Source organism: Ruditapes philippinarum, unplaced genomic scaffold (assembly GCF_026571515.1).
Source record: "Ruditapes philippinarum isolate M1 unplaced genomic scaffold, ASM2657151v2 ctg3280_1_1_1_1, whole genome shotgun sequence".
NCBI classification, from domain to species: Eukaryota; Metazoa; Mollusca; class Bivalvia; order Venerida; family Veneridae; genus Ruditapes; species Ruditapes philippinarum.
In genome coordinates, this window is record NW_026856131.1 from 3,255 (window position 1) to 147,433 (window position 144,179).

Genomic DNA, 144,179 nt, shown 5'->3' on the forward strand with positions numbered 1-144,179 from the left:
GGGACTGTCCCGAATGTCAGGGACTTTATGGCATGTATGGTCAAAATAGAGGAAATAGAGGGTATTGAATGAGTGTAGGTGCTATACTAAATTTATTGAATGAGTTAAAAATGATATTTTTTGAGCCTCTGGCAAGCATTTGTATCATCTTATTCAACAAGTTTAATAAATTTAGTTATGAAACTACACGAATATAATATTCTAGTTATCACATACAAAAAAAAGACCTTTAAGAGTGAAAAATAGTCCTTTTTCATTGACACGCCTACAGTATAATGCTAACATTTAACGTGTCAGTGTACACTATGTTTGCATAATACAAATGACATCACGTCAAAATATATGCATGGTTTTGAAAAACCATTTTTACAGAGTCTTAAAATCGGCACCGGTATGTGATAAATGCAAGTCTTGCCATACAATTTTTACAGAGTCGCAAAAGCGGCACAGATATGTGATAATAGTTTGTATGTAATTGCATAAACATAATAATAATCTAAAGGTTCACACATACAAAGAATAGTGCTTAAAAGATTTTTTACAAATTTTGTAAAGTAATATGCAAAAAATCTAGCTTATTTGCCTATAAGAATAAGCATTCATGGGAAATTCATAGTGAATATTCTTGTGAAAATTTTACAGAAAGAATTTTTGGGAAATTTATCATGATATGATAACATTTTTTTTCTTTTTCTTTAATGAATGGTGGGGGGGGGGTGTAGGATATAAGGGGATATAATGGTATAATGAGCATTCTTGGGAAATTTATGGTAAGCACAATTCTTGGAGAAAATGATTGGGAAAAATAATATTTTTAGGCCCGCTTTGAGAAAAATTTAATTTTGGAGCTTTTAACATTAAAAAATTTAAAAAAACACCATGGGCCCAAAGTTTGATCACATTTTTTTTTTTGGGAACATAATAAATTTAAAAAGTTTTTTTTGGGAAAAAGGGAAAAAGGGACAAAAATAAGTTGGTTTTTCCCAAAAGAAGGAATTTTCTGCTGTACATATTATATTGAAAAATAAAATGCTGGTCTTGACAGGTTTTATCAAAAGTAGCCATCATTCAGAGGTGGTCTTTCTGCAGGATTTGCTGTAGTTTTACATTTTACTTGTTTTATGTTTGTGTCAATATGTGTTTTATTTCTTTTACATTTATCATTGCAGCTCCCTAGGGCTACCTAATGATATTGATACTTATGGAAAAGTATCTGGATTCTTCAATTCCAGCTTTTCTTTCGGGTTAGTACAGACATAAAATAAAATTAAATAAAGAAATAGAAAAAAAGAAAGAAATAGAGAAATTTTAAAGCTGCATGCCTCCAGATAAGCCAGAATATGTACTTAGATTTCAAGAAAAGTAAAAATATTCCAAGATTATATAATTTACATGTAATATGAGATTAATGACTGATTTTGCAGTATTTATCATTATATTTCTACTGTGTGACTGACACAGTAAGGCCTCCTCTTTTTGTGTATTATGACTTCTTTTTGGAATTAACATGGATTGCTTGACTGTGCTATTTTGTGATGACCCGATAAGGGCTCAAACCCATGATTCACGAGTTGAGAGGCAGACACCTTAACCACACCTTAACCACTATGCCACCACTCCTCTTAAATGGTTGAGTGGTTGATGTCACTTACTTTGATAAAACTGGAACTTTCAAGTTGCCATTTAATCTTTACACGGCTGTGTAAACCAATGACTATAGTTCTAATCAACTTTGATATTTTCAGAGCATTTTTTGGACCTACCATAGGAGGTGTAATGGTACAAAAGTTCGGGTTTCCATGGGCCTCTTGTGGTATAGCAGCAATGTTATGTATAGGGGTAAATAGATTTGATGTGTTTATTCAATTAATAATAATTATAGAGGATATTGAATGAGTGTAATTTTAATACTGAATTTATTGGACTAATTGAATAAAATTAGATTATGTGAGCCTCTGGCAAGCATAATATTACTCTATTCAACGAGTTCAGTAAATTCAGTAATGAACTTACACAAATTTAATATTCTTTTATCTCATACCAAAAATAAAAAAACTGTTTAAAGTGAAAATTGACATGCCTTAGTATACTGTTAAAAGCGTCTTAATGCTCTGTTCAAAATGATGTCACATAAAAATATATGCCTGTTCAAAATGACTTCATGTAAAAATATATGCACAACCCTGCATACCATTTTTACGGAGTCACAAAGTGGCATTGGTATGTGATAAAAAGAATTCTGATATTGTTGTGTTATATTTACAAGCGTAAATAACATGATCAGCTAACCAAGGATTGCTTATACTTGTTAAAGGAACTCCACTGAGGTAAAAACAAAAAGTCTAAAAGCTTTTTATGTAGATCAAGTGAAGCACTTAGAATGGAAAAATCTACAATGGCAAAATCTACATGGCAAAATCTACAATTGCAAAATCTACAAAAGATTATAAATATATATGTTTTTATCACAATAAATATTATTATTCTGGAAATACAGGGTGTGGGAATGATCTGAAAATTTGTACTCAAGTTACTGGTTCAGCCCTACATCAAATGGTACACAAATTTGGAAAAATTATTTACTGTCCCATCATGTCAAATTATCTCTGTGGAGTCCTTTTAAGGAAACAACAATTTATACACTGCCATCATTGTCAGATACCCATGGTTGTTTAATCAAGCCATGCGTAAAGTGAATCGATTTGCATCAATGTATATATAATATTCTTGCATCTCAGACAGGATTATCTACCGTTTACACCGGTGCTAGAAAACTCTGTCTTACACCCCCATGTAAGACAAGGCGCGTGCTTTAAATGACGTCATTGACGCGCGCCTTTATGAATGAATCGCGTTCTTAGGATGACGTCATTTTTCCATTATGAATGAAGTTGTATGTTCATACGCTACTATAAGAAAAAAGTGCGTAATGAGAATATCAGTTTTCATAATTTCTGTTCCGAAAATAATTGACATGTAATATGCAAGAAAAAGAATCAAACACCGGCAATTGGTACAGACGGGAATATCTAGATCTCGGGTAACTGTTTAGTGGAAACTCGGCAGAGCCTCGTTACCGCCGTAAACAGTTACCCTCGAGCTAGATATTCCGGTCTGTACCGGCAGCCGGTGTAAGATTCTTATATTGACAAATGAAATCGCATTTAATAAAATTTATATTTTTCAACGGCAAGGTAAAAATTATCAGTAACAGTAAATTTTATATACTCTACTATTGAAAACATGTTAGAGTTTAGTCGTATACCAATACATGCACAGTGCATTAGCTGGAGTGCAGATAAAAGTTACCCGCACTCACTGCCTAGCTATAGCATGCTCGTTGATTGGCTCATTTTTTTCTGGTGTTTACTTATTATGATGACAGGAAAAGAGATAACGTTTTCTTAGAAAAGTCACATTCATATGCTTGTTCATTGGTTACTTTTTTCTGGGGTTCGATATTGCGACAACAGGGAACGTGTTCTTATTTTTGCCTATGATACAAAAGAGAAAGAATGTCTTAACACTCAGCAATCTGATTTGTATTAGGGGGCGTCAAAACACTCCGCAATTTGATTTATACTTGGGGGGGCTACACCCCCTCGTACAAATCAGATAGCCTTGTGTTTCGATGCTCTTTCTATTACTATGAAATGTGCTAGCTGTTGTTTAATTTACACGTTTTATCCTTAATTTATCCTGCTTACAGGGCGGGCTGATGTTAATATACCTGTGTGCTGTTCCAGTCCTACCAAGTCTACCAGAGGAAACACCTTTTGATGCCAACATTAACATAGAAAAATCTAAAGACATTACTAAAATTTCATCAACGTCAGAAACTACGGAAACCACGTTATTGAATTCTAATGAAAATAAGACTGATTTAAACGTTTGAAACTAGTGTGAAATCAAGAACTTATAAAACACAGTGCAGGGAACTGTTGTGGTGCATTTTACTTTGATTGCAAGCACTTATAAAAAAAAAATGTGTGAAAAAAGTGAAAACCTCCAGTTTCAGGTTTGCATATTGAGTATCAATTATGATGCTTTTTGACATTTGGAAAAAAATACCCGTATATAAAATTATTTATGGTAAATTGTTAAAAAAGCAAGGCTTATGCTGAATAGTCTCGGTGCTTTTGTTGTTGGTGGAGAGGTTGCTTTTTATTTCCCCCTGAAAAAAAGAGGCATTTACAGTATAAAACCATTTGCCCAAGCACCAAATTAAGTTTTGGTGTTTCCAGAGAAAGAAACCAGATTATAACAGTTTCTAACAGGAAAAGCAACGTGATTAAGTTTTGGTGTCATATAACAGTAAAATCAGTGTATTTATTCTGTAGGAATGCAATGAAGGGGCTATGGCCCTCTGTTCAACAAAAGAAAAATAAGAAAATAAAAGGTCCCCTAAGCATATTTTGTGTAGAATGTTAATCTGAGGTTTTTTCTGCAAGGGCTTTTTTTCTCTGTTACCCAATTTCAATACTTTAGGTTAAATGCTGAAAGGGGTATGTTTGTGTATCAAACAATTCCTTTTTTGGTTTCTGTGCATTAAGCTGGTTGTGGAAGTTAATCTTTTTCTCTGAACTTTTTTGTTTTTGTTTGTATATTAAATTGTAAGTCAGGTATAAAGCTCTTGTTTATTGTTTTAAGTCTTGCAGTTATTTGTAAGATGTCTATTGCATTGATTTTTGGTTGTTGTTTTTTTTTTTTTACAAAGTTTTTTTTTTACCATGAATTTAGTCATACATACACCATATGAAATGGCAATAAAAGTGTGTTCATGTTATTTTGAACAAATTTGAATTATTTGAATATAAATTTTTTATATTATTTAATCAGCATGCCTAAAGATTCATGCTAATTTTCATAAAAATTTAAAAAATGTATTAAAAAGTAAAATATTGTCAAATGAAAAAAAAACTTGAAAAAAAAGTTATTGACACATTGCAAACGGCACTTAAAATCAACAGAAATTGCCAAAAAGTAGGTCAGAATATGCAAAAATAGCTCTTGAATGTGTTAGTCACACAGTAGAAATATGGTGATAGATACTGCAAAATCAGTCATTAATTGCACACAATATGTAAATTATTAGTTGAATATCTGAATCTTTTTCACTTTCCTTAAAATCCTAGTACATTTTTCTCAAATTTGATTTTCTTGAACTAATTTTTGCTTTAGGCATGCTGCTTTAATTCTTTTTGAGCCAGTAGGGCAAGATTAGATTGTTTAAAAGGCACATTATGCCTCAGAAAAGAATTAATTATGACTTCTTTAGAAAGAGCAAACATGGATTTTATAACAGATAAATAATGGTTTTAGAGCTTGTTAGAAAGTTGTAACCTAAAGAAAAAGTGATAAATGTGAGATCATTTGTCATGAAGTTAGCAAAATGGGAACAAAGTAGTATTTTTTTGACTTCCATACAAAATAGTATAATCATTTCCAAAAAACAACAGAAGCAAAGAAATGCTTTAGGTTGTCTGGAAAATGAGTAACTTTCTTGAAACTAAATACACTAAAAATAGAAAACTTCTTAGAAATGAAAATAAAACATTTTTCTGAGGCATAATGGGCCTTTAAAAGGAGAATTATGTATTAAGTCAACATGATTGGTCGAAGTGTTCTAGTGATACTTACAGGGACTATTTATGATCATCTGATTAAAATTTCTTTTAGTTTTGTTGAATTGTTGTTAAAATCTATTTGTTTTTGTTGAACTGATATTAGATTCTTTTTAGGGCACTTTTAAAGCTGGAAAGTCACCATATGATCTTTACAGTGTTGATGAGAGGTAAAATGTTATACCAAACAAAAAATGAAACAAATAAAGAAGTCTGCTTATTTTGTGAAGTGCTGTTAGATTCTGACAGTTTTATTAAGTTTTTCAGATTCTGTCAGTTTCATTAAGTGCTGTTATATTCTTACAGTTTTGTAAAGTGCTGTTATATTTTGACAGTTTGAAAAGTGCTGTTAGATTCTAACAGCCTTGTAAAAAGGTGTGAAATTCTGCTTGTTTTGTAAAGTGCTTTTAGATTCTTACAGTTTTGTTAAGTGCTATTAGATTCTGACAGTTTTATTAACTGCTGTTAGATTCTTACAGTTTTGAAAAGTGCTGTTAGATTCTGACAGTTTTGAAAAGTGCTGTTAGTTTTTGACAGTTTTGTAAAGTGCTGTTATATTTTGACAGTTTTGAAAAGGGCTGTTAGATTTTGACAGTTTTGAAAAGGGCTGTTAGATTTTGACAGTTTTGAAAAGGGCTGTTAGATTTTGACAGTTTTGAAAAGTGCTGTTAGATTTTGACAGTTTTAAAAAGGGCTGTTAGATTTTGACAGTTTTGTAAAGTGCTGTTATATTTTGACAGTTTGAAAAGTGCTGTTAGATTCTAACAGCCTTGTAAAAAGGTGTGAAATTCTGCTTGTTTTGTAAAGTGCTTTTAGATTCTTACAGTTTTGTTAAGTGCTGTTAGATTCTGACAGTTTTATTAAATGCTGTTAGATTCTTACAGTTTTGAAAAGTGCTGTTAGATTCTGACAGTTTTGGAAAGTGCTGTTAGATTCTGGCAGTTTTGAAAAGGGCTGTTAGATTCCCTTGACAGTTTTCTTAAATTCTGACAGTTTTGTTAAGTGCTGTAAGAATTTTCGACACTTTAATTAAGTGCTGTTAGATTCTGACAGTTTTCTTAAGTGCTATGAGATTCTGTCAGTTTTAAGTTTATATTCAGCTCTTTTATGGGGCCATGATTAATTATGCTTCAATAAAATCATAATATTTTTATGTGCCAAGAATTTTAATGTAAAATATTTGTTGAAAAGTGATGCTTTCCTTTTTGTGCATTCTAGTGGAGTTTTTGGTGGGGTCATGTATCCCACTGTGGGGATAATTGTTTCACAATTTTAATGAGATGAATTCCCCATTTGCATCACAATTTGATACCGGTAATTATGTTGTTTTGCTTCGTTCTATTTATTCATTAATTTTATACATGTATGAAATATTACCCAATATGAGTGTTATAATTACTTATGTGCACTGTATAATTATTATTCAAGTATATTAACTTAACCAGTAATGTCAAATATCGTTTTTTTCTTTCTAATTTGATAGTGTACATGTTATATTATTGTATGAAGCAAAAATGCATATTTTCAGACTTAAACTCCCATTGTAAGAAAAATATTTTCTGGCTAAATTCTAATGTTATGTGAATCCTGTGGGTGGCTAGGGATTTGAACTATGTGACCAGTGCAAACCAAGACTAAAACCCTACACAACCATGCCATCTTATCAGGGTCTGCACTGTTCCTTATTCAGTCAGTACATACATGTAATTTTGAAATTTTCAGTGGCCGAGTGGTTAAGATTGTTGTTTTCAAACCACTTGCCCCTCACTGCTGTGGGTTTGAATCCTGATAGTGACTTTGGATTCTTTTATATGAGGAAGCTATCCAGCAAAGCTTAAGGACCATCAGTGGTTCTACTCAGGTGCCTGTTTGTGCCTGAAATGATGAAATAATGACCTATGATGTTGGTGTGACATAAAACCAAACAAACAAAAATGAAATTTTTTCTGATTGAAATATGGACAAGTTTGTTAAGTTGTAAGTATGGCAAGTTGTAATGTAAACTATATTGTTCACATTGTTGCACTGAAATAAAGAACGCACTGAAAAATACAAGAACTGGCATCACAGAGGTCATAATTTTATGTAACACATTTATATTTTTAGCTCGACTATTCGAAGAATATGAGAGCTATTGTAGTCGCCCCGGCGTCAGCGTCCGCATCGGCGTCTGCGTTGGTTAAAGTTTTTTGTAAAGTCAAATATCTCAATTATTGCTTGAGATATTCAATTGAAACTTACAATACTTATTTATAGTAACAAGGTACATCTGATTGACAAGTTTGATAACTCTGCCTACAATATTGACAGAATTATGTCCCTTTTTAACTTAGAAATTTTGGTTAAAGTTTTTTGTAAAGTCAAATATCTCAATTATTGCTTGACATATTCAATTGAAACTTACAATACTTATTTATAGTAACAAAGTACATCAGATTGACAAGTTTGATAACTCTGCCTACAATATTGACAGAATTATGCCCCTTTTTAACTTAGAAATTTGGGTTCAAGTTTTTTGTAAAGTCAAATATCTCAATTATTGCTTGACATATTCAATTGAAACTTACAATACTTATTTATAGTAACAAAGTACATCAGATTGACAAGTTTGATAACTCTGCCTACAATATTGACAGAATTATGTCCCTTTTTAACTTAGAAATTTTGGTTAAAGTTTTTTGTAAAGTCAAATATCTCAATTATTGCTTGAGATATTCAATTGAAACTTACAATACTTATTTATAGTAATAAGGTACATCAGATTGACAAGTTGGATAACTCTGCCTACAATATTAAGAGAATTATGCCCCTTTGGAACTTGGAAATTTTGGTTAAAGTTTTTTTTGTAAAGTCAAATATCTCAATTATTGCATGAGATATTCAATTGAAATTTAAAATACTTTTTTATAGTAACAATGTACATCAGTTTGCAAATTTGCATAACTCTGCCTGCAATATTTGCAGAATTATTTGCCCCTTTGAAACTTAGAAATTTTGGTTAAAGGTTAAAGGTCTTCAAAGATATTTACTTGAAACTTTACACATGCACTTAGGGTCATAATTGGAGGGTCATAATTGTATGTCACTGACCAAGTTCCATAACTCTATCTTGCATTAAGGCTGATTCATATCCCCTTTTCTACTTAGTCTCTTGGTTAATGTTTACATGCAAGTTTTACATATCTCAATAACTATTAAAGATATTTATTTAAAACTTCACATATGCATTTAGGGTCATAATTGTAGGTCACTGACAAAGTTCCATAATTCTATCTTGCATTTAGGCTGATTTTTCTCCCCTTTTTCAACTTAGAAATTCATGGTAAAGTTTTGCTTGTAAGCTGTTATCTCAATAACTACTGAAGGGTTTGTGCCTTTTTTGGGACAATTTTATGCATTCATAATAATAAAGCAGTGATTTACTTGATAAAACATCTTAATAACAAGCCTTTGTACCTTTTCTGTCAAATTTATGTATTGATAGGTAATTAGTATTATTATACTCAATAAAACACCCTTGTGACATTACCTTCCGAATAGTCAAGCCAATACTGTATAATTAGACTCTCTCTAAGGCCTATAACATGAATTTATAAAAAAAATAGCCCTTTTGTGAACTTAAAAAATTTAAAATTATCAAGGCTCTTTTACTATCAAGCACTTAGAATAGTCGAGCGTGCTGTCCTACCGACAGCTCTTGTATATATTATGCACAGTAGATAGATTATTTGAAAAATATTTTATAACTTAAGCACATAATATAATTATTATATAATTTTTATACAGTGAGAGTACAAATATCTATATTAGTGACAGAAGTGCAGGTAATTTCGTTTAAAACGGGTTTTCTCATCAAAAAATTGAGTAAGTTAGTAAATAAAATGATGTTAAATCCATATAGAAATAAGAGGGTTTAAAGTAGTTCTTAATTTCCTTAAGTAGTGTTTCACCTTTATACACCTTTATACATCCCTTTTTTAGCAAATTTTCTGTGAAATTATAGAGTTATGTCCCACTTTGAACAAATTTTCTTCGAAATTATAGGGTTATGTCCTTTATGAACAAATTTTCTGTGAAATTATAGTTATGTCCCACTTTGAACAAATTTCTGTGAAATTATAGGGTTATGTCCCTTTTTGAACAAATTTTCTGTGAGGTTATAGTTATATCCCACTTTGAACAAATTTTCTGTGAAATTATAGGGTTATGTCCCTTTTTGAGCAAATTTTCTGTTTCAGCTGGTATCATTATCCCCCGCCGATGGAATGGGGAGGGGGATATAGTTTTGGCGTTGTCCGTCCATCCGTCCGTTCGAATTTCGTTTCCGGGGTAGTTCTCTGCAACTACTGGCTGGAATTCAACGAAACTTTATGGGAATCATCAATATCAAGAGGAGATGCACATATCGTCGGCTTGTTCCGGTCAGACCCTTTAACTCAGAGTTATGGCCCTTGATTAGTTATGTAGTAAGCATATAGAGTAAAAATGGTTTCCGGAGTAGTTCTCTGCAACTACTGGCTGGAATTCAACGAAACTTTATGGGAATCATCAATATCAAGAGGAGATGTGCATATCGTCCGCTTCTTCCGGTCAGACACTTTAACTCAGAGTTATGGCCCTTGATTAGTTATGTAGTATGCATATAGAGTAAAAATCGTTTCCGCACTACTTCTCTGCAACTACTGGCTGGAATTCAACGAAACTTTATGGGAACCTTCAATACCAAGAGGAGATGCGCATATCGTCAGCTTGTTCCGGTCAGACACTTTAACTCAGAGTTATGGCCCTTGATTAGTTATGCAGTATGCATATAGAGCAATAATCGTTTCCGCGCTACTTCTCTGCAACTACTGGCTGGAATTCAACGAAACTTTATGGGAATCATCAATATCAAGAGGAGATGCGCATATCGTCGGCTTGTTCCGGTCAGACCCTTTAACTCAGAGTTATGGCCCTTGATTAGTTATGTAGTATGCATATAGAGTAAAAATCGTTTCCGCACTACTTCTCTGCAACTACTAGCTGGAATTCAACGAAACTTTATGGGAACCTTCAATACCAAGAGGAGATGTGCATATCGTCGGCTTGTTCCGGTCAGACACTTTAACTCAGAGTTATGGCCCTTGATTAGTTATGCAGTATGCATATGGAGTAAAAATCATTTCCGCGCTACTTCTCTGCAACTATATTAAGCATGCAAGTCAATATACAAGTTAAGTTTGATATAATTTTTATGGCAATCAACTTGATATTTAATAGAGTTATTCCCCTTTTTATAGCAAATTTTTGGTAAAATTATTGATTACCGCAGAATAACTAGGTATCTCAGGCAACTCTTGTAGCCAGATATTTAAGAAATAAAACTATTTTTTTAGTAGAAATTCTAAAAGCAGTATGGAAGTTTATTGAAATTTCTAATTATTATTAAACCTGTAAGAAAGACAGAAATACTCTTGTCATTTTTACACGCTTTGCTTTTGGTGTTATTGGGTATACAGCATTTTATATACATGTTTTTTGTTGTTTTTTTTTCAGTTTTCTATCTTCATACATGTGATATTAATCAGAACAAATTGTTATATTCTTTGAAAATTTTCTGTTTATATATTTGGGTTGATTTACTTTATCTTTTACTCTAAATATACATGTAGTTTACGCAGTTGTTGCTATTTATAGAAAAATTCTACATAGATTTATTATTTGATTTGTTGAAAAATTTTAGTCTATCTAGAACACAATTTGTTTTTCCTCAGATTTTCTGACAATCTGTAGCACAGGGTTATTGTTAATATTTTATTGTTCATTGACATTAACATTTTTTTATCAAATCATCTACAGTGAATCTTTTTTTAAAGATCCACCTCTTAATAAAGAGACTACTTGCAAACAGAAGGGTTGTTTTTGTTTTTAAAGGTCACATTAATCCTCCTATTGTTAGATACCTCATTTCTCAAGATCAGCTTTTGTTTCTATTTTCCAGAACCAGCAACTACTGGTATTTCCATTTCCCAGGAATAGCTTCTTTTTCATGTCCCAATGTCCCTACACCAGCTTCTGTTTAATGCCCTTAGACCAACTTCTGTTTTTATGTCCCTAGATTCATGCCCTTAGACCAACTTCTGTTTTCATGTCCCTAGATCAGCTTCTGTTTCATGCCCCTAGACCAGCGTCTGTTTCGTGTCCCTAGACCAGCATCTGTTTCGTGTCCCTAGACCAGCTTCTTATTAGCTTAATTCTATTTCATGTCCCTAGACCAGCTTCTGTTTCATGTCCCTAGACCAGCTTCTGTTTTCATGTCCCTAGACCAGCTTCTGTTTCATGCCCCTAGATCAGCTTCTGTTTCATGTCCCTAGACCAGCTTCTGTTTCATGTCCCTAGACCAGCTTCTGTTTCGTGTCCCTAGATCAGCTTCTGTTTCGTGTCCCTAGATCAGCTTCTGTTTCGTGTCCCTAGACCAGCTTCTGTTTCGTGTCCCTAGACCAGCTTCTGTTTCATGTCCCTAGACCAGCTTCTGGTTAGCTTCTATTTATATTGTCCTTAGACCAGCTTCTGTTTTCATGTCCCTAGATCAGCTTCTGTTTCATGTCCCTAGATCAGCTTCTGTTTCATGTCCCTAGATCAGCTTCTGTTTCATGTCCCTAGACCAGCTTCTGTTTCATGTCCCTAGATCAGCTTCTGTTTCATGTCCCTTGACCAGCTTCTGTTTTCATGTCCCTAGACCAGCTTCTGGTTAGCTTCTATTTCATGTCCTTAGACCAGCTTCTGTTTTCATGTCCCTAGATCAGCTTCTGTTTCATGTCCCTAGATCAGCTTCTGTTTCATGCCCCTAGACCAGCTTCAATTTCATGTCCTAGACCAGCTTCTGTTTTCATGTCCCTAGATCAGCTTCTGTTTCATGTCCCTAGACCAGCTTCTATTTCATGTCCCTAGACCAGCTTCTGTTTTCATGTCCTTAGACCAGCTACTGTTTCATGTCCCTAGATCAGCTTCTGTTTCATGCCGCTAGACCAACTGCTGTTTCCATGTCCCTAGACCAGCTTCTGTTTCATGTCCCTAGACCAGCTTCTGTTTTCATGTCCCTAGACCAGCTTCTGTTTCATGTCCTTAGACCAGCGTCTGTTTCATGTCCCTAGACCAGCTTCTGTTTCATGTCCCTAGATCAGCTTCTGTTTCATGTCCCTAGACCAGCTTCTATTTCATGTCCCTAGACCAGCTTCTATTTCATGTCCCCAGACCAGCTTCTGTTTTCATGTCCTTAGACGAGCTTCTGTTTTATGTCCTTAGACCAGCTTCTGTTTTATGTCCTTAAACCAGCTTCTGTTTTATGTCCTTAGACGAGCTTCTATTTCATGTCCCTAGACCAGCGTCTGTTTCATGTCCCTAGACCAGCGTCTGTTTCGTGTCCCTAGACCAGCTTCTGTTTTATGTCCTTAGACCAGCTTCTGTTTTATGTCCTTAGACCAGCTTCTGTTTTCATGTCCCTAGACCAGCGTCTGTTTCATGTCCCTAGACCAGCTTCTGTTTTATGTCCTTAGACCAGCTTCTGTTTTATGTCCTTAGACCAGCTTCTGCTTTCATGTCCCTAGACCAGCTTCTGTTTCATGTCCCTAGACCAGCGTCTGTTTCATGTCCTAGACCAGCGTCTGTTTCGTGTCCCTAGACCAGCTTCTGTTTCCATGTCCCTAGACCAGCTTCTGTTTTCATGTCCTTAGACCAGCTTCTGTTTTCATGTCCCTAGACCAGCTTCTGTTTTATGTCCCTAGACCAGCTTCTGTTTTATGTCCTTAGACCAGCTTCTGTTTTCATGTCCTTAGACCAGCTTCTGTTTTATGTCCTTAGACCAGCTTCTGTTTTATGTCCTTAGACCAGCTTCTATTTTCATGTCCTTAGACCAGCTTCTGTTTTATGTCCTTAGACCAGCTTCTGTTTTATGTCCTTAGACCAGCTTCTATTTTCATGTCCTTAGACCAGCTTCTGTTTTATGTCCTTAGACCAGCTTCTGTTTTCATGTCCTTAGACCAGCTTCTGTTTTCATGTCCTTAGACCAGCTTCTGTTTTATGTCCTTAGACCAGCTTCTGTTTTCATGTCCTTAGACCAGCTTCTGTTTTCATGTCCTTAGACCAGCTTCTGTTTTCATGTCCCTAGACCAGCTTCTGTTTTCATGCTCCTAGACCAGCTTCTGTTTTAATGTCCCTAGACTAGCTTCTGTTTTATGTCCTTAGACAAGCTTCTGTTTTCATGTCCTTAGACCAGCTTCTGTTTTCATGTCCTTAGACCAGCTTCTGTTTTCATGTCCTTAGACCAGCTTCTGTTTTCATGCTGCTAGACCAGCTTCTGTTTTAATATCCCTAGACTAGCTTCTATTTTCATGCTCTTAGACCAGCTTCTATTTCCATGCCCCTAGACCAGCGTCTGTTTTCATGCCCCTAGACCAGCGTCTGTTTTCATGTCCCTAGACCAGATTCTGTTTGCATGCCCCAAGACCAGCTTTTATTTCATGTCCATAGAGCAGCTTGTTTTCACGTCCCAAACCAGTTTTATTATCCATTTCCAAAAACAACCATTTTTAGCTCACCTGTCACAAAGTGACAAGGTGAGCTTTTGCGATCACTATTCGCCCGGCCGGCCGTCGTCCGTCCGTCTGTAAACTTTTACTTTAAACGACATTTCCTCATAAACCGCTAGGCCAATTTCATCCAAACTTCACAGATTATGTTCCTTTGATGGTCACCTTTAAAAATGTTCAAATAATCCGATTCCATGCAGAACTATGGTTGCCATGACAACCGAAATAAATAAACTTAAGATATCTTCTTTTAAAAACAACAAAGAGCTATAGCTGAGATATTTGGTATGAAACATCATCTAGTGAGGGTCGACCAAGTTTCTTCAAATAAAAGCCCTTGGGCGCTACGCGGAGGGTCATTGATTTGCCTGATATGTACATATATAGGAAAAACTTAAAAATCTTCTTAAAAAAAACAAATATCTAGAGCTGAGATATTACGCATGAAACATCTTCTAGCAAGTGTCTACCAAGTGTGTTAAAAAAAAGGCTTGGGGTCAAAATTGGCTTCTCCTCGGGGGGATCATTCATTTTCCTTAAATGTATATAGTAAAAACTTACAAAAAAAACCCAAGGAGCTAGATATGAGATATTAAGCATGAAACTTCCCCTACTTGGTGTCTACCAAGTTTGTTCAAATAAAAGCCCTGGGTCAAAAATGGCCTTGCCCTGAGGGTCATTGATTTTCCTTATACCCCTATATATATATTGTAAAAACTTACAAAATCTTCTTTTAAAAAGCACAAAGAGCTAAAGCTTAGATATATAGCATGAAACATCTTATAGAGAGTGTCTACAAAGTTTGTTCAAATAAAAGTCCTGGGGTCAAAATTGGCCCCGCCCTATGGGGTTATTGATTTTCCATTTATGTATATTTTAAAAACTTAAAAAATCTTTTTAAAAAAAACCCAAAGAGCTAGAGCTTAGATATTAAGCATTAAACATCTTCTAGTGTGTGTCTACCAAGTTTGTTCAAATTAAAGCCCTGGGGTCTAAATTGGCCCGCCCCATTGGGTCATTGCTTTTCCTTATATGTGCACACCTTTTGGAACTGTTGTTTTCCCCTAGCAGTAGCAACCAGTAATGTGTTTACACATGCACTATTTCAGATACAAATATAAACTTTGTGATGTCAGTTTAAGATTTAGATTTTACATCTGCTTTTGTTTATAGTTTACAATATTACTTGTTCCTTGTCATGGAGAGTTTCTACATCTAGGTGAGCGATTTCAGGGCCATCATGGCCCTCTTGTTTTGTTTTGCAAGATCCGGTTACTGTTTCTATTTCCCAGGAACAGCTTCTGTTCTTTATGTACAGGCATTGCCATGTTTTGTAGGCTCGCAGGGTGTATTTGTATTTACCTGATTGACATATGACCTATATATGGTTTTACAATTATAATATGGAACATGTAACACTCCTTCCATCATAAAGCTCATAACTGAGCTGTTAAATTTATCATAAAACGTGACAGACGTATGATTATGTTGTTTTGCTGCTACGGGAAAAAAATGTGTTTAAAAATGTATGGCTTGTGATAGTCGATTAATTTACCAACTACCATCTGTTAAATAGTTGGGAATTACGAATTACAAACTATCAGCTAGTAGTTAGTTGGTTATTCTAGTATCTTATTACCAAATACAATCGTAACAACTCGGCAATCTCCGTCAAGTTTGGAGATCGACCTCGTAAGTGTATGAATACACCAAATTGTTATACGGCCCGGCGAAGCACCGATTCTAATTATTCATGTAAACTTTAATCAGTGTTGTTATATGCGTTGAAAGAAATGAAAATAGATTTTAATCTGAAGCATGAACAATTAAAAGCGCTTCTTGAAGTCGTCCGAGGTGTTTCGATTGTACAAACTACCTACCTAATTAACGCTCATTTATGATAAAGTAATGACACTGATAAAGTAATAACAATGAATAAATATCCGTTTGCCGTGGCTACAAATAACATAATCTTTTTGTAATATGAAATGAAAAGTAGACCGGCAATCGACTTTTTTTCAAGCCAGTAAAGGTATGACGACTGTTAAACTCGCACAAGTTCAGTTCTATCAAATATATCAAATCCATATCAATTCCCATCTAGCCTCGTTTTTATTTTTGTGATTCCAAATCCACCCTTTTCGTTATTGAAATAACCCTAATAAACACGGTTAGCGACTCGTTCGATACAATCTTTTTGGCAGCTGTGTATTTGTGCAATAGAATTCAGTATTGTACTCAACAATGTACGACTCGTCCAATACAGTATTTGACTGCTGTGTACTCGTCCAATAGAGTTCAGTATTGTATTCAACAATGTATAGTCATCTTATAGTACTAATCAACAATGGTAAAAACAGCTTAAAAAAGATTAGTTTTAATAGCACAGGGTAATATAATTGTCATCAAAGGAAACATGTCGCACATTGAAAAATATTTAAAACAAACAAGTTCTTTCTTCAGAAATGTTCATATCTTAATCTCCTAGAGAAAACACTCGATTATTCATTCCTTTAAAATATTATTTTATCGACAACAGCAACATTTCAGCAATATATCTTTTATGCAGAATGACTGAAATGATGATCTTCATACAAGATATAAAAGATAGCAAATCTTTACTGAATATTATTAAAGTATTAAAACAATAAAAGCAGAACAAACCTTTGAAGTAAGAATGATTCTCTAGAAATCATAATTAGAATGTCATAGAGGTATTGTATCGACATAGAAAATAAGTACATTACATTGACGGCTAAAATGAACTGCCTCAATGTAACATAAGTACGGTCGCACAAAGGTGACATGTGTGTGTGTTTTTAGCTCACTGTCACAAAGTGACAGGGTGAGCTTTTGTGATCGCTTTTCGTCCGGCGTCCGTCCGTCCGTCCGTCGTCCGTCGTCCGTCCGTAAACTTTTGCTTTAAATGACATCTCCTCATTAACCACTGAGCCAATTTCATCCAAACTTCACAGGAATGTTCCTTTGGTGGTCACCTTTAAAAATTGTTCAAAGAATTTAATTCCATGCAGAACTCTGGTTGCCATGGCAACCGAAAGAAAAATCTTTAAATATCTTCTTTTAAACAACCCTAAGAGCTACAGCTTAGATATTTGGCATGAAACATCTTCTAGTGAGTGTCTACCAAGTTTGTTCAAATAAAAGCCATGGGGTCACAATTGGCCCCGCCCCAGGGGTCATTGATTTTCCCTATATGCATATAGTAAAAACTTAAAAAATCTTCTTTTAAAGAACCCAAAGAGCTAGAGCTAAGATATTTGGCATGAAACATCTTCTAGTGAGTGTCTACCAAGTTTGTTCAAATAAAAGCCCTGGGGTCAAAATTGGCTCCGCCCCGGGGGGGGTCATTGATTTTCCCTAAATGCATATAGTAAAAACTTAAAAAATCTTCTTTTAAAGAACCGTAAGAGCTAGAGCTTAGATATTAAGCATGAAACATCTTCTAGTGAATGTCTACCAAGTTTGTTCAAATAAAAGCCGTGGGGTCAAAATTGGCCCCGCCCCAGGGGGTCATTGATTTTCCCTATATGCATATAGTAAAAACTAAAAAAATCTTCTTTTAAAGAACCCAAAGAGCTAGAGCTAAGATATTAAGCATGAAACATCTTCTAGTGAGTGTCTACCAAGTTTGTTCAAATTAAAGCCCTGGGGTCAAAATTGGCCCCACCCCGGGGGGTCATTGATTTTCCCTATATGCATATATAAAAACTTAAAAAATCTTCTTTTAAAGAACCATAAGAGCTAGAGCTTAGATATTTGGCATGAAACATCTTCTAGTGAATGTCTACCAAGTTTGTTCAAATAAAAGCCCTGTGGTCAAAATTGGCCCCACCCCGGGGGGTCATTGATTTTCCCTATATGCATATAGTAAAAACTTAAAAAATCTTCTTTTAAAGAACCATAAGAGCTAGAGCTTAGATATTTGGCACGAAACATCTTCTAGTGAGAATCTACCAAGTTTGTTCAAATAAAAGCCCTTGGGTCAAAATTGGCCACGCCCCAGGGGGTCATTGATTTTCCCTATATGCACATAGTAAAAACTTAAAAAATCTTCTTTGAAAAAACCCAAATAGCTAGAGTTTAGATATTAAGCATGAAACATCTTTAAGTAAATATCTACAAAGTTCGTTCAAATTAAAGCCCTGGGGTCAAAACTGGCCCTGCCCCAGGGGTGTCATTGTTTTAACTATATGTGTATAGTAAAAACTTTAAAAATCTTCTTTTAAAAAACCCAATGAGCTAGAACTTAGATGTTTAGCATGAAACATCTTCTTATGGGTGTCTTCCAAGTCTGTTCAAATAAACAAATAAAAGCCCTTGGGTAAAAATTGGCCCGGGGGTGTGTGGGGCCTATATACAGGTGAGCGACCTCAGGGCCATCATGGCCCTCTTGTTATTTATCTCGTGGCCACGAGATACTATGTCGTGGCCACGAGTTACTAAGTCGTGGCCACGAGATAGCTAAGTCGTCGCCACGAGATAAATAAAAACACACACACATGTCACCTTTGTGCCACCGTACATAAGACATTTGATTACTTTTCTTACATATATGAAACTATGGTCATTGGCTTATTGCTTTCTTTATATGCATTTTTGTATATAGAACGTATGCAGTGGAAATTTTGAATAGACTTTAATAGACAGCCCAAAGTAAGAAATGTTTAGTTCAATTTTTATAAAAAATATATATATTGACCTGTGCTATAAAATAGCGCTACCTTTTGCGTTTTTTTAAGTTTTCAGCATGCATCGCAATTAGATTGTTACATATTGTAAATACAGATTTATAAAATAATCATGAAACGACCCCGAGATCCTCATGTACATTTTAGAAATATAACACGTGCTTTCCCGTTCATCTTCAAATGAAGAGTACTTCGGCTACGAAAAATAAACAACAGAGATTTTTCATAGAGAAATCAAAATTTGCTTTTACAGGAAAAGTAGAGACTTTAGAGAAAATTCCTGAAAAATCTCGAGGGTGTCATTTTTTAGTTTACAAAAATGGTTTATTTCTTATTCAATCTCGTTTTGTTAATTCATACCAGGCAAAAGTTCATTTCCATTTTGATTGATCATATCCGTATATTATCCGTAGCCCGGGAAATATTTACTTTTTACAATGTATTAAGTACATTTGAACTAATTTCTTAATTTTGTCGGCAAATATCAGTAGAATGAGACTCATGTATATCAGACAACAATGTTAGTTTTGTATATTATTTTCATCTAAAGGAAAATAATATAAGTTTTCACTCATCAATCTGAATATTAACAGATAGAAGCTTCATGCTTTTACACCAGTACGCAATTTTATGCATGACGTGCGATTGTACATGTTTGACTAGGTATAAAAAATGCAATGATCCGTGAAAATGCTAAAAATAAAATATCAATGTTTATTTATGTATAAGATGAAAACTTTTAGGACCTCCGAACACTCATATGTAAAGAAACCGGTGGCAAATCGTATAGAAGCAACGGAGCGCATATGTTGACGTATGTTCACCAGGTAATCGCTATTGACCCACCATTAGCGGTAGGTACATTACGGGGACACCAGCGAGAAGAGGTTTCGGTAGAAACCGTAAGGTCACGGTAAAACCCGTAACTCCGCCCTTATGGTGAAACTTGTACACCCCTTATGTTTTGCAGCTCATTTACGGCGATTCGATGCTATGTCATCTCTGAACAATGGTTTGTTCGTAAGTATAGGGCAGTATAAGGCAGTTTGTGGTGGTCCCAGGGACAATGTCAGAACCGCATTAACTTTAATTCATCTTCGCAAAGTAGTGTACTGTCATCTGAACAGCCAGAAAAAAACAACTTAAGATTACTGAAATTTTAATGAAAAATTAAACTATTTTGCGTGACTAACGTATTAAGAGCTTTTTTGACTAACATATTTTGACATTTATTTGGTAACTTACGTGATTGAATGTGTTGTTTGCAATATGTAAATGACCGTCTTTTTTCACTTGAAAATTATTTACCTTTTATTTACATAACATTTTCAAAATTTGCATGAAAATTAGCATGAATCTGGAGGTATGCTGCTTTAACACATTTTTCTTTTCACCTAATTTCCACCAACAGAAATATTTTTAACTAGTGAAACTATATTTAATAGACTTGTCTCAGACCTTCATGTATCATTAACAACAAGTATTGGTTTCAGCCTACTTTTGCAGATATTCGAACTTTAGTTGACGCTTTTTCCGGCATGGGCTTTTTATTGCTTGTCAACAGTCTTACTTATTTTTTGTTACTACTCGTTTGTGTAAAGTTCTATATCATAATCTCTCGGACAAGGATACGAATATCAGCCATTGTAAAACACTTTAGACCTTACCGCTATATTAACTATTGAGGTGTGAAAATTCAATTGTATAAAACATTTTTCTTGGCCACTAATGTGATAATGTATATAGGGAATTCCAAAATAGTTATAAATCAGAGCGGGCGCTGTGGTGCAGTGGTAACACTGTCTGACTACAAATCTAGGGGTTGCGAGTTCGACCCCCCGCTACTCCACTAAAATTACTAACAATCTTTCGTATGAAAAATTAATACATATGACTCTTGTAATGGCGAGAAGGACACACAGGACTATATGGCGAACATGACACACAGAACACTATGCAAACACTGACCTGACACACAGGACACTACTCACAAACTGACCTGATACACAAAAGACAATACTCACAGACTGACCTGATACACACAGGACACACATCACAGACTGACCTAACTCACAAAGGACACTACTCACATACTAACCTGACTCACAAAGAACACTACTCACAAACTTACCTAACTCACAAAGGACACTACTCACACACTGACCTGACTAACAAAGGACACTACTCACATACTGACCTGACTCACAGACTTACGAATCAAAAAGGACACTACTCACAAACTTACCTAACTCACAAAGGACACTTCTTACTGACCTGACTCACAAAGAACACACTACTCACATACTGACCTGACTCACATAGTACACTACTCACAAACTTACCTGACTCAAAAAGAACACTATTCAAACACAGGCCTGACTAACAAAGGACACTACTCACACACTGACCTGACTCACAAAGAACACAATTCACGCACTGACCTGACTCACATAGGACGCTACTCACACATGACACTACTTTCAGACTGACCTGACACACACATGACACTACTCACAGACTGACCTAACACACACACGACACTACTCACAGACTGACTTGACTCACAAAAGACGTAGTAGTCACAAATGTCTTGACTCACAAAAGGCCACTACTCACAGACTGACCTGACTCACAAAAGTACACTACTCACAGACTGACTTGACTCACAAATGTTCTGACTCACAAAAGGCCACTACTCACAGACTGACCTGACTCACAAAAGGACACTACTCACAGACTGACTTGACTCACAAAAGAAACTACTCACAAATGTCCTGACTCACAAAAGGCCACTACTCACAGACTGACCTGACTCACAAAAGTACACTTCTCACAGACTGACTTGACTCACAAAAGACACTACTCACAAATGTCCTGACTCACAAAAGGCCACTACTCACAGATTGACCTGACTCACAAGAGGACACTACTCACAGACTTACCTGACACACACAGGACACTACTCAGATACTGACTTGACTCACACACAACTCTACTACTCCCATACTGACTTAATATACACAGGACTACTCACACACTGACCTGACTCATAGGACACTGCTCACAGACTGACCTTCCTCAAAGGACGCTATTCACACACTGACTCACAGACTGATATAACACATAGGACACTTCTCAAACTCTGACCTGACTCACACACTGACAATACACAAAGCGACAAATCATCATCATTGTCCTCGTCAGTACATCATCAACATAACTGATTTGAACACATACATACCTGTCGATAATAATGGTAAAAATTGTTATATTAATACGGGGTTGATAACGATTTGTAGAAGATGATGATGCTGATAGATTCATGTTGTAGTGATGATTGTTATGGAGTTGATTATTTTTATGATTTTTGGTGAAGTTAATGATAATGATAATGATGATGACGATGACGATGATGATGATGATGATGATGATGATGATGATGAAAATAACGATTTTGATGTTGGAGTTGATCATGATTTTAATAATGAAGACATTTGACGTGATGGTAATTTTGATGACGATTGCCGCGATTATGACTTTAATAATGATGATGATCGAGGTGATTATAATTTTGATAATGATAGGCGTGATAGTGCTTTGAATAATGATGAGGATGATTTGGATGATTGTTATAAATTTGATAATGGTCTTTAGGACTATCAAATGCGGTGTGATATTGACAATTTTGATTATTATATTAATTGAAATTTTGTTTAATTAGTAAGTTTATTTGCTGTATCGTTCCGTTTCTGACGACCAACTTTGAAGGTAATATGGTAGTGATTTTGACGGTATTCAAGTAATAAATATTTCTTTTAATTATATCAATAATATATTTGTTTATTAGTTTATACAAAATGAACTTATAAACATATTTTCTCTGTGTATCATCAACTTTCAACAAAGATTTTATAAAAAATAAAGTACATTGAAATGTCAAGACAAACAATGCACCTTATGGTGCTTTTTAAGAGTACGTATAATATCATTTTATTTCGTTGTTTTCCAGTGTTTTGCTGTAATATATCAGATGATTATATAGAGGATATTTGTTTAGTTCAGTGTAAGATCGGAATATATTTCACCGAGTGAGCACCAAAAGGTATATTTCAAGAGTGGCGCAGCCACGAGTGAAATATGAACTTTTGGTGTTCACAAGGTGAAATATATTTCGATCTTACACTAAACTAAACAAATTTTCTTTTTATTATATGCAAAGAAGCGTTTTAAAAAGACATTTAACCTAATACAGAATGAAAAGCGCGCCAAATAATAATACAACGTGACGTCATTTACGACGTCACGTCATTAAGTTGGTACCCAGTTCTGTGCACGCTGGTATTTCACTGAAACAACGTAAGGGGCTTAAATTCAAAACAGTGAAATTATCAAAGTGGTAATTTCACTGTTTCAAACAGTGAAATTACCAGTTTAATGTCACTGATATATTTCTATAAACCATCGAAAAGCATGTAATAAATTCTGATAAACCACTAGAGAAATTTATAAAATATAATCAATTTTCACTGTAGCCGGACTGTAACTGAATGCAGAGGAAAAGAATATCAAAACTAAATGGAATAACCTGCAAAAATAAATGCCGTCATACGTAAATGTTGCTTCTTTAGGAAAAGAAAGTCGATTTCATCATGTTAAAAATGTAGCAAAATTAGAGAAATTTAACAAAACTATATTTCAAACAGGGGAATGCGCGACGTTACGCGGTAAAATCAGTAAAAGGTACTTAAAATCACTTAAACACCAGCTTTTCTATTTTCACTCGTGGCTACGCCACTCGTGAAAATATTACATCTGGGGTTCACTTAGTGAAATATATTTCAATCTTACATGCGACACAAAGAAATATTCTCTATATGATATTTAAATTTGAAGTTTCAATACAAAATATATATATACGGTTGTCAGGATGCCCGAGTACACCGCAGAAGATGATAAACCTCCATTACGAGTATTCTGATTTACGTACGTAGTTGTGGACTCGAATCCTACTTAGGACACTATAATTTTGTTACAATTATTAATATCATACAATAATTAAGTTAAAGAAAAACCTGTTTTAAACCACGTTCTTTCAAATAGTCAAGACATACAACTTATCTGTCTAGAAGTATATAAGATACATGTACAATATCATTTTACACTATTATATGCGTTTTCTATTGAATGTTTATTTTAACATGATAGGAAGAGAAAACCTTTCATTCCATATAACAAAAAGCCAATGATGGCACAATTTTTAATTATAAATTAAATTTGTATTACGTCATAGCGAACCAAATTACTTACTACATGATTCTACATGTGCATATCAGGATGGCCGAGTGGTCTAAGGCGCCAGACTCAAGGTGTATACCTTCATTACGAGTGTTCTGGTCCACGTATGTGGGCGTGGGTTCGAATCCCACTTCTGACATATATTTTTTTCTATAGCACGCTTAATGATCTGCAAGGCGCAAAAAAATATATCCCATAAAAATAAGGATTTTTTAATGACAACAACTAAAACCTTGGCCGTCGTATTCAGTTTTCTGCCCGATGCAGAAGTCACGTGGTTTAGACACCGTGAGTGTAGTAACTTTTTGCGAATTGTTGTTGTTGTTGTTCATGATGATGATCATGATGATGATGATGATAATAATTTGAGGGCTTAGAGCAAAACTAGTCCATCTTTATATAGAAATAGAAGCAGATAGACAAGTCTTGCTCTAAACCCTTGAATTGTGATTTAACTGTTAGTGACAATGATTATTATAAAGAGAAAGATAGGGATAATGATAATAATTCACGACGTGTTAGAATTAAAGCGCCGTCGTCATGTGACGTCGTAACCTAGACGAACAGAGACGTCACTTATCATTGTTAAAAATGGCGCGAAACAAGCATAAACGGAGATCAAAATTGCAGAAGTTTCTCGATTTTATAAGGTGTGCTCCATGTGTAGAGGCAGTCAAAAATAAAGAAGAAAACACCAATGGAGTAGAACTGTTTGTTGTAGATGACACAGATAATGATGAAGACGACATCATTGTCACTCGTGTTTACGCGTCTTCCAGTGCCGATAATATCGTAAAACATCATGATGACAAATTAGCCACCAGATCTGAGAGTGACATAGATATTCACAAATATATATCAAAGAAGGTACAAGAAAGGCCAAATCTGAAAACGAGAAACAACAGTGAATGGCAAGTACCTTCTCTCGACGTTGAGGTAAGGAATGCCAGATTGATGAACTTTCACTCTGACATATATGTCGAATATAATGCTGAGTACAGCATGTTTGCTGATGTTGATACTGACTTTAACCCGGAACAAGAGCCGAGTAATCATCAGGCTGACGAAGAAGGCGACATGGGAGAGTGGTTTTAAATTTTTGGAATATATTATGACAGCTACACATTTAATAATATATTGTTGGCGAGCTGCTGTGCTTTGGGTGACAAATGTACGGAAAAAATTTAAAGAGACAAGTCAATTTAAACATTGTTAATTTCCCGCATTTTTTCAAGCGGTCGATTACGAAGATGGCGATATGGAAGAGTGGGCTTAGATTTTGAAATAGATTATGATAGCTACACATTTATATTGTTGGAGAGCTGCTGTGCTTTGCGTAACTAAAATGTACGGAAAATATTAGAGAGACAAGTCAATTTAAACATTGTTAATTTCCCGCACTTTTTCAAGCGGTCGTTGATGAAGATGGCGATATGGAAGAGCGGGCTTTGATTTTGGAATAGACTATGATAGCTGCACATCTATATTTATAGCGAGGTGCTGTGCTTTGAATGACTAAAATGTGCGGAAATATAAAAACACAAGTACGTCAATCCAGAAACATCCCAGTAGTAGGCATTGCAGCTAAACAATTAAAAACTGTCGTGAAAAATGATCAAACACAGAAATGACGACGTACCCGGACTTGAATTTACAAAATGAGACCAGAAAAGAAGATATTGGGAATATAACCCATCTTCAGAATATCTTAGTTATATAACCTATGATATTTAAAGAGAAGTCTACAGTCATTACAATGGCTTATGAGGTTGACGAAAACGCACTTTATATTATTTAATGGCGGTTTAAGAACTTAAGACTTTATATATTCGAGGTACACGTATTTCAATTTTATACAATGAACACTTTGCTGCGTCAAAAAGTTTTCACATATGGAAAACCTTTTCGCCAACTTGAGATTATTCGTATCTTTAAAATAATTGAATGTTCGAATTACTTCCTGGTAATTTGTAATAAATATGTATACTATACTATATGCATTAAACTCTTTGTAAAACAAACACTTCTTTGTATTGTTTCTATATGTAGTTAATTTTTTTTATAAATTTCCTTTCATAAAGCAAATTCAAATATAAGCTACAAAGCCCTAAATTTTAAACAAACACACGGCTTCGTGACCAAAATACGGCCTCATGACAAAAAAATACGAGTCCATGACTAAAACACGGCTTTTTGACAAAAAATGCGACCATTTACCCAACACGACCTCGTGGGTCGTGACCAAAGCACGTAATTGTGAATAAAACAAGACCTAGTGACCAAAATACGGCCGTTTCACCAAAACACGATCTCGTCAGTCGTGACCAAAACACGACTTCGTGTTCAAAATACTTTCTGGTGACTAAAAGATGATATTTTTGTCAACTGCTATAGTCTGTCCCAAGAAATTTGAATATTCCATTTTTTTTATTAAATACGAGGGGTGATCCAGAAATAACCGGACTGGGCGCATAACTTAGAAACTGACAAAGAGAAAATCCCGAAAAAATATCTGACATTCATTTCAATGTTTAATCACGGATTTATATTACTGTAATATAAATCCGTGGTTTAATGCATGAATCCTGAACATTTTAATGCATTACGGCAATAAACAACAGTAATATACATAGAAACACACTATATGTTCCGCGTGTGCGGGGGCAGTCATCCAACAAACGTTGACGACGTTGACGTCACCCAAAGGTTATTCTGACAGTCATTTTTCTAGGTAATCACCGTTTATATCCACACACTTCTGATCTGGCGCTGACTTTAGACATATTTAATTGTTCCGTGATCACTCGCTGTACAGTCCCGTAACTATATCCAGTAACATCGCAAACATCTCCTATGGTTACACGCCTGTCGCTGAGAATGACGTCTTTGATTGTTTCAACAAACGTCTAAGACCTTCTCTTGAATCATCTTCTGGATATTGCCTACCTTCACCGAATCGCCAATGCCATTCAGAAACTTGTGTTCTTGATACTATCTTTCCTGCAGATGACTGTGTTTTCATTTCATAAGTTTTTGTAGGTGGATAACCAAGTTTGCAACAAAATTTAATAATTTTGCGCTGTTCTGGATACTGATGTGACGCCATTTTCAAGACACTAGCGGAGATGATGTCCGGTTTGTTGTTTGATAACGGAAAACGTTATGACATTGAAACTTTGATAAAAAGACGTCAATGACGTCATGTCAAATTGACGTTAATTGGGTCCAAAATGCAAAGTCCGAAATATGTTCAAAATAAGCTATAAAAAAGCAATTTGTGAATGAAAATGGCTTCCCCCACTCTTACGCTTAGTGTGTTTCCATGACTACGCATAAAACAACGGAATACATCTGAAGAATAATATTTTTATTTCCAACAGAATCAGTTTGATCTGAATTACGTTTGGTACAGACTTCATGCAAAAAAATGTAAAGAATAAATATTTTAGAGAGTAAGTCCGATTATTTCTGGATCACCCCTCATATAATAGTAAAATCATTTAAATTAATGTCATGTTAACCCTGATGTCAATTTCATTGCATTTAATTAATATTGAGAGTCATCCTTATTGCCATTTTTTAAAGTTAACTTTTTTCGTATTAATTAATTATGTCCTATTTAAGCTCTTGAAAATAAAATGATAACATATTAAATTTCTACTTCTTCTACCTCTTCTTGAAAGTAGACATTTTATCCTGACAACAATCTCAAAATAATTTCAGCATAATAATGCAAATTTTCTCGGATTTTAGTTGCCTTATAAACCGCGATGAGCGAAACGCGCGCCACATAAAGTTGGTTTTCTACATCGTAGACGGTGCATACAAAATTAATATTTATAGCTTTGATATTTATGGCATTTTTTCTCAATTTTAATATCATTATACTAGAAAAAATAGTTAAAAGTCACACTGCAATGATAACTTTATATGTGCATTATAGTTTTTTTATTGCACAACGTTCGAGTAGCAACTGAATTTCTGACGTCATCTCCTTTACTTGCTTCTTTAAAATCCGCGCTTCGGTCATGTCGACTAAAAAAAGCAGTCTTAAGTTACTGATTTTTTTTTCTTTTTAATTGAAATTGTCTTCAATAACAATTTGCATTATTTAAATTCGTTATGGCGCCTCGGTATGTTGTATTTTCTGATCGCAGATCAGGAAATACAATGCTGACATTCAATCTCAGGAACAGCGCTTCCCAAATATCCTAACAACAGGTTTAATCATATTTTATTGCTATATACAACAAAAAGTAGTTCTCAAAACAGCTTAAACTAGCGATGTAAAAGAAAGAAATATTTTTATTTTGTTGCAAGTATCCAGCGAATTATAACGCATTCAAAGTTTAAAAGTAACTTTGGGTTATAGAATTGTCAATAAATGCACATGAATATCATTTTAATCAATGAAAATGCTCGGCTATTTCTGTAAAGCTTCGGATTATAGTGATCGCCTAAATGAACGTTTGTTATTAAGACTTTCTGAAAAATAAAGTAAGGCTGTTGACTCTAGGACAGGGGCGAAATTAGGCAGTCGACGATGAATTTAGCCAGTCGACGATCGATAATCAATTTCTACCATAAGTAACAAAGAGTAGTGAAATATTATATACATGTCGGACTGTTTGGGCGAGAGATTTTTGCTAATTATTTACACCAGTGTTAAATAACAGGTTAACCGTGGACAAAATATCTCGAAATTGATAAGAATTACAAACCTTAATTTGGTTTGCTTTAAACTGTTTTCTTATAACTTCCCCGTGGTTCAGGGGTTACATGTTCGCTTAGGAAGCGAGAGGTCTGGGGTTCAAATCCCAGTCAAGGCAACGATTTTAACATTCTTTCCTAAGGAATTAGCCACGATATGCAAGGATAGAGTGTGGCTGTCATAAAAAAAATGTACATAAATGATTCCATAATGCAAGCCATACAAAAGTCCGTATGTATCAAACTCGAACTGTTCAACGCAGTCGCTGCAACTCGGTGCCCTGTAAGATGAATTATAGCATATCAAAATAATTTTATACAGGAAAATACATACAGACACTGTACGATTTAGATCGTAAAGATCAGAATATACTACGTACATAGCTTGCAGCCCTTTGATTATTTAACTCATTCAAGTTACATTCCCACGTATATCCCGTCAGAAACTTGTATGTTTAAAGATATATTCGGCCTTAAATGTATCTTATAGAATATTGATATATATTTATTATCCTGGTAGATCTAGTTCTAGTTAGATTAACAAACAAACAAAAAAGAGAAAAGGATTGGGCAGAAAGCTTGAAGCTGGTAGTTGTTTAATGAAATTCTGTCAGTTTCATTTAAGCCAATTGTAATTAGTAAATATGGAACAATTGTAAGTGCACCCACAGCACCGGTTAATCAGCATGATCAGTCATTCGTCATCACGGAAACTATTCGAAATATTTGATCGATGAGATACATGTATGCTATAGTATCTGCTATTGAGAACTATACTGGTGATTTTGAATAATTAAACACGTGTATATCTTCATGTATATACATATACAAGTTTTTTTTTAAACACGGGATTTATTTTCATCGACTGGTGGGAAAATTAATAGTTCATGAGTGGTGGTAGCCACGAGTGAAATATGATAATTTTCGCACCAAATGATTTCTAGAAAAACCTTGAATTTTCTGTTTATTACATACATTGTTCTCTTTTTTTCACATAACTACTTGAAAGACTTTCTCTTAAATTTATTTTGTGTACTGGTAGAATTTAGAAGAAAAAAATCCGACAAGACACCAGTGAAAATACGAAAAATATGTTTCACTGCAGTTAAAAATAAAAATACGGAAAATGAAAATATGCATTTTATTTCATCAATATTTCTCAATATTTCAGTTATAAGTGTAGTATTCAATCAGGGTGCACAGTACGTATTGCATGTAACGCAAGTAGTACTTGTGCATAAATTGCTTGTATACGTGCAGGGAAAGAAGCGCCAGTAAAATCAGGGTAATAGGCTACTATTTCAAATAAATAAGTCCTAATATTATGATAATTATATAATATATTATAGAAAAACGCCCAAGTTTAGAAACGTTTTTCAAAGTGAAGATCTGATGACAATGAGTACTATATATAGATCAATTTAATTACCAGAGACTTTTTTTTTATTACAAAATATAAAGCCTGGGACAAATATTTGTTATTTTTGTCCCAGCTTTATATGTTACATGTTAAATTAAATTATTTATGATCGATCGCCTATTGTCATATTTTTTTGTTGTGCTTTACTCGTCTGAAAGCCATTTAATTAATAAGTCAATATTTCCTACCTAATGATTTAACACGACTTACACATACATGTACATGTATATGTATTATTTAATTGATAATAGAATCTACGTATTTTAGCATCATGGTTAGATGTTACAAACAAAATATTTTACTTTTGTTCCGAGCAGCTAGCAATTAATTTAAAAATACATTATTTTCAAAATAAATAAGAAAATAAATAAAAGCAAAAGCAATACAGAAAAAAAAACAAAAAAAACAAACAATTAAAATAACGCTACTTTAAAAGAGGAATGTGACGAGACACCTTAACGTACACGTGATATTGTCACAAACCAATGAGAATGCTCGTTACAAAATGCAGTCGGAATTACAAAATGGAGACTAATGAATAATTTCTCGGGAACTTGCGATTAAAAAAGCCAGAAAATTGACCCGAGTGAAACATATGAACAGTTAAAGAACTTGATTTAAACAATGACCTCATTACATTTTGTCGTTCATCCACTTCCTGGAACTGACGAACAACTGAATGAAAGGTAAATCTGTTATTGATCTTGTCATTTTATAACTGAAGTTTTGTATGGAAAAACCTCGTGTATGATAATTATGAAGTTTAACATCAACGTTTGCTTAACGTTGCGTATTATTACGTGTTTCCATGGTTTATAAAATACAAATGAATACTGAAGTTTCATATAATATTATGTGTGTATTTGCAAGGCATGAATTTACATTTCATTTTGAACTGATCAGTGATGAAGCTGACTGGTAACTGAGTAATCTTGTAACCTAGAGTGGTTGGACCAATGCTCGGCGCATACCAATGCTCGGCGTAAAAGATATTTTTTTTAGAATATCTGAAAATGTCTCGAGTTATCTCCGATTCAGGTCAATGGTGCTTTTATTTACATCTTTCACCATTTTATCCTGGTGTGGTTCACTGCTGGTAAAGTCATGTGACAATGCTAATAGCATACAAACATATGTATGTAATCCGCAACATATCAATTATTAAAATCTTTTAACACTAGAGTTCTGGGGCTGTAAAATGTAAACTAAAAGTTTGGTACTTGTAAATGTATGAACCTAATTTGGTTGTTACAATTCATTCAATATGTTTTCTTCATAAGATAAAAAAAGAGATTTTATTCGAAAAACAATCCTGCATCATGTAGTATTGTACGCCGAGCTATGGTACAATTTCACACAAACCACTCTTGTTTATCCGGACTATCTATAGCTCCAGCCTATGCACATCATTATGTGATTAGCGAATTTTACACAATGGCTATTTAAAACAATATCATCGGTCTTGAAAATGGAAATTTTAACATTGAGGTTTGTTGACGGGTTTGGGAAAAAAAAAAAAATTTGAATTTTCCATATCAATATAGTAGTTTTATTACGCCGAGCCGTTTGGTCCACCCACTCTAACCAATTATCTTAGAGTCCTTTTCTTGTTGTTCCACTGTTCTGTTTTTGTAATTTTCTAATAAGGGATAATTCATGTTGACTAATATGCATTTCTTATGTTCATAAACAGTGATATTTGATACAAGTCCATTATATACTCGATGAACAATTTTTATATCTTTGGTAAAGATTCTGTCGTTAATTGTTTTCCTATAATATTTAATGATAAGTAACCCCTAAATTAAACATTTTTCGTAATGTGTTTCTGCTCATATTACTCTGTAGGTCTCAGAGAGAGTTTCTCAGAGTGTTTAATTATTTAAGTAGGTAGAGCTAATCTCAATTTACAATAACTCCGACGACATATATTATTAGTACATACACTTACTCACACCAACGGTTTTATGGTAAATTGATTATTGCTTGAAAAGTCAATAGCTGCATAGTATTCTTTTGACTTTGAAGAACTATGTTCAAGGGCTATAGGTAACCATTATGAAATCACCAATTACATGTATACGAAAATGATTCATGTTATTTTATAGATTAAGAGATGTGGCGGAGAAGATCAGTCGTCATGGATACACAGCTGCTGCAGCCCTTTCCTCCTTGAGAAATATTTCTGTGACTCAGTGTGTGATAGGTCCACATTATATAGCCTTTTTACTTGAGGTAAATTGTGTGTGTTTTGTTTTTCTAAAACCATGCCAACAGTCTAAGAATGACACAAAATTTTTTCTTTCACATGTCAAAAAGACTCATTAAAACAGAGCTCTTGAAAAGCTGAATTTTTCAAAAACAAGTTTTCTTTTTAAGGTCAAGAACTCTAATTTGAATGTCGAAAATATGAAAGTTATTGAAAAAAGTGAGAGTTGTAAAATTTTTCCTGCAAAAGCAAAAACACATTTTGGTTACACGTTGCTGATTCACTATCCAGGGTGTGAAGTGTTTTGTTTGCCAATAAAGCAGTGCCTGGTTTTGATCATGTTAGGAAGGTAGCTTAAAAAGGAACTTGATAACCATGTATTTCCTGTTGTTTTGTAAAGTGAACTCAGTTGCATGTGGCTAACATGACTGTGATTTAACTACCAATGACCGTGACTGTTAATAAACTGCCAATGACCATCACCATGTATTTAAAATTATATATGAATAAATTTCTAGAATGGTGTCTAGGTCACACTGGCATGGGCATACATCATAATGAATTTGGTGACTTGAACTGTTAGAAGCAAATGATTAAAAATCAGCAGCTTTAGACACTATTGAGGCACTGTAACTCTTATAGGGCTGGGGCGAGTATCCGAGTACTCGGATAATCACGAATCAAAGTAAAAAATCGATTTTGAATATTCGTAATCCCAGAGATCGTGGATCGCGATCTAATTTTTTTTTTATATACATTCACTGTTTCTCACACTCTTAAAATCGAGAAAAATACGATTTGAGTATAGATTATATGAAGTATGAATTTGCCGGTTAAAGACCATGTACCATGATGCTGAGCTAGGAAGTAATTGGTTTCAAAAACAAAACAAAAATACTTATCCAAAGAATAAAAACATAAACATAGTTTATATTTTATATGCTTAATGTTTACTATTGTTGTTGTTTTTTTTTTAAACACGTTTTTATAACTTATGTACATGTTTTTATGGGTGTCTTGATAACAATAGATCTGTGGTTCGATTTGTGAATCGTAAGTGCTGAATCGTGGTTCGGATCGGATCGTCACTTATCTGACGATCCACACCCCTAAACTCTTAAGTGAATGATCCGTTCCAACCTTTGACAATATAATGTTAACTTCTTCCTTTAGGATGGGAGAGTTTGCAGAGTGCCTTTTTCTATTCTTAATGAAAGACTGGATTTGAATCAAAAAGAAAATATAAAGCCGTAAGTATATTGTTAAATTGTAGAGCATTAAAAATTAGAATTGACATAGATATTTTTTGATGGGGACAGAAGGCAGTGAATTTTTTCCTTATAAATATAAGTGGTACCAAGTAACGGACCCATTTTCAATCACAAATGGTCCGTCACAATTTTCAGAATGGGTTTGAAGGACTGTTTCACAATTATGCAAAAAATTCACAAACTTTACAATTTGTATTTTGAGAAAAATATGAACAAAAACAACAACAAAAATACATGTGCACAGTGCACTTCTGTCAAAATATTGCATTCGGTATAATTTAGATAATGAAACGTATCACTGGTAAATATTGAGTCAGACTCAATGAACAAAACAAGAAATTTGGATCTGACTGATTCATTGTAAATAAAAGTAAATATTTTTATAGATAAATATCTCAGATCACACGTAACTTTTACGCATTTGTTTTCTAAAGCTTTTTACGTTCTTTTACAAATGTTTTATGGATAAATTTGAAGACTTAATGCTACATATTTGAAGACAGTTTTACATTGCATATTGACTTTATAAGCAGGCCAACCAAAGCCGTCAAGACAGAACGGGCCGGGGGTTCCAGATCCACAACCCATGTGGTGGACAGTCCACTGGTCCTTGTATCTGACGTCATGGAGGGAACTGCAGAACAACCTACAGCGTGAGTTATTTATTATGATTTGTAGTATTCTACAGAACATCATGTCAGTACGACTTTTACGTTTATTACATTTTAAAGATTGTCCAGGGTCAATTTAAAGTTTTGGCCTGCCTCTCTGTGAAAAAAACGGTTTTCCCCTATTTTTTTTTTTAAGAAAAAAGAATCCCCATGATAAAAACCTATTTTATCATTATCGGACAGAGATGTCAATTTTAACATAAAATGACATCTTTCTCCATTTCTGCATTTTCATATCTACACAATTTTCACCTCTCCATCGGCCTTGCCATCTTTCCATGAGGTGAAAGAAAACAGTATATTACACAGTTGAGGGTGATTTTTCAACTCTTACTTAAAATGTTATTAAACTTTGATTTCATTCCCTTCAAGAGCAGAAAAGTTCAAAAGTCTTAATCCACTTAGTACCTCTGTTACTGAAAAAGAATTTAAAATGTATTAAGAATTTAAAACAAAAATGTTTAACTAAAAACAAGTATGGAATAAGAGTAATACACATCAACACCAGCTGGAATTTTTACTTTTATTAGATTCACTGGTTTTGGTCACATTAATGATCTTTGTTGGGATATTTTTAAACATTGAGAATCTGATTTTTCTTATATCTCCCCGTACAGCCGATGGAGTACTGTTGTATCAGGGACAACAGCCACTGCCTCTACCAGGAATAATAATACCACACAGGGGTACAGGACCATGCAGAGAACTGTACATGTTAACAGGGGTCGGAGGTCAGGAGTCATTGTAGGAGCTCGTCCCCTTGTACCAGCGTCTGTAGTACCTGAGGAACTTATCAATCAGGTATGTTCTCTATGTATTGACATGCTATTTTTTTTATCTGAGAGTTCTGTCTGATTAGCCCTAAGCTTTGAGAAACTTATGAATCTGGTATGTTCTCTATAATTAACATCTGTGAGTTCTGATTTACCCTTAACTTGCTGTGGGCAGTAATTGAATATATCCATGTAACCAGTTCAGACCAAGATCAGTCGGGAGCTCCATGCTGTTTGATCATGGTCTGTATTGTTTGTTTTGTGATCAGTAGGTATGTTATAAACTTTCCCTTTAAATGATGAATGGTTTTGTCCAGTTTTTATGACAGACATGTCCATTTAAAGATATCAAGCCAGGTAATTGTTAAGATATTAAGCTTAAATGTCATTTAGAATGTGCCTTCTATTTGTAAATCAGAGAATTGTGAAAAATTAGAATAGCACTAATAGATTTATGCTTGTTTACATTAAAAGCTGTCTCTTTACCTGTGACAGCATGCATGCTTAATACCTGATATTTAAGTCTTTCAACATAATATATATGATTGAAATTAGAAATATTTGTAATAAGTAATTTCTACAGGGCTGCCGATTTTCCGCGGATCTGCGGAAATCAGCGGATTTCGTGAGCTCCTGGGTCATTTTTGAGATCGATGTAAATTCGACAAAGACAATAAATTCATTCGTCATATTTTATACAGTACCCAAAAACCGGCACGCTTAGGCTTTTATCGTTATGCTAGCCGCCTATGGTACGTCTGTAAGCGCTTTTCTCATTGGTCATATCGAGTCTTTTCCGGCATTCTATTTTAGAATAACCAATCAAATTACAGTTTACATTGTCGCTCTTGTCTGTTGTCAAAATGCGTCAAAATGTCGGATATTTGTCAAATTTAGAGTCCAGGAAATTGATTTTAGGGCATACCAAATCATCAGAATCCAGGAGCTTCGGGGGGCTCGTCCCCTGGTCCCCCACCAGGGCTCTGCCCTGGACCCGCTAAGGGGGGTTGCGCAGCCTCCTTGACCCCCGGCGTATTTTTCGGTGATTTTGCAATTTGCTGTTGGCAGCCCTGTTTCTAAAGTCTCATGGATATTTTTGATGTAAAGTCTTTATTTGGTTTGTGGGAAAGTGTTCAATTGAAACATTATATATGGGGTTACAAAATGAGGTCTTGATATAATGGCTGAAAATCATATTGCCCTGGTTATTTTGAACAAAATAAATATTTATCTAATGCAAATATGGTAGAAAAATTGGCATGCTTTGCTCTTCATTGCATGTATGTTATACAAAGTATATTGCAGTATAATATGCATATGTGTATTATATACTTACAGTGTCAGGTTGTGCTACAAGGAAAGTCTAGAAATCTTATCATCCGTGAACTACAAAGAACAGTAAGTAATAGATGACATTAAACTTTGTTATTTTTGTATTGATTTCATATTAATGTAATCTGTTATGCTGGAAGGGGAGGATTTAATCTATTGACAATTGTTGTGTGATAGGTAATGTTATGTGTATGCAGTAAGTAAAAAATTGCAACAAAGTTGATTTGATGTTCAAACTTATTTAGACTGGAGATTCTGAAAGTCATACTTTTAGTAAGTTTGAGCCAATTGTGATTATCTTGAGTCAATTTAATTATTTGATGCCAGTTTGCTCATTGGCTTCTGCCAGCACATGCCTTGAATCATTTTATTTTTCCCTTGTTTATATGTATAAATTTTCTACATTGTTACTTTTATATTTTTATCAGAACTTAGACGTCAACCTTGCCGTTAATAATTTGCTGAGTCGAGATGACGAAGGGGAAGGTGATGACGACGATAGTCAGGACTCGTACGTTCCCGACGACCTGATCTCTCTCCTCGACAGCGGCATGCACCCTGACCACCCAAGTGTTATCATTGACGGCGACGCCATGTTTAGTGAGGACATGTTTGGTTACTCTTCGATACGGAGTAGAGGATCTGGAGCTAGATCTAGATTAGGTAAGCAAGTTTTGGACTTACTAAGTCCTTCGCCGTGCGGGTCTCTGCACATGTTAATGCATGAAAAAAGGTACATTCAAGGGCCCTTTTTGGCACAGTTGTAAAAGTAATTAATTGTGAGTGAATTGCCACTCGGATCATTTTGCTAGTTTAAATCTCGGTGGATACACTGGATTCATTCATGTGAAAATGCTATTAAGCTGGTTTACCGAATGTCAACGGTTCTGTTCACTTGCACTGGAAATAATGTATGAAGAGGCTTCTCGGCTTTTATAACCATAAATAATTCTGAAAAGAAGCCATGTAACCATGAAAAGTAGCCATATAACCGGAGTATTTGTGATTTAATACTTAATTAAAAGAGAAATCTGCAATTATCTTGTGTTTAATTTCTAGGTGAACGGACAGACAGAGATGCTGATCGGGATCGAGAACGAGAATCTATATTTAGAATTAGAGACAGGCGGCGTCTTGACACAACTTTGCGAGATGAAGCTTTGAAGTCACTAGAGCGTGACAAGGTTGAGGGGTTTACAGCCGATATCACAAAGAAGTTGGCTAATCCGAACGCGAGCCCTGTACATCTTGGAGAGGAGCTTCAGTATTGGGTTGAAAAGGTATTCATCATTTGCATGCAATAGATGTAATTGGAACTCTGCAAATGTTGTGTTTTTTAAAGCTAATCTCGCGGTACAAACAAACTTTTACTGTTTTAACTTCATGGTGCAATACCATTCACAATAGATTAGTCAACCTTTTACACTTATTTTCGAAGCTGTAACTGTAAGTTTGTTTGTGCCCCCGAATTAGCGGGGAAATCCAAAAATATTTTTAAATTCCAGAGTAAAACTATTAAAACATTCAGTTGTATTATTTCGTTCAGGAAATATATCAACTGATGGCAATGATTTGTTACACTAAACATTTTCAGAGTTCTTGTTTGATTCACTTTATTTTTTAATGATCAAAGCATTCTATTTTGAAGAAATTTGGCAGATACATTAATATTATTTTGATGATAAAAAATATTCAACTGTTTCTTTCTTAACGAACATTTGATGAGACTTTGTGACCTACACTGTAACTGTGTTGACTCTAGGATAGGGTCGAATTTAGGGCACACACAAATCCAAATGTAAAGAAAGCTGAAATGATAAGATCATTGAAATATGGGCCTTATTATGGAGAAATGAAAGAAGTCCATAGGAAAAGGAGGTTGACCTTTGTAAGATTAGATGTATGGTAGGGAATGAGAGAAAAACAGAAAGATTGAAATCAATAAATATATCGAGTTATACATTGATGTTGTAAAATTTGGAAGTTGATGCATGTACTTGAATGTGAATGATAAGGGAATGGAATAATCTAGCAAATAATTGAAATAATTGAATATTGTCGTAAAATTGTCATCGAAATATATTCATCGAATTGTTTCAGGATGGGAATTGCCCTAGGTTTTCTCACATAGCTGCCATGCATTCGGAACTGGTTGCTGTGGGAACCAATGGCCAGTTATACAGCTGGAAATGGCATGACTTTGAACCCTACAGACATCCAGAGGTAATATAGTAGAGTAGATACATACTATATATATTTGAATGCAGTTTTAAAATGGATTCTGTAAACATTTAAGTTTTGTCCTAGTATTCTAATATGTTATGGCAAATATGGCACTGTTGTTTCTCTGAAGCAACCAAAACAGTTGCACATTTTTGGTTTAAACATATTTATTTAAGCTTGATTGTGAAACAAGTTCTTTCAACTTATAATAATCATTTTCAAGTCCGCTTCCTGGAGTACTGGTGTCATATGAAGAAACATGGTTGTGACCCGATTAGGGCTCGAACCCATGATCCACATCTTTAACTTACTTAGTGCTTGTGAGCACTTCCTATATATAGACTGCTTGCACATTTGGGCTAATGCGTACACGAAAGGCAGTATTTATTCATTAACATTTTGAAAAAAATCAATTCCATTAGTCTTAAAATTTATTGTACAACTTTTACAAAAATCCATGACTACACTGTATCACCCTCCTGTTACTGTTCCAGAAATTCGATTTTAGCTATTTCATGCTATTGAGAATTTATACATGTTAATAACTGAATAAATGGGGCGTCCATGGCCGAGTGGTTAAGGTCGTTGATTTCAAACCACTTGCCCCTCACTGCTGTGGGTTCGAATCCTGACACAGACTTTGGATTCTTTCATGTGAGGAAGCTATCCAGCTAGCTTACGGAACGTCGCTGGTTCTTATTAGGTGCCCGTTTGTGCCAAAAAATGCACGGATGGGCACCTGAGGTCTTCCTCCACCAGTAAAGCTGGAACGTCGCCAAATGACCTATACTGTGTTGGTGTGACGTAAAACCCAAATCAAGCAAAAACAATAACTGAATAACTTCAAATTTTCATCTTTCTATCCCTAAATTTGATAATGGTCAGTTCCCAAATGGGATCAGATGGATTCATTATGTAGATTCAATTTAAACATTTAACGTTATTTCAGAACCCCAATATACACCATCCTAAGACAATTGCCCTCTGTCTACAACACGAGAAGATACAGGGTATATCTGCCTGCGGTGTTCGTGCGTCCGTATGTACAGAGTCGGACAAGGTGGCGACCTGGGTGGACGATACATTGAACATGGTGGCTTCCAAACTGGAGCACAGTGCACAGACATTCCAGGAGTTCCTGACAGACAAGATTGCCAGCCTTCATACATGTTCGCTGTATACATGTGCACGTCTGGAGAGTGGTGCTCTATACTGGTGGTAGGTGAACATTACTGTCATTAGGGCCCACTGTACTATTTAATAGCAATTTGCTAAAAAGTTTTAAATTGTAGCTATAGAAAAAAGGATATCTTTACCAATGTTGTGATTTTTATTACAAAAGCTAATATGCAATAAAAAAAGTCACATTAGTTTAACCAAAGGGATATTTTTAACAGGTGTCATCCCTTGGTCGTCATGTGATATTATTGTTTTCATTTTGTTTTGTTTTTAACTTCTAGAAAGTCTCCATATGACCTATACTGTGTTGTTGTTACGTAAAACCCAATCCAGAAAAAGTATTTTCAAATAACAAATTTGAGCATAAGTAAAAAATAGTGACTTGGTCTGGAAAAGAAACTTGATCTGCCTGAAACTGGATACTATTAGATTATGTAATTGATAAGAATGAAATCCTAATATCCAGAACTTTCACATTTAGTTGTATATTGTACGTAATAGAATTTGGAATATAACATTATCATTGCAGGGGGGCAATGCCATTTGCTCAGAGAAAGAAACTTTTAGAAAGAAACAGATCTAAGAAAAAGAAGAATAAGAATTCTTCATCGCAGAGTGACATCAGTACAGGGTCATTGGTAAGTAGATTATAGCTTTTAAGTGTTTTATGCTATGTTAGGCTGTCTGTTATAACCAAAATAATGGTTTCCCTCTGGGTGAGAATATATTGCCTGAATGGAAAGAAAATTGAATGTTGATTGCCATGAAAATGAGAAGGGCATTCAAAAATCGTTGCATAACTTTTCATTTTAAGTGCTTCAGTATATATTGTGTTGTTTCAAACAGTTTATTAGCTTGACTATTTATAGGCATAGGCATCACACTTCGGTTAAGTTTGCAAGTTGGTATCTCTTAAACTAGGAAAGGGAATAGATTGAATATTTACTCACTTATTTAAGAGTAAAATAAGAGGTCAATGCCCAAGGCCCCTAACTCTTATATGGGTTTTAGACAGAATTATGGCGCTTTTTGAACATAAGAAAATTCTACAGTATGAAGGCTCTTGTTTTACTATCAAGCACTGAGAATAGTCAAGCATGCTGCCCTATTGACAGCTTTTTCTATGTTTACAGTGAAAAAAAAAAAAAAAAATTTTTGCTTGCATTAACAAATAAAGGCACTCTTTGTTAAATTTCTTTTAAGAAGCAGTTATTGGAGAATATACACAGCCTGATCTGTACAACTTGTTTATTTTACCTGAAAACATTAAAAGAATTATGTTATGTTATATTTGTAGGTATGTTTGAGGAACTCTCCAATGTTCCACGCAGGGGCTGTAGCATTTACTACAGTAGATGGCACTCCAAAAGTAGGTCAGCTGCTTGAATCGGCATGGTCGCTGAATGATACGTGTAGATTTAAGATCAAACCTGTTCATATGTAAGTTTTGTATGATTTTCCTTTTATTATCTATTTTTGTAAAATGCATAAAAAAAGTGCTTTGCCTTAGCATACCTGGAGGAATTATTTATCCGTATGATTAGACTTTACACCAGGCGTCGTCGAATACCACGACAGAAACCATTAACATTTATCAGCCGTGGGATTTTTGGTCAAAATCCAGTCGATAAGAGGTGTGTCAAAGACTGCTTTTTCATTTGGTTGTCTCAAGATTTCATGAGGCGATTTAAAACAATCAAAATGCTTGTTCATTAAGATGTTTTATATTTCAGACAAAATTGTGGCAACCTGTTACTGATAGGTTTTTACCTTTGCCATTGAAGAATATAAAGTTTGTTAAACGTGATTTCATTGGTCGATATTTTACGCACCTTCTGCTGTATATTGAGGCAAATCGATTCATTTTACTAGATTAAATTGCTGCGCATATCGTTGGCTTGTTCCGGTCCGACACTTTAACTCAGAGTTATGGCCCTTGATTAGTTATGCAGTATGCATATAGAGTGAAAATCGTTTCCGTGCTACTTCTCTGCAACTACTGGCTGGAATTCAACAAAACTTTATGGGAACCTTCAAAATCAAGAGGAGATGCGCATATCGTCTCCTTGTTCCGGTCAGACACTTAAACTCAGAGTTATGGTCCTTGATTAGTTATACAGTATGCATATAGAGTAAAAATCGTTTCCGCGCTACTTCTCTGCAACTACTGGCTGGAATTCAACAAAACTTTATGGGAACCTTCAATACCAAGAGGAGATGCGCATATCGTCGGTTTGTTCCAGTCAGACACTTTATCTCAGAGTTATGGCCCTTGATAAGTTATGCAGTATACAACCAGAGGTGCTACTTCTCTGTAACTACTGGCTGGAATTCAAAGAAACTTTATGGGATGCAAAGAGGAGATGTGCATATAGTCGCCTTGTTCCGGTCAGACACTATAACTCAGATTTATGACCCTTGATTAGTTATGCAGTATGCATACACCTCATTGGCATTTCCAGATATTACTATTTAACACAGAGTTATGGCTCTGTTATTGCCCTGAATATTTATCAAGTTCAAAGAATGTTACTGTTTATGCCATGATAAATATATAAATAAAGCCTTATGTCTTCAGTTGTTGTGTTAGTAATAACCAGTACTCAGCGGGGGATATAAATTCAACGAATTTGCTTGTTTTTCTTAATTTAGACCGGAGAGCCGACCCGAGCGTGACTCGTCTAGTGACTCGAAGCCGGACATGCCGCCCCCGCCATCACCGGCATCTTCTACATGCAGTGATCACAGTGGTCCAGTACTGGTATCATCTAGAAGTAAGTGTAACTGTCTTATTGAAAGTACTGTATAAGTGGATATATCCGCGTGTCGAAAAAGTTAGGGAATTAAGAATTAAGGTTTTAAGTTTTCAACCACTAGCCAATTATGGCACAAAGTTTGATTTTCCGAGGTCATGACTTATGTCTTTGAAGTATGATTTTTCTGTTTAGCCCTTTTGGCATGCAAAATATTATGCAATATAGGTTTTTTCACTGATTGTTAAATTTGGGCTCAAAGTTTGTTATGTTTTCTGGCTTGTAACTTTCTACATCTACATTTGCATTGTTGAAAGTTTGACATTACTGAAATAGTGCACAATAAAAGCTTAAGTATTAAAATGAATACTTGGTCCTTTTAACTTTAGCATTCAGTTTTAACCCTGAAATTCTTTTAATTTATTACTATGAAGTATAAACATGCTGAAACTTTCGTACTATATTCAAGAAGGTTTCCCCAAGGTTTGTCTTGTTGCCAAAAAAAAAAAAGAAAAAAAAAAAGTTAACTGTCTTATGTTTATAGAGCGTAAAAAGGCACCAACCCCCAGCAAGGAGATTGAAAAACAGAAAGATGAAGAAAGTTGGCCATTAAAGGATGTGATCTTTGTAGAGGACATAAAAACGGTTCCAGTTGGTAAAGTGTTAAAGGTAGGCTCTCCAGTGTGATTAAATATCGGAAAATATTTTTTGTATTCATTTTACTTACTGTATAGGTGGATATTTCTGTGTGTAAAAGTAATTGCATTTTATAGTCTAAGTTTCATGCTTACACACATTCACCGACTTTACAGCTATAACCCCTTGTCAAAAACTTAGAAATTTAAAATACCCAACATTTCACATGAGAAAATATAAGCAAATCATGCAAGGGTAGAATTTAATGACAGGTTGGTTGATATTTACACTAGAGAAAATTTAAGCGACTCATAAATTCATGAAATTCGTCAATATTTCTGTTTACTCTAGGTTAAGCGATATTTCTTTGTCATTTTTAAGTCTTTTTAAAATCAATTCAAGCTTTATTAAAATTATTATTTTGAAGTATTTAAATATTAAAAAAATTTTTTTTAATGTGATTAAAAAGTTTATAAGGAAAAGAGGATTTTAAAAATTATGATTTAAATATTCCTGCCTTTTGGTTAAATCAATCAGGGACGGTTTGTTGTGAAGAAATTCCAACTAGCTAACGGGGAAATTTGTGTTCTATCACGATGTTGGGTTGGGCCCAAATAAAGCAGTAGGGTCAAAAGGGCTTTTTCTACCCGGAAAGCTGGAAAATCGTTATATGACCTCTACTGTGTTGGTGCAACATAACACATAATGAAAAAATAAACTATACGGTATTTTATGAAAGTGGTTGAAATAAAATTTATGAATTTCTATAAAGGTTTATGGGGCTATGTGCGGAAGCCCCACATCAAAAAGGGAGGGCCCCGGTCTAGGGGCCAGCATCAAAAAGGGGATCCTCCAGTCTGCTCAAGATTGTCGTCTGCTGAGGAAAGATGAACTCTCTGTGAGTATATTTTTCTGGTCCTTCTGGATCATTGATACCAGCTCTTTTTAAGTGTTGAAAATTGAGTACCGCAGAAGCCGCTGCAGTGATTTTTTTCCCTGAATTGTGAATGGGTCCGGTACCATAAAAATTGTGAAAAAAAGCGTCATTTCTTAACAAATTGTGAATTTTTTTACTTAAAATTGTGAATATCTTATTAAGCAGTAAGAACATATAATTTGTGTATTATATAATAACAGTACTTAGACATAGTATTATTCAACTTGTTTAAATAGTGGATGGGATGCTTTATATAGATTGATTTTCTATTAATAGGTGGTGAAGAGTATGAGTGCACCAAGGTTGCCAGACTGCTTCCAGAAAGTTCCTAAGAAAGTAACTATTGTAGAGAATGGTCAGATTCTAGCAGTAGCTGTGGACTGTGAAGGTTAGTAAACCAGTCCTGAGAGCTATTTATAACATGCAGTGATGTTCGTCTCTAAGAATAGAAGATTGGGAAACAAATCATCCTCTAGTCTAATTTAAATATAGAGAGCTGACGGTAGAATAGAGTTATTGAGGCGTTTCCTTATTAGCTCACCTTGCACAAAGTGCAGGTGAGCTTTTAGGATGGCCAACCAAATGGCGTCCGTCGTCTGTCGTCCGTCCACATTTTAAATATTCTAAGGACATCTTCTATGATACCGCAAGGCCAATGTTAATGAAACTTGGCAGGAATACTCTTTGTATGAAGCTCTATCAAGATTGTTCAAAGAATTCCATTTCATGCAGAACTCTGGTTGCCATGGCAACCGAAAGAAAAATCTTTAAATATCTTCTTTTAAAGAACCGTAAGAGCTATAGCTTAGATATTTGGCATGAAACATCTTCTAATGAGTGTCTACCAAGTTTGTTCAAATAAAAGCCCTAGGGTCAAAATTGGCCCTGCCCCAGGGGGTCATTGATTTTCCCTATATGCATATAGTAAAAACTTAAAAAATCTTCTTTTAAAGAACCCAAAGAGGTAGAGCTAAGATATTTGGCATGAAACATCTTCTAGTGAGTGTCTACCAAGTTTGTTCAAATAAAAGCCCTGGGGTCAAAATTGGCCCCGGCCCGTGGGGTCATTGATTTTCCCTATATACATATAGTAAAAACTTAAAAAATCTTCTTTAAAAGAACTGTAAAAGCTAGAGCTTAGATATTTGGCATGAAACATCTTCTAGTGAATGTCTACCAAGTTTGTTCAAATAAAAGCCCTGGGGTCAAAATTGGCCCCGCCCCAGGGGGTCATTGATTTTCCCTATATGCATATAGTAAAAACTTAAAAAATCTTCTTTTAAAGAACCCAAAGAGCTAGAGCTAAGATATTTGGCATGAAACATCTTCTAATGAGTGTCTACCAAGTTTGTTCAAATAAAAGCCCTGAGGTCAAAATTGGCCCTGCCCCAGGGGGTCATAGATTTTCCCTATATGCATATAGTAAAAACTTAAAAAATCTTCTTTTAAAGAACCCAAAGAGCTAGAGCTAAGATATTTGACATGAAATATCTTCTAGTGAGTGTCTACCAAGTTTGTTCAAATATAAGCCCTGGGGTCAAAATTGGCCCAGCCCCGAGGGGTCATTGATTTTCCCTATATGCATATAGTAAAAACTTAAAAATCTTCTTTTAAAGAACCGTAAAAGCTAGAGCTTAGATATTTGGCATGAAACATCTTCTAGTGAATGTCTACCAAGTTTGTTCAAATAAAAGCCCTGGGGTCAAAATTGGCCCTGCCCCAGGGGGTCATAGATTTTCCCTATATGCATATAGTAAAAACTTAAAAAATCTTCTTTTAAAGAACCCAAAGAGCTAGAGCTAAGATATTTAGCATGAAACATCTTCTAATGAGTGTCTACCAAGTTTGTTCAAATAAAAGCCCTGGGGTCAAAATTGGCCCAGCCCCAGGGGGTCATTGATTTTCCCTATATGCATATAGTAAAAACTTAAAAAATCTTCTTTTAAAGAACTCAAAGAGCTAGAGCTAAGATATTTAGCATGAAACATGTTCTAATGGGTGTCTACCAAGAATGTTCAAATATAAAGCCCTGGGGTCAAAACTGGCCCCGCCACGGGGGTCATTTATTTTCCTTATATGTGTATAGCAAAAACTTAAAAATCTTCTTTGAAAAAACCCAAAATAGCTTGAGTTTAGATATTATACATGAAACATCTTTAAGTAAATATCTACAAAGTTTGTTCAAATAAAAGCCCGGGGGTCAAAACTGGCCCTGCCCCAGGGGTGTCATTGTTTTTAACTATATGTGTATAGTAAAAACTTAAAAAATATTCTTTTAAAAAACCCAATGAGCTAGAACTTAGATGTTTAGCATGAAACATCTTCTTATGGGTGTCTACCAAGTCTGTTCAAATAAAAGCCCTTGGGTAAAAATTGGCCCGGGGGGGGGGGGGGGGGGGGGGGGGGGAGCGATATATACAGGTGAGCGCGACCTCAGGGCCATCATGGCCCTCTTGTTGGTCATGTAATTTATCAACTGCAAATTTCATTTTCAACCTTGATTCTTTTGATTTGAGAATTATATATTATATGATAAGATTTATCTAAAGAATAACATCTATGACCTTTAGAAAAGCTGAAAGCCGCTTCAATTTCTGTATGTTTGTATCTCTGACAGGGATCCATGTGATTGCAAGATCAGGAGTGCGTCTCAACTACATAGTGTACAATCTGAGCTCCGGGAAAATAGAACGTGATTCCCCGTTCCCGACAGAGGCTCAGGCGTTCATGGGAAGTCATAGAAGTGATATTACCCTTCATAATACTGGAGAGGTCAGTGTTCCATACCTGAAAATCTGTAATAATTTTAAGTCAGGGCTTTTTATAAAATGCAACAACTGATAAACAGGCATGTAAAGTAAATGGTCAAAATCTGAAGGTGATGCTGCGATCTTGGGCCAATCTAGATATTGAAATCTTTTTATCATTGGATAATATTCTAGATGATTTTTCAGTGTCAACCAATCAGACGCTAGCTTCAGTGGAGATTGTCTGTGTAGCACAAGATCGAGAAAAAATTTCGACAACTTTTCTGTTTTGTGTCAATAGTTCATTTATAGTTGTAATCTGGAACTCAACAAATATTAGTTTTTCAAAGCTAATCCCCCCCCCCCCCCCGGTACAAAGGTACAAACAAACTTTTACCATTATAGTGGTTGAGGGGTTAGAGTCGATGACTTCTAATCCAGTTACCTCTCTGGCATGGGTTCGATCCCCGGGAGATGCTTTGGTAGTTTAGCGCGGAGGAAGGTAGTCTAGTACTGGTGTAACTCTCCAGGAACGATGGTTAGGAAACTACCCGCCTATATGACTGAAATACTGTTGGGAAAAGGCGTAAAATGTAACAAACAAACAAACCATTATAGTTTCACATTGCACTTCTGTTTACAACAAATTTATCAAGGTGTACTGCTTATTTTTCGAAGCTATCACTGTAAAAGTTTGTTTGTATCCTTGGATTTGCTGAGAATCCCAAAATATGTTTAATTCCAGAGCAAGTCTATATTAAATATTTAAATGTTATAATTTTAAAAACGTGTTATGTAACATACATTACAGGAATCATTTGTGCAGCTTAGAGATGGTAATGGTGCCCTGTATCCATTTGCTAAAGATTGTAACGAAGGAATCAAGGATCCTATGTGGCTGGACTTGCCACCTGTCAGGTGTCTAGGGATCCGAACCCACTACCTTAGAGACGTGGTTACGTCAGCTCAGAAGAACAAAGCCATGGTACTGGTTCTTGCCATAGAGGTATGCAACTTTTAAATTCGAGTCCAGCATTATTTTCAAACTAAAGAGCTGGCCACTAGATATGATAAATCCGTACCAAAACATGGGTAAAAGTTTTCAGGATTTTTCCTGAAGTTCAGGATTTTCAGTCTCCTGATAGCGTAAAACTAGAGAAAAACTGTTTAATTCAGGATTTCAGGATTTTTAAATTTCCAACTTTTACCCATGCCAAAAGGAAATGTCCAGTCATAATGTCTTTGTTTTCTGACAGTCATAGTAACTATCTATCCAGCTAGCTTACATAGCATTTGTGGTTCGCTTCGCATGCCTGAACCTGTCATAGTTGCTACCTATCCAGCTAGTTTACGGAACACGATGGGTTCTACTTGGATGCCTGAAATAATGCATGGAGGGAAACCTGAGGTCAGCCTTCACCAGTAAAGCTGGAAAGTCACCATATGACTTTAACAGTGTTGTTAGGACTTGTCACACCCCACCCCCATCTCAAAACTAAAGAATTTGTTTTCATTGTGGCATCAGTGGTCAAGTCGTTAAGAATGTTAAGTGAATTGATTGCCTATAAATGAATAACGGAACATTTGTTTTCCATACAAAATACAAAGTCTCTGTAACTGTTCAATTGACCCAAACCTAAAGCTTGCCTGATTAAGATTTTCCCCCTTTACTGCTGTTGCCTTGGTTTTGTATCAGGGACTTTGAATTCTTATTTGTTCATTTCAGCATCAGACGTTGATACCACATATACTACGATGTGATGTAGAGAAGGTGAAAACAGTTTTAGCTACCCTAGAACTTGATGCCAGTAAGTCTTTGCAATCTTACTTGTGACTTAAAAAAGTAAACAAACCATACTTTAAACAGGGGCGGTAAAATCAGTTATATAACAAGGGGCATTTTTAGCTTGACTATGCGATAGGAATAAGTAGAGCTATTGTAGTCACCCGAGCGTCGGTGTCGGCTTAACCATTTATGTTAAAGTTTTTTACCTCAAATATTTTCAAAGTCCATTGACTTATGGCTTTGAAACTTTGCACAAGTGCAGGCTGGTCTGGATCCAAGCTGGTCGCAAACCCAGTATGTTGGTTTTGTCATGACGCGGCTCAATTGTTTATATAAAAAAACAAAAATATATGATGATTTGATTTATTTAAGTAATGCTTCATGTAGAATTATTCTGCAAGAATATGGTATTAAGATATATCCATTCATGACAAAAATTTATGATCATTTTAAGAAGCACAACAAATAATTCAAAATTTATAAAATTGAGAAATCATTCATGTATTATAGTGATTTATATTTTGTTTATTTCTATTGCTAGGTAACCAGAAGGTTGTGCAAGACCTATTACAGGAACATTGTGATGGTAACAGAAATATACTGCATACGTGTGTTGCTATGTCAGTGCCTACATCTAACAAGGACAGTGATAGAAGTATGCATGTCAAATATTACTTTCCCCCTCTTACCCCCCAAAAAAACAACACAAAAATAACCTCCATTTAATATGAAATATACCACACATAGAGGTTATTAATTAAATGTGGATTCTGTATTGAATTTGTAGGTGTTTAATGAAATTATTTATAGTATGATAACAGGCTAGCTCCAGATAAGCTTCTAAATTGCCTAAATACCAAATCAAGTGCCAATAATTGTGAAAATTGTCTGTTGTGGCAAATTTTGTTTTCTTTAATTTATTTTTTGTCGAGACATAAAAAATTCTTAAGTTGGCAGACATGGACATGTTTACAAACGGGTAAAATAAATTACGAGAAAAAGTAACGAATTGAATATGTACAAGATTATACCTTTTCCCCTCATAGCAGATCATGGACCTGTATCAAAACTGGTAAAGAAAATTTTTTGGAAAAAGCAATGAATTGAATATGTACACGATTATACTGCAGATCATGGACCTGTATGAAAACGGGTAAAGAAAATTATGGTATAAAGTAATTAATTGAATATGTACAAGATTATACCTTTTTTTCCCCACAGCAGATGCTCCAGTGGGGCCGAGCAGTACAACTACAGTTACAAGCACGTCTAGTGGTTACACGTCCACACTAGAGGTGATGAACGCGGTCACAAGTGCGGTAGATGCCCTCACAGCTATACAGTCGTCTAGAGGCGGGCCTAGTACCGGACCTAGCGCGGATACTTCCGGCCGAGGGTAGGTCTTTATTCAGTTTAAAGAAGGATTTTGAAAGGCAGATATCTAAAATTTGAATTTATTTATTTATAAACAAAAGTCATGGCCCTTAAGGGCATAAGAGTGAACAATCAACAAAACAAAAAATAATAATACAAACATGGCATGAAGTAAATAAGTAAATAAGGAAGATGACTTTATTGAAATTTCAGCATTATAGCTTTGACAAAAATGGCTAGATTAAATAAAGTATTTCTGTTGTCGCTACACATTAGAGCCTGAAAATTTAAAATACTAGGAAACCTTGAATAATAATTTTACTTAAAAATACTTATATACCTGTGTCTTTCATGATTAAAATAAGTACATTTAAAAATATAGTGAAATTCATCACCTATTTCTTGCTGATTACAAAGTGAGCATGTTCTATTTTCTCTTTCAATACCAAAATAGCGACCTTTCTCTATAGGAATATTAGAATTGAGACATCTATATTTACAGAGAGTAATTGCTAAATTTCTTGGTAAACAAAGTAAATAATGTTCTAATTTAAATTGAGTTTTATATATTCTATAATTTAAACACTTAGCAGAATCAATAACATCACTATTCCATACTTGTAAAAACTGATAATGTAATCGTGATTTTATTACATATTTAAAATTATTAAAATTTGCAACATTCTGAGTTATCCAAAAATCAGAACAACCAATATTATTCAAAGTAGATTTTACTTTCTCAATCCACTGACAATGTAAAATACCCTTTTCATGAAGATTATACATAGTGCGGTACAAAGAAGCACATATTTTATCATTTTTGCCACTAACTAATTTACTCCAAAAATTTAACATTCTGCAAGTAATATCATTTTCAATAGGAAATGCACCTAATTCTCCCAAGACCATAACCGAAGGAGTTGACATCTTAAGTTTAAGTATATATTTATAAAATTTCAATTGAAACTGAGAAATAATAGAATTATTTTCAAATCCCCACACCTCCGACCCATACAATAATATTGGCTTAACCATACTGTCAAACAACTGTAACTGAATATCAATTGGCAAACACAATTCATATGAGCCGTGTCATGACATAACCAACATAGTGGGTTTGCGACCAGCATTTATCCAGACCAGCCTGCGTATCTGCGCAGTCTGATCAGGATCCATGTTGTTCGCTATCAGTTTCTCTCATTGTTATAGATTTTGGTAAGCAAACAGCATGGATACTGATCAGACTGCGCGGATGCGCAGGCTGGTCTGATTCCATGCTGGTCGCAAACGCACTATGTTGGTTTCGTCGTGACTCGGCTCATATGTTGAAACTACAGTTCTAGCCCGAGAAAACATTGGATTATAGTGACCTTACGATCAAATTTCTGCAAGAAAAAAATAACATTTAATGTTGTACAGGGCCATATCATTTATTCTCAATGTTATTATATTGTGAAAATGGTAAGAAAAAAAAAACAATGTTTATAAAAATTTATTTTCATTCAGTTTTTACTTAAAATCTCTGGTTTTAAGGTTAGGAAATAAATGCAGACATGCATTTGAGCCTGAACATTTTCTTCAGTGCACAACACTTTCAATTTGCAGGAGAATTCAACCAATATTTATGTCCCAGGGTGCATATATTGTTCAGATTTTGTGATTGGTAATTTTTAGCCCCACTTTGGTCATAGCCATATTTCATCACATGGCACAAGTATTGATTAGTTCCATGATTTTTCCATAATCTGTTAAGGAAAGGGCTAATGATTATGTTGTAAAAACTTGGCCCAACCCTTTTGTATAGTGTGGAATTTTGTTGATGTAAAACTAATTGATGTATATTTATAAATGCAATAAAATGTTATTAAACTAAAAGTTCCTTGAGACATCCGTGGCCTAGTGGTTAAGGTCTTTGACTTCAAACTACCTGCACCTCAAGGCTGTTTGTTTAAATTCTGGCAAGGACTTGGATTCTTCCATGTGAGGAAGCAGTTCAGCTAGCTTATTGAAAGGCAGTTGTTCTTCTGAGGTGCTCGTTCATGCCTGAAATAATGCACTAAGGGGCACCCCAATGTCTTCCTCCACCAGTTATGCTGGAAAGTCGCTATTTGACCATTACTTTGTTGGCGCAATGTAAAGCCCTAACAAAAAAACAACAACAACAAATTGATTTGTGATCAAATGACCTTGAAATTTGTTTAAAAAAAGTTTTAGGCTTTTAAAACAATCAGAATAAATTAAATTAATTAATCATTGAATTATATTTTTGACAGTGTGAGTTTAAGGGAGATGATGAGAAGAGCGTCGTCTGCTGCCCGTGCTGTTAGTGGTCTAGATGTGCGTGAGCAGGAGGAAGGCATGGCTATACCGACACTGAGCTGGCCGCCAGATCCACCGAGCTACGAATCTGTCATTCGTCAAGGTATGATTTAATATGATACATCATTCTCACCAGCTTCATCCCATTCTTTTGATTTTAGATTACTACTTGTACATGTATATTAGAATCGTCTGTGGCCAAGTGGTTAAGGTCGTTAACTTCACACTACCTTGCCTCTCACTGTTGTAGGTTCAAGCCGCGCCAGTGTCGTTTGATTCTTCATGTGAGTAAGCTATCCAGCTAGCTTATGGAATGTCAGTGGTTCTACTGCCATTAACCCAATAAAAAAAAAACTACTTGTATATTAAAAGCATTTATAAAGAATGCACTGCCTTTTGCTGTCAGGTCATTATTGATAAACTGTGAAAAATCTTTGTAACTAACACTATAAAAATGTTTAAACCTCTGTACCCAGAGATCATTGGTTTCCTACCCAACTTTTGTCCTGACCATATTTCTAGATATGAAATCAGTTTCATGTTTATGACAGCTGACTTCAAATCGTTAAATATAAGTTACAGAAACTTGTTTCCCGCTCTAGCTTTAAATAACTATGAATAAACTAACGAAGCAGGTTGGCAGCAAGTATTTTGGCACCGGGACAAAAAATACACCTGATTTTGCTATGTGTAATTTTAACACAGATATAGATAAACCGAGCCTTAGTCGGCAGTCGTCAAGCGGTCAGTCAGCCTCTTATCCTCTACCCTCAGAGTTCAGTACCATCAACATACCCGCAGTGAAACTGGACGAGAAAGAAAGGCCCAATGCATCGTTACAGATCCTGAAGTGTTTGTGCGAGTCGAACATACTAAAACCTCATCTACGAGATCTGTTGTCTGCAAAGTAAGTGCAAGTTAAGTTTTTTTTGTTTTTTGAGGCCCCAGCTGGGTTACCCCGTTTATTTTCCTCGTAATAGGTCTGAAGTGCAAGTTAAGGTGATAACTTCTTGGGTTATATCAGTTATATTATTGATAAATGATTCAAACTAAGGTTGTAAAATTAAAATTTTTATGCTTTCATTATTGTGCAATTTAAAGCTGTACGCCCCCAGATGAGCAAAAATATTTCCCATAAAATCAAACCTGAGAAAAATTTACTAAGATTTTTGGAAAAGTATAAAGATTCAAAATTCTAGTAATAATTTTCATGTTTTTATAATTCCTTTTCGTGAAAGCCATTTAAGCCTCACTCAATTCTTTACTTCAAAGAATTCAAATCAAACATCGACAATCAAGGTAAGTCTCGTTTAATTTTTTAAATTTTCATTGTATGCAATTAATGACGGATTTTTTAGCTCACCTGTCACAAAGTGACAGGGTGAGCTTTTGTGATCACTTTTCGTCCGTCTGTCGTCCGTCCGTCCGTAAACTTTTGCTTTAAATGACATCTCCTCATACACCACTAAGCCAATTTCATCCAAACTTCACAGGAATGTTCCTTTGGTGGTCACCTTTAAAAATTGTTCAAAGAATTTAATCCCATGCAGAACTCTGGTTGCCATGGCAACCGAAAGAAAAATCTTTAAATATCTTATTTTAAACAACCCTAAGAGCTAGAGCTTAGATATTTGGCATGAAACATGTTCTAATAGGTGTCTACCAAGTTTGTTCAAATAAAAGCCCTGGGGTCAAAATTGGCCCGCCCCAGGGGGTCATTGATTTTCCTTATATGTGTATTGCAAAAACTTAAAAAATCTTCTTTGAAAAAACCCATATAGCTAGAGTTCAGATATTAAGCATGAAACATCTTCTAATCTGTGTCTACAAAGTTTGTTCAAATAAAAGCCCTGGGGTCAAAATTGGCCCCGCCCCAGGGGGTCATTGATTTTCCTTAGATGTGTATAGTAAAAACTTAAAAATCTTCTTTGAAAAAACCCAAATAGCTAGAGTTTAGATATTAAGCATGAAAGATGTGTGTCAAAAGGGGTGTCATTGTTTTTTAACTATATGTGTATAGTAAAAACTTAAAAAATCTCCTTTTAAAAAACCCAATGAGCTAGAACTTAGATGTTTAGCATGAAACATCTTCTTATGGGTGTCTACCAAGTCTGTTCAAATAAACAAATAAAAGCCCTTGGGTTAAAATTGGCCCGGGGGGGGGGGGGGGTGCTATATACAGGTGAGCGACCTCAGGGCCATCATGGCCCTCTTGTTCACTTTTTAACTTCTTTATGGTAAGTTACATGGGTTGTTAGTGTCATTGATAATGTGTAAATTGCATTCTTTTGGTAATTTCACTATATTATACTGTTAAATACATTTTCAAATTTTCTGGAGGCATGCTGCTTTAACTTCTATAGTTGATTTTTTTTTTCACAATTGGTTTATATTAGCAGGACTAGGGTGTTAACATTGAAGATTTGCAAAATTTATGTATATTTGCAAAATTTCATAAAGGTTATAAAACTTCTAATGAACAGTCTAAAGAATTTGTATAATTCTGCATATATTTAAAAATGGAATTCACAGAACAGATATGATATTTTCTATACATGGTAACTGTTTTTTTTGTGTTCCAGAGAAGAATTATTAATTTTGAATTTAACTTTGTGACATTAAAAGTAAATACCAACATAAGATTAGCATGAACTCGATGGTGTTCACAATTTTTTTTCTCAGAAATGCGGAGGGTTGCACACCTTTCATGCAGGCAGTGAAAGGTAGGGCGTACATGGCAGCGATGACACTACTGGACACGATCAAGCGTGTCGGAACGTCCAAGGACAGCCAGGACGTTGACAAAGCCACCATGATGAGTATGTTGTACCCGACAGGTTCGAGTCTCGATAACTCGCCTCTACACGTCCTCTGCTGTAATGATACTTGCAGTTTTACCTGGACAGGGGCGGAACATATTAATCAGGCATGTAATTTCTCCGTTTCTTCTATTTGCGAACATTTTTAGCAAGTAATCAATTGTTTTCTTTCCTCTTTGGCCAAGAGTTTAAAGTTATTGAATTTGGATCTCATGCCAAGGACCTATGTTGCTGAGTTATGAATTTTTTTTACTTTGAACCACTTAACCTTCTACTATGTGTTGGACTATAGCCAGGAACTTTGATTCTGCAATAGGAAGAAGCTATCCAGCTAGCTCTAGGGAAGTTAACTGATTCTACTTGGGTACCAGCTTATTGGTGAAATAATGAAGGGAGAGGTATCGGCTTCCTTACAGAAAAAAAAAAGCTGGAAAATTGCTATATCATATAACATACCAAACTGTAAAGATTTAAAACACAAAAAAGCTGGAAAATTGCTATATCATATGACATACAGAGCTGTAAAGATTTAAAACACAAAAAAGCTGGAAAATTGCTATATCATATAACATACAGAGCTGTAAAGATTTAAAACATAAAAAAGCTGGAAAATTGCTATATCATATGACATACCAAACTGTAAAGATTTAAAACACAAAAAAGCTGGAAAATTGCTATATCATATGACATACAGAATTGTAAAGATTTAAAACAAAAAAAGCTGGAAAATTGCTTCATCATATGACATACAGAATTGTAAAGATTTAAAACACAAAAAAGCTGGAAAATTGCTATATCATATGACATACAGAATTGTAAAGATTTAAAACACAAAAAAGCTGGAAAATTGCTATATCATATGACATACAGAATTGTAAAGATTTAAAACAAAAAAAGCTGGAAAATTGCTTCATCATATGACATACAGAATTGTCATGATTTAAAACACAAAAAAGCTGGAAATTTGCAACATCATTTGACATACAGAATTGTAAAGATTTAAAACAAAAAAAGCTGGAAAATTGCTTCATCATATGACTACAGAACTGTAAAGATTTAAAACACAAAAAAGATGGAAAATTGCTATATCATATGACATACAGAATTATAAAGATTTAAAACACAAAAAGCTGGAAATTTGCTATATCATATGACATACAGAATTGTAAAGATTTTAAACACAAAAAGCTGGAAAATTGCTATATCATATGACTTACAGAATTGTAAAGATTTAAAATACAAAAATAAACAAACTAGACCACATGTAATGTGTCATGGGAAAGTTCTTATGGTTTTTGTTGCCAAGGTTGCTTTGAAGGTTGGAGAGTTTGATGTAATCCTTTGTTACGTCTATTCATGCGCTTAAAAACAGTGTGTATTTTTTCTTTCTCTTTAATATGACGAGGTTTTAGATAATTAAATCATTGTCTTTGAGGAAGAATCTTTACATTCATTGCTTAGTACTGGTTGTTTTCAGAATGGATTAGAGATTGTTTCAAAAAGCTTAAAGCTTTTAACACAGTCAAACTAAGATAAATTTGTATAAACTAAATTTGTAAAAACTAAATCATTGTCATTATTGATGTTAAATATATTTTCTATTTATATTTCAGGATATATTTGAGTGTCGTACTTGTGGACTGCTGGGGTCGCTTTGTTGCTGCACGGAATGCGCTCGTGTGTGTCACAAAGGACATGATTGCAAGTATGTAGTTTGTTTTTTATGCCCCCGCCATATAATGGCAGGGGCATATAGTGTTACCCTGTTCCGTCATTACGTCATTCCGTCCTTCCGTCATCATCAGTTTCCGTTCATTATCTTAATAACCCTTGCACATATTGAACTCAAATTTGACATATGGATATGTCATGAGAAAATACAGGTCAAGTTCGAAATTGGTCATGGTTCGATGATTTTTGGCAGAGTTATGCCCCTTTTACTTTGAAAATAATATGAAATTTTAAGTTTCCATTCATTAACTCCCCAATGGTACAACACATTCAACTCAAACTTGACATATGGATACGTCAAAGGAATGCGCAGGTCAAGTTCAAATTTGGTCATGGTTCGATGATTTTTGGCAGAGTTATGCCCCTTTTACTTTGAAAATAATATGAAATTTTCAGTTTCCATTCATTAACTCCCCAATGGTACAACACATTCAACTCAAACTTGACATATGGATACGTCAAAGGAATGCGCAGGTCAAGTTCAAATTTGGTCATGGTTCGATGATTTTTGGCAGAGTTATGCCCCTTTTACTTTGAAAATAATATGAAATTTTCAGTTTCCATTCATTAACTCCCCAATGGTACAACACATTCAACTCAAATTTGACATATGGATACGTCAAAGGAATGCGCAGGTCAAGTTCAAATTTGGTCATGGTTCGATGATTTTTGGCAGAGTTATGCCCCTTTTACTTTGAAAATAATATGAAATTTTCAGTTTCTGTTTATTATCTCCCCAACAGTATTAAACATTCAACTCAAATTTGACATATTGATACGTCAAAGGAATGCGCAGGTCAATTTCAAATTTGGTCATGGTTCGATGATTTTTGGCAGAGTTATGCCCCTTTCACTTTAAAAATAATATGAAATTTTCAGTTTCCGTTTATTATCTCCCCAACAATATTACACATTCAACTCAAATTTGACATATGGATATGATTTTGGAATGCGCAGACCAAGTTCGAATCTGGTCATGGTTCAATGATTTTTGGCAGAGTAATGCAACTTTCACTTTGAAAATAATATGAAATTTACAGTTTCTGTTTATTATCAACCCAACAGTGTTACATATTCAACTCAAAATTGACATATGGATATGTCAAAGGAATGCGCAGGTCAAGTTGGAATTTGGTCATGGTTCGATGATTTTTTGGCAGAGTTATGTCCCTTTCACTTTGAAAATAATATAGATACATCTTAGGAATAAGCAGTTTAAGTTTGAATTTGGTCGTGGTTCAATGATTTTAGACAAACTTATCTTTCCTGAATGTTGGAAAAATTTTGAACTTTCAGCACTCATACTTTTGTGGAAATGTATATAGCCATTATGTTGGCTACAAATATGCAATATGCTATTTTTAAAAGGTTAAGACTGAATTATAATTTCAGTGCCTTGAACATTGTATAAAAATGGTTTGTGTTAACATTGAAAAGTTTTAAGGGCTTTGAACTTAGAATGAAAAAAATAATTTGTGCAAACAAATTTGGAACTAAATATTATAACATTTGAAATTTTGGCTGCATGCGGGGGCATCCGTGGCATGATGACACATTTCTAGTTGTTGTTCTTTTTTGTGTGTGTAGCTGTGTTGTGTTCTCTAACAATAAAATGGCTTTAATAATGAAAGATTATTATCTAAAAACTTTTTAGAAAATAACTATACTTATTAATAAAGTGGTTTTTACAGAGTTTTACATAGGATAAATTAGAAAATTTTTAAAGTAGGGTTATGCTTCATCAAATTGTTGTCTAATTTTGCGAATTTATACTGATTATTATTTTGGACCAGTACTGATTATTATTTTGGACCAGAAAATATTGGTTGAATGGGTGATATTTATTAAGGCTTTGGTGATTGAAATGAAATTGGTATCAAAGTTGCTCCTTTAGATGATAAATATTTTTAACTGAAAATTAAAATTGACTGAGGTGTGGCTCCGTAAATGAGGCTGGAATGTCATGACAATGACCTCTAGAGTGATTGTATTACTTAACACCCAACCCAGATAATATTAGAAGGCTGATATACCCACACTACAGTGGGTTCAAATCCTGTCAGGACCATGTCTGTCACTTGAGAAAGCTGCCCAGTTAGCTTATGGAATGTCCATGGTTCATTGTGCTTGAAATAATGAATGGGAGGGGCACCCAAGGTCTGCTTCAACAACCAAAGCTGAAAAAATCGCCATATCACCTTAATGGTGTTTGTGCAAAAAGAAACAACTCTGGTACCTGTTTATGCCTGAAATAATGCATGGAGTAGCACCTTAGCACTTACTTCATTACTAAAGCTGGATAGTCGCTACAAGACATTAACAGTGTTGTTGCGACATAAAAAGCAAACATAAAAAGCAAAAAAAAAAATGTAATTTTTGTCAGACTGATTATTACTTTTCAATACATTGTACATAACACAATGTCACAATGTTATAAATTTACTTACTTATTTACAGATTAAAGCGTACTTCACCGACTGCTTACTGTGACTGCTGGGAGAAATGTAAATGTAAAGCTCTGATAGCTGGTCAACAAGGACCCAGGCTGGATCTTCTGAATAGGCTTCTTGTTGAAACTGATCTTGTTACGCTGACAAACAGCAGGTAGGTGGAACTTCAATGTTATGTTTCTGTACAGTATTTCATTTCCTACTTTTGTTCCAAATTTAGGGGGAAATTATACTGCTGCACATTTATCTTTTTATTTAAGAGATTTAGAAAATAATCCTTAAAACATGGTGGTACTTATAAAAATGTATTTAGTGGTTAATAAGTATGGTTGAACCTTCCAGAGAGCTCAATAGGTAGAGCATTGGACTCTGAATTGAACAACCTAGGTTTGATTTCTGAACGGTGCAGGTCATTTTCGTTGTGATTGGTCATAAAGTCTATAGTTATTTGCACTGTACCTCAACTTTCTCATCAACAGAAAATATGTCAGTGGCTTGCGAAAGTAAAGGCAACTTGTACTGGTAAACTGCTTTACAGCCTGCTCAGGAATGATGCAGTGTCTGAACAGGGCTCTTTTAATTTTAATGTGGCTTACTGCCGTGATCCTGAGTGTAAACTACAAAAACCACGACCACTGTGGCGATGGTACATAATAATGATCTGTCATCAAAAAAGAGTTTTCAAGTGAAACATGACATATTTGTTAACAATGCATATATAGTAATTTAAACAAGGGAAGGAATGTAAGGTATAATGCCTAAGGATAATGATTTGTCATAATAATAAGGATTTGTTATAATTTCAGGGGAGAGAATATCCTATTGTTCCTGGTACAGACGGTAGGTCGACAGTTGGTGGAACAACGTCAGTACAGACCTAACAGAACTAGAGTTACCTCAGCTGCACCAAGGAAAGCTCCTAATAATGATCTTGGTGAGTATTCAATTAAAAGCTGGTTTAAAAATATTTTTTTTATTTTTTTCTTCTCTAAAAAGCATTATTTTTTCCCAAACTATTCTCTTTTAAGTTATTTTAATAGTTGGAAAAAGATTGACTTACATTTGTGTGCTTATGAACTATTGTCATTTAACTTTTAATGTTTTATTTTCAAAGAATAGGGATAAGACATTTTTTTGAGTGGTTCATATTTAAAATATAGGTAGCACATTGAGGGTGAGTGTCAATGTACAGTGTTACTTCATGGTTTGTCTATGGTGGCAGCTTGCGTTTTAACCTTCACATTGCTTGTGGCTGTTGAATCATCTACCCCTGTAACTTGTGCAGACCAAGATCAGCAGGGACATCTGTGCCCTTTGATCATGGTCAGGTCTCAAGGTTATAAAAATTTTTCTCTGAATCTTGTCTCAAATCTCAGGTTTTTCATTGGCCAGTGTACATTTTGTGGGAGTTTCTGACCAATCAAATACCTGAGATCTGAGTTTGAGCTTATAGAATTTCTTTATAACCTCGGGCCCTGCCTGTTTGCTATTCAGTCAGTTATTACTTTGAAACTTTTCCCTAAAATAATGAATGGTTTTGTCCAGATTGAAAGATAGACAAGGTCATGTAAGCAATTCAGCATGGTTATGGAGAAAGAATATTGGAAAGTTACCTTTAGTGTCTAATAGGATGAAACTTTGTTTACCTAGCGTTGTATAGCTTAAAATTACTTGTTTAAAAGGTAGAAAAATCTCATTGTATATTTCTATTTATAGATGTTGAAATGCCTGAACATGACCTGGAGCCACCTAGATTCAGTCGTCGAGCCCTCGAGCGAATCCTCAATGACTGGACAGCTGTGAAAGCCATGTTACTGAGTGGCATGCGTAGTAAAAGAGGCACTAACCCAGACGTAGTATATGAAGAACAGCTGTACCTAGAGAGTCAGAGTGGAACGGCAAGACTTGACAAGTTTACACACTGTTTACTTGTGAAATGCAGTGTTGAGGTATGGTTGATAATGAATATATCTTGACTGTGAAGTTTATTTATAGGATTGTTAACTTTGTGCAACTTCAAAGATGTATCGATTGGGAATTTTGGGCTATTTAAACCTATATGTTTAAACTATTTGATAATGTTGATCAAAAAAAAAATTGTAGTGAGGTTAAAGGGTGAAAATTAGAACTGGATGTCTGTAATTGACTTTAATATTGTATTCTAATATAAATGTCATTGGAGTACATAAACTGGAAAATGAATGATTTGTAAATTTTTCATGAAAAAGCTTGACATGCACATAAAATTCTTGTTTAAGCTTCTAGAAAAAGTTGCATATTTTGTTAGGAACATTGTTAATACTATGTTGTAGCTGTTCTGTGATAGATGCTAGATACATTATTGACTATATTATTGCTGTTCTAAAACAGATGCTAGATACATTATTGACTACATTATTGCTGTTCTGTTTACAGATGCTAGATACATTATTGACTACTTTGATAAGAGAGATGAGGAATGAGACAACTGAGGGCAGGAAGGCTGAGGCCAAGATGGTGGCACGAAGATTTATTCGCTCGGTTGCTAGAATATTTGTTGTTCTTAATGTAGAGATGACCCCTAATTCTGGTAAAAAAAAGAGGTAAGTCTGGAAATAGATGTTGAATGAGGATGACTATTTGCCAAGAGAAAAACAAATCTTAGGGTTGGTTAAAGTCTCAGTAAGCCTCCAAAACACTTATCATTTGTATTTCCAAAATTTTCTCTTTTTTTAGGTGGGGGTTGGGGGTTCTGTTTGTCATCATTGCTCTTTTAGCTAAACCATCTTTTGTTTTTCTACTCTTAGAAAAGTAATTGTTACCTTGTATTTTGTATTGAAGACAAAATAACACTATGCATATGTTTTGTTATTTTATTGACTGTATATAGTTTGTTACTTACCGGACAATAACTTGAGTAAGAAATGAGATATTGTGACCATTGTTAAGTCTAGTTTAAAGGCTAGTTATCCCCCAGAAAGGTGACAAATACTGCAAAATTAGTCATTAAATTCACGTAATATATAAATTATTACTTGAATATTGAATCTTTTTACTTTTTCTTACAATCTTAATACCTTTTTCCCAAGTTTTTTTGTCTTGAAATATTTTGGCTCATCAAATGGCATGAAGCTTTAATTCGGCATTGTTTATTTTACAGCCCTGGTATACCTTCCTGTCAACCCCTGGTGAAGTGTAAGAGAGCGTTTCAAGCTCTGATCAATATAGCCGTGGAGGAGTTGTGCGAGATAGCTAACTCTCTGATAGCCCCTGTTCGACTTGGAGCTGCCAGGCCCACTGCACCTTTCTCATTGGTGGCTGCAAATGTCGAAGCTGTTCAGGTATTTGAGAGGCTTTCTTTCCCTTGATATTAGTTAATTTTACACCACTTGCCCCTCACTAGGTTGGAACCCCTCCAGGGACTTTGGATTCTTGTATATGAGAAAGCAAGCCTGCAGAATATTGGTGGTTCTACTCAGTTGCCCACTCTTGCATAAAATAATGCTATGAGGGTCATCTAAAATCTTCCTTCACCAGTCAAGCTGGAAAGTCCCATATGACATATACTGTGTTTGTGAGACATTGAAACCCAAAACCATCACTGTGTAGTTTTTGAATAGGTGATGCAGTTTAAGTATCTTATAAATTAATAATATTATGAGGCATACAGATGAAACTTATGTGTAAAAGAAATTAAAGAATATTTGTATAATGTATAATATACTTTTCCTTCAGTCATGATTTTGTATATTGCATCCTTGTTTGTTGATGTCAAATTGTTCACCATAACTGCTCATTTAGTATAATCAACTGTCTGAGAAAAGATGTATAATTTGTATAACCTGTTAGAATGTTTACCGTTGTTAATTTTTACTGCTCTGTTAATTTTTACTGACAATGTTAACCTTTGTCAATTTTTACTGACTTTAGGGAAGTGAGGAGATATTTAGCGTAGACCCACTGCCACCTAAAACTTCTTCTGTTGACGAGGCTGCCCACTCCGTGTCGTACGTTACCCACAGCGTGCCGGACCGAGACATGCCCAGTGACAGGGAGAACCTCGATGCTGGAGATAGGGACGAGGAAGAATTGATGCCGGTTGACATTGAAGAAGACGTAAGTTTTTAGGTCAAAGGTTTTGTAAATGGTTACATTTTTTAATCTGCAGAAATTTGATAAGTGGATTTGATCAGTTCATCACAAGTTAAATGGATTTTATGGTCTAAATAAAAAAAATTGAGCTACCAACATTGAAGAGCCTGTTTAAATGACACATGTGCACACTGGCCTGATTCAATATTGGTAAAGGATAATCATTTTTTTGGTCCCACTCGTCTTGTTTTTCTTTGCACATGTATGGATAAATGTAAGTCAGCCTTCTTTTATTCAGGAAAGCTAAAATCTTGCACTAAAAGTACAATTGTATACTTGCGCCTTAAAACCTATCATAGATCTGAAAATATATATGTATATATTTCATTGTTCAAAATTTATCAAAGTATAAATTTTCTATATTTTAAAAATATACAAATTTCATTGTTCAAAATTTATCAGAGAAATATTTTTTCTATATTTATAAATATACAAATGCCATTGTTCAAATTTTGTTGCAGAATTGTTTTTCTATATTTATCAAAACAGATTGAAGTGGTTGGTGGTATATTGATGGGAAACGATGACGGCCACCAGTCGGATAACGATGACAGGCAGTCGGAACATTCCGAGCATGAACAACAGCCGCCGGAACAGGACGACGTTGCCGAGAGCGACATGGACCTAGACCTGCTCGCCGAGTCGGAGAGTGATAGCGAGAGTATGCACAGTAACCAAGACAATGTCAGTGTACAGAGAAGCGCTGTTACCATGGCAACAGCAGGATCTGATGCTGGTAAAAATTTGTATTGTTGTGTACGCTAGTTGTTATGTAGTAATGTTTTTTATATGCCCGAAAGAATTTATATGTTAAAACTTCTTCTATAAAACACCAGTGAAGTTCGATTCTAAAAATAAAAGAAATGTGTCCGCTTTACTAATGTACAATTAGAGAGTGGACCAGTAGTTTAGAGGTTTCAAGTAGTTTCCTTATTATCCCCCGCCGATGGAATCGGGAGGGGGATATAGTTTTGGCGTTGTCCGTCCGTCCGTCCATCCGTCCGTCCGTCTGAATTTCATTTCCGGAGTAGTTCTCTGCAACTAATGGCTGGAATTCAAGAAAACTTTATGGGAATGTTGATCAGCATGTGAAGTTGTGCACCTGGGTATTTTCGTCTGGATATTTTTAGTATTTTTAGAGTTATTGCCCTTGACTCAGTAAAATTTTGTCCGAATTTCGTTTCCGGAGTAGTTCTCTGCAACTATTGGCTGGAATTCAACGAAACTTTATGGGAATGTTGATCAGCATGTGAAGTTGTGCACCTGGGTATTTTCGTCTGGATTTTTTAGTATTTTAAGAGTTATTGCCCTTGACTTAGTAAAATTTTGTAATTTTCAACTTGTGTCGCATGTAACTCAAAAAGTATTTGACCTAGAGTCATAAAACTTTACAGGAATGTTGATCAGTATATATTGTTGTGCACCTGGGTATTTTCGTCTGGATATTTTTAGTATTTTTAGAGTTATTGCCCTTGACTTAGTAAATGTTTGCAATTTTCAACATGTGTCGCATGTAACTCAAAAAGGATTTGACATAGGGTCATTAAACCTTATTGGAAAGTTGCTCAGCATATTTAGTCTGTTCCTGGGGTTTCGCTTGTGGATTTATCCAGTATTTGTAGAGTTATTTCCCTTGACTTAGTAAAAACTGTTTCATTATGTTGTTATTTGATCCTTGAGTGCTTGAGTTAGAATTGACCAACTTTACAGGAATAATGATCAACATCACTAAATTACAGGAATAATGATTCACCTCACTGTGATGCTATGAACCTGGGACTTTGCATGTGGATTTTTTTCAGTTTTGTTAGAGTTATTGCCCTTGAATTACAGTAGTATAAATTTGCAATTTTCAACTTGGGGTTTGCTTGGGGATTTATTCAGTATTTGTAAAGTTCTTGCCCTTTACTTAGTAAAAAGATTTTTAGTTTTCAAAAAATATTTGACCTAGAGTCATAAGATTGACAGAACAGTGGCGCGAAGGGGGCACCTGTGTCCTATGAACACATTTCTAGTTTTTATTAAAGAAGAATTAAAATGATTTGTTACAATAACATTTAAAAATATTTGAAAATTGTGAGATCCCTTCTTGATGCCTTGAATATGGCAATGAAGTCTGGAGATTAAGATGTTTTTACATCTATGTGAGCTATTGTGATCCCCCACAGTCCGTCGTCTTGCGTCGTCAGCAATTTCTTTAAACAACATCTCCTCAGAAACAAATGACTGCACAGCAACCAAACTTTACAGGAATGATCCTAGGGTGGTCCCCTGCCAAAGTTGATCAAATGGTTCCGGTCTGTTGCATAAGTAGGTCACAGGGCCAGAAAAGGAGTTTCAAAAATGCAAAATTAAAAAATCTTGTCTGAAAGTACAAGGCCTAGAGCTTTGATATTTGGTATATGATATAACCTATAGGTCCTCTACCAAAATTGTTCAAATTTTAGCCCTGGGGTCAAAATTGGCCCCACTCCAGTGGGTCATAGATTTTCCTTATATGTATATAGTGAAAACTTAAAAATTCTTCTTGTTTGAAGGTACAAGGCTTCAAGTTCAAAGAATATTACAGTTTATGCCATGATTAATATATAAATAAAGCCTTATGTCTTCAGTTGTTGTGTTAATAATAACCAGTACTCGGCGGGGGATATAAATTCAACGAATTTGCTTGTTGTTTATGTATTTTATCACCGGCAAATTTCATTTTCCACCTGAATTCTCTTGATTTATCTAAAAATAACTTTAGAAAAGCTGAAGGTTGCTTAAATAGTTATATGGCAGTGATTGTAAAGGGGACACATTTTGTGATGAAAGAAAATATCTAAACAGAATGTAATATGTAAAAACGTAACAATATGTTCTCGATTCTATAGTCATATTTGGTTAACTTTGCACTTCAGGTATGGGAAGCTTGGCTCATTTCTCTGACTCGGGAGAATCGTCCAACCAGGAGGACGAATATGAAAGTGAGGGCGGGGACAGTGAGGAACACGAAGGGGAAGACCTTGGTACCCTCGATGAACAACTTGAACGTAGAAATAATGCTGCAGGTAGGGCGAGTTACTTTCATACATTACCAGCCATTGGTAGAATTTAGTTTTAAACTAGTTTTGGTATCTACTAGGTCCAACTGAGTGGCTGAGTGGTTAATGCGTCGGACTAGTAATCTAGAGGTTGCTGGCCGCATGGGTTCAAACCCCGTCAGGGGCAAGTCATAATTTCCTTGAGAAAGAAACTTTATATCTTTGCTTAGTACTGGTTGATTTCAGGAAAAAATTTGGGTGTTTCAACAACACAATGGACCTTAAAAAATTTTTTATAAACTTTTTTCATAGCAGTCTATAGAAAACTAAAGAGAAACATTCATTTGGTAATCAACACGCACACACATATCTATAGTCATATATTGTACAGAATAGAAACAGTGGTAAATAACACTACAAAATCATTGCAAAATCATCAGAATTTTCTAAGATAAAATGTTTACAAAATATTTTAAGAATGAAGTGTTCTTGATTATAAATAATATTCTCCATTACTCAATGTGAGAAAGGAATCAATTGAACAAATGTTATGTTACATTTGTAATTTATTACTCAAATGGGGCACTGTTTAGCTTATTTTTATCGCGTCCAGTATTCTATTAAATAACAAATTTCCATTCCTCACTTTTAGAAAGGAATATATGGAAGAAATGTTATGTTATATTTGTAATTTATTAAGAAAATGAAGAAATGAATAGCTTAATTTTATATTGTTTTCTGGTATTTTTTATTTCAGCCAATCAAGGTCAGAGGACATTGCAGGCTCCGCAAACAATGCAGTGGGCAATTAGACAGAGAGAGCCTCAGAGCAGTACCCGGGCTCCGCCAGCTGTAGCCACAACTACAGCCACCACCGCAGGTAACAACCTTATAATCTCTAAACATCTAATTTAGTATTAAAGGCCCATTTAGCCTCAGAAATGAATATTTTTGTGCCCCCACTTTAGTGGCGGGCATTTAGATTTACCCTTGTCTGTCTGTCCGTCCGCACTCACAGGACAGTAATTATGTGGCTAGAGGGACAATAGGTAACTGTTCTTTCTCTTTGATGTCATTCATTCCGCAATGCTTTTATGTGGCTATTTTCTTTTGTGTGGCTAAAAAGAACAATAGAGAGAACAATAGAGTAGCCACATAATTACTGTCCTGTGAGAACTTCCGTCCTTCCATCCGTCCGTCCTTCCGTTCGTCCGTCTGTTCACTTTTGTGTCGCACGTAACTCAAAAAGTATTTGACCCAGAGTCATGAAACTTTACAGGAATGTTGATCAGCATGTGTAGTTGTGCACCTGGGTAATTTCTTGTGGATATTTTTAGTTTTTTTTAGAGTTATTGCCCTTGACTTAGTAAAATTTTGCAATTTTCAACTTGTGTCGCATGTAACTCAAAAAGTATTTGACCTAGAGTCATGAAACTTTACAGGAATGTTGATCAGCATGTGTAGTTGTGCACCTGGGTATTTTCGTCTGGATATTTTAAGTATTTTTAGAGTTATTGCCCTTGACTTAGTAAAATTTTGCAATTTTCAACTTGTGTCGCATGTAACTCAAAAAGGATTTGACATAGAGTCATGAAACTTTACAGGAATGTTGATCAGCATGTGTAGTTGTGCACCTGGTTATTTTCGTCTGGATATTTTTAGTATTTTTAGAGTTATTGCCCTTGACTTAGTAAAATTTTGCAATTTTTAACTTGTGTCGCATGTAACTCCAAAAGGATTTGACCTAGAGTCATGAAACTTTACAGGAATGTTGATCAGCATGTGTAGTTGTGCACCTGGGTATTTGCGTCTGGATATTTTTAGTATTTTTAGAGTTATTGCCCTTGACTTAGTAAAATTTTGCAATTTTCAACTTGTGTCGCATGTAACTCAAAAAGGATTTGACATACATGTAGAGTCATTAAACCTCACGGGAAAGTTGCTCAGCATATAAAGTTTTGCACCTGGGGTTTCGCTTGTGGATTTATCCAGTATTTGTAGAGTTATTTCCCTTGACTTAGTAAAAACTGTTTCATTATGTTGTTATTTGTTCCTTGAGTGCTTGCGTTAGAATCAACCAGCTTTACAGGAATAATGATCAACATCACTAAAATACAAGAATAATGATTCACATCACTGTGAAGCTATGCACCTGGGACTTTGCATGTGGATTTTTTTCAGTTTTGTTAGAGTTATTGCCCTTGACTTACAGTAGTATAAATTTGCAATTTTCAACTTGTTCATGCATAGCTCAAAAAGTATTTCACTTGTAGGCCTGAAAGTTTACAAGAATGTTGGTCAGCATGTGTACTTATGCACCTTGGGGTTTGCTTGTGGATTCATTATTTGTAAAGTTCTTGCCCTTTACTTGGTAAAAGATTTTAAGTTTTCAAAAAATATTTGACCTAGAGTCATAAGATTGACCGAACAGTGGCGCGGTGGGGGCACCCGTGTCCTATGGACACATTTCTAGTTATAATGTTTTTTAGAAAGAGCAAATATGAGTTTTGTAACATTGAAATAATGGGTTTACAGCTTGTTAGATGCTTATCACCTGAAGAAAGTAGCTATTTGTTAAAAAAAAGTAACAAGATGTAAACAAAGTAGTATTTTGACTTCCATATGATATACTTAATCACTAGTATAAGGGTATGAATTACCAAAAAGCAACAGAAGAAAAAGATGGTTCAAGTAATTGGTCAAGGAGCAAATTTTTGGAAACTACAATAGTACACCAAAAATAAAAAGCTTTTGAGACATGAAAATTTAAGTAATTCTGGGGCAAAAATGACCTACATGTATAAGTTAATGCTATTTATTTATTTTACTTCTGGCTTTTGTGTTTCAATTTTACTTTTCTTTCCCTTTCTCTTAAAATTTGTCATACAAGTTACAGTACCGAGACTTTAGATTGTGGTTTGATAGATAAATTATTTAGTTGAATTTATAATGCCAAATATCAAATCAGAATTTGACTAAAGCCGTATATCAAATCAGAATTTGACTATACCTCACAGTAAATTAAGGAGGTAAATACCTCACAGTAAATTGAGGAGGTAAACTAGATAAAGAAATCAAGAAAAAACAAGTTTATAGCCTTAGTTAGGCACTGATAGACTGGTCGGGTGTTTGCCCAACAAGCCTCTTCCGGGACCAGTTATGTTTATTGAGTTTGTTTTGTGTAGATTTATTATATTTTCTGACTTTATATTATTTTTGCTGTTGTCAGGAGGTGGAAGCAGTTTGATTTATATAGACCCCTCAAATCTTCGCCGGACGACTGTCACAACAGCTGCTGCCGTGACCCCGGAGGCACCTATCACCATGGCAACCACATGCAGTCAGCTGGCAAGGTCGTTCGGCATTGTGGTGCGTCAGATAGCCGACCTTTTAACAATGTTACAGGACTACCACGCCCTTGCCCCGACGTTACCTAGGATACTGGATATATCAGATCAGGAGGCCCTAGAACTCCAGGTATGTACCATGATTAATCTGATTTCTGACATATTTAAAGGCCCATTATGCCATAGAAATGCTATAATTTACATTTCTCATAGGCTTTCTATTTCTACATTTGGTATCTTGTCCCAGTTTCCACAAAACACTCAATTGCTGTATAAATATAACTATCTTTTTTTTTAGCTCGACTATTCGAAGAATATGAGAGCTATTGTAGTCGCCCCGGCGTCGGCGTCGGCGTCAGCGTCGGCGTCTGCGTTGGTTAAAGTTTTTTGTAAAGTCAAATATCTCAATTATTACTCGAGATTATCAATTGAAACTTACAATACTTATTTATAGTAACAAGGTACATCAGATAGACAAGTTGGATAACTCTGCCTACAATATTGACAGAATTATGCCCCTTTTCAACTTAGAAATTTTGGTTAAAGTTTTTTGTAAAGTCAAATATCTCAATTATTGCTTGAGATATTCAATTGAAACTTACAATACTTTTTTATAGTAACAAGGTACATCAGATTGACAAGTTGGATAACTCTGCCTACAATATTGACAGAATTATGCCCCTTTTTAACTTAGAAATTTTGGTTAAAGTTTTTTGTAAAGTCAAATATCTCAATTATTGCTTGAAATATTCAATTCAAACTTACAATACTTATTTATAGTAACAAGGTACATCAGATTGACAAGTTGGATAACTCTGCCTACAATATTGACAGAATTATGCCCCTTTGGAACTTAGAAATTTTGGTTAAAGTTTTTTTGTAAAGTCACATATCTCAATTATTGCTCGAGATATTCAATTGAAATTTAAAACACTCTTTTATAGTAACAATGTACATCAGTTTGCAAAATTGCATAACTCTGCCTGCAATATTTGCAGAATTGTTTGCCCCTTTGAAACTTAGAAATTTTGGTTAAAGGTTAAAGGTCTTCAAAGATATTTACTACTTTACACATGCACTTAGGGTCATAATTGGAGGGTCATAATTGTATGTCACTGACCAAGTTCCATAACTCTATCTTGCATTAAGGCTGATTCATATCCCCTTTTCTACTTAGTCTCTTGGTAAATGTTTACATGCAAGTTTTACATATCTCAATAACTATTAAAGATATTTATTTAAAACTTCACATATGCATTTAGGGTCATAATTGTAGGTCACTGACAAAGATCCATAATTCTATCTTGCATTTAGGCTGATTTTTCTCCCCTTTTTCAACTTAGAAATTCATGGTAAAGTTTTGCTTGTAAGCTGTTATCTCAATAACTACTAAAGGGTTTGTGCCTTTTTTGGGACAATTTTGTGCATTCATAATAATAAAGCAGTGATTTACTTGATAAAACATCTTAATAACAAGCCTTTGTACCTTTTCTGTCAAATTTATGTATTCATAGGTAATTAGTATTATTATACTCAATAAAACACCCTTGTGACATTACCTTCTGAATAGTCAAGCCAATACTGTATAATTAGACTCTCTCTAAGGCCTATAACATGAATTTATAAAAAAAAAAATAGCCCTTTTGTGAACTTAAAAAATTTAACATTATCAAGGCTGTTTTACTATCAAGCACTTAGAATAGTCGAGCATGCTGTCTGTCCTACAGACAGCTCTTGTTTTTGCTCTGTTTGCAAATGGAATATTTAGTGAAGTAGTATTTTGAATGGAGGTCAAAATACTACTTTGTTTACATTTTGCTACCTTTATGACACATCACTGCCTGTCCAGCGCTACTTTTTTCAGTTGTTGAACATCTAACATGCTCTAAATCCATTATTAAAACATTATTAAACGCATGTTTGACATTTCTAAAGAATTAAAAAAATATGGATTTCTGAGGCATAATGTGCCTTCAATTGATAATCAGGAAACATTATGAATATCATGTTGCTATTGCTTCTGTTGCCAGTTATGTGAAAGTTATACCGCTGATTGGAGTGATTTATCCCAAAATGGCTCTGAAAGCGCAGATTTGTGAGGCATGTTTGTTTTATAAAGTTTTTGTTTATTATTTCAGCTGTATTTAGAGTATCAGTTAAAGCCAACATGGGACTGGCTGATCACTATTCTTGACTCGACTGAGGCCCAGCTGAGATTCGGGTCTGCCCTGAGTAACACATCAGACCCTGCCAATCCCAGTCACCCTCTGTGCCATGTAAGGACTGCCCGGGAGCGTACTCGAAGAGAAGAGACACCGATTTTACAAGTGGTTGATACACGGCGACGACAAAGATTTGGTGCCCTTGGAGGTATTGCTTTTGTTTTATTTGCAGATAAAGTAATACGAATTTAAATATTTAATGATTCTTATTTCATAAACTGAACTGTAAATTGAACTAGCTCGCAGAACTTTATTTGTACTGCATGGTAATAATGTACTAGAATGTTAGAAATGGTATGGATTTTTGTAAATATCCTTTTTTCAGAATAAACTGGTTTTTAGCTGAAGAAATTTTATTTGTTTTAAGAACACATTTTTTAAAAATTTTATCACTAGGAAAGAATAACTGTAATAAGATTTTTTAAAATCCACTTAATTTTAAATCTGTACTTATTCCAGTAAAGAAAATTGTTTGGTTGTTTAAGAATTTTAGTGTTATGATTTATCTAAAAATAACATATTTAACCTAAAGAAAAGCTGAAGGCAAAAGTCATTGAATTTATTTTATGTTTTACAGGTACCACTGACCATGGGAATAATGCAAGGAGAGATTTTCTAAACTATGCCTTATCTTTAATGAGATCACATAACAATGAACATTCGGACTCCTTACCAGTTATAGATATTGCATCGTTACGTCATGTGGCATACGTATTTGACGCTCTGATTTACTACATGAGGAGCGGAACGGATACGGACACAGACGTCCTTCGTGACGGTATATCTGTGATATCGTGGCAGGAGCATGATGAGAACGAGAATGATGATCACGATGACGATTTAAACAATGCAATGTCTATGGACACAGAGAGTATAGACGGCGATGGCGAGATGTCTGGGAAACAAGGTCGCAAACATACGTTTTTCCAGAGGTCAGATTCAACTTTATTTCTGGGTTGCCCGCCACCCGATCCTTTTCAGACACCACTTGTTCAAGCATTGCCATTGGCTGATCAGCCACATCTTCTGCAGCCGAATGCAAGGCGGGAGGATTTGTTCGGTGTTGCTAAGCAGACTATTGTCCCGAATTCCACAGTGGATGAAAAGACTGTACCTGGTAGTGAAAGTGTGCTAGATAAACTTCCGTTGCATTTATCTTTATCTGCTAGAGTGCCTGAATCACAGTCGGGAGCTTCTGGTAAATTGCAGACTGATAACCAGTCTAGTGTTCCAAGTGGATTTAACGATAACCAGTCTAACACAGGTGCTAGTGTAATTGTACGTTCAGCAACATATCAGCCAGCACCGGTCTGGGATTCCGGCGACCCTTCAATATCATCCCCGTTTTTCTCATCAGCATATGATTCAAGTGTTCAGTCTGCTAGACCAACCTCACAGGGCGAGACTAGTAGTGTGCCACCTGCAGTGCAATCCGGTTCTCCAACCGTTCGAAGTATTTATCCAGTAGTAAACGTTTCAACGACGCCACAGGCATCGTCAGAAAGGGCGGAAGTTCACCAGCCAAGTGTCATAGTTCACTCAAGTACAGCAATTTCAGCTAATGTTTCTGTTGCAAATATATCGTCTGCTAGCATGGGAGTTAACTTGCTATCGGCAAGTTCCCCTATATTTAATGTCAGTGACCCTCTGCCAAGTGATTTGAGAACAACTGCTGTAAATATACCATTGACTTCCGAATCTGTTATCACATCTGCCCCATCTCCTTCAAGAGCATCTACCTCCACCCCGGTAATTATGCAGCCGGCTGGAAGTGTGCAAGGGGTGGGTAACACCGAATCTCCTGTATCAATGGTTATGACACCTGTGACCTCAGATGTTAGCCAATCACAAGGCTCTGCAGCAGTTTCTAGACAATCCCCATCTAGAAATCAAGCATCTACAGGTATTGTAGAACTGTATTTTCATCTTGACTTGAACAATTATTTCTTTAATCTTTCATGTTTTTATTGTTGTTTTTTTAGGCATCAATAGCAATATTGTGATACCTGTTTCCCCTTTTATCTGGATTAGGAATTTGAAATCAATTAGTGTTATGATTAGATTTCTGTTTGTCATGACTTAAACATTTCATATAATGTGGTTATTGCTGAAACTTTAGTCATTTTTGAATTTTATCATTTTGAATATGTTATGTTTTGTTATGTTATTGAGATTAACTATAAGTTTGACAAAATTTTGCATCATCAACTCTTGCTATTGATAAAATTTGGGTAATTATGCCCTCACCCTCTCCCGCTTTAGATGAAGTTTAGGTATATTGCTTTGCGTATTGTTTGTCCATCTGATTTGTCTGTAGACCAGACCTTGTCTTATTAAAGAACACTGGCATACAGTCCTGTGATGATTAGGTGTAAGGTTTGTCATGATTTATAGATGACCCCTATTGACTTTTAAGTTAAACAGTCAAAGGTCAAGGTATCCATAACCTTGACTACAAAAAGCTTTTCCATTAATAACAAGGGAATGTTTTGGCCTACATTCCTCAGATATTGTTGTTGAGATACTGTGATAATAAGTACTGTTTATGTATTCATTAAATCAACACTCAAGGTCACTGCACAAAACGTTTTTCTGATCAATAAAGAAAGATCTGACCTCTACTGATTTTGAGGTCATTTGGTCTAAGGTCAAGGTCACTTAGCATGAAAATGCTTATCTGATTAATAACTACAGATTTGATGTATAGATTGGTCATGACAAGTAGATGACCTCTTTTAATTTCAAGGTCAGTATGCTAAAGGTCATGCTCACTGTGACCTTGGTAAGGGCCAATAACAGCTTTGCTTTTGCCTATAGTCTATAGATTTTGTAGGGAGATTTGTCATGTCTAGATAATCTAAAAAAAGGTAACATTGAAAAGTCAATTTAAAAATGACTACTTTGTTTCACTAACATCTATTGTTTTAACTGTCAAACTTGTATGAGCAACCTTTATAATTTTGTTGCTTCTACTCTTTTTGCCTCAAATAATGCATCTTGAGCTCTTCCTTGGATGTATTACAATAAAAAAAATTCTTTGTCACCTCAATATAGTGTGTATGACTTTTGCTAGTTATGCTTATTTTCTTTTATTTCAGTATCACTTGAGAGAGATTTAGCCCTATCTAGTCAAGAGACCAGTTTAGATCTCAGCACTAATCAGTCAAGGTCGGCCACATTGTCGAGTGATGCAAGTGCAGCAGACAACTCTCAAAGTACTCAACCTGTTCCAATGGACATGTCAATCTCCTTGGAAACTCCATCTAGAAGGACTCAGTCATACTCCGATCATGCAGGGAGCAGTGGTGTTACCGGGGTCGGCAACACGACTGGTAGTATGGCATTGTCACTTGGAAGCTCTGGTCCATTACAGTCACAACTGTCCGGCAGTAGTGGTGTTACAGAATATAGCGTGACAGGCGAGAGCCCTGTTCGACCAGGTACTAGGTCGGACTCTTTACCCAGCAGTTCCACATTAGGTAGCCAGGGAGCAATGTCTGCTGCACCAAGCTTGCCAGAGTCCTCGCCAATCACTCCTCCAGGTCATGGAATATCGGGCTCGAGTCTTTCACAAACAGACTCATCATATCCAGAAAATGCTAGTAGCTTGGAAATGGGAAGCCTAGATCTGTCACGTGTTGAAAGTAGGAGCCTGGATCTGAGTTCGGGTAGGTCTAGTGACGCCCCGTCAAGCCAGGTACCTGGCTCAAGCCAGGCTCCAGATGTGCCATTGAGTATGGACACTGATGGTTCCCTTGATCTTAGCAAGTCTGCAGCTGCTTTGACCACCCTGCAACAGGTACCGGCACGACCTCCAACTGCTACAGCAAACACAAGGTAAGCATAGAAATTATTTATGAAGTATAAGCTTCGTATAATTCTGTAGGGAGATTTTTTTGGGGCAAGTCACTTAATACTCGATATATCTGAAATGTGATGAATTTCTTTAGTGGACGTTAATTAATTTTGTTAATTATCAGTCAGCAGTATAAAGCCTGGTCGTAATGCACGGATGTTGTTGAGAAAAATAATTCTGTTATTATCAATGCCTTTGTAATGTTGTGTGGTACAGGTTATCAGTGAGAAAGAAATAATTTGTTTTATTCAGTTCTACCGATACACCTATGGACATGGTAGGAGCCAATGAAAATGTCTCTAACACTGTTGTCATAGAAACATCGCAAGGTGCACAGGCTGTGTCAAGGTATGAAGTTAAGATTGCATTTTTTGTCTGTGATTTACGTGATATTAAGGAGAATTATTTCAAATCGCTTGCCCCTCCCACTAGGTAGTTTATGGAACGTTTGTGGTTCTACTCAGGTGCCCGTTTGTGCCTGAAATAACGGTCAGAAGGGCACCTAAGGTCTTCCTCCACCAGTAAAGCTGGAAAGTCACATATGACCTCTACTGTGTTGGTGTTATGTAAAAAACCTATAATAATAAATATGTGATATTGAAGAAATACAGTCAACTCTAAAGTGACTCAAATTCTGTTACAGCATATTTCTGCAGAAATCAAAGAACTTTAAAGTCCATCAAAATTCTTGCTTTATCTTTTATATTTTTAACTCCGTTTACTTAGAATATTGATTGAGATTTTGGGTATGATGGAAGAAATTTTCCGTCCTGATAGTAAAATTTGATTGTATTTTCATCTCAGTAAACCTGTGATAAAAACATTTGCTTGGTCGAAAGTTTGCAACATCAAAAAGAGATATTATTATACTCTTTTTCGAATGTTCTGGTTGTTAGTATGTTTTAACTGTCATACATGATAATAGATGTAGGGTCCGGAAAGTGGACTTGAAATTGATACATACAAATCAAAAGAACTTTCTCCACAAATGAGCTTAAATCAGATCATAAATCTGATCAAAATATAAATATTGCATTTTCTTATAGTGTTGCTTCTTATTTTTTTTGCTTATTGGAGATTTTAATTCTTGAAATTAAGTAAACCTTTATGATTTTTGGGAATTTTTGGAAACCATCTTTAGAGGCACAGTTTGGCATTTTGAATGGATCATTTTTATGAATCCTTCTAAAGATGATTGGAAATAAACACTGCCTACAATTTTACCTATTCATTTTATCATTTAGACAACCTCCTACACGTTCTCAGATGATATCCCATGATGCTTTGCTGGGAAGATGGCGGCTGGCGCTGGATCTGTTTGGCCGCGTATTCTGTGACGACGTAGGGGCAGAACAAGGTTCGGTTATTAGCGAGCTAGGAGGATTTCCTGTGAAAGAGAGCAAATTCCGTAGAGAGATGGAAAAGATACGGAACTCGCAACAACGTGATCTTAGCTTAGAGGTATGTTGCTCAAAAGCATTTTTATGTAGCTGAAAGGTAGTTACAGACATTGGAAGTACAATTAATTGTAGTTCACGTCTTGTTTTTAGCTCACCTGTCACTTTGTGACAGGGTGTGCTTTTGTGATCGCTTTTCGTCCGGCGTCCGTCCGGCGTCTGTCCGTAAACTTTTACTTTAAATGACAACTCCTCATAAACCACTTAGCCAATTTCATCCAAACTTCTCAGGAATGTTCCTTTGGTGGTCACCTTTAAAAATTGTTCAAAGAATTTAATTCCATGCAGAACTCTGGTTGCCATGGCAACTGAAAGAAAAAACTTTAAATATCTTCTTTTAAAAAACCCTAAGAGCTAGAGCTAAGATATTTAGCATGAAACATCTTCTAATGAGTGTCTACCAAGTTTGTTCAAATAAAAGCCCTGGGGTCAAAATTGGCCCCGCCCCAGGGGGTCATTGATTTTGACCCTATATATATAGTAAAAACTTAAAAAATCTTCTTTTAAAGAACTCAAAGAGCTATTTCTTTTAAAGAACTCAAAGAGCTAGAGCTTAGATATTTAGCATGAAACATGTTCTAATGGGTGTCTACAAAGTTTGTTCAAATAAAAGGCCTGGGGTCAAAATTGGCCCCGCCCCGGGGGTCATTGATTTTCTTTATATGTGTATAGCAAAAACTTAAAAAATCTTCTTTGAAAAAACCCAAATAGCTAGAGTTTAGATATTAAGCATGAAACATCTTCTAGTGAGTGTCTACAAAGTTTGTTCAAATAAAAGCCCTTTGGTCAAAATTGGACCCGCCTTGGGGTCATTGATTTTCCTTATATGTGTATAGCAAAAACTTAAAAAATCTGCTTTGAAAAAACCCAAATAGCTAGAGTTTAGATATTAAGCATGAAACATCTTCTAGTGAGTGTTAACAAAGTTTGTTCAAATAAAAGCCCTTGGGTTAAAATTGGCCCGGGGGGGGGGGGGGGGGGAGGCCTATATACAGGTGAGCGACCTCAGGGCCATCATGGCCCTCTTGTTTTCTTACATAAGCAGTAATTTATGAGATGAAGTTAGCACATGACTACACTGGAAAAAAGTGTGGCTGCAATTTTCAAGAGAGTTCTGTTAAAGTATAAATATATTCAAAAATTTAAGAAAGTGAGTTTTGTTAAATTATTAATACATTCATTATTTTAGAGATATGGCAGAAGGACTTGTAAGAAATGTCTTAATGTATTAGATTATAACATTACTAAATTTTTAAATGTTCTAAAATTGAACTGTTAAACCTTCCTTCTTTCAGGTTGTAAGATCAAGAAATCAGCTCATCACCCAATCTTTTAAACAGTTAAACACGTACTTTAATCGAAGGACTAATACAAGTGGACCACCTCTGGCAGTACATAGGGTGAAGGTGACATTTACAGACGAGCCAGGTGAAGGAAGTGGTGTAGCCAGGAGTTTCTATACAGCTTTGGCAAATGTAAGATAATCATTTTTTTATTAGGTTGACTATTTAAAAAATATGGAGAGCTTTTGAATATGGAGAGCTGTTGTACTAACCTAGGTGTCAAAGTGGCCTTCACACTTTGGTTAAGTTTTGCATGCAAGTTGGTATTTCTAAAACTACTGGAGGGAATGAGCTTGAAACTTTAAACACTTATTTCAGAGCATAATAAGAAATCACTATCTAAGGCCGATATCTTTAATAAGAATTTTGACAGAATTATGGCTCATTTTTAACTAGAAAAGTCTACTCTATCTAGGCTCTAGTTCTGCCTTCAAGCACTGAAAAGAGTCAAGCATGCTGTCTTACCTTTAGCTCTTGTTTCATTAGGTTCAGATATATTGCCCTTTTCCAATGTGTGTGTGAACTTTTGGATCTTTCTATGTTTGGAAGATGTCTAGCTTATTTTAGCAAGAATTTTGACAGCCATTGGAATGAAAGTGAAAAAATCTTGATATTTCAAACCTATGCTATACATATATTATTTAATTGTATTTAACTTTTCCTCTTTGATGCAGACATGTTCCTTTATTCATCACATTTATTTTCATTTTTGGAATATCTTTTATTGTTGAAGGACAATGTCTTAAATATGCTTAGTTTAGACTGTAAGTTTTAGTAATTCGAGATAAGATACTTCCTATTTGATAGATATTTGATGTGTTTGCCCTGAAAAATGTTAATATGATACTGTTCTCAGCTTTCAAATAGATATTCCTAGTTATGCCCCCACTTCGAAGAAGAGGGGGTATATTGCTTTGCACTAGACCAAATGGTTTCCGAGTGATAACTAAAGAACCCCTAGGCCTAGGAACTTCAAACTTGGTATGGTGATTGGTCATGACCAGTAGATGACCCCTATTGATTTTGGGGTCAAAGGTCAAGGTCACATTGACCTTGTATGTTCAAACGGTTTCCGATAAATAATTCAAGAACGCTTAGGCCTAGGATCATCAAACTTGATATGGTGATTGGTCATGACCAGCAGATGACCCCAGAGATTTTGGGGTCAAGGGGTCAAAGGTCAAGGTCACATTGACCTTGTAGGTAAAAACGGTTTCCGATCAATAACTAAAAAAGGCTTAGGCCTAGGAACTTCAAACTTGGTATGATGATTGGTCATGACTAGTAGATGACCCCTATTGATTTAGGGGTCAAAGGTCAAGGTCACATTTACTTTGTAGGTAAAAACGGTTTCCGATCAATAACTAAAGAACCCTTAGGCCTAGAGACTTCAAACTTGGTAAGATGATTGGTCATGACCAGCAGATGACCCCTATTGATATTGGGGTCAAGGGGTCAAAGGTCAAGGTCACATTGACCTTGTAGGTAAAAACGGTTTCTGATCAATAACTAAAGAACGCTTAGGCCTAGGAATTTCAAACTTGGTATGATGATTGGTCATGACCAGCATATGACCCCTATTGATTTTGGGGTCAAAGGTCAAGGTCACATTGACCTTTTAGGTAAAAACGGTTTCCGATCAATAATGAAAAAAGGCTTAGGCCTAGGTACTTCAAAGTTGGTATGATGATTGGTCATGACCAGCAGATGACCCCTAGTGATTTTGGGGTCAAGGGGTCAACGGTCAAGGTCACATTGACCTTGTAGGTAAAAACGGTTTCCGTTCAATAACTAAAGAACCCTTAGGCCTAGGAACTTCAAAATTGGTATGATGATTGGTCATGACCAGTAGATGACCCCTATTGATTTTGGGGTCAAGGGGTCAATGTCATAGTGACCTTGTACTTAATGACCGTTTCTGACCAATAACTCAACAACTCAAGTTGCCTTGGTTGATATTTTTATGTGCTTTTGGTATACACATTTGAAGGTCTTATGTAATATAACATCATGGCTTTCATTAATGAGGCCTATGTGATTCATAAAATTTATGTATATATTATTTGGTAAGATTTTTAATAACTTTAATTGCTGCACACAACCTATGGGGTCACAATAATTAATACCTTGTGACCAGTCATGACCAGTAGATACTACATAACCCTTATTAATTGCTTGTTCACTGGGTCAGAAGTCATGCATAATAACCTGATCACATGACAAATTGGCTGCAGATAGGGGGCATACATGTTTTACAAACATATCTTGTTTAAGATGATTTGTTATTGGCCATAGTTTGAAGTGCAACCACATTCCTCAGTATCAAAACAGTGTCCAGAAATTTAATAAGAAAAAATATTAAAGAATAAATAAATCTTTAAAGCTGATGTGAGAAGTAAAATTTCCACTACTATTTCATCAATATTTTTCATCAATTTTGTTTTACAGGCAGTGCTATCACAAGAAAAATTACCTCCCCTTGAAAGCATAATGATTGGCAGCAAAAGTTTACAATACAGTAAGTACAGAATATGTATTTTATATGATAAGCCTAAAATATTAATCAAGATATGAGACGCGTCACGACAAAACCAACACAGTGCCTTTGCGACCAGCATGGATCCAGACCAGCCTGGGCAGTCTGATCAGGATCCATGCTGTTTGCTTACCAACCCTATTACAAGTAGAGAAACTGATAGCGAACAGCATGGATTCTGATCAGACGCACTTGTTGGTTGTGTCGTGACGCGGCTCATATTAATCCTCACTGCTGCGAGCTCAAGTCCTGCCAGGGACTTTTTGAGTGTTATATTGAGGAAGCTTATCAGCTAACTTAGCTAACTAATAGGAGACCCGTGGTTCTACACAGATGCCAGCCCAAGACTGAAGTAAAGTATGGTGCGGCACTTCTACCAGGGAAGCTTAACTTAAAAGAGTGTCTGAGTAAATTGAAACCCAACCCGTGAAAAATTATTTGAACTTTAAAATCCTATTTCCTTTATAGTATGTATAAAATTATGACAAAATTATATGCAATTTTTATAGACCTGTATAAGTTTCAACCTTTTACATAGTATTTACAAAATTACTAAGTTTTTACTGTCACTATAGAGTATAGCTGGGCTAAATATCCAAACATTTAAAAATAGGCATGGACATGAGCCAGTATAATTTGGAACACAGGAAGAATACGATTAAAATTTGATCTTAAAATTGCTTTGGCGGAAAATTGAATTTATATTAGTTTTACTTGAAATTGGAATTATAAAATTGAGTTACTTCATTTAAAGTTGATTATGATTTTGAAATACATGGAGTTTTCTAATATTGATTATTGTTGTCTTGTTTTTGATCAGATTTAATTCAGCGTTTGAGAACAAGAGAGAGGGAACGAGAGCGGGAACGCGAGAGGCAGCGAACGTCGTCATCACAGAGACGTAGCAGTAGAGAACGTGACTCACGTCGCACACTCTCCTACGATGCTCCACCATTTTACATGCCATCTGACGCGAATCCAAATCCTTCCAGCAATCCAGAGCCACCACCAGAGGGCAGCAGTGATACAATGACCCAGTATAGGCGACAGCTCGGAGAACGATTGTTCCCGAGAGTTAGGGCTCTTCAACCTGTAAGTACAGAACGTTTATTAAAGGGACTCCACTGAGGTTCAAAAGGCTATGAACATAACATTTAAATTTCTTACATGAATGAGCTGGGAAACTTTAAACAGAAATATATGCAAAGATAGTTAAGAAATATATTTTGAAATAAATTGAAAATCATATTTTTATGGTTTCCTTAGCCCGATTTGTGTGAAAAGCATTTAGACGCTTTTCGTTTTGGGTAAATTTTTTATAATTTGAAAAAAATTTCTGGAAAACAAAGTGCGCGAATGATCTGAAATTTTGCACAAAGATTAGTGGTCTAAACCACTAATGGTACATTTATCTGGAAAAAATATTTTCAGTCCCATCATGTCAAACAAACCTCAGTGGAGTCCCTTTAAACAAGAACAATGTATGTTTGTTATTCTTTTTATGATATATGTTTTGTATGATGAAAAGAATTTATTTTAAACATGGTTTATTTTCAACAACAGTATACATGACTTGTTTAAAATATATCTGATTTTATATCCTAACCTTTTTGAAATAATTAAAGTCAATTTGTTTTAAAGTCAGTGTTAAATGCAGTATTTGATATTATATTGCAATTGTCGATAAAAAAAATATTTTGTTGTAAAAGGAAAATTGTGATATGAATGGTGTTGTCAAATCATTTTACGTACATGTACTCTGTTTTGACCATGTTTGAAATGATTATTCCAAATATATGTTTGCATTGCCTTAATTAACTAGTAATATTCTATCTGTTAAGCCAAAAAATCTTCCCAAAAGAATAATTTATTACTAAAAATGTGATTGATAATTTATTATCATCTTCTTCAAAAACAGGCGCTGGCACCTAAGATAACTGGTATGTTGTTAGAGTTATCCCCGGCCCAGTTAATAGTGATGTTAACATCAGAGGAGACCCTAAGACAACGTGTGGATGAAGCTGTAGATATCTGTATGTCCCACAATACCAGGTACGATGTTATGAATTGTTTTTTCTTTGTTTTTATTGCTTTGTTTGTTTTAGGGTTGTGGGTGGAGAGTGGGGGAGGGTAAATTTGATCCTATCCGTCTTTATGTGTATTTTTAGCTTGACTTTAGAAGAATTTATCCTACTCACCTGGGTGTCAGTGTTGGCATAACTTTGGTGTTACTTCTTATGGAACGTTATGGGGTGTCAGTGGCTACCTGGTTAAGGTTGTTGACTTCAAATCACTTGGCCATTTTAACGCTGTGGGTTTGAATCCCACCCAGGGTATTGGAATTCTTTCATGTGAGGTGGCTGTCAAGTTAGCTTACAGAGCATTGGTGGTTCTACTTTGATGCCCACTTGTGCCTGAAGTAATAAACAGAGGGGCACCTGAGGTCTTCCTTCACCAATGTAGCAGGAAAGTTGGCATATTATCATTATAGTGTCAGTGTAACACAAACCCAACATAACAAACAAATATTGTATAAAATTATACTCCATCAACCACTTAAGATATTTGTATGTGACTGCTCACATGCCTGTGAGATCATAATAGGAGATTACTGTTTAAGGTCCTTTATTCTGCCATGGATGTGTTTAAGATTTCTGTCTTTATAATCAATATCAAAGCAATCTGAAAACTACTTTGCCATTCTTTGCTCATTTATGAAGTTTCCTGAAGAATCCTCCTAAAGTCACCAGCCTCATAAAACTGTGGGTTCGAATCATGTTTGGGAAAGTTGAATTATTTTACGTACATGAAATTTTGAGCTTGCCAATTGTAGGTCAGTGGACCTGTTTAGGTGTGCTCTTATGTCTGATAAAATGGAAGGAGCAAAAAAAAATACATTGGATCTGGTAAGGTTATATCTTATGTGTATGGTAAGACCTTAACCATGGCAATGCAGGGTTTTTTTTTCCTTCAATAGCAGGGGCCGTTATAGGGCTGCTTCCCCAAAGAAAAATTCTTTAAAAACATGCAGTTTTCCCCCAAAATTGAATTTACATCAAATTTTTTTTCTTCCCCTTTTGCAAATATACCGCATAATTTTTTCCCAAAATTAAGGGCAGGGCTGTTTCCCCAACCTGTGAAAATAAGCCCTGTGCTGTGTCAATATTTTATCAATGTGGAAAATTCCATTTACAGGGAACAAAGAACATTGAATGCCGAAGCATTGTTAGATTTAGACATCTTCAACCTGTCCTCATCTGGTAACAATTCTAACAAGAAGAAGAAACCAGCATCACAGACTGACAGACGTAGTGACATTGATGATGAAGATGATCTTGAGGATAATGCACCGTTGTTCTGGCAACCTGGTAAACGTGGGTACTACTCGTTACGTCCGGGGAAAGGTTCTCCCGAGAGATTGAATGCATTTAGAAATGTGGGCAGGTAAATGTTTGTTTTGTTAATTAACTTCTAGCCTATTGGCATGGACTTAAGGTAGTCTTACTGTGATGCTTTCCCGCCAAAAAATTTCTAACACCGGCCAACATCGTAATAAATCTTTCATCATTTAAATCATTTTCGGAACTTTATTTTTCACAATCTTTTGTATTCAATAATTTTTAACCGTTTATAACCGGAATTTAGTTCATAGCAAAAAAGGATGAGTGAATGTAAATAATCTAATGCCCAAGATTTTGAAAAAATAATGTTCCTGAAATAACCAATTTGCTACAATATTGGCCGATTTTAGCACTACAGTAAGACTACCTTAGTCACATGTTCGGACCAAGATATGTGGTCTAATTAATGGTCAACATTCAGTCAGTACTGATTTTTAAAAAAAAAATCCCTAAAAATAATGAATAGCCGTGTCTATATTAAAACTTACTACCAGTTTAGAGACAGTCAAACTTTTTCATGTTATGCAGTCGTACCAAACTCCTTTACTGTTGACTGACACCCTACAGATTTTTCATCTTGATATCCCTATACATGATAATGGACAAATCAAAAAGATGAAAGCCAGATTTCTCTATTAAAGGGTTGCAGCAGGATTATTGCAAATCCAGAAAAAAAGTTTAAAAACAGTTTTTATGTTTAATGTCATCTAAGTGCAGTAATGGGCTTACTTTTTGTATATAATTTAATAGGAGTTAATCTGTGATTGTTCTAAGGTGACAACATGTCAACAATTGTGCTAAAATAGATACAGATTTGAGTGGTATAATAATATATAATAGGGTTGTAATGAAATATCTAGATCTAAAACTTGTATTTGACTCAAATGGATTTTACTATGCCGGGATCTTGTGAATACTATAAGTACATCCTGACTTACTTTCTGACTCGAAGACAGAAATTAATAGTAAAGCTATTGTTATATCCTATTTCATTATGTACACATGGAAATTGTTTCAAAATTGAAATGTGCATAAATGTTAAAACGTATTCCTAGAGTCTCTTGTTATAAATACTATAAGTACATATTGTGATCTGTTAATAAAATCTATGAAAACCAGAAACAAGTACTAGTAAACAATGTCAAGATGCCCTTGACAATGATACTGTTGTTTTACATCTCCTTTAATGAAAGCAATAGCCTAATGGCATAATATCTTAAATGTACTCAATATCACATTTGTATACAATATGGAGATTCTGTGTCGGTCATGTTCTTGCACGTATGTGATACATGTGGGAAATATGGTAAATTATGTGTATATGTACATTTGCATACAATGTTTTATGATATTTTTTCAGGATTTTAGGTTTATGTCTTCTGCAAAACGAAATGTGTCCGTTGTTTATGAATCGTCATGTGCTGAAATACATTCTCGGGAGAAAGATAGGCTGGCACGATCTGGCGTTCTTTGATCCGGTCATGTACGAGAGCTTACGACAACTCGTCCTAGACTCGGAAACGAAAGACGCGTCACTAATGTTTCAGGCTCTAGATATGAACTTCTGTGTAGAACTTTGTGCTGAGGAGGTAACTTTATCTTTCATTGATTTGATGGCAGTCATTAATAGTAAAGCTTATGTTATATCCGGTTTCATTATGTACACATGGAAATTGTTTCAAAATTGAAATGTGCATAAATAATATCTGTTGTAATAAAAAGTTTGATATTAACTATTACACAGACTTTTAATTGTAGCTTTTCTTAGTCAAGAAATGTGAAGATAGTTACGTGTACTATATGCATTAGTTTAATTCTACTGAGTCTGGCAGACTTTTGGCCATTTGCATCACGTAACATCAGGTTTATAGGAAGTTGTATAGTGGCGTCCGTAGCAGAGTAGTTAAGGTCGTTGACTTCAAACCACTTGCCTCTCACTGCTGTAGGTTCAAGCCACACCAGCGTCTTGGATTCTTTCATGTGAAAAAGCTATCCAGCTAGCTAATTGAATTTCGGTGGTTCTATTCAGGTGCTAGTTTTTGTCTGAAATATTGTACAGAGGGACACCTGAGATCTTCCTCCACCAGTAATGCTGGATAGTCCCCATATGACCTATACTGTGTTGGTGTGACTTAAAACCAAACCAAAATAAAAAATAAATCCGAGGTTATATCAGATTTATAGTGTGACATTGTGATATCATATTTAAACTGTGATATCAGTTTCTTGCCCTGTGATATCACATTCTAAACTATGATATCATTTTTATACCATGTACATGGTATCAGATTTATATCCTTTGGTATCAAATTTATATAATACACTTTGATATCAAACTAAAAAAAAATTTAAATATGTTTAAGAGAAATGATCCATGCAGGTCTTGACCTATGCCTGAAGAAATACTTGAGTGTTTGTATATTCAATTGTGTTTGACAATCTGTCTGCCAGAACAACGATGCACACCCCCCTACAAAATGAAAAATGATGTTGCCCTATTAGTCTTTGTATTCTAATTTGATTTGCCACAACCATAAAGCTAGTGGACTTTCTCAATGAAAAAAAAAACCCAACTGATTAGTGATTTTTGTAATACTTGTTACCCATTACGTTTCTCTCATTAATATCTCTTGTATTTATCAGGGCGGAGAGCAAGTAGAACTTGTGCCAGGAGGAACGGACATTGAAGTGACCGCCCAGAATGTACACGATTATGTTCGTAGGTATGCTGAATATAGAATGGTCAAAGTTGGAGAAAAAGCTCTCAAGGTAACGAACCTATTACACACAACAAATTTATTTTTAAAAAAAAGATGGAAAGTCAGTGATAAACTTCGCCCACAACTTGCCGAATTTCTTAAATGGACTTGTCTGGCTTTCATTTTTGGAACTATCCATTGTCAATTTTTTGGGACATTGAATGTATATGACAATTATAAAAATAACCGCTGCAAACTGTTTGGATATTTGTGAAACAAATTATATGATTACATTCAGGTTAATAAAAACTTTTTTATTCAAAGAATTATTTGGTATTATGGAATTACGAATCGACATACGTGTTTGAGTATATTGAATGTTTCCAATTAAATAAACAAAACAAAACAAAAACAAAACAAAATGGCTCGTGATGGCCCACATGATTAAAAAAAATTAATCTAATCTCTTTAACATACTGCCTTGTTATCCTTTTTCAGAGGTTAAGAATGGGCGTATTTGATGTGATACCATCTAACTCGTTAGAAGGTCTGACATCAGAGGATCTCCGACTGTTGTTGAATGGTGTTGGAACCATCAGTGTACAGACACTTATAAGTTATACATCATTTAATGATGAAAGTAGTAAGTTATTTTCATCATATTCAAGATTTTATGGTTTAACACACTCGCTGTTTTTATATAATGGACTGACTGGCCTGCTTTGAACCAATTTATCTGGATATTTTGTAAGTGAGTTTATGAACACTATCATTTCATAAAGTTCATCTCTTTTTAAAAGAATCATGATGAGGGTATAAATCCTGTCAGTTCCGGCCGACATTTTGAATTTTTATTGCATTTGTTAGCTTATTATCCCATGGTAACAAATGACTTGTTTTATGGATCATTTTGTATCATATATAAACTTTCCCCCCCCCCAGACATCACACATGCTATACGTTGTTTTCTAGATTTAAAGAATACAAACATTCTTGGCATGGCTTGTACATAGGTTTTGTTCTGTATTGTAGGTGAGAGTAACGAGAAGGTACAGAGGTTTAAGCGCTGGTTCTGGTCAGTTGTAGAAAAGATGAACAATATAGAGAGGCAAGATTTGGTATGTATATGGATTTTACTAGCGTACTCCCCCCCCCCCCCTTGCCATTTTTTTACGCCCATCCCCCTTTTCACTCTTACAGCCTTTATCCCTTTAATTCCCATATAGGCCTGTCTTGGTTTATGTTATTTCACACATTACATGTCCCTCTTGTGTCTATTGGTTTTGTGCCTTCTGGGTGCCCTACATAAGTGTGTCGGGGGCTGCATCCTGTGAACGTTGCCTTTGCCTTGTTGATCTTTAATGTTTATTCTTGTTTTTAATATTGATTATAACAAAGTTAACTTGTGTAAGTCTTTAAAATATGAAGAAAATAAAGGAGTACAACACGTCAACACAAGAGCTGGTTTAGGTTATTTATTTTATACCGGTTTCGGTATCTTCATTGTGTAAGTCTTCTGTAATGTGAGGGATCCCAAATACACACAAGGGGCATAATTATTTATGTAGAGCAGCACTTTGCAATGCAATATATCACATATTTTTTATATCAACATTTAATGTGTGTTTCTAATCCTGCAAGGGACATTGCATTGTTTCATATGAAGAATATTGTCATCTAACTTACAGAAGATTTGTGGTTCTATTTGGGTGTTAATATTTGCTTGAAACAGTGCACTACTAGGGTATTCATCTGGAAATTGTTCCCTATATGTAATTTTTATAATGAAATATGAAGACACAAATGCATCCCTCAACCAAGAGAAAGAAAAATGTCTATTTTTTTTGTCTATTCAGTAGTAGCATAGAGCTTACTCTTTCTTTTTATCATGCTGTTTCTGTCTATCATGTAATTATCTTAAGTTTTGCTAGAAGTACAGGAATAAAAAAAAAAGTTTTAAGATGTTTGAATAAAAAACTATTTGCTAAAAGTACGGCTATAAATTTTTTTTTTCCTTGATGTTTGAATAAAAAAACTACCAGCTAGAAATTATATGTATGTTTGCCTCTTCAGGTATACTTCTGGACGTCGAGCCCAGCTCTTCCAGCGAGCGAGGAAGGTTTCCAGCCGATGCCAAGTATCACAATACGGCCTGCGGATGACGACCACCTTCCCACAGCAAATACATGCATATCTAGACTCTATATCCCAATATATACTACAAAACAAATCCTGAAGACTAAACTATTACTTGCCATCAAGACTAAAGCTTTTGGATTTGTATAATGCTAAATTCATTCTAGAACTTTTGTGTTAAATACAACTAAATGTGTGCTCTTGATCATAGAAAATGACGAGGTACATTCAACCCAAGAGGGACAGAATATGTGACAAAAAATTGTAATAAGCTTGATGCTTGATTGTGCACAATAAAAATCCCGAGCGGCTAAAAAATTTGTCAGCTCTCTTAACGTGTTTTTATGTCCCCCCGCCCCGCCCCACTACGTAGAGGGGGAGATAATGATTTGCCCGTATTCATCTGTCACACTGTCCGTCTGTAGACTGACAAAAAAAAGGATGGAACTTGGGAGACATCAGTGTTATATTAACACTTTTCTAGTTTTACAAATTATTATGGTTAGATCTGGTGTGTGTTATGAATTTATTAACAAAGAATAATAAATTGAGTATGCAATTCACATGAGAAAAAGTCATTGGTATTTAATTTTTCTGGACGCAAAATGAAGTATTTTTTTTTTTATCTTCAGTTTATGAAATTGTAATGAATATAAGCTGTGTTTTAGTCATTAGGGCATTATCTACATGGCCAAGTGGTTTAAAAAATGTTGGCATGCTGACACTCGAACAGAATCTTTGGATTCTTTTATTTGAAGGAGCTAGCTTTTTGGCTATCTTACAGAACGTTGGTGCGCACTTTTTGCTGCAACATGAGAACAAAAAAGTTGTCCTATTACCTTTAATTTCCTTGTTGGCATGACTTGGAACCCAATCAATTTGTTTCATGTAACAGTTACATTGGGTTGGAGGATATGTTTATATTAATTCTTTTATTCAAATCTATTCTGAATAGGCTAAGTAAGATGACAAATTACCTTTATTTTACTGGAACTGATTGACATAAGCCTTTGTTACAAGTATAGAGCCAGGTCAGCCTGGACATTTGTGCTGTCTGTCAAAATATAAAAATTGGAACATTTATGTATTTTCATTGTTCTTTTTTTTCTTATTTGATTTTTATTTTCTATAAAAAAGTAATTAGCAAGGGATACGATTATACTTGCCTTATTCTTAGATTAAAAAAATCTGTTCACTTTGTTGTATGACACATACATCTTTTCTAAAATAAGATATTTGTTGAAAAATACCTTTATTAAAAATGTCTCTCTGAGGTTACGACAGTCTTGAAATAAAATAATCATTTATGTCTGACAGATGAAAGGAGGTGATGAGTATATTTTTGAGGTTGGGTGTGTTGCCCTCTTCAGACAAATGTTAACTTTAGTCATAAACCTTACTTTTTATTAATGTGCCCCCCTTCGAAGAAGAGGGGATATATTGTTTTGCTAATGTCTGTCTGTCTGTCGGTCCGTCCGTCTGTCCGTCGGTAGACCACATGGTTTCCGCTGATTATCTTGAAAAGTATTTATCACAAAGTCTTCATATTTTACATAGTGATTGGTCTTCACTATTAGATGACCCCTATTGATTTTGGGGTCACTAGGTCAAAGGTCAAGGTCACAGGGACCTTAAATGTCAAACTGGTTTCCGCTGATTATCTTAAAAAGTATGTATCACAAAAGTCTTCATATTTCACGCAGTGATTGGTCATAACAAGTAGATGACCCCTATTGATTTTGGGGTCACTAGGTCAAAGGTCAAGGTCACAGGGGCTTTAAATGTCAAAATGGTTTCCGCTGATTATCTAGAAAACTATTAATCACAAAGTCTTTATATTTCACATACTGATTGGTCATAACCAGCAAATGACGCCTTTTGATTTTGGGGTCACTAGGTCAAAGGTCACATGGGCCTTAAATGTCGTAAAAGTTTGCGCTGATTATTTTGAAAATTATTCATCACATGTCTTCAAAAGTCTTCATATTTCACATACTAATTGGTCATAATTAGTAGATGACCTCTATTGATTTTGGGGTCACTAGGTCAAAGGTCAAGGTCACAGGTGCCTTAAATGTCAGAATGGTTCCCGCTGTTTATATTAAAAAGAATTCATCACAAAGTCTTCATATTTCACATAGTGATTGGTCATAACTAGTAAATGACTCCTATTGATTTTGGGGTCACTAGGTCAAAGGTCAAGGTCACAGGGGCCTTAAATGTTAAAATGGTTTCCGCTGATTATCTTGAAAAGTATGTATCACAAAGTTTTCATATTTCACATAGTGATTGGTCATCACTAGTAGATGACCCCTATTGATTTTGGGGTCACTAGGTCAAAGGTCAAGGTCACGGGGACCTTAAAATGTGAAAATGGTTTCCGCTGATTATCTTGAAAAGTATTCATCACAAAGTCTTCATATTTCACATAGTGATTGGTCATCACTAGTAGATGACCCCTATTGATTTTGGGGTCACTAGGTCAAAGGTCAAGGTCACAGGGGCCTTAAATGTCAAAAGGGTTTCCGCTGATTATCTTGAAAAGTATTCATCACAAAGTCTTGATATTTCACCTAGTTATTGGTCATAAGTATTAGATGACCTCTATTGATTTAGGGGTCATTAGGTCAAAGATCAATGTCACATTGGCCTTAAATGTCAAAATGGTTTCCGTTGATTTTTCCATAATTGAACAGTTCCATGTACCCATTTTTGGCAAGTTTCTTTAATAAAATTACCAATTATGTGAGTCAATGGCTAGAAAGGGGGGTATATGTGTCGTTCGACATTCTTGTTTAAAATCTTGAGTTTAAAGATCCTGTATGTTGTAATTAAGGATGTAACAACACTTGAGTAAAATTTTATAAATGCATATAATTATTCTTCTTAAACAATTTCCAAACATCCCAGAATATGTTAAATATGTACTGCAAATGTTATTTGCGTTTTAAGAAATCACTAAAATATATGCATTCATTTCATATTGAAAATTTTGGCTTAAACTTTTTTTGAAAATAGATTTCTAATTACCTCCCTTTATTTACATGAAATGTAAATTCGGTTATATCTTTACAAATAATGCTTTTTGTTTGAACTTGCAAATTTGATAAATCTTCATTTGAGCATCAGATTTATCTAATAAGACCACACGAAAATTTGAGTTACAAGATCTTTAACAATAAATCTTTGGAGCTCTTCAAAATTGGTCATTTGTTCTTGTAATTGTAAATATGACCTTGACCTCTAAATGTCATTGTTTTTTATGGTAAACTATTCCATTATTTGCTAAATTTCACTATTATTCAATAGAATTGCTTTTCAAAGACTTTGTTTTGTAGCATTTTGTCAATAAAAAATTTGTTTTTAGCTAAGACAATATTTTAACATATGAACACAATTTTATCAACAGTTTTGATTTAGAAATTAGAAATAAAAGATTCTTATTATTCTATTGTTACACATCTTTTGAAAAGAAATCAATGTCTGGGGATTACAGTATTTGGGGATTACAGTATTTTGCTATTTCTGCAACTTATTTAAATTGAATTTTAATTATTATGACATATTAAAGTCTTGTTCAGATTGCAAAAAAAACATTCACATTTGAATTGGAAAACAAAAAACCGTACAGACATACATGTATGTAACATATGTGAAGTTTTTTTTTAATAATTAATAATAACTAGTTTTATTGAATGACTGTTTATAGAGGTGTATAAATTTGTTGGTAGGGATTAAATGCTCATTTCACATATGAAAAACATTTTATGAAAATTTTATTGAGTTGTTACACTGTTTTATTGATCACTGATAAAACACTGTAGTCATATTAAATGATTTTTTTCTTCCCTTAATTTATCTGGTGGAGCATATACGAGATAATTGACAATTCGCCATTGGGTCATTTACTGACTTTTTGATGGCATCTTCCATGGAGCGGTCGTATGTCGTCGCAGACATATGGCACTGGTTATTAAATGCTATAGATTGTGACAGGTGGGCGCAGCGGTCTCCTGTACCGTAGGTTGTGGTTTGACCTCCGTTTCAGGTCAACTGTGTCAAAATTAAATCGTTGAGGATAAAGAAATATATTTTCTCCTTAGACTGTTTTCAGATTTGTCAAAGAAATATCGGGTAGCAGTCATCGATGTTGCCGATATTTGTAGTTTCCTCTTATTTTGAATGTATTAAATGTGACTACTTTTTTACTGCTTTGTTAGATATAATGTTTGGTCATTTTTAAATTAGACAGGGTCTTTTTGTGAAAATGACGAGGATATCGAGTTGAGAAGATATCCTTTTGTACAACTGTAATTTTGTGGTAAAAATGACAAAATAAAGACAAAAAAACATCAGACTATTTGACTGTCTTGTTCTTTTGTAGATTGATTGTTTTTTTACATTTATAACGTTTATATGTTTATGTTTTGCCTTTCTGAGACACCTTAGTTAAAAAGTAGTAAAAATATGAAGTTTCCGGCTTAATCACGGCCTGTTATCAAATAACATGTCTGTCACAGTGATAAGGCTGCACTTTCCTCTTATGAAACATGCACAAGTGTGACACGTAGAATAAACAGGGATGAAAATATTAACGAACACATTTTCTAATTTATAGAGAATGCAAAAAAAAAACCCATAAAGATAAGACAAACATTCGATTATATAAATCCGTGGCCCTGCAGGCTTGGGCTTAAATTGCAGATGATAACACAAGAAGAAAGGTGCATTAACCCTCTAATAGTAGATAAAACAAATGCAAACAATCTGTGGCTACAGTTTTGATCTAAATATTCTGGAAATTTGTCAGGAAAGTTGTTTTGATGATTTCTTGGAAAGTTCGAAGATGGGTCCTCTGGGGTCAAAAACTAGGTCACAGGATCTAAAAATAGAAAAAAACTTGTTAATAAGTGATTGCAGTCGTGATCTAAATTTTTCTGGAAATCGGTCTGGAAGGTTGTTTAAATGATTTCTAGGTCAAGTTCGAATAAGGTTCATCTTCGGCCAAAAAGTAGGTCACAGGAGCTAAAAATAGAAAAATCTCTACAGTCTAGTGGTTGCAGTTTTGATCCAGATGTCAGGAAGGTTGTTTTTATGATTTCTAGGTCAAGTATGAATATGGGTCATCTCTGTCACAGGGAATAAAACGAGAAAAATCTTGTTAACACTAGTGGCAGCAATTTTGATCCAAATATTTCGAAAATTTGTCAGGAAAGTTGTTTTGACGATTCCAAGGTCAAGTTCGAATATGGGTCGTCTCCGGTCAAAAACTAGATCACAGGGATTGTAAATAGAAAAATCTTGTTAACACTCTAGTGGCTGCAGTTTTGATCCAAATATCCTGGACATTGGTCAAGAAAGTTGTTTTGATGATTTCTAATCAAGTTTATGGATCACCTGGGGTCAAAATTTGGTCACACTGCCAAAACTCGGAAAAACCTTGTCATTACTCTAATGGTAACATTTTGACTCAATTCTCATCAAACTTGGTCAGAATGATTGTCTAGTTAATTGCTTAGAGGAGTTCGAATATGGGTATATCTGATGAAAAACTAGATCACAGGAGCTAAAAATAGAAAATCTTGTGAACTCTCTAGTTGCTACTGTTATCCAAATATCCTGGAAATTGGTCTGCAGGCTTGTTTTGATGATTTCTAGGTGAAGTTTGAATATGGGTCAACTGGGGTCAACAGCTATGTCATACTTTCCAAATATGGAAAAACCTTGTTAACACACTAGAGGTCACATTTTTGACTCAATCAAACTTGTCATCAAAGTTGGTAAGGATGCTTGTCTAAGACATTGCTTGGATGTGCTTAATGGGTCAGGGGAGCGATCTAGGGCCATCTTGGCCCTCTTGTTTTAATTTCTCTTGAGTGATCTACCCTCTCGAAATTTGGGCTTTTCCAAAATCTATCATTAACTAAAAGTTTTATCTCCAAGAACATTGTGGAAATAGAGATTAAATTGTTGAACATCGACTGTATTAGGAGGAAAATGGTGATACTGACAATGTTGATTTTAAGATTGCTATTAAGCCAGATAACACCTTTTCCTTATTTTATGAGACAGTAAGTTAAGATCCGAACAAAGTGTTTATAAACAACAAATACATTTATTGTTTAAATTGCAGGTATAACTTTTACATTTAAAGAAAGCTTTGCAATAGGGATCTCGACAACATACATGTACTTACTACAACAAAATTAAGATCAAAGGTTTTTAGAATTGCACCCATGTTCTTGTTTCTTTCATACAGCCCAGAGTCTTCTATACAAACTCTGGCGCGACTTTTGCTCAAAATTTTGCTATGCATGAGAAAAAATTGGTTATCAAACAAGACACGCCTTGATGTGTAGATATACAAGGCATCCTTTTCACTGTTCAGCAGAAATTCTGATGGTTCCAGTTCAACTTGGTTGCAGACATATAACCTAGAAATAATATGTTCTTTTACATTAACAACTGGATCCTTATATACCATTTCATATTGCGGCCATTCTAGATTTTTGGCAAGGTTGTAGAAATCATCTGATTTATTCCGATCGACTTTCTTCGTAAATGACTTACGCATTGAAAAGTATGCTGACTTTAGAACTTCCTTGACATTGCGTACACGTATTGACCAAGCTTTCCCGATCATTTTTTTAATGTTTGAAATTAGATAGTCCGGTTCAACACTTGATAATTTTCTATGCATGATGATGATAACATTATTTGAAATTTGGGGCTCATCCATCACTCTATAGTTTATAGAACTAACTGACCACTTTTCCAACCATACTGATTTCATAGGTGGTAAAACTAATGATAACAATTTTTCGTATGGAATACCAAATGCTTCAGACATGTTAATTAATTTATCTAATGTCAGATTAATGTATACGGCATAATTTTGATTGAACCAAATCTTATTCGGATAAACACACTTATTTTTTGTGTCCCTCAGCTGTCCCGTCGGGCAGATGATTAGACGGCACCTGCTTATCTAGAACATAAAAGACATTTCTATCATCTTGACAAATAAAATATACATCGTATACTGTTTCAAATAACCAAGTTTCAAAGAAAAATGTTCAGGATTTAATTTCCTAAACTATCTTTCTTTTAGAAGTTCAATAGGAAAAGGTTACTTATTGGAAAATTAGCTGAAGCATCTTTAGCTTATTTTGCTTTTGGTTTATAGATTTAGTATTTTATATGGAAGACAAAATACTTTACTGCTTTGTTTTTCCCACTTTTATGAGAAGTAATTTGAACAAGCAACATTTACTCTTTTAGATTAACCAAGCTCCTCAAAGTTATAAAAATGCGTTTGCCCTTCAAAGAAGGAAAAACATAATGTGCCTTTAAAATCATGTTTTTTACACATAGATGAATTTGCGTATCATGATTCGTACATTGGTTAAAACTATAGCGCTTTATAAGAGAAGAATTAGTTATGTTCCGGAGAAATATACTATTATTACCTTATCGTAGAAATATTTGTATAAATGTCCTACAGGCAACCAGCGTTTAAGATTTTAAATTTAAAATATCATATGAGTTTTACTTTGTTCATTTTAATTCATGTAACTTACGTTTTTAGCAGAGCATATAGTAGGTAGATCCCGTTCCCTGTCATTTTTAGTATCTCTTTTTTCAGTTATAAACTTGCCATCAATCAGTGCTGTAAAACCACCAACAATTCCCCCTTTAACTATTCCATCTAGACCTACAGCAATCTTTTTGCAAAATGTATGCCGAAAAAATGCCTCATTACAAATGTGACAAAACACGTTAGCATACATTTTGTTAGCTCGATATGGTGATAGAAATCCACTTTTTGTACATAATGTCCTTATATCATCTTTGGAAGCATTTGTTCTGTCAGGCACCCGAAAATCATAAGATTCAGAACAAGTTTCAATGAGGTTGATGTAACACATTAACGGCTTTAAAACATCATAACTACCAGGAAAGATAAAATTTACACGACAATTTTCAGTAATTGATTCAGTGTCTAATACAGTTGCAGCCATGCTCATACCCTTGGTGATTTCTTCATCTCGACAGTGGATAACAACATTCCATACTAAGACGTCATCATCTTCACCGCCTTCCCTAGCGCATTCTTTATTCTTATAAATTTGTCTTGACTTTGCAGAGTAAACGGGATATAAACTTCCCCACGGAGCAACATTTATATCACCACATGATACATTAGATAGTTCGTCATGACCGCCCTTTGAATTATTCTGAACTGAGGAAACCATAAGGAGTGATTGGTATAACTTTTGTGCTGTTTCTGGTTGTGGGAACATGGGATATAGACAAGAGCGACTGTTTTGAAAATCCTCGACCTTTCCGGCGTTGACATTTTTATGTGGCGTCGTATTCGGAAAGCAACAGTTACCTGTTTTGGAACATGCAGTTGAGCATGAACATTCTGAAATAGAACATTAAAATACTTACATGTATATGATTTAACGGAAATATCTGAAATCCGTTTATACGTCTGATTAATATCATGTTGTCTTCTTTAATTTAATACATTTGTTAAGTTAAAAGTTTCATATTTTTTAATTACAAACAATCAGTCATTTATTTAGTGATGTTCAGCATCGTATCTATTTTATTTTACTAACATGCATGTTAAAGTTTTGTATGATATATATAAAGAAACATTGATAAATTGTATGCTTTAATGGAATTGCCTTCCTTTGTATGAAATAAAAGCATTGGTTACTTTTAAGGACATACGAGGGATGTTCGAAATGTATTGCTTATTTCTATTTGGAGACTTCAAATTTAAAATTAGCTCAAAATTGTTCATTTCATGCCCTCGAAATACTCCCCGTGGCTGTGGCTAGAAATGCACAGTTTCAGCCGATGTACCCACTTTTTGAAGGCGTCACGGTTCGCTGATTTTGGCACAGAAATAAGGTACTGATGAGTGGCAGATCCAAGTGTCTGTCGGGACTTGTATTTCCTCCCAGCAAGGAAGGATTTCATTTTCGGAAACAAAAAGTAATCACATGAGGCAAGGTCTGGAGAATACTGGGGTGAGGCAAAACAGTTACTTTTTCTTTTTTTCAAAAACGCCGAAACTATTGTGGAGGTATGAGCGGGGGCATTGTCATGTAGAAGAAGGATATGCTTAAACCCAGTGGAAGGGCGTCGTTTCTTATGTTGTGATAAGTGCCCCAGATTTCGTTTAAGGACCCAAGTTTCATTACCTCTGACGGCATTGGCAAACTGTTTTTTGTCACCTTTTGAAAACATTAGAGGCAGCTTTTTGGCCACCTTAACCCGTTGCTCTTTTGCTCATCGGTCTACAGATGTGGCACCAATCTAGCAGAAATCTTTCTGACTTTCAAATGCTTCTTCAAAATAAAGTGAACCGTTGATAGGGATATGCCTACCTTTCGTGCAATAACACGGAAATGTAAATCTGGCATCTCCTTCAATGATATCCTTTATTTTGGAAACTATTTCGTTACGAGATGCAGATTTTGGCCTACCTGATTTTGGTGCATTTTTGATGCACTCTACACCAGGCTCAAATTTCTTTTTCCATCGCCTAACTGTGTAATAAGACACACAAGAAGGCCCATAAGCAGAAGAGAGTTCAGTCATCAACTGCTTCGAAGAGCAACCCAGTTTGGAGCGAGCTTTAATGTAAGCCTGTATTTCATCTTTTTTGTCGACGCTTTTACCAACCATTTTTACTACAGTGGTCATTGACTGCGTTAATTCAAATGGCAAATTGTATGTCTTACACTTAGTCTAATATTACAACCAAACTTTGACCAGCAAAATATTGTTAAATTGTTACCAATCGTTCTGATTTGTCAGTACAAACCAATACCTACCTCGTACCTATATACAATTAAGTCTTAAGACGCCATAGCTTTTTGAAAACATTCAATGTTTTCTCATGAATCTTATCAAAATTATATCTATAACAACGGTCAAAACACTGATTACATGTATATAACTACCTGCACAGCAAGATTCTTTTCCTTCAGCAAAAGAAATGTCGCTTTCAGCTTCAGATGAACGGTTGCTTGAGCAAACATCACTGCCTGGACAAACATGTCCGATGATTCCCGGTATTCGTGTTAAAAGAGAAGAGTCTTCAATTACTAAACCATATCCCACAAACAACCATAGTGCTATTATCGACACTTGTAACATATCTGCATGTAAGAATAGGAAATGAAAACAGAATGAATTGAAAATTATATTAGACGGATGAAATATAAAAACAGTAAATTGTAAGTCGCCTTCTAGACGTTGAGAAGAAGAAGAAAAATAAAATGTCCTTTGTACTATACCTATAAAGTTATGCATTTGATCTAAATATAGTAGCAGACTATCCATTTAGAATATCAAGTGAAAATTCAAGAGGCAGAAGATTCGAAAACGTGGTCGTTTAACCATTATTCATTTCGCTTAAAATGTTTTTGTGTATTGCAAAGATTCAATAATTCTGTTATATAGTATTCAATCTGCTCTTTTTTCTGTCTATATGATACCTATATGATAATATGCATACGCAATCAAAAAAGTTGAAGATGACTTGAAAACTATCAATAGACCTGAAATACGATTATCTTTTTTCATGTTCTGGCGTCACATAGTGACGATGGTGACCAAATTGTTATGATATACGATGCAGTCCGATGCATTTTGTGGGAAGGTATTTGAATTGCGGAACATTGATTATCGCATTCCTTCAAAGTACTCTCCAGCATGATACCATGATACTGGAATATGGCTGACCCAAGATATCTATGGGTCCGAAATTTCCTTCCAGCAAGATACTACTTTATTCTTGAAAATAGCAAGAAATCACAGGGGGCAAGGTGCATACGGATGGCGAGGATGCTCAACCACCTTTTCCATCTTTAGAAAGTCACGTACAATGGCCCTCGAGCGGCAAGATCTGGATACCACAACCCCTTTGTAAAACTTGCCATTGACTGATTGTCCTTTTGGTACAACAATTTATAAAGCAGGAGCTTGACTGGTAAAGAAAATGACATATGTGACCTTTCTGATACTCGTGGTCCGCTTGGCTATACATGGCCCTTTCGCGTGTTTGGTAGTCCATATCTTGTTTTTAAACTTCTGCATTGGCTCTTAAAATATACCCAAGTCAGTTAATTACTAGTAGCTATATTAACAAAAGGTCGACTGCTGTATTAAGAATACTTTTTTTTACAATATTTTGGCTGTTTTTATCCAGAGACATTTTTGTTCTTCTGTCAACAGATGGGCTATCAATCAAACACTTATTTTCTTCATTTATAGATGGTACGAGCAAATCCTTTTCAGATACCTACTGTTCGAGCTATTTGCCTGAATGTCAATCTTGCATCAGAAGATACAACTTTCGCAAAGGTTTTTGGGGATGTTGCTGTCTTGTTACGGTGGCAACGATGGACATCTTTTAAGGCCATTTTACCAATAGCAAATTTCTTTACAATCGTGTAACTGATGCATAGGACACCTCATTATGTCCATAAAGAGAACATTTTTTTTAAATATGTCCCTAGTACGTATATCAGAAACACTGCGGTTCTAAATATATGAGCGTATTTCGTCAGCAAAAACTGTTTCTCTCCCTACCATTTGATCTTTATATACCAGTACACGCTGTTTCTCGTTGCACTTTCAATGGCAATTGCACTGTCAGAGACTGAAAGGATTTATACAACTGAAAGCTAATTGATACCTTAACATGATACATGTAACTTTTGCGTGAAACCCCAAAAATGTAAGATATGCCCCAAAGTGCTCTACAATTTTGACACCCCTCGTATATCCTTAATTAGGTTGGCATGGTTAACATATGCACCAGAATCGCCGAATGAACAGCGTATTCAGATTTCTACTGTTTACGATAATAGATGATGATGAATAGAAGGTAGTCAGCGTGATACGTACGATCCTAATTACTTAAGCAGGAACTTTTACTTGTGTACATAAGGGTAAATTGCTAAGGTTTCAACAGCAACTGAATGGTGTATAGTTTCTACTTTTAAGCAATGACGATATTCGTCATTGTTTAGACCCTCGTTCGCTTAACAGCACGATTAAGCGTACACTATACCGGTATATAAAAACATTAAAGATACATTTCATAAGTTTTGGAATGCAAAATTTAAAGTGACAAGGGAATATTGGTCAATAAAATTATTTATTTTTTATCTTCAATATTTCAACAATAAATTGCTGTTTTTGTTTTATCACGTCATTTTCATGCGGGTGGTATGGTATTTGTATTTTGGGGTTTCACGAGGAAAATCCTGAAATGATAATGCAGTTCTGCCAAGAACTAAAATCGTCCGCGTCAATTCCTGTAAATTGGGTGAAATAAGTTACTGCGACCTTAAATCAGAAGGATATAAAGAACTTTAGATCATCTTCACCTTAATTTGACCTAGTATTAGGCATGCCTTATTATTTCAGTCAACATGTCTCTGGCAATCTATGAGAGATAACTAACCCAATGAAACATAGTATTGCATAATTATGATTTTATCGCAGCCAATTCAGTAGCAAGTATGTGCGTCTAGGTTAAAACACCGTTGTATTGTTTGAGTCAGGGAGTATCCCATCGAGAGTCTTATGAGGGTAGCTAGGTCTTTTAACGGCACAATTAAAATTGTTCGACTCTAAGCAAAATCTTTAACCATCCGATAGCTAGGCTGCCTACCGAGTTTGTTCGTTCCTTGTCCTAATGAAAATCGGGGTTTTCATGTGATTATGTGCAGTCTTGAGAATTTCAGATATAGCAAAAGAAACTTTGTGAGGGTGTGTGACATCAGCGCGAAGATATTTTCCACATTCTCCTTGTAGGAGGCCAAAACCATTGCAAAATATTTCGTTAAGTTTACGATAAGTAGTATAAGCCAGCTTCATGTAGACTGCAAGCCTTTATGAAATATGAAATGTAGATTTAGAGGCATCCTTTCGATGAGCGTAATATAGCTTTGGAAGTACATTGATCTAGCCCCCTGTATTATCATGGTGGCCTATCACGTGGTTTCTTACGTCATGTCTTTTCTCTCGCGGGCAAAAATGTAAAAGAAGCGGGAAATTTAAGGGTTATTTACATTAAATTACTATCATCAGTAACATTTTCGTAAAGAAACCTACTACTCTTTACAATATTGTTTTCGGATAATGTCACTTTTGTGTCGGAGAACGGAACAAACCACATGCCTTCTGGCAAAAAAGAGAGAATATATTTCACATCAATATTAAAGTCTTTAGAAACAAATGTAGCCCGTTGAACACCTTGTAATGTCTTATCCCGGACTTCTTTTGAATATAAAATATATCTGAGATTCTTTACTAACAAATAGGGCATTTGTAGCTTTATTCAGCGCAAAAAAATTTATATCATCTTTCTGCACAATATAGATTCAGACAGAACAATACCTTAACACCATCACCACCAACAACAATAACAAGTCTTTTTAATATATTTAAACTTAAATGTTTCTAATTATCTCTATTATTGATCAATCACCATTAAAAAGTCCATCTTCTGCCGTATGTCTCCAATTCAACTTAACTTGACAATAAAAAATGGATAATAAATCACTTTAAAATGCAACCTAGTTTTAACATATAAATAATATGCCATTCTTTAGCTAAAGCAATGACACAAGAGGTATAACAAATAAACAATGTTTACTTACTTAGTTAAATATATCAGTTTCCTGTAATTGGTAATTTGTTGCAAGCTAGTCTCTGTATGTTTGCTTTGACCACTGTAATAAATAAATCTCTAAATGCCTTTCCCCAATATCTGGAGATAATAATATGTATGTTTCAAGTGTAACATGATTCGCAAAGTAACGCCGAGAACAGCTTCGCATTATTCGTAACTGTATTGGTTTTCGTTAATTATTCACGCCCCTAATTGTTAAGTTATCTGATTATAATATTAAGTTCCTGGTCACTGCGTAGAAATTCATCAATCTCATTCAGAATCATTTGCAGATATTTAAAAAAAGTTAAGAAGAGAACCTTTCTGTCACAGCAATAACGGGTTATGTAAGAGACTGGTACAATTGAGGATTTCCGTAACAAAAGCAAATATCAAGCATTCATGCTAACTTTCGCGGATGCTGTGTATTATAATTGACTAATAAGAGTAAGGTTATTGACAGGATAGATCTTTTTGTTGCTTTAATAAAAACGATTTATAAATAATTAGAACGTGACAATATGGCAATTATGCCCCCACTTTACTCGCCTTGACCAGTGGCATATGTACTTACCTATGCTTATCAATTACTTTCACAAAGCTGTAACTGAGGCACTAGAGAAAATATTAATCCCGAAAGAACGGCCTAAACGGCAAAATTGAAAATGTTGCAGGCTTTTTCTGATTACGCCTGTTCATCGACGAAAGTGTAAGCTTCTGTCCATACCATTGGTCTTGCTTATTAATAAGCAGAATTCAAAATTTAATATATAATGGTAATGGTCAAAGTATTCTGTTGAAACACTAACTGACACAAATGAAGAAAACATCCAAACGTTTTCAAAGGAGTAGGCAAATTGATGGAACACACTGACAATTTACACATAATAAACGATGTCAAATCGGCTGCACGAACTCTGTTTCATTTTAGAGAGAAGGACGACAGAATTGAAGAACATGTTAAAAAGGGTAATGGAGGAAATGCACACAAAATTAAGACAGTGGCTATCACCTACTGACAACCCGTCCAAGAAGTCAAGCGTCGTTAGGATCTATGTTAACATGAAGGAGGTAAGAAAGAACCTATGAGCGAGCGCAAAAAGAATTCATTGGTACAATTAGACTTGTGAATGATCTTAACCGATTTAAAGATTAATATTTCTACTTATTCTGCCATCTACTCACATTGGGTATTTTTCGATACAAAATATTCCTTTTAAGCACTAATTCAGCAAGTGAAGTGTAATAAAATACAACTGTCTCGTTTGGACTTGAAACATTATAGTATGTCCTATGTTTTAAAATTGTGAATAGCCACAAGTGTGTAACCACTATTTGGAAAGAAATGATAACTACTGTTGCGCACTGACCCATCGGGATTATGCTTACATCAGTTCTAAATGACAATTGTTTGCAGGCCAGGAAATGCCATTCTCTTATTATCTACTTGTATGTTACAACTGTGAAAGAAATTTGGCAAAGGAATAACATTTCCTTTATCTTTTTCAGGAAGCGATGTACCAAATGTTACCATGACCATGGATAAGTTAAAAATTTAATCTTTGAATGACAAAGCTCTACAAATGGCATTGAAAAGTACCAGGCCAGTTACATGACTTGAGTGACACTGAAATCGAAAAAGGAAAATTACAGGAATGTAAAAGATGAACTGTCAATACACCGTAAGTCTTGATTGATAAAGAATGTCAGAATTGTGATGGCGCAATGCATGTGGACCATAAAGGATATCCGAGCGTGAATCACCTGAAACGATTCGTTAGGTCAAAATTGTGGCAAAACATGGAGAACCTACAGAAACTGCTATCAGAAAATGTGCAGTGTATCAAGCAGACAAAACAGAAACACACATTGGACCCAGGGCAACTTGCTTCTGGTCATTGATGGTTACAATGTATTCGTGTCCTGGACGGCGACAAATATTGTTAAAATATTTGACAATTTCAATCCGTACAAACCTCCGCTATAAGCCAATCGGTATTTAAAACCACGTGATAAATAAAGGAGTGACAAAAACCTAAAAAAGGCCGCGTCTACGGGGCATGCCATCCGCCATGCTTATTATACTATCTTCACGTACGAAGACCGAAACCAGTGTGTAGGTAAACAATATTCGTAATATTTCCTTTAAAAGAAGAAACATAAGCCCTTTTGTTCAGGAAGGAGTCTATTTCACAAAAAAAATGTAAAAGAGTTATTTACGTTACGTTCCCCGCCTGAGGGAAGTTTTATGTGCTATTCCAAAAGATTTAGGTATGGATCTGTACTTCAGTGCAAAATCTGTTCTTTTTTTTAGATAGATCTTAATGCATTTCTTCCATACGGAGCGTTTGAATACAAGAAGAAGTTTTGCAATTAAATAAATTCATACTGATAATATTTTCCAGCACCGTTTCTCTTAGGGATAAGATTTACAAATTTTGTTTCGATAGTGAGAAAGTTATTTTTCTTCAAATATAAAATGTTTTGTAATATTTCGTTATAAATATCTTTATTTCATGCATAGTAACGGGGTATACCAGATGTGAAACTAATGCAGTGAAAGAAAAGGAAAACAGCAATTACAAAAAAAAATCAAAAAGAAAAGAAAAAACCCACAAAAACAACAACAACAACAAAAACATAAAGAGACAAGGACGACACATTAACACTCCACTCATAATCGTATTTTAAAAAATAGTTCCAAAAGCATCAACATTATATAAAATCTAATGCATGCTGATATTTTAGCTTGAATTATTTCTTAATTACAAAAACTCAAAACAAGACTTTTCATTGTAGAAATAGGATTTTCGCAGATGACATTTTTTTTTTAAAAAGACATAATTAAAAATGTTTGCGATAGATAGATAATCGTTTGCATTATAGCCAAACATCATTTCTTTTATACCCAAAGATTAAAAAGGTTTTTTTTATTTATTATAAGAAATTCATTTATAAATTTTTTGACAATAGGACACAACCAAAATAGGTGCTCAATGCTTTTAACATCATTATTGCAAAATCTTGATCAATGCTATATCTAAACAATCATGCAAGAAACAATGACTTCATTTAAGAAATATAATGGAATACCTCCTTTGTATATCTCAACAGAAATGCATTTGTATAGTTGTTATCGCTATTTCGAAGCCAAACAATGTGACAAATACAAAATCAATATATGGCTTGGTCTTATACAGGATATGTGTCGTGTCCAGTCCATAAATTTTAATCGATCAAGGTATGTGGGCGATTCACCAATGGCATTTTATCTACATGGGCCTAACTTGGCATCATACCCTGTAACAGACCATTTTAGCGTTTGACCTCCAAGTTTTACATTGCCCTTTGAGGTAGGGGTTTGGGTGTTGCGCATGGCTTATTATTGTTAACATTTGTGCCAAGTTATTTCGAAATCCCTTGATAGATGAAAAAGTTATAAACCACAGAGAAAATATACTTGTACTCTATAACAGAGCATGTTAAGATTGACCTCATCACCAAGTATGACCTTGAACTTGAAGGTAGTCTTGTTATTGTGAACATTTGTGCCATATATTTTCAAAATCCCTTGATAGATGAGAAAGTGATGAACTGGAAACAAACTATAACTTATAACAAACCATATTGAGCTTTGACCTCCAAGTGTGATCTTGACCTTGGAGGTAGAGGTATGGGTTTGCGAACAACACATTGTCTTACAATTGTAAACATTTCTACAAAGTAATTCTAAAATCCCTTGATAGGCGAAGAAGTTATTGACCGGACACACAATATTCCCTGTAACAGACCATGTTAAAATTTGACCTCCAAGTGTGACCTTGACCTTGGAGGTAGGTGACTGGGTTTTGCAAATGAGACATTCCCTTATCATTGTGAACATTTGTGCCGAGTATTTTCAAAATCCCTTTATGGATAAGAAAGTTATGGACCGGACGCGACATATATCCTGTAAAAGGCAATGTTGACCTTTAATCACCAAGTGTGACCTTGACCTCAGAGGTAGGGGTCCTGGTGTTGTGCACATCATCTTATTATAACAAAAATCTGTACTATTCCTTTGATGAAAGTTATTGACTAGACACGAAAGTGTGATGTACGGACAGACGGACGAACGAACGGGGTCCATTTCTTTAATTTTCTTCGAAAAGGCAGGAGATAAATGCAACTAAGAAGTGAAAAGTTATGTTGATAGGATATGTTGCCTGCTTTTAAATTTGTCTTTCGATGTCTTATCTGTGATAAGCAGGCTCATAACCTCAGATTCCCTTTCAAAATTCAATTTTGTTTAGTTCCGCCCATTGTTTTTCTCGTTTAAGGCACACGCTTTCTATTACTTGGGGACCATACGCCGTTTTCTATGGAATGGCACTAAGTGTCACATTGAAGGTCCAATGATAACCGCCGCATGAACACATCTGCGGAAGTTTCTAAATTCAAAATTTCACCATTTTCATGTTTAAATGTTGAAGTCTGCTTTAAGTATTTTTCGATATCTCCTGGTTTGCAGATTAATTTGGTAATTTAATATACCCTATTTGTGTTAAATGTCTGGATTTCTATCCACACTCTCTAATCGAGAATATAATTGTATATGCAAAGTATCAACAAAACATTTATAAAGCACATCTGTCGTATGGACTGATAATTACTTTTTACAGCACATAAGAAATTCCACCGAGCATAGAAGGAACTATTTTCATATATAATGTGATAACATTACATATCATAAAACATACACAAATGTATAAATGCATCAATAGTCATGTAAAACAAAAATATATATCAGAGATTACAGATGAAAAAACATTTGATATAAACTCGTGTTTCATTTGTGGTCCTTAAGATGATTTTTTGTGAAATTAAGGAAGGTATTGATTATCACAATTCATAAAATTTTAATGCACAAATAAAAATGAAAAGCAATATCTTATCATGGTAAAAAAGACCACCAAAAACAAACAAACAACTTGCAAAATCAGTATAATAAAGGAAAAGCAGCAGACAGTTCAAAATCATTACATTAAAAACAATTATAAAAAAATAACAAGAAGAATAATCTTTAATCAAACTAAGTAATGATAATAAAATTTCACAGAAAAAGAAACCCACAAAACTTTTAAAGGCCATCTGTTATTCTTATCGTATAGAAATGAAAAAGATATCAACTTAATGCTATTAGAAATGTAGAAAAACTTTGCAGAAACTTTTACAATTATTTTGTACATATCACTTTGTTTTCTAAGTATAACAAAGTTTGTTTGTTACTATGGTTTTACGACAAACCAACACACTTTACGAAACAGGACAGATGAGCTTTGCTAACCTTGGGTATTGCAAACTTAAAAGCTACACCCGACGTCAAAACCACTTCACCTGCTGCAGCTAGGAAATGCATAACATCCAGAAATGTGGACCTAATTTGTTGCATCTTACGATTACACAGGGCATAACTGTGGATGTAGATCTGTTGATTCGTTCCTTTAAGGCAACCCCTTAGCTAAAAGGGAGGTAAAAAAGGTTCAAGAAGAAATTGTAATAGTAAACTGTAAATGAAAACCGAATGAAAGGAGTCAGTAGAAAATCATATCTGAACTAAGCTGAAAAGATTGCGTTTTTAATGACAACAGCTTAACAAAGCTCAATATATCTTATAATTTGTGGATAGTACAAAACGAAAGAAAGATATTTTGAACAAAACGTTTGACTGTCCGGATACATTGGCTACCACTTTATGAGAAACAAATGACTGGTCACGTGATATTGAAGACATATTTGATTTTTCACTTTATTTGACTTATGCAATACATTTGCCCTTTTGTCTAGCTTCATGTCTATTTTTTATATTATCACTATATCAACAAAACCTTTTCAGGGCATGTTTATATTCGAGCACACTGTCTTACAGATTTCGCATTAAATTTTGTAAAAAAATAATACCTGTTTCTTCTAGTGTATATGAAATTCTACTGACACTTACATACTATAAAACAGTTCTAAGATCTGTGTTCTTACACAAACTGTGTCATCTGTTTTTCCCTAGTGAAAATTTGAAAATAATCACTCATCAATCGACAAGTTTTCATAGATTAGTATTTGGTTTCATCGCAGTTTAATTTAAGGATGGTTTTCATATTTCATGCTTGCGTAGATCCAGAGGGCGCTGGTAAGGGGGTTATTACACTGCTTGATTTAGCTTTTTTCTGTTTTATAGTATGATAACTTCAAGGTTTAAATATCAACTAAGGGTTTGTTAACAAACTCGTCTATGTCTTTTAAATGAAGTTTTTTAAAAAGTATCTTATCCGATACAGTTAGCGCTGACAACAGATAAAAAGTTCAACTAGTTAAATGGTTAACTTCCTCTCGAAACTCTTTAAGAAATTTTAAAACCACCACCCACCTTTATCCGCGTTTGTGATGTACTTTTGTCTGACTTTATTCAACATTACAATGTACTTATCTTTTTTTATTTTACTGAACAATAAAACATGATATATGTTTTCAATATCAAACATTTCACGTAACCGCTTTAAATTCCGCAGTAGTGTTTAAGCTATTGACCGTTCCAAGGCAGTGCGTCAACTTGTTCCATAGTTATGTCTTTATTAAAATTATGTGTTTTGTATTGACGTTTATTAGTTTGTTTTCTCCGTGTAGGTTTCTATTTCCCCCCTTTCCATTTTTGTTGACCGCCACCACTTCCTTATTTCCAAACACCCACTTTCTCCTACAAATGTCTATCATTATAACAAGACTTGATTCCATTTTGGTTAATAATTGGCCACTCCTTCAACTCATTTCTCTGGCAATGCCTCTTTACAGCCCATTTGGGAACTGTTGCTTTTGGAAATTGTGGGGGATGCTCTTCCTAGTTGATCATAGTTTAGTTCTCCCATTTAAGGCCACTCTGGCCAAGTTCTTTACTGTTTGCTGTGTCTTATTTCAAGTTTTCACCTGATATCCTAACATGGAAATGGACAGTTCAAGGAATGGAAACCGGGCAAGCTCATTTAAGAAATTCAGCAGGAATAGGTAAAGTTAAATACATTCTTTACGATTATATCTGGAATAAATAAACCACACGATTGTCTTAAAGGATCAACGATAGATTGGCTTAATTCCAAGCATATTACATGTATGTAACTCAGACTGAAACTAAGGAAGGAGCATATCATTTAAATAAAGGAAACAATATTTTTTTATTTGTGTCATGCTTTATTGTTAATTTGAGGAACGTTGATGATTTTTTTTTGTCTTAAAATTAAATGAAGATGAAAATTTCTAGATTTAGAAATGCTTTCTTTATTACGTTCTTGAATGATGTACACATCTTCTCTTAAAGATCCTGTATGTTTTGTGATTGATATTGTCACTGTGTGTATACCACACTTGCAAATATATATATATATATATGTATATAATTATTCAAATAAAACAATTTTCAAACATCGAAGAATATTTAAAATGTGTACTGCAAATATTTGTGCACATAATATTTAATCAATTAATTACATGCATTCATTTCTTATTGGAAAATTTGACTTAGAATTTATAGAAAATAAATTTCTAATTACCTCTCTTTATTTACATGAAATGTTAAATTGGGTAATATCTTTATAAATAATGCTTATTGGAACTTACAATATTGACAAATCTTAATTTGAGCATCATATTTATGAAATGAAACCATAAAAAATTTGTGTTACAGGATCTTTGTTAAGAAGTTAAATAGCATTCATTTTTGGAAAAAAAGTCTCTTAGACGTCACAAAACACTTAAAACAAAATATTCATGATGTCAGAATCTGTTTTTATTCCGATGTAAATATCAGGTGATCAGGCAATGATGAGCTAATTTTTCAGGTATGTTGTAAGTAATTTCAACCTTAATAATAACCTTTTACTTTTTTATAAGCTACAGGTCAACCAACAATATAACACCAGGTTTCTTCATTTTGACTTATTTTTGTAAATATGACCTTTAAAAATTAAACGGCTTTAATATCACATTCCGTTGATATTCTATTTAGTCATCATTACATCTTAGATTTGCTTTTCAAATATATTTATACCGGTACCGTTGGCCTAGTGGTTAAGGCGTCCGCCTTCGGATCGGGAGGTCGAAGGTACGAGCCCCACGGGGAGCGTTAATTGAAGGATGAATGTTTCTCGTGGGACTCGTTCTGAAATGGCCGCTTCGTGAGCCGCGAGGTAGTTAAAATGAATGGTTACCGATTTCTATCCGCCTGGCGCCTGGCATAGTGGTAGGAATCGGGAGGTACATGGTATGCAAGCAAAATGTGTCTCATAAGTCAAAATGGCTGGCCCTTTCAGTAGGGGTGACACTATAATAAACAAGACCTTTACCTTTATATTTTGTTTAATTATATTTTCTCTGTCATTGAAACTTTATTTTAAACAAGAGAATAGCTTAACATATGAACACAAGTTCATCAACAGATTTGATTTCGAATTTATTTCAAGAACAAAAACAAAAACAAAAAACTTTTTTGTATTTCTTTTCTCGTTTTTAATACATGTATTATATGCATGAATGAACAAGATGTCGTGTTGATAGCATATCATTTTGTAAAGTGAAAAACTTGACAAAATAGAAGAAAAGGAATAATACGAAAACAACGACAGATTATTCCATTGTGTTTCACTTTTTTTCTTCCGTTTTATGTATGACTGTTATACATGTAAATGTTGAAACCGTAAAAAACAACGAGAAAACAACAACAACAACAACAAAAACAAAATATTTGATTGCGTTTTGCTGGTTTATGTATTTATTATATACCTATAAATTTTCTCCCTAAAATACACGCAAATATTGAAGCGCATATACGCTTCAACGGATAGAAATTTCCGTATTATGTTAGTGACAAATACGGTACCATATATGGAAGTGCCGGACTATTTTTGAGGTTGGTTCCGTTCTTAGCTTTGTATAACGTTGCATTTGAAAACGGGAACCAAAATTATTAAAGGCGTGTCCGGTTTGCAAGAATAACGTATTCATCCGTCAGTCATGAATTTATTTCTTGACAACTACATTTCATTTTCTGAATAAAACGAAAAGGTATATAATAAAAGGAAAATTATGTTATAGTAGCTTTCTGAGACTATGTATTTTTCTACTCGCAACGTTGGAAAATTGATATCTCGCTCGACCTTCGGTCTCGCGAGATATCAATTTTCCACCGCTGCTCGTAGAAAAATACAAAGCCTCAGAAAGCTACTACAACATAATATTCCGTATGTATATGTTAACATTTTCTTTTATTAATATAAAGAAGAAAATACAACTCCGGCAATTTTGTACTATCAATAAAAAGTCAGCTCACGAGAAAGGTCTTGCTAACCTGTATTGTTTATTTGGCAACATTTTCAATTTCAAGGACAAATAACAAAAAAGAAAATCGGTGAGCTCCATTTATTCGCGTAAAATATTTCTTTTATCAGCCTAAGATCACCCAAAGTTCAAATAAATGACATTATACAGTTAACATTCAGCTATAAGTCAAATTGCAAGCCTAGCGTACGACATACGCAATTAATTGTTTTAAGCTGTGTATTTTTGCAATTTCATATTCTTAAATTGTTAAAAAACTAAGTACTGTTATACATTATTGGTAAAAAAAATACATAAAGAGTTAACTCAAACAATTGTTCCGAAAAAAATAAATTCTGCCCGGAACATACACATTAAATAATATAAGTTTGTATTGTGTATACTGTTTTATTTAGTTTAAATTCATTTTAAAATACAAAGACAATGATAGATACTGGGACAAAACGACTTTTGATATATTGAAATATATGCTTTAAATACGAAAAAAAAACCCCACACAAAAACACAACAACAACAACAACAAATAATAAATATATAATATATATATATATAAATATATTTATATATAGGTACTTTTAGAGTATAAGCTATATATCTTTATAAACTTTTAAAAGAGTTGTATTATGTTGTTTCTATGACATTTAATAAATTCACGAAATAAGTTTAACACAGAATTTATCTGTTATTCATCGCACATGAATTCTGCACCTTATACTTATTTTATTGTATAAACCAGTAATTGACGTTCTATTTTATTTTATAACGTTTCTTTTACGCGTCAAATATGGCGTCTTTTAACTAAGACGGACTATACGTCATTTCCTTTATAATATATTCATAACAGCTGAAGAAACTTGATAAAGCGAAACTTGTATTCAAAATTCTTTGTTTTTCTTCAATCTTTTCATCAGAAAATATCTATTTTTTTTTATTTTAAGAGTAAGCAAGTTAAAATCAAAACATACTGTTTATGAGAAAAACTTAATACAGTTAACCACCCACATATGTTTGGCGGGAGACATTATGCTATCGTTTTATGACATTTAAAACAATTTAATGACATTTTATATCAATGCCCGTTTTCATTCAAATATATCACTTTGTTTTCCCTGCATCTATACATCAAGTTTGTCCTTGCTTTGACACTTTCCATATACCAAATTTTAAATACAGAATGTAGAAATTATTTTTCAAAGAAGGCAGTGCAATAGGAATATCAACAACATACTTACTTCGACACAACAAATATCAAAGGTTTTGATAATTGCTCCCATATTTGTGGTTCTTTTATACAATCCAGAGTCTTCTATACAAATTCTGGCTTGGTTTCCGCTGGAAGTACTGCTACGGATGAGTACAAATTGGTTATCAAACAAGACACGCTTTGATGTGTAGATATACAGGGCACTATTTTTACTGTTCAGCAGAAATTCTGATGGTTCAAGCTCAACTTGATCGCAAATATATAACCTAGAAATAGTATGTATTTTTCCTCCAGGAGTCGGATTTTCATACAATTTTTCATAGTTAGACCATGTAAGATTATCGGTTAAGTTGTAGAAATCATCACCTTTGTTCCTGTAGATTCCATGCAAAATTATGTTACTCCCCACTGAAAAGTTTGCTGATTTTAGACCTACCATTACATTGCGAACACGTATGGACCACGCTTGTCCGATCAGTTTCGTAATGTTTGTAATTATGACATTTGGTTTAACACTTGGTACTTTTCTACGCGTGACGATAATAACATTATTTGACAATTGTGGTACATCCATCACTCTACTGTGTATAGAATCAACTGACCATTTTTCCAACCATACTGATTTCAGAGGTGGTAAAACTGTTGAATAGAACGCTTTGTATGGAATACCAAATGTTTCAGATACATTCATGAATGTATCAAATGTAAGATTAATATAAACAGCATAGTTTTGATTGTACCAAATTTTATTTGGATAAACACACTTATTTGTTCTGTCCCTAAGCTGTCCCGTCGGGCATAGGATTTCACGGCACCTTTTTACCTAGAAAGTTAAAGACAATACAATGATATTTCTAAATGCTTGCCACAGAATATGTACATTATATAGTATTTCAGAAAAATAATAATATACTTTCTCGCAGAATATTAAAATCAACAGACAATAAATCTTTCAAGGTTTTAGAGATAATATCATTTTGACTATTATTTTATTGATTCTAATACTTCTAACTTACGTCTATAGCTGAGCATACAGTAGGTGAAATGTGTTTCCTGCCATTGTTTGCATCTCCTCTTCCAGTTAAAAACATATAATCAATCAGTGCTGTAAATACACCATCTTTACTTCCACTTTTAATCTCATTACCTTCAGTATATTTGGTGCAAAACCTACGCCGAAAAAATGCCTCATTACAAATATGACAAAACACATTGGCATACAATCTAGTTAGTGCTCGGTATGGTGATAGCAAACCACTTTTTGTACATAGTGTCACTATATCATCTTTAGAAACATCTGTCCCATCGGGAGCCTGAAAATCGTACGAGTCAGAACAAGTGTCAATGATGTTGATGTAACACTTCAACGGCTTTATAACATCATAATCACCAGGAAAAATAAAATAAATTTGACAGTTTTCAGTAATTGATTTTGCGTCTAATACATTTGCAGCCAAGCTAATACCTGGTGTGCTATCTATGTCTGGGCAGTTGATAACTGCATTCCATGGTATTACATCAACATTTTCACCGTCTTCTTTAGCGCATTCTATATTCTTATAAATTTTTCTTGACTTTGAAGAGTAAACGGGATATAAACTTCCCCATGGAGCAACATTTATATCACCACATGGTACATTAGATAGTTCGTCAAGACCGCCCTTTGAATTATTATCAACGGAGGAAACCATAAGGTACGATTGATATAAGATTTGTGTCGTTTCAGTTGGTTGTGGGAACATGGGATACAGGCAAGAGCGACCATTTTGAAAATCTTCAACCTTTCCAGTGGTGACATTTTTAGGTGGCATCGTATTCGGAAAACAACAATTACCTGTTTTGGAACATTCAGCTGAGCATGAACATTCTGAAATGGAACGGCAGAAATTGTTAAACATATTATCTACGTCAGTTATTTACCTAATTTATGGAATGATCCAAAAATATCGGAAATTTGTTTAAACATGTTGTCTTCCTCACATTAAGCTAGTTTAATTCGAATATTTAATTGTAAAATATTAACTATTTATTGATCTTCAGTACCATTTCAATGCGCCTCGAAATATTATTGCTACATAACAGCGGCACAGCTTGTAGAACGCGATGTAGGGAGAACATCGAATTATAAAATTAGCGAAAGCAGCGTAATATACATGTAATCTGGAATCTTGTCAAAATCCAAACTGAAGTCATATGTTCATAAATAGTTTTGTGTAATTAAGTTTCTACGGTTCTTTCAACGTTCGTTTATTCAAAAATGTTATCATCAAGACATCTAAACATCAGCGCTATCATAAACATGTGTCTGCAGCGAGTAAGGTTTGATATTATCCTAAAATGAAAGACAGACGTTTTTCACATGGTGAGACCAAGCTTGAAGATTAAACAGGACGTTGGTAATATGAAAAAAATCGCACGATGTACGACAATTTGTCCTCCGTCACTTCTCAAAAATCTGAAAACAAAGTAGTCTCTCGGAAGCATTAATCACAACAAAATTACAAGAGAATTGCAAACTCGGTTTGATTGAGTTTGTACATGAGAGATAATGAATACGTGCAACATCCCTAACGCCCCCAAGCACCGGCTTGAGCGGTACTCAATTCTCAACACTTAATTGTGCTGGCAGCAATGATTCCGAAGGACCAGAAAAATATAACAACACTGAAGTGAAGTACGGGGAACTTTTTACAGTTGCCAAACAGCACTTGACACCTGCTGTTCTGAAGTATAAAAATCTGAAAACAAAGTAATCCCTCGGAAGCATTAATCACAAGAAAATTACAAGAGAATTGCAAACTCGGTTTGATTGAGTTTGTACATGAGGGATAATGAATACGTGCAACATCCCTCACGTCCCCTAGCACCGGCTTGAGCGTACTCAATTCTCAACACTTAATAGTGCTGGCATCATTGATCCCGAAGGACCAGAGAAATATAACATCACTGAAGTGAAGTACAGGGCAAGAAATTTTCCAAATACGTAGAGGATATTTGTTTTGCATGTAAGCTTGAAATACATTTCACACGTGAACACCAGCTACGCCATTCGTGACAATACAGCATCTGGCGTCCACGCAGCGAAATATATTTCAATTTTACATGCAAAGCAAACAAGTTTTCTATTTATCTAATGATTTTTAGTGAATTTATTGTCATTTTACTGGTTTTACTGTGTAATGTGTTCTTATTCATGACGTCATCACATCATGACGTCAATGTACCAATGTTTAAATATAGTAATGTAAAATTTCTTGAATTTTGTTACTTTTTTTAACACAATATATGCAGTTTTTACTGGCTTCTCCTTAAAGAGCAAAATTTACATACGAATGGATTTATTCCGGTTGATAATTTCATTTAATTATGAAATATTATTTTTATCCGGCTAGAGTAAAAAAAATTAAATATAAATTTATTGTAATTAGCAAACTGGAATTTTCAGATTAAGTTGGATATTAAAATAGAAAGATATACAAATGTACTCAGAAATAAATGGTAAATCGTATGTCTGTGCTATTCTTATCCCTCTTTGCTTGCCGAGCTTTGCAAAAAATTTATGATTAACAAAGTGAGCAAATGATCATGAAAGTTTGAATAAAAGTTATTGATCAAATGGTACATAAATCTCGAAATTTAGTCTAAGTTCTTTTATTTCAAACAAATCTCGCTTTAAAATGTATAAAATATTATGTCGAAGGAAATATTTACTAACGATATAAGTCGGGAATACTTAAAAAAAAGAACAGAAGTTTAAAAACAGTAAATTTATTTTTTGTCTTATAGCCTTTTTCTTGCATTTGCTTCAATTTTGATAAATTATGTAAAGTAATTCTAAATAATGTATTTTTTTCTTTTACTGGAAGTAGCGTATGATCTTTCTATTTTCCCGTTGTCGAGTCACAGATTTCAGTCGTTAACGTTTGACAATTAGAATTTAATTCTCAATGGGAATGACTCATGGAATTAGAACATACTAGGTACATTATGTACTACGGTAATTGCATGTGGCCGCAAAATATATGTAACAAACAGTTTACGCCATATTGATGAAATGGATAACTTTGTCGATTGATAAGTTCGTAAATTAGTTTGTCAAAATTTACCCGCAGTTCGTAAATTATATTTTATACATGTATATTATATGCATTTTCATGCTTTTTTTGACATGATCTTCATCATTGTTTATAATAGATTTAACTCAATACAGTTTCGGAGCTGTACCTCCACACGCTTGCAGAAATCATGATCACAAAATAGGCTATTATTAATATATTATTTTTTGCCGATTCTTACATTTTTCCATTTGTTATCGTATATTAATCGGTGTGAAAAGATGAATAAGACGTTTTAAAGTTAATTTCGTTGGGTGAAAAGGCGAGCTTTTAGCATTTAATCATTCAAGCGCCTTATCCAACATATGCCTGAAAACGGTTTTTAGTGTAACTCTTATTTAATTCGTGTAAAGACGTTATGAGAAGGATTAAATCTAATAAACGAAATGTCATGTTATGTCCCGTTGTTTGGCACTGTAAAAACGTTCGGACCGTGCGCTATTTGCGTATTACCATGATTGCTTACTTAAAATTATGTTGATTACAATTTCTTGATCTTTAAAGAGGATATTTTACGGGTTGATATTGTTTTGTATATACAAGTGAAGTAAATCTCATTTTAAATTTTAGGCGCTATTTAGATTTTGATATTAGGGACTAGATGGAGTATGATGGGTAATATATACATATCTTATCATGCAAAGTGGTTCGCTTATAGAATTAACAACAATTTTTGCATGGAAGTCTCAGATAGACTTTCACTACTAGTTAAGGGTGTTTTTTCAGTTTTAATGAACTTTTTTGTTATAAACTATATATCTGTGACAAAGGTCTACACATTGTTTATATAACTACCTGCACAGCAAGACTCCATTCCTTGTTCAAGTTCAACGTAGTCTTCAGTTTCAGATGAACGGTTGCTAGTGCATACGTCACTGCTAGGGCAAACATAGCTAATGATGTCTGGTAGCCGTGTGAAAAGAGACGAGTCTTCAATTGCTAAACCATACCCCAAAAACAAACTGACTAATATTGACGCAAGTTGAAACATCTCTGTATGAAGAATAAAAAATGAAGCTATTGTATTGATAATAAGATCTGAAAAAATGTCTGTTATTTTTATGATTTTAAACCCATTTTAAAACATGTGTCGGTTATACCTTGGCGGTCGATTAAAATAATTAACAAATTTCATTGATATGATATTCTTCATATATCTGCCGACCATAAATTGTATTTTCCGACGTCAAATTGTGACCGTAAGTTATTATATATATAATTGACACTTTTTCAAAGGGGGTTTAAAACTATGTTATTAATTTTACTATATTTTAGACATTAGACAAACCATTACAAAAGTTCACCATCTTGTTTGAAAACTATTGACAATTAAAGTTAAAATTTTGAAGTTCGTTTTGCTATCCAATTTCACAGTAAAAAATACATAAAACTTCAAAAAATTTAATTTTAAATTTCAGATACAAATTAAGACGAAAAAAAACTGACAAAATAAAAAGAAGAAGAAACCATGCACTTTCGGAACTCTGTCTCTTCACTTAAAATGCTTACTCTTCAGAGATGAGATTCGGAACTCTGTCTCTTCACTTAAAATGCATACTCTTCAGAGATGAGATACTTAGGCATCCAATCCCTTAAATATCCTCTTTTATGCCATCAGAATATATTGGGCACACTTAACATTCAAATTTGCGGCCAAAATCGTCGAAAAATATGTTTAATAAAGGTTTCTACTGCATACAATAAGGGAATAAGGATGTTGAGGAAAGCGTGTTATATTATCGATAAGAGAAATACGGTTCTGTGGAATACCAAAGGTCGATTCCAGATACATTTTGGACAGAACTTAATACGTCATATCGGGTCAGTAACAAACCTTGAAACTATTATTGCACGTATGAATTGATAAATGATATCACATTTACACTGGAATTATGTTTCTTTATAAAATTAAAATTTAAATTTCGCAGTTCTCCATGTAACTTAAATTATTTTTATTAATAAAACAAATATTCCATGACTACTACGGCATTATTCTGACAAAAAAAAAGTTTGTATCTATTAAGGTTTGAAACAAAGATACTTTGAAATTATTGATAATTGCATACAGTGAACTTTCCAACACATGAATATCTTAGAAGCTTACCTCATATTTGACAATTTTTAATAAAGATTTTTTAAAACAAACTAAAAATTTGCTATCCTGTTTTTAATTGTTTTAATTACTTCTATAACAGTCTTTTTATATATTGTTATAAAATTAAACTTGCAGTCATTAAATGATATGTGTCATCAGTAAAATGTTTTAAAGTCAATGAGGATATTTTTACGCTCTTTGTTTGTTTGAACTGGTATTAATTGAATGTTTAACGTTGCATTTGGTGTATAAATTACGTAGATATATTTCTACTTATGAAAAATGTTAACTCTCAGTTTCCAAGTGCTTAGTTTATGATTTATATTGTGTAAAATTGTAAGTAATATTTACAAGTAATATTTACAATTTCCACTTGCGAGAACAGGTTTAATAAACTCAAGCATGCAAAATTTTCCATTTTCCAATTTACTATGTTACAACTGATTTGCAAGTTACTGTATAAGTGGTTAATTTTGCGACGTGGAAATATTTGCGATTTTTGCGAATTGAATTAATTCGCAAATATTTAACCACACAAAAATATTATTTCTTTGTAAGGCAAACTATCTTCTATCATATTAAAACACAGTGACGTAAAAGCTTAAAAAAACAACAATACTTACTTATTCAAATATCATCCCCCTGACAATGGTATCTATTTTTTGCAAGAATGACTGTGTGCGTTGACCTCAGTCTCCCTGAATGTGTTACTCCAATATCGGAAGAAAAAAATATGAATGTTCGAAAAGTAACATGATTTGATCTTAAATGTTTTTTATTGGCCGGAAACATCTTTGCGTATTGGTTTTTTTGTTGTTAATTCACGCCCGTATTTGCTAAGGAGAAAATAAAAATTAATTCTGGTTATTGTAAAACAGCATGGTTCCAGAATATAAAAGAACATCTACCGTCTTTCTAATATTTCAAATCTTTTATTTCAATACAAAATATTTTTAAAGAAATTAAAATGTCGCTTTTAACTTTTTCGATAACAGACAGTACTGTTTCCAGCTATCTTGGTATACACTTTTTATGGGGCAGGTGACTAAAATGAGCAATTTTGTAGTTGAGTGTTGCCAAAAGCAAACTCAAAATACTTCCTTTTTATTTATATTATTTATTTTCATCTATTCATTTATATATTAATTTTTATTTATTTTTGATTATTCATTTTTGAAGCACAATAACCGTATTTCATCTTACAAGTATAAAAACAAAGTATTAATTATCAAAATGTATAACATACCTTTTTCATGCGTATATATGAAGTAAAAAGATATATTAAAGAAAGAAAAACACATTTTCTCCATGTTAGTCTTTAGGTATGTATCGTTAAGGTTTTTCTTATAATTTCAATATTAATATGTTTGTATACTATTAGACAAAAATATTACATAATTGTTTATTAAATTTCGCCACAGTCCTCTTTTAAATCATTTATACATCTCCGTTCAGGAAAGCTATTGCACTTACATACATTTGTATTCTTGTTATTCCTTTAAAATAAGAAAATTATATATTTTGTCTAAACAATTGTGATTATCTGAATTTTGTTCGATTAACATAACATTTTGCAAATACTGTTATAAAGTTTAAAACAATCAGAATACGAGAACATCTTTCTTTTTGTGCCTGAAATATCTAACACATCTTCACACTCATCTATAAGCAGTTTTTCAAGCTAAAAAGAAAATAATTGATATATTGGAATTGACAAAACAACTGTCCAATTATTTCTCTACTGTTTGTATCATTAAGAATGTTATAAAAGTCTACTACCCTTACTAGTTAGTGTAAACAATACATTTAATATATGACCTACCAAGTGCATTACCTCCACTTTGAAGAGTATTCAAATAGGCTAGAACTACTGTCAACTGCATTGAAATTAAGGGGGCATGGGTTCAAGCCCTAAAAGAGACAACGGTTTGTTCTTTCTTTTTTTAAAAAATTATTGATCACTCTTGGTAAGAAAAAAGTATTCCATTTTAATTGAAAAAAAATATATTCGGTATTTGTTTGGCTTAATTATGCCAAATTTATTATCAAATATGGTACCTGATATTTTTAAAGTATAATAAAGTAAAAACTAGAGGGTAAAAGTATTTTATATTTGACAAGCTCAACCAATATACTTTAAAAAAATTAGGCAAAAAAATTGAAAACAGCCCCTGATTTTGATTATTTTAAGGGATATTTTGAATAAGGCCCACCAAGTAGGAAAATGGTCAAACAACTATTTACAATGGATGGGGTAGGGTAACATTTTCATACATATTTATAACAATTTGAGTAGAAACAATAGTTTTTCTTGTGCCATTTGTTAGCAGAATGCTATTATTTGTTTCTTAACAATGTTCAACAGGAAAACATCTTTTATAATGATTATTTTATAGATTATTTAGAGTTTCTCATTTTTGAAAAAGAGCCCTTGTGATAGCCAAGTTTAAGTTAATGAAAATCTTCAGAACTCGTAAACCATACGGTAAACTTTGTTTAAATTTTGCAAACAGGTGTCCTTTAGGGTATATAACTGACCTAGGTTGTCAATTTTATAGTTCCTTATAGTGCCTATTTAGGGGCTCATACCTTAAGATACCGGAATTTTATGAAATGTTTTGCTTGTGTTTGAAAACATTTTTTCGGATGTTCATTATATTTCCTCTCCCTCTCCATATGAATGGACTTATTAATTCAATAACTAGTTATATATCAAAGCATGTATCTTAAATCCTATAAGAATGTCAAACCAGCTGCTGGTACAGGCCAGAATGTTTAGTCCGAGGGTAACTGTTAACGTTGGTATGTCTGTGTTGTTTCATACTGTTTTGGTGACACTTTTGTTTGTGTCCCTTGTTATTTTCTTGTCTATGGTAAGTATCTTCCCTTTTGCCCCTAGTTTTATTTTTTGTATTTGCTCCTCCCGATCCCCGAACCTCCACTCCACCTTCCCCTTGTGCCCTTTTACTTTGTATTTAATTTATTTATCGGTTACTATTATTTCCTTTCTTGTATTGTTAAGTGATTATCCTGTCCGTGCTCTGTCTTGTGCCATGTCCTGATTTTGTTTAGGGTTTTCCTTGGCTCCTGGTCGCTGGTCCTTGTTACTGGGTGTTACTGGGTCGTGTGGGGGTTGCGCTCATTGAACGGCACCTTTTCTTGTTGATTTTGTTTACCATATTCTGAAATTGTACGTCATAACTTTAATTACTGTTGTACAACTTAATCCCCGTCTGCTGAGGCATTTCGTAAATATCAACGATACACATAAAACACCCATATAATACTGTAGACTAGTCGTCGTTTTCACGAATAAACACTATTCTGGAAATTTATGCATCCGTGTATGCTTATTCATTTGATAAATTCAATTTAATATAAAAACGTATATGTCCGTTCTGCTTGTTTCCGCTATAGATTGGCAAAAATTCTGCTTTACCTTTGAACTATTGCTGCAATATTTTCATTCCTGCTTTTCCGGATATACATGATGGAAAATAAATGGTATAAAGGAATTTAAAATAAATCACAGTAAGTTAAGAAATTTTAAGAAATACAAAATCATTACTCTTTACTTTCAATTGTATATTCTCTGTTTCAATTGTACATTCTCAATAAAATATACTTTTCCTTGAGGTGAGTGTGTGTGTATGTGGGGGGGGGGGGGGTTAAATAAACAGTATCAAAATGTGCGTCATTACCCAGTTATTACATTTTCTCCAATGATGAATTCTTTGCTTCAATGGAAGAGACTCTATTAAAGAAATATTTTGGGAAACTGGTAAATGAGTAGTATTCATAAATGGTTCATCTGAGACGAATTCATTAAATCAACAGTTAAATTACCATCGAGCCGATTGTTTTTGTGTTGTGTGTATTCTTTTTTATTTGTCTTTCCTCCGTGCATGTGTGCGTGCGTGTGTGTTGTTTCTGTTGATGTGATTGTTTTGTTGTTGTTTTTCCATTTCTATATCGAAGCTTTCTCTGACTATTCAAATATCTACTTCTCTTAATTGACGCAATAGCACTTCCAATTGTCAGTATGAGCAATATCTGATGATGACACCAAATATTTTGTTAATTACCGCGAATAATCTTTACTCTTAAAACAGTAATGTGTATGAAAAAGAAACAGATTTGTCTTGGACAACATTGCAAAGTATCAAATATTAATTTATAAGTCACATCTGTCGTATGATGATATATTTTACAGAACAAATAAAGGTGTTTATTTGACAAGTCTAATAAGTTGGACTGTTCAAATTGATCATTGTATTAATACGAATCTTGTTTATGCCGTTTATACTATTTATTCTTTACTTTTTAAAGCCATTATCCAACACCCTACCATACATGTAATGGAAGCCCATATGTTCACTGTCTTTTCTAGATTTAGAAAGTCAAATATTTTTTCTTCTGAAAACAGAGCATTTTGAAAAAGAAACAGATTTGTCTTGGACAACATTGCGAAATATCAAATATTAATTTATAAGGCACATCTGTCGTATGATGATATATTTTACAGGACATAGAATTCCACCGTGCTTAAATAGGTAGATCGTTTTCTGTTTCAATATACAATGGGAGAACATGGCACACTATAAAATATAGATCAAACAGAAATAGGATATAAGTATTAATTTACAAATGGCCATGCCATTGAACATTATGTATCAGGATACACAAAAAAAGTAAAAAAAACCCTCGTATTTCATTTTAGTTCCTTAAGATCTAGTTTTGTATTCATTATCACAAATTTAATAATTTATCAGAGAAAGTGTACAATATCTTAATAAAATTGAAACTTCAAAGCATTTCATTTTAGCATATGTTTATAAAATAAAGTAAATTACAATAAAATATAAAAAAAATAATATGATATAGGAAAGCAAACAATATTATAAAGCATTGCAAAATACATCAAAAACTACCTTTACAAAATAATAAACAAAAATATAAACAAAATTAACTCAAACAGAAAGAGCAAAATATTTTTAAGACAACCAATTAAAATTAAATATTTGATATAAAATGAATTCTAATTAGAATTGTAAAACACATGCAGACACTTTAACAATTATAAGGGACTGACAATTTGATACTTTATGTTTCTCGGACACATAAGAACAACGCAATAACTTCCATTATGATAGTAATTAAGTCTGCACTGAATTCAGCACTGGTTAATGTTAGGAAATATTGTAATATTGACACGAGTGCAATAATTTAAATAACCTTCATAAGATTTTCCTGGGCATACATTGGTTAAGACGGAACATACTTTTTTACTAGGTCAACTGAACGTAACTGAGAAGTTTTAAGTAACTTCAGGAACACAAATATTCACATTTGGTAAAAATCAATTTGCTCTTTCCAAAATAAATCAACCGAAATGGATAGAATTGCTTATTCTGTCACACATCATTGCTCATGAAAATAGCATTGGTTGAAGGCGTAAGAAAAAGATGTATCATCTGTTAACAAAATAAAGGTGTTTATTTGACAAGTCCAATAAGTTGGACTAAACTGCAAGTCAATATTGGGGAAGTAGAGTTCTATGACTGTTCAATTTGATCATTGTATTAATACAAATCTTGCTTATGCCGTTTATGCTGTTTATTATTTATTTTTTAAAGCCATTATCCAACACCCTACCATACATGTAATGGAAGCCCATATGTTCACTGTCTTTTCTAGATTTAGAAAGTCACATATTTTTTTCTTCTGAAAACTGAGCTCTTGGCAGTTTTATTTGTTATCTCTTGATATTTCACAAAGATATATTATTTTCAGATTTTGCTTTGATTGACACTTTTGTTTCGTGCACCTGAGCCCTCCCTCATTTGTTTCCTTTTCAATAAGCTCATTTATCCAGATATATATCAGGTATATCAAACATCAAAAACAATAAAGTATTAAATATATATAGTATGCTTATTAGTAAAAACGAGACACAAAAATCGCAAACAATATTGTCGCCAGGTCGTCTTTTTCACGAATGAACACTTTTCTGTAAATATGTCCATGTATCCATATGTGCTAATTCATTTTTAAATGCGATTTACAAAACAAATTACCTGTGATGCTTTTTTGGCTATAAATTGTAATTTAGACATTTGCACTTTCCCTTTATCTTTTTTACTTCTTTTGTGTAGTGAAATATGCATGCTACGGAGAAAAATGGTATTATAAAAGCATTGAAAAAAAAGTGAATTATGTTACAGGAAGTTTTTCATTTTTGTAAAAAATAAACATAAATATAACTTATTAGTTTCAACGGACATATGCTCACCCATTAAAGGCAATTATTATTTTAACACTTTAATTTTATAGCTGGTCATATTTGGTACTTTAAACATCATATGACAGAGGTGCCTTACAAATCTTTGTTGATATCTTGCATAGTTGTCAATGACAAATCTTTTTCCTTTTCATTACCTTTTGAGCGTGTGTAAAGCTTTTCCCGATAATTTACAAAATGTGTGGTGTCATCATTAGATATGGCGGACACTGAGAAATGGAAGTGCTATTGCGTCAATACAGAGAAGGAAAGTAAATGACTTAGATGCTTGAAAGGTCTGAGAAAGTTACAGTATGGGAATGAAACAACAACAACAACATACAACAACAATAACAACAAAACAACAAAAAGTGCCCAGAAAAAAAAACTGTTGGAAGGCCAGATTATGCTACTAGAGTATAATATCTGACGAACATTCAAATTCCCTTTTTTGGTAACATGAGTTAAATATTAGACTAAATTTTGCAAGAAAAAAAGAAAGAATAAGAAAGTAAAAATAAGAAATGAAAATAATAATAATTCTATATTATATTATTATAAAGAGTATTGAGTATTGAAAATATCTTGTATTTACCATTTTGGTATAACATGAAATTCCGTAACACTAATTTACATTTCAACAATTAGATACATCATAATATAATTTGATTTTTATTGTTGACTTCTACGACAGTGATGAAAACATCTACAATATGCAGACATAAACACTGAGAGTTGTTTTAAAAGTTTGACCAAATTATAATTATCGTATGTATAATACTGCACGTTTGTAACGTCACTTTTCATTGGTTAATCGTGACGTTTATATACATGTAGTTTTATATACACGGTTGCTGTCAATTTGCTAAGAAAATCTACTTTTGTCTCAAAACAGGACGTTTGCTGTATTATAAATTCATTATAAATCTTCCTGACAGATATAAACGATTGTTTGCAATATAACCCTCGCCTTTATATGGCCATTTAACCTGTCAAAAATATCTATAACTAATAATAAAAATGCCATTTAGTAAGGTTAATATAAACTAATATAAACTTGTCTTACATTACATTGCGCATGTATTATTCATACAGTAACTAGATCTAACTATATAGATCATGTATAGTTTTTAACACACATTGTGATATTATTACGGTCTCCGCCGTAATACACCTTTGTCAAACTTTCATCTGATTTATTTCATTTTCCTCAGACTGTACTTATGCACTTGAAAGAATAAAGAGTATGTTCTGATCTGTTCTACAAAGACTAAAAGGTATATAGGATTTAAGTACATGTTTTGATATTCAACAAGTTATTAAATTATTAAGTCCAATCATATGCAGAGGAAATATAAGGAATAGCCGAAATTCAGGTTTTCAAATTCATAAAACCATTAAAAAAAATGTGTTGTTTACTTTAACTAGTAAGGGTAGTAGGCTTTTATAACATTCTTAATGATACAAACAATTTAGTTGTTTCTAACATATAGGTTAATACTGTAGGATTCATATCATAGAGGTTTTAAACTTTATTGTACAAACTTAAATACTGTAAAAAGAAATAAAGCTTAGAGTCTTTCAGTACAAATTTAAGCAAAGAATTTATGTCTTCAATACATTTCTAAATTGATTCAATATCAAGAGTAGTGATTTATGCTCACATTGATATGGATTCATATCATAGAGGTTTTAAACTTTATTGTACAAACTTAAATACTGTAAAAAGAAATAAAGCTTAGAGTCTTTCAGTACAAATTTAAGCAAAGAATTTTGTAACTTTTTTTGCAAAATTTTATGTTTATTAAACAAAATTCAGAGCAAATTACAACACTTGCTTAGAAATGTATACAATTTAATTATTTTAAAGGAAATTAAATTTAAAAAACATAAATATATACGTACAATAGCTTTCCTAAACGAAGATGTACAAATAATTTAAAAGAGGAGTGTGAAGAAATTTAATTTAAAATTATGTAATATTTTTGTCTATCAACATATCAATATTGAAATTATAAGTATGTTCTTTCCAGGAAAACTGTAACCGAAATATACTTAAAGACCTACATGGAAAAAATGTGTTTTTTATTATTTCGATATATATTTTGCTTCATATATATGCAGGAAAAATGTTAAAAGATTATAGATCATTATTAAGGTATTTAAAATGCCTTTGAATATTAAAAAAGGGTATGTTATGCCTTCTGATAATATTATATTTCATAAATGTTTGTTTTTATACTTGTAAGATAAAATGGAGTTATAATAGAGTTATTGTGATTCAAAAATAAAACAAAATAAAAAAATAAGAAATGAATAAATAAATATGTAAATAAATTAATTAATGAAAATAAATAATATAAATAAAAAGGAAGTATTCTTAATTCTGCTTTTGGCAACACCCAACTTCAAAATCCTCAATTTTTGTCCCCTGCCCCTTAAACGAGGGTATACTCGGATAGCTGGAAACAGTTTTGTCTGTTATCGAATCAGAAATGTCAAAACATGAAAGTCTAAAGCGACATTTTAATTTCTTTAACTATATTTGTATTTCAAGAGAACTCTTGAAATATTAGAACAACGGTAAATTTTCTTTTTTATTATTGGGGACAAAAGGCATTAAGGATTTTTATCTTCGCCTTGGCAAATAGGGGCGTGAATAAACAACAAAAACCAATACGCAACGATTTTTCCGGCCAATAAAAAAGTTTAAAGGATGTAACTTTGATAAACATTGATAAATTAATTTTCTTCCGATATTCAGGAAACACATTCAGAGAGACGGAGGTCAAAGCACACTGTCATTCTTACAAAAACTAAATACCATTGCAAGGGGACTGATATTTAACCAGGTAAGTATTATTTATTTATTAAGCTTTTACGATCGATGTCACTAAAGAATGACATGAAATATATGTGCTCTAATAAATTTTAATATATGTATCTTGCAAGACATCTTTAGCATAGCAGTGTCCAAGAGTGTAGCCTGTTAGCACATCAATCTCTTTGCTAAAAGGACTGTATTCACCCAGCCTATCATTTTACAGTATGACTTATACATTGTCTGCAAGACTGATCTAATATATAATCTTATATGCTTGCCAAAATTTCCATATCACTTTAGTATATTAGTAGCAATATTTTATATATTACCGTACATGAAAAATGTGTATTACATTTATATAATGTAATCATTTATAAACAATGATTTTAATATAAAAAAGATGGTAAACGATGTTCACGTAAACACAGTCATTTTCGATTTTAAAAGGGACAGTTTCCTCAGTGACCAAAGCTTAAATTAGGAAATTGCGACAACGTCACCTCATTGATCTGGTACAATATATACATATTACAATTGAACACTGTTATATTATTCTGGTATTTTTCAAGACTTAAAAAAATGACAACAACTTTTATTTGTAAATATTTACAATATTAATGACATATTCATTTGCTGTCCGTTTTTTAAAATTTATAATTGAATATGAAAGATATTTTTGACAAATTGAATATAATACTTGGCATATATGTGCTTTAGATATTAACATAATTTCACATTGCGATTTTATGCACACGTTACTTTTAGCAGATATGTCGAGCTACTACAGGCTGTGTAACTTGAAGATCATACACTTGTTTTGCCAAAATTAACTTAAAAATAAATGTGAATTTATTAGTTTTACATTACCGATTTGCACGTGTAAAATGTAAATGCATTTAAGCGTAAACAGCCGAAAATCGATTATCAATAATCAGGTTTGAATCATTTGTGGCCATACAACCAGGACCCTGGAGTCCCGCTTAGGTAAGTAAAATCACGAGTGATACAGTTGAAACAAGAAATTGACAAAATTATCACAGGAAGAGCAAAGATTTGTTAAAAAGTAGTGAATCGCTTTTAATAACACATTGTGCATATGATTCTAACATTAAAATGTCATTTATGACAAAATGATAAACCCCGGGTAAAAGCGAAATGATGTCAATTTATATGTGACGGAATGCACACGACCGTGCGCACCTTTACCATTATTTAGTTCTAGGCTTATTCGTGTAGTGGCATTTCTGCTTAGACCATCTGCTAATGGAATATTCTTACCAGACATGTGACGAAACTGCAATAGATGTGCGGTTTATTTTTAATACCAAATATTTTGGACATGGCAGGTTAAGAATACTTACGTTTCCGAAGCCAAAATATATAGAGGAATCCGTTAAAATATCTAAAACATTGTACAACGGTATATGGGAAATATTGCAGGCTTGAACTGATTAAACCAGTTCTCGCAAGTGGTAATTGCACGTATTACAATTTTACACAATATAAATCACAAACTAAGTAATTGGAAAATGAGACAAACATTGTTTCGCGGACATCTTCATAAGTAGAAATATATGCTCGTAAGAATGTTCCCTGTATGCACTTATTAATTATTTCAAAGTAACTTTGTTTCAAACCTAAATACAAATCGAGATTTTAAAAAGGTTAGGGTTGTCCACCTTTTAAAAAGGTTTTGTTTTTGTTTTGTCAGAACACTGCCGGAGTAGTCATGGGATTATTCCAGTGTAAATGGTGATATCATTAATCAATAAATACGTGTTTTAAAAGTTACCAGGTTTGTAACTGACCCGATATGAGGTATACGGTTCTGTGGAAAGTATGTCTGGAATCGACCTTCGCCATTCCACATAACTGTATTACTCGTACCGGGTAAGTAACTTACCCTGTAATTATAATATAACACTGACCGATTTCCTCACCATCTTTATTCTCTTATTGTAAGAAGTAGAAATGGAATAAAATGCTATATCGAATGATTCTGGCCGCAATTTTGAATGTAAAGTGTGTCCAATTTATTCTGGTAGCCTAATGTGGGATATTTAAGGTCACAATTTGACGTCAGAAAATCCAATTTGTAGTCGGCGGTATATATAAAGAATATCTATATAAAGAATATCAAATTAGTGATTTTTACACTGTGAATCGACCGCTAATGTATGCCCAACAAATGTTTTAAAATTGGTGTAAAATCATGAAAAATAACATTTTTCACATCTAATTATCAATGCAATAGCTTCATTTCTTACTATTTCATGCAGAGATGTTACAACTTGCGTCAATATTTGTCAGTTTGCTAGTGGGGTATGGTTTAGCAATTGAAGACTCGTCTCTTTTCACACGACTTCCAGACATCATTAGCTATGTTTGCCCTAGCAGTGACGTATGCTCAAGCAACCGTTCATCTAAAACTCAAGACTACGTTGAAATTGGACCAAAAGTAGAATCTTGTTGTGCAGGTAGTTATATAAAGAGCGTATTGACTGTTGTAAAACACCCTTAACTTGTATTGAAAGTATATCAAGTATTTTAAATAATTCTACAATCAAACCACCACGTGATGAAAGACGGATATCTTACCCATCATCCTCCATCGAGCCGCTAATCTCAAACTTAATATGGCGCCAAGAATTTAAAATAAAATTTACTTTATTTGTATATACAAAGTTTTATTAACACGTACTATATCCTCTTAAAATAAAGAAATAAACAAATCATTATCATTACAATCATATGTATGCAGACATGGTAATATTATTATAGACCAAACTTCTTAAGCACTTTTTTCATGCACATTGACACGTTCAAAAGTGCTGTACAGTATAACCAAAATAATGATACAATATTAAAAAAAAATCAGTCTAAATAAAACCTCTTAAATAAGTGAGTTTTTAGTGCTCTCTTTAACAATGTTAGAGTTTCACAGCTTTTAAGTGTTCTAGGTAGAGCATAGGGGCTGCCGTCATAAAAGCACGATCACCAAAAGTCACAGTCCTAATACGCGGTACAACAAGTGCTAAGCAATCATTCTGGGACCAAAGTTGTCTGAATGGGATATAAATGTCTAGCATGTTTCGTATGTACATAGGTGCCTGTCCATGAAGCGCCTTAAAAACATATGTAAGGAGTTTGTACTCGACTCTAATGTGCACAGGAAGCCAATGTAGCTCCTTTAAAACTGGGGTTATGTAGCAGTTTCGCGGTGTCCTGGTAATAACACGAGCAGCCGTATTTTGACCATTTTGGAGATTGTTGAGAACATACTTTAGAGATCCATATAGCAACGAATTACAGTAATCTAATTTTGATGTCACCAACGTGTTTATCAAGGTTCTGGTTGAATCAACAATCAAATATTTCCGAATTTGACTTATTTGTCGAATTTTCATGAAGCATGAACGAGAAACTGAGTTCACATGTTGTTCCATGTCTAAATGAGAGTCCAATACGGCGCCAAGGTTTCTTACTGTTGTTTATGGTTTTATTACAGTATCACCGACTCTTACGTAAATTTCTTTTAACATCACTTCGTTTTGGTACAAAGACAATCACCTCTGTTTTGTCCACTTTGAGTTTCAGAAAGTTATTATTCATCCATAGTACGATGTCATTCAGGCATGCTTCAATCCGTCGCAAGGTCTCATTGCGTGAAATGACTTCCTTTGGTTTAAGTGCCATGTACAATTGTGAATCGTCAGCGTAGAAATGATGTTGAAGTTTATGCTTCTGACAGATCGCGCCCACAGGTTTGGTGTATATGATGTAATTCTTCGGACAAAGAACGGACCCTTGTGGCACAGAAAATGTCATACGTACAGGTTTTGACAGTTCACCATTGACGCAGACAGTTTGATGACGCTCACTCAGATACGATTTCATCCATGGTAGAGGTTTGCCTACTATTCCGAAGTGTTGTTAGAGCCGGCAAAGAAGGGTACTCTGGTCGATCGTATCAAAAGCAGCAGATAAGTCCCACATTACTAAACAGTAGCTTCATTCTGATGAGAACGGAGAATGTCATTTTGTACACATAATAGAGCAGATTCTGTTGAATGAAACTGCCTATAAGCAGACTGACGCTCTTGATGAAGTTTATGTGCAGATAGATGTCTTTCAAGTTGGGAATCGGCAACTTTCTCGAGAATTTTGGAGACAAACGGTAAACTAGATACAGGCCGGTAGGTTTTCCTAACCTCTTGATCTAACCCTGACTTTTTGATTAAAGGTCTGACTTTAGAACTTTTAAAAGCGGGTGGTACATAGGCCCTCTCAAGTGAAGTGTTTATGATTTTTGTGATCAATGGTAATAGTACATTTAAACAATCTTTCATCAGCTATGTTGGAATTGGGTCAAGTTCACAGGATTTGTTTGGAGAATTGCGAATAAGTTTTGAAATTTCCATATCAGAGCCTACTGAAAAGTTGCTTTCCATTGAAAGGTGCTTCAGGGACAACATTGTCTGTTTGTTGGTGAGACTTGGTATTGGCTATACCTTTATACGTCTGTCTTCAACCTTATCCACATAGAAGTCACTAAAGTCGTGTGCTAGAACGTTTGCAGGTTTACCAGATGGCAGCACAACATCTGTGTTTTCACCCATTAAATGCCGGGTCACTTTGGTAAGGTTTTTCATATCACGACCACATGCCTTTATTTTCTCAGTGTAGTACAGCCAATTTGACTTTGAACATATTTAGAAGCTTATTCGTGACAGCGCATTGGTTTCTAAAAATTGAGTGATCAATTTTCAATCCAGTCAATCGCCACTTTCGTTCTAACTGACGTCTTAAATGTTGAGCATCATGAAGTTCTTGAGAATACCACGGATTAATTGGTCTTAGTACAACGCTCTTGGACTTGGGGTGCATGTTTGTCAAGGAGGAGAGAAAGGCCATTTTTGTAGGCATCCACATAGGAGCTTTCTTTAACACTATTAAAAGTATCTCATGTCAAAATATCTGTTTAAAACTCATTAACATCTATTGATTTTGATTTTTCTGTAAGTCACAGTTTTCGTACTGGTGGTGGTTTTGACACACTAGCATTAAATACAACAGCGAAGTGATTACGAGACGCGTTTCTATTATTGACTGGGAGTCCAGGATCAGATATTTCTACATTTGATAACGTTGAGTCTGTATCTCTGGTAATGAGCACATCTAGTACATGTGTTGGTTTAGTGACGTGTTGTCGCATGCAACACGCTTCCAAGACACTTTTGAATTTTGCGTGTTAGGGTTTAAAAGATTGTCCAGGTGAAAATTAACATCGCCCAACGCAATAATATCGTTCTCAGCAGTTGTAAAGTTTGCAAGAAATGACGGCCATTCATCATCAAATAATGTACTTGTCTTAAAGTCATTTTGTTTGTTTGGAGGCGGCCTACATACCACAGCTAAATCGTAGAGAAACGTTTTTACAGTAATGTTGCAGTCCATTTATTCAAATGAAGTAACATAAGTATTGCGACTAGATGCAAGCATAGTAAGATTTAGGGGTGACTTGTTAATACCCGCTTCTCCACCACCACGACCTTGGCGGGGAACATTGTCAATTTTGTATCCACTAGGTACTAATTCGGCAATACACGCTGTGTCACCAGGACCACCAAGGCTGATTTCTGTCAAAGCGATGATGTCAAAATCATTGGATATGATGTAATCAGAAAAGGCCAAACTCTTATTTTTCACTGATCTTGAATTGTGACAACAAATCTTAATCTTAGTTTGCCCTTTACAAACAGACAGTGGTTCAAGTGTGATCTTTCTCAAATTGTCAGGATTGACACTGTTTATATTGGGATTTTGTCTATGTTCAAAATTTGTTATTTGTTGATACATTCTGAGGTAAAGTTCTAATATTATGAAGGTGAACTCCATCATTTGTGTCCCATATTCGTCTTTCAATGATGACACAACCCCCTCTTGTACCCCTATATTGCTTTATTTCAATGTTTCTAGTACACAAGGAACAAGTTTGGCTGGTGATAATTGCCTTATATTATGTCGGCTACACCTATTATATTGGATAATCCCTGGTAAACACTGATCAGCTCAATCCGCCTTAGGCCAGATACACATATCTGAAATTTCAATTAAAATATCAGTGATGTTCATAATATCCAAATTTCCACAAAAACTGCAAATTTATTCCTTACAAAAAGTATATATATTCAATCATTACACATTCATAAACACGCATGACAAATTTCAAGGAAATCTTTTAAGTATTTCTTGTTGAAATAATTATAAGTTCACAGAGCACGTTTTTGCAGCCTACACCTGGCGCATGTATGATATAATAATAATAATAATAATAATCATAATAATGATCATAATAATAATAATGTATGCAGACATGGTAATATGCAAATAGCACAACAGTCTGTAAGTTTTGACAGTGTCAAGGACACAACGCGTTCGGAACAGCTACACTTCGTTTTATCAGATTTACTACTAATAAAAAATATTTTTACATGAATAAAATAATGACAAAGCGTCAAGTCAAATAAAGCTTTTAACATGAATCTAATATATAAAAATAATCCTTTTTACGAACTGCGGGTAAATTTTGACAAACTAATTTACAAAAATTATCCAATCGACAAAGCGTCACATCAGTATGGGTATAAACAACTTGTCACATATTTTTTTGCTGCCACATACAGTTCCGCTAGTAGAATTAAATACCTTAGTATGTTCTTATTTAATGAGTCATTGCCAAATTTAATTGTAAATGTCGAACGTTAATAACTGAAACTTGTGACTCATCAAAACGGAAATAAACAGAAAGATTATTCGTTTAACATTCAAGTATCAGAAAATAATACATTAATATTCAGTATTATTTGTTATCAAAGTTAAAGTAAATGCATGACAAATTGGCTGTAACTTAAAGCAAAAATAAATCAGATCATTTGCTTTCTCCGTTTTTTGTCAGAAATATTATTTTAAGCATGAAAAAATGCAGGGCTTTCACTAAGAATAGCACAAACATACGATTTTCCATTTATTCCATGTAACTTTGTATATCTTTCTATTTTAATGCCCAATCTGTTCTGAAAAATTCCAAATGTAATGTTTTTATGCTTTTGGACATCTGTGAAGTTCCTTTATCTCTAAGTCAGTTAACGGAAACATTTTCTGCGATCAGTGAAGACAATGTACAGACGACATATCCGTTTGATGATGGTATGCACTGTCCGCTATTCATTCTCTAAATATATTTGTATTTAAAAAATTCCTTAAAAAATGGGAAAAAAAAGTTTTCCATTCCACCAACAGCCTGTTTCATCTTAAAGCTTGGCCAAACCATGTGAAAAACGCCTGTTTTTATTTTAGATCTTTTGCTTATTATATCAAACGCAATTCACTGCTGGCATATGTTGATGAAAGCGTCGATTTTCGGACTTTTTGGTGACATTTTTTTTTAATAACGTTGAAAGTACAGACCGTAGAAATTCAAAAATGCAAAAATCTTCATGAACAAATGACGTTAAAGTTTTGATTTTGACATGATTCCAGGTAAAATTCGACGTACGCCATACGTCGCGTTCAGCGAGCTGCGCCGCTTTGGTGTATTCATTATTATTCGAGGCGGTTTGAAATGGTACTGCATAAATAACATATAGTCAATATTTCGGAAAAATTAAACTTACTTGTGAAGAAGACAACATGTAAAAACAAATTTCCGTATTTCCGGATCATCCCATAAATTAGGTACAAATAGAAACGTATATGTTTTAATATTTTCTCCTGTCGTTCCATTTCAAAGAATGTTCATGCTCAGCTGAATGTTCCAAAACACATAATTGTTGTTTTCCGAAAACGATGCCACCAAAAAAATGTCACCAAAACCGGAAAATTTGGAGGATTTTCAAAGTGGTTCGTTCTTGTCTCTATCCCTTCCTTCCATTGACAGAAACAACGAAAAAAATCTTACCATTCCTACCTGATGGTTTCTTCTGTTCAGAATAATTCAAAGGGCCCGGTTCATGAGGACTACCTCCTTTATCATGTGGTGATAATAAATGTTGCTCCATGGGGAAGTTTATATCCCGTTTACTCTGCAAAGTCAAGACACAATTTATAAGAATATAGAATGCGCTAAAGAAGACGGTGAAGATGTTGATGTAATACCATGGAATGCAGTTATCAACTGCCCAGACGTAGATAGCACACCAGGTATTAGCTTGGCTGTAAATGTATTAGACGCAGAATCAATTACTGAAAACTGTCAAATATTTTTTATTTTTCCTGGTGATTATGATGTTTTAAAGCCGTTGAAGTGTTACACCAACCTCATTGACACTTGTTCTGAATCGCATGATTTTCAAGTGCCTGATGGGACAAATGTTTCCAAAGATGATATAAGGACACTTTGTACAAAAAGTGGTTTTCTATCACCATACCGATTAACTAGAATGTATGCCAATGTGTTTTGTCATATTTGTAATGAGGCATTTACTCGGCATTCGTTTTGCAAAAAATATACTGTGTATCAAGAGGATGAAAAAGGATTAGGTGGTGGTGGTGGTGGATTTACAGCGCTGATTGACTTTAAGTTTATAACTGGAAGGGGAGATGCTAACAATGGCAGGAAACACGTTTTACCTAGGGTATGCTCGGTTATAGAAGTAAGTTCAAGGAATATATTAACTAAAAGTCACAAAATATATAATATCTAAAACCCTTGAAAGATTTATTGTCTGTAAATTTCGGCGAGAAGATATACATGAAACATTTGTTCGGAACCTAATTCTTCTGCTTAAAAGCGTTTTATTTATCACATTATTAGAAACATAGTACACAACTCATTATTTAATCTTTAGAACAGGTAAGTTCATACGCGTTAATTGAAACATGATTTTAAAGTTAATTTGAATCTTTAAAAGAAAGATTAAAGAAAGAGTTATGAAATAGCAACATTAAAAGCATTGTCCCTTAGAGAGTTTGTCATCTGAAACATTTTACAATGTACATTTTCTGTGGCAAGCATTTAGAAATATCATTCTCCATCTTTGATTTTCTAGGTAAATAGGTGCCGTGAAATCCTGTGTCCGACGGGAAAGCTTTAGGGATAGATCAAATAAGTGTGTTTATCCGAATAAATTTTGGTACAATCAAAACTATGCTGTTTATATTAATCTTACAATTTGATACATTCATGAATGTATCTGAAACATTTGGTATTCCATACAAAGCGTACTTATCACCAGTTTTACCACCTCTGAAATCAGCATGGTTTGGAAAAAAAAAGTGGACAGTTGATTCTATACACAGTAGAGTGATGGATGTACCACCAATTGTCAAAAAAATGTTATTATCATCATGTGTAGAAAAATGTCAAGTGTTAAACCAGATGTCATAATTACAAACATACGGAAAATGATCGGGCAAGCGTGGTACATACGTGTAGGCAATGTAATGGTAGGTCTAAAATCAGCCAACTTTTCAGTGGTGAGTAAGTCAATTTGGAACGGAAACTACAGGAACAAAGCTCATGATTTCTACAACTTGACAGAGAATCTTGAATGGCCCGAATATATACCTCTGTATGAAAACACGACTCCCATTGAAAAAATACATACTATTTCAAGGTTATATATTTGCGATCAAGTTGAGCTTGAACCATCAGAATTTCTGCTTAACAGTATAAAGAAAGCCTTGTATATCTACACATCAAAGCGTGTCTTGTTTGATAACCAATTTGCACTCATAAGTAGCAATAAGTTCAGCGAAAATCGCGCCAGAATTTGTATAGAAAAGACTCTGGATTGTATGAAAGAAACACAAACGTGGGGTCAATTCCGAAAAACGTTTTTATCTTTGTTTTGTTGTAGTACGTCTATTGTTGATAGTCATATATAACTATTTTCTTAAAATGTAATTCTATAATCTATATTTATGATTTTGCACATAGCAAGATCGAACTTGGTGAATGGAATGTAGGGGAAAACAAAAATTACATATGTGAATAAAAAAGGGCATTTCTATAAAATCGATTAAAAACCCCCGCTAGCTTTATGGTTTGTTTCGTTAAAAATATGACTGGTTTTTGGATCCAAAAACTTTTATTTTTCCCGGAAAAATTTTGCCCAAAAAGGGCTTCCCTTTTGGTTGTTTTTTAAAATTTCCCCAAGGCGGTTTTTAAATTGGAATTTTTAAAAGGGAAATTTTTAAAAATATAATTATAAAAAAGTTTGGTAGAAATACTACACAGTACAGACACATATTATTAATTGTGTATTTTTTGGGCAGAAATTTACTTATTTTTTGGAAAATAATTTTTGAAGGGTTTACGCTATATTTATAACATTTGTTCATCAATAATTTTAAAACTAATTATTTTAAAAAAAAATCAAGAATACTAAATTGAAAAAGATACTGTTCAAAACAATTAAAGGCATATGCTAGATTTTCAATTTGACTTGGATGCGCTGAATGTAAACTGTTAAACGGCATTTATTGTAAATTTTGGCATGATTTATGAAAGGATAACAGAAATATTTCATAAATTCTTGTTTAACGGTAATATGCATTGAATTTGAAAATATCGCTTAATTCAAGGACAGATAATAAAATTTAGTTAAGCAAAGACCCTTTTCTGCTGTTCATAATGGCAGCTCTGAAAACTTTTTTGTTATTGTACAAATTAAACCAGAAAATTTTTTTTCTTCTTTATATTAATTAAAGAAAATGTTAACATATAAACACATACATAAACCAGAAGAAGAATAAGAAAAACACAATCAAATATTCTGTTTTTGTCATTGTTGTTTTGTTGATGGTGTTGTTTTTTGAATATCAAAATATACATTTATAACAGTCATAAATACACCAGTACAGAAAAGTGAATCACAATCGAATATTAGGTTGTTGTTACTTTTGTATAATTCCTCTTTTCCACAATTTTTATACTTTAACAAAATCATATGTTGTCAACAACGACATCCTAGTCATTATACATAACATATTAAAAAAAGAAAAGTAGAAGAAATTATCGGGAATAGCGATGACTTTGCTTAGGCATATCTAAACTCAGTCGTACTATATAGTCTAAATTTACCCAATTTACCGGAAAGGTACAGGAGTCCGTTCCATCAACGTATCGCTTATGGAAAGTTTTCATCACAAAATTTATAAAACATATCATTGTCTAAAGGACGAATTGGCATGTAACTCATGTATGCTCTACCAGAACAAATGGGAAAGAAAAAAAGACATATAACAAAATGTACTTCTAGTGGTCAATAAAACACTATAATAACTATGTAAAACATCAATAGAAAGTTCTAGCTCAGGTGTGAAATGAGCATTGAATCCCTATAAAAATTTACATACCTAAAAATCATTTAATGAAATAAGATTATGATCTGAACGTATTTGAAACATAAATGCAGTCTGAACAAAATTATCAGTGCGTTAAAATTGAAAATTTCATTCTTTTATAACTTGCAAAAGAAACAAACTTTCCTTAAATTACCGTGATACCATGGAATTAATCTTTTTCAAAAGATTTGTAACAATAAACAGAAAAATAAGATTTTTTTTGATATTCTATAAATTAAATCTGTTGATAAATTAATGTTCATAAAATAAAGTATTCTCTTGTTTAAAAACAAATTTTTCAATAGAAAATATGATAAAACAAAATGTATTTGAAAAGCAAATCTATTTAGTCACGACATTTAGCTATGAATGGAATATAAAATCAAAGCCGAGTATGGGTAATGTCATATTTACAGAAAAAAGCAAAATGACGAATTTGAAGTTTAATTGTTGACCTGTAGCTTATTAAAGAGTAAAATGTTATTATTAAGGTTGCAATTGCTTTCAAATGACAACACACCTGAAAAAAATAAATGACCTTTTCTTTTATCATCGATTTTTTAACCGGAATAAAAAAAGGATTCTGAACATAATTAATATTTTTTTGTGTTGTTTTCGTCTGAGAGAAAATTTTGTTCGAAAAGGGAAAAGCTATTAAAAATTTTTTAATTCAAAGGGAAAAACGTGTGCCCTAAAATTTTTTCCTGCTTTAATTTCTTAAAAAGGGGCTTTTCTGGTTTCATTTTTGTGGAATTGTCCATGTTGGGGATATCAGAATGTAAAAAAAATAAAATATGACTCAGTTAAGAACCTGGTCAGACTGCACAAATTTGTAGGTTGGCTTTACTTTATACTTGTAAGAAAGGCTTATTTGGATCAGTTCACGGAAAAAAGTAGGGTAGTTGGTTACCTTACTTAGTCTTTTCAGAATAGATTTCACTGAATGGATATAAACATATCATCGTCCAACCAAATAAAGCATTTGACAAAGTCTTTGGTTGCAAGTCATGTAAACACTGTATATAAAGTTGAAACCGTATGACAACTTTCTTGTTTACATTTTAAATGGATTAGAGTGTACTAAAATAGAACAAAATACAATTAACGTTCCGTAATCAAGCTGAATAGGTTCATAACATGAAAAGATTCTGGAGGAGAATGGCCAGTTGCTCTTCGTTTGCAGCTTTAACCACTTGGCCATGCGACACTGTACTTATGATTAACACACAGCTTACATTCAAGTATAATTTTATACACTGAAGATACAAAAATATAATGATATGTAAGAGACTTCTGTCTGTATTAATTCATTTTCGCATTAAGTAACAAATATTTGGTTAAATGAATTATGTTATCAAAGTAAGAGGAATCTACATATATTTTTTCTGACTGAAGTATGATTTATTTTGATTGTGCTACAACTTGTTTTAGTCTGGACACAATATACTGCATTTAAAAAAGTCATTCATCATTTAATTAAATTTCATCATGCTACTTGTGAAGCTAAGAGGCTAAAAGTGCAGCTAACATTTATGATGGCGACACGAATGCCTGAACGGAAGATATTAAAATACAAAAGTCGGATGTGTAGATTGTGCACAGATTACCTCAAGCTTCGAACATTTGCTGATATTGTTTATCTAAAACATCAAAAAATACAATATAATTATGATAAAATACATATGAAAAGTACAGTTGGTATTGTGTCTTAAAAAGACACACTTTAACTAATTTAGGTATATACGATACTATCCACTGTTCTTCGCTTGTTTTAAATCTGATATTTTCTGAAAGGCCTTTATTTTTGGTTTTCAAAGGGGTTTTGAAGCCTTTTTTGGGGAAAATCTTTGGGACCAGGGGGGAAAACCCTTTAAAAACAAAGTACATACGCCCAAAAATTTTCCTAAGTTTAAAAATTTACGTTCCCATTTTTTTTACGAAAAGGGGTTTCACTTTTAAAATTTTTTGTAATTAAAAAACAAACAGATATCATCCTATAAGCTCGAGGACGAAAGTAATTTTTACTAGTATAATTCATCTTTGAAAAAATGCAAATGGTTTAGTTCATTGTGGTTTTCTTTTTCTGCAGTGTACGTGAACATATAAAAGTTTTACCTTTTTATTCCCCCTTAGTTTGGGTTTTTTTGCCTTGACTCAAAAATTTTAAAAATTCCAAATAGGAAAACAAATAATATAGTGAAATTTCCCAAAATTTAAAGTAGCTTTTGGAAAAAAAAAACTGAAGATTTTGTGGAAAGAAAATTTAAATTTTAAATGAACCCTTCTGCAAAAATTTAAAAATTAAAAAATTTTTTCGAAGGAAATTATCCCCCACTGTTAATTTTGTTATTGGTTGTTTTTTGTTTCCAATTTTTTCAAAAAAATTTGTAAATTTACTGTTAAATGGAAGTGGTTTTTTTTGGGACCGGGGAAAGAAGGCCTTTTCATATTGTATATATTTAACAAAAAAAAATTTAAAAATTTTTTAGTTTAAAATATATTTTTAAAAGTAAAATAATTTTCGAAATTTTTAGAAAAAAAATTTTTCAGACTTGTTTGAGAATTTGTACCCCAAATTATTTCCCTTTATGTAAGATTTTTTAAAGGGGGCCCCTTTTGGAAACTCCCTTTTAAACAGTAAATTAAATTTTTTAAACCGAAAATACTAACAAAGGGTTTAAACCTTTTCGAAATTAAAAAAAAAAAACAACAACATTTTTTTTTGTAAATAAAGGCCTCCGGCCCCAAAAAAACACAATATAATTTAAAAAAAGATATGCAAAATTTTTTTTGTGTCTTCAAAACCTTGCCCAACTATTTACAGTTTTTTCCCCATTTATATTTTTTTTATTTAAAAAATTTTTTAATTTTATGAAACAAAAAAAAAAATATTTCCCCTTTTTTTTTCTTCATTTTAAAATTTTTTTCCCCCTTAAAAAAAAAATTTTGGAATGTAAATCAAAGACTGTAAACCCTTGAAAAAATATTAAAATTGTCTTTGTTGAGAAAATCTGTTACAAATAAATATACATGAAATTCATCTTCGATAAAAAATTGTTATAATATTGCAAACAATGTTGGCAAATTCGCTCATATCTTGGTATACCCAAATGGCGTCCAATTTCTATATATAATTTATGACTAGAACATCTAAATCTCGATAAAGATTTTTTTTTACATAAAATGGCATATCGATAGATAAATTTGCTCATGATTTAACATAGATTAAAAAAATATAGGTGTCACAACGGGATGAATTCTGAATTTCTTCCATCCAATTTTGAGTTTCGCAATCAATAATCCTTTGTTTAGATTGATAAATAAATGGATTGATATCCAAAATTTATTGACTAAGCCATACAAAACTTAACCCATAAGTATGCAATAAGTTTTTTAACTGAAGTAGCCTAATTTTAGACATTATCTTGTCTTGTTAACATTAAATAACAATTTCTAGGATATCTATGTTCTGGCATACAAAGAAGTTTACACCAATATTTGATAATTTTACATAATGGTCAATACATAAAGGCATCCTTCCACTTTCTCCCAGTGCAT

The 144,179-nt window shown here is 34.0% G+C and overlaps 2 protein-coding genes and 1 non-coding gene across 4 annotated transcripts; all 3 read left to right on the forward strand.

The window, feature by feature from the left end:
* Window positions 1–24,228: 24,228 nt before the first annotated feature.
* On the forward strand, window positions 24,229–24,334 carry Trnal-caa (transfer RNA leucine (anticodon CAA)). Its single transcript has 2 exons — window positions 24,229–24,266; window positions 24,289–24,334. It is a non-coding gene; the product is annotated as a tRNA-Leu (tRNA).
* Window positions 24,335–30,813: 6,479 nt separating this feature from the next.
* Window positions 30,814–43,423, forward strand: LOC132745499 (E3 ubiquitin-protein ligase UBR5-like). Its single transcript, XM_060734448.1, has 14 exons — window positions 30,814–31,011; window positions 32,434–32,560; window positions 33,708–33,784; window positions 34,336–34,458; window positions 35,094–35,277; window positions 36,588–36,647; window positions 37,010–37,244; window positions 37,641–37,861; window positions 38,682–38,804; window positions 39,754–40,022; window positions 40,513–40,621; window positions 41,281–41,423; window positions 42,636–42,757; window positions 43,281–43,423. The coding sequence occupies exons 1-14, from the start codon at window positions 30,950–30,952 to the stop codon at window positions 43,421–43,423; spliced, it is 1,998 nt and encodes a 665-aa protein (XP_060590431.1). The 5' UTR covers window positions 30,814–30,949.
* An 806-nt stretch (window positions 43,424–44,229) lies between these two features.
* LOC132745492 (E3 ubiquitin-protein ligase UBR5-like) lies at window positions 44,230–90,011 on the forward strand. Of its 2 annotated transcripts, none has more exons than XM_060734441.1 (36): window positions 44,230–44,270; window positions 44,586–44,697; window positions 46,927–47,081; window positions 47,868–48,062; window positions 48,783–48,864; window positions 49,384–49,497; window positions 50,064–50,238; window positions 52,490–52,638; window positions 53,310–53,442; window positions 55,218–55,461; window positions 56,968–57,059; window positions 59,543–59,689; window positions 60,342–60,469; window positions 61,252–61,484; window positions 61,951–62,117; window positions 62,675–62,855; window positions 63,445–63,630; window positions 64,156–64,402; window positions 66,567–66,716; window positions 67,447–67,569; window positions 69,919–70,166; window positions 72,175–72,406; window positions 72,836–74,161; window positions 75,357–76,095; window positions 76,367–76,462; window positions 77,359–77,575; window positions 78,867–79,046; window positions 81,363–81,432; window positions 82,271–82,542; window positions 83,369–83,502; window positions 84,646–84,894; window positions 86,212–86,440; window positions 87,495–87,620; window positions 88,049–88,193; window positions 88,583–88,668; window positions 89,624–90,011. In XM_060734441.1, exons 2-36 carry the CDS (start codon window positions 44,598–44,600, stop codon window positions 89,834–89,836), a joined length of 7,563 nt encoding a protein of 2,520 aa, XP_060590424.1. In that variant the 5' UTR covers window positions 44,230–44,270; window positions 44,586–44,597; the 3' UTR covers window positions 89,837–90,011. The 2 variants fall into 2 exon arrangements, with proteins under 2 accessions (XP_060590424.1, XP_060590423.1); XM_060734440.1 differs by having other exon boundaries at window positions 50,067–50,238; window positions 53,241–53,442.
* The last annotated feature ends 54,168 nt before the right edge of the window (window positions 90,012–144,179 follow it).

What these genes read in the sequence shown, in the direction of transcription:
- LOC132745499 (XM_060734448.1), top strand. Translation starts at nt 30,950, where the DNA reads ATGACCTCATTACATTTTGTCGTTCATCCACTTCCTGGAACTGACGAA. An exon ending in CTGAGGAACTTATCAATCAG is followed by an intron (nt 35,278 to 36,587) that starts GTATGTTCTCTA and finishes ATATACTTACAG; the next exon opens with TGTCAGGTTGTGCTACAAGG. An exon ending in ACATCAGTACAGGGTCATTG is followed by an intron (nt 40,622 to 41,280) that starts GTAAGTAGATTA and finishes TTATATTTGTAG; the next exon opens with GTATGTTTGAGGAACTCTCC.
- LOC132745492 (XM_060734440.1), top strand. Translation starts at nt 44,598, where the DNA reads ATGAGTGCACCAAGGTTGCCAGACTGCTTCCAGAAAGTTCCTAAGAAA. An exon ending in GAGTTAGGGCTCTTCAACCT is followed by an intron (nt 82,543 to 83,368) that starts GTAAGTACAGAA and finishes CTTCAAAAACAG; the next exon opens with GCGCTGGCACCTAAGATAAC. An exon ending in ATATAGAGAGGCAAGATTTG is followed by an intron (nt 88,669 to 89,623) that starts GTATGTATATGG and finishes TTGCCTCTTCAG; the next exon opens with GTATACTTCTGGACGTCGAG.